Source organism: Somniosus microcephalus, unplaced genomic scaffold (genome assembly GCF_052327205.1).
Source record: "Somniosus microcephalus isolate GS21.2 unplaced genomic scaffold, FLI_Smic_1.0 unresolved_chr1, whole genome shotgun sequence".
NCBI classification, from domain to species: Eukaryota; Metazoa; Chordata; class Chondrichthyes; order Squaliformes; family Somniosidae; genus Somniosus; species Somniosus microcephalus.
Window position 1 is genome coordinate 61,495,183 of NW_028225179.1, and position 144,179 is coordinate 61,639,361.

The 144,179-nt window shown below is 45.5% G+C and overlaps 1 protein-coding gene, 2 non-coding genes and 2 pseudogenes across 3 annotated transcripts; 3 read left to right on the forward strand and 2 right to left on the reverse strand.

Annotated features, from left to right (window-relative positions):
• The first annotated feature begins 31,795 nt into the window (after positions 1–31,795).
• Positions 31,796–96,728, forward strand: LOC147095412 (uncharacterized; annotated as a pseudogene).
• On the reverse strand, positions 73,196–73,290 carry trnai-uau (transfer RNA isoleucine (anticodon UAU)). The gene is made up of 2 exons: positions 73,253–73,290; positions 73,196–73,231 (listed from the first exon to the last, which is right to left on the reverse strand). It is a non-coding gene; the product is annotated as a tRNA-Ile (tRNA).
• Positions 96,729–99,333: 2,605 nt separating the features above from the next.
• Positions 99,334–105,499, forward strand: LOC147095414 (uncharacterized; annotated as a pseudogene).
• Positions 105,500–107,291: 1,792 nt separating this feature from the next.
• Positions 107,292–108,425, forward strand: LOC147095415 (uncharacterized). Its single transcript, XM_085974573.1, has one exon. It carries the CDS (start codon positions 107,292–107,294, stop codon positions 108,423–108,425), a length of 1,134 nt encoding a protein of 377 aa, XP_085830699.1.
• A 23,532-nt stretch (positions 108,426–131,957) lies between these two features.
• trnai-uau (transfer RNA isoleucine (anticodon UAU)) lies at positions 131,958–132,053 on the reverse strand. The gene is made up of 2 exons: positions 132,016–132,053; positions 131,958–131,993 (listed from the first exon to the last, which is right to left on the reverse strand). It is a non-coding gene; the product is annotated as a tRNA-Ile (tRNA).
• Between the last annotated feature and the right edge of the window lie 12,126 nt (positions 132,054–144,179).

The window sequence follows — 144,179 nt, forward strand, 5'->3', positions numbered from 1 at the left end:
TGAACTGTAAGAAGCTGAGTTTTGACTAAAAGCGAGCGGGGCTGTTCCGGGATTTGAACACGGGCCGTCTCGCAGCTATGAAACAGCAAAGCAAGAATGCGAGCAAACCCGTTTCAAAGAGACATCGAATGATCCGCTACTGACGGTAATCCCAATTACGATTAGCAATGACGTCAAGAAAATTTCTGGTGCAAACCGGTTGTTTTGCTTCCAAGAGCCAGCCCTGCTTTCTAAATGCTTGTCTGTCGAGCGGCCCCGCAGTTCTAAATGTATCCACTGGTTTCAAAGCATCAATTCAGATTGCTGCGAATGGGACATGTGCCGCCAGGAACAGCGGTGGTAGCAGAGCAAACTTAACAGTGTAAGTAGGTGAAAGTGAATATTAGATTAAGCTAATGCCGCAGAAAAGTGACAAAGAAACGGAAGGAGGAAAGTGAAGGAGGGCTATAGATTGTGGACGGAAGAAAAAGCTGGGAGAAGAGGCGGGTTTGAATTATGGAGCATCAAGCTCAGGCATGTGAGAGCGAGTGGTTTGAAGGAGGAAATAGGTTCTCACCATCAATAAAAAAAACGCTGTTTGATGTAGAGAAGATTGATTTTTTGCTGTGTTCTATCAGCAGGTGCTGCAGAGAACAGAAGATATAAAGCGAACTATACCGTGATTTAGATTCAAACTAAGGTTGCTGTGGCCGCAACGCAGAGTACTGGACCACTAAACGATCCTGCATCACACATCAGCTGCGCCAGCTCTGCCTTAACCACAGCCAAGTCACGCACGGCACTGCTTAGAAAAGATCGATTTTTGGTGAAGATGCCAAAATCAGCACCGCCAGAAATGTTGACACCGGTGGAATTCGACCCACGACCCGCAGCGAATGGAGCCTTAATCCATAATGGGAACTAGTGCAGCCGCAGTTACATTAAAAAGGATTGTATCCCTTTCGCACGAGAAGAAAATCACCCCTGGAGATTCATTCGGACAAAGATAAAAAGCCCTGTTGGAAGTCGAACCCAGTATCTCCTGCTTATCAAAGAGGCGTTTTAACCAGCTAAACCACGAAGCCAAATCACACCTCCATGCAGTCGCCTCCTCTCACTGATATCTATCAGCTACCTGTCACTGTCTGCTGGAGGCTGAGGCCTTTTTTTATTGATTCTCCTCTCCTGTCTATTCCGCCATGTGTCCCGATGCTGTTTGTATCTCACTGTGCTTATCTCAGTTTCAATCTGTGGGTTGATTCTGAATGAATACCTGTGTTAGTGTCTTACATGAAATGAATGAGGGGGGTCAGACAATTCTTCCTCTGACACTGGGGAACTAATGAGCCAACATTTTTAACAAGATTTTGATTATTGTGATGCAACAATTACAATATTGAACTTGAATGATTTAGGTTCAATTCTGTGCAAAAACACCTGTGATCCCAACGGAGGAAGGGGAGAGAGGCAAGCGAGATACAGGAAAGATCACCTTGGAAATTACTGGCCCCGTATCTACTTTAAATTCCCCACTGCATTTAAACACTTTTAATGTCATATTCACACATTGATGCATTTGAGCATTATAGAATATCTATCGCTGTCTCTGGTCTGAAATAACTGCTTTATATATTTGATCTCTCCCGCTGTGTTCAGTCTCTATCCTGAATATTTATCTCCAACCTAGAATGAGTTTATAATCTGGAGACAAGGTTTCTGCAGCCGGTGGGCAGGGAGCAGAGGCTGAGGCTGACCTGTGTCTTGTGGGAGCGGAACACAATGTTCCTGCTGTTTATTGTCATTATCCTGCAGAATATTCCATACTGTTCTCAACATCTTACATTACCGTTAAATATCGGAAGTTTTGTTTTATTATAATGATCACTGCGATTCTTCTGGACTTGCTGAACTTGCAGCAAATTAAATATCACAAAACCGTCATCACCAATAATAATCAGGGTCAGCGATTTGATAATTTATCTTCATGGTCGTTTTCGCAGCTGCAGTAGCCGAGTGGTTAAGGCGTTGGACTTGAAATCCATTGGGGTTTCCCCGCGAATGTTCGAACCCTGCTCGCAGCAGATTCTCTCATTATTGTAATTAATTAATTCAAATAATTTATTTTCTTCAATCTGCTCCCTCTGGAAGGATTTTGGAATTTTCAATGCCGGTTTTAAGGAAACTAAAGGAATGCCGATAGACCTGGATCACTTATTTACTTCAAGAGGTTTTGCTGACCGAATTCCAAAAGTGTTCTGCAGATTGCCTGGAAGCTGCAGATAAGGAGGCCTCGCTCGTCTCTGAGGAACCTTCGCACACACTCGGTGCTGCCCGGTAGCATCAGTCTGTGTAGCCATGGGAGAGAGAGAATGGAAAGTCACTGGAAGGCTTGTTTCTGTCAGCAGCAATGGTACAAGAGCAGCCATTCTAAAGTGAAAAGCAGAGCACATTCCAAGAGACAGTCCAGGAGACAGACAAACGGAGTGGAGATCTGGAAGACTGACCAGAAAAACACCAAGGAGACACCAACACATAATTCATCTCTCCATCTCCCAAAGCAGAAGAATTGAACATTCTGAGTTTTGAGTTGGACCACTGAGTTAAAGGTTATACAAATCTCTCTCTGTAAAACTTGTATTATTAGGTTAATAAAACGATTTGTTTGAAAAGTTTAAAGCTTTGCTTGATCTGAGCTCTGATTACCCTAAAGAGTGAAGAGAGTTACAACTAAAACCTTACAGATCCTTCCGTCCAAAGTCTAATTTTCCTCCCAAGCATGCTACACTTAGCTCATGGCAAAGCTTAAATTATTAATATATAGGCGGAATGGAAAATCTTTTCGGGCTATGGGGGAGAGCAGCGGAGTGGTGCGCGGTCTGTTAACTCACTGGGCGGAATTGTTCTTCTCTGCTCGGAATCCAGCTTAAAACTGACCATTAAAACCGATGGTCATTCGTACTAATCCATTGTGCTTTGGACTCGTGGGGTTGAATCCCATCCTCATCATTGCTGGCCACACTGGGCTTTTCAGTCTGTGCCTCTGTGCTGTTCATGCGAATACTAAAATAAACACGGACTCATTGCATAAACGTAGAACAGAGATTGCGAATCACAGATACACCATTTCCTCTCTATGCTTTCCTCTGAGATTGAAACCCAATGAAAGACTAGCGGGAAAACAAAAGATTAGAGAGCAGAAACAGAATTTTAACTTTTAGGAACAAATGTAATTTTAAAAGATTTTATCAACATTAATGACCAGATTATCTGTTTTTTTGTCTTTCGTTGAGAGATAAGTAATGGGCAGTGCACTGGGGAGAAGTTCTCGTTCTTTTCGAAATAGTGCCATGGTATCTGAGGCTTCGGTGTTACGTCTTTTCAGAAAGACGGTACCGTCGAAAGTGCAGCACACCCTCAGTACTGCACTGGAGTGTCAGCCTGGATTATGAGCTCAAGTCTCTGGAGTGGGGCTTGAGATTGCTGCCGCTGAGCCACGGCTGACACCTAAACTCAATTCATTCGGCCCGAGTGAAATGGCGAAGACAAAAAAATGACAGTGGACAAAACTTCAACTTGGGGCACAAGAATAAACCGCATCATTGTATAACTGTTTAAAAGGGATGTGCTGTCAGTCCCGGATCATTCTGTGTCTGTTTAAAAGGGATGTCCTGTCAGTCCTTGATCATTCTGTCTCTGTTTAAAAGGGATGTGCTGTCAGTCCAGGATCATTCTGTATCTGTTTAAAAGGGATGAACTGTCAGACCCGGATCATTCTGTGTCTGTTTAAAAGGAATGTCCTGTCAGTCCCGGATCATTCTGTGCCTGTTTAAACAGGATGTGCTGTCAGTCCCGGATCATTCTGTATCTGTTTAAAAGGGATGTGCTGTCAGGCCAGGATCACTCAGTGTCTGTTTAAAAGGGATGTGCCGTCAGTCCCGGATCATTCTGTGTCTGTTTAAAAGTGATGTGCTGTCATTCCTAGATCATTATTTATCTGTTTAAAGGGGTTGTTTACCTGAAATTCATCATACAACCTACTTTCTGTTTAAACAAGAAAGGAGGTTGTATGATGCATATCAGGCGAATTCTTCAAGGCAGAATCAGACCAAATATAATAAGTTGAGAGGGGATGTGAAGATACAAATAAGATTGGCAAAGAGACTATGAGAGTAGAATGGCGTGAAACATAAAATGGAACCCAAAAATCTACAACTGGCATGTAAACAGTTAGCGGGCAGTAAGAGGCGGGGTGCGGCCTATTAGAGACAAAGAAGGTTTCCCATAATTTTCCTATCTTCCCTAGCTGCCATCAGTGGTGGGTAAAGTTTTAGAAACAATAATCAAGGAAAAATTAACGGCACTTGGAGAAGTTTAAGCTAATTAAGTAGCGCCAACACGGATGTGTGGAATGCAGAAAGTGCTTGGCTAAACTTATTGCATTTTTTGATGAAGTAACAGAGAGGATTGATGAAGTGAATGCAATGGATGTTGGCTACATGGATTTTCGGAAGGCGTTTGACAAAGTACCACATAAAAGGCTAGTTAACAAAATTGAGGCTCATGGAATAGGTGAGTCAGTGGCAGCTTGGATAATGAATTGGCTTAAAGACAGAAAACAGCGAGTTGTGGTAAATGGCTGTACTTCAGATTGGAGGATGGTAGACCGTGTTTTTCCCCAAGGGTCAGTGCTGGGGCCACTGCCTTTTTGATATATATAAATGACCTGTATATTGGAATACGGAGTAGCTTTTCTAAATTCGCCGATGACACCAAACCTGGGGTTGTGGCAAACAGTGATGATGATGCCAATCGACTACAACAGGACATAAAAAGGCTAGCAGAACGGGCAGACACGTTGCAGATGGGATTTAATAAAGAGAATTGTGAGGTGATGCATTTTGGCAGAACGAACAGGGAGAGGGAATATACACTTAAAGGCACAGTTTTAAATAGTGTGCAGGGACAGAGGGGCCTGGGAGTTAATGTACATAGGTCCCTGGAGGTGGCAGGACATATTGAGAGAGTGGTTAACAAAGCATTTGTGATCTTGGGCTGCATATATAGAGGTATTGAGTACAAAAGTAGAGAAGATTTGCTGAGACTTTATAGAGTGCTGGTTAGGCCACAACTGGAGTATTGCGTCTCATCTGGCCACTACACTTTAGGAAGGATGTGAAGGCCCTTGAGCGGGTGCAGAGGAGATTTACCAGGATGGTTCCGGGGAAGGGGGATCTTAGCTACAAGGACATGTTGGAGAAGCTGGATTTGTTTTCATTAGAGTAAAGGAGGTTGAGGAGTGATTTGATAGAAGTGTACAAGATAATGACGGGTTTTGATAGGCGAGACAGGGAACGGCTTTTCCCACTAGTTGATGGTACAAGGACTAGGGGATTTAAGATTATAGGCAAGAGATACAGGGGGGTGTGAAGAAACAAAATTATACACTGGTGATGACCTGCAATTCACTGCCGTTGGAAGTGGTGGAATCAGAGACACTGAATGTTTTCAAGGGGAGACTGGATCGGCATTTGAGGGAAATAAATTTGCAGAAATACGGCGATAGTGCGAGGGAATGGTACTGACTTGATTGCTCGACAGAGAACCGGCGCTGGCTCGATGGGCTGAATTGCCTCCGTCTGTGCGATTATGACCCTATGATTAAATCGAGTGAGTGCACAGTCACGGATCATCAATTGTATAAGTCTTTTTAACAGGTGTGCGAATTTAGCTGTAATGACCCCGTTGTTAAGGTTGGCGGGGTTCAGGCCGGGACTTGAACCCGGGATTTCTCGCATTTATTTAAGCAGCGAAATTCCCTGAACGAGAATCAGACCTCTAGACCAACGAACCGCCGATTTTGGGCTCGAATTTGCGTTAGGTTTCCCTGCGCTGTTGCAAACCCAGTTCGCAGAGGAGCTGTTCATTTTTATGAAATATGTTTATATTTTCCTAAATCCACTGCTTTATATGAGCTGTTTCCCTGAATCTGCTCACAATTCTCCCCATCACAAGAAGATCCGGGCAGCAGTGGTCATGTGGTCAAATGGATAAGGGGTTTGACTTCGGTGCGAATCGTTCAGTAAGTAGATGATTGTAGATTCGAGTCCTGCCGTGGTCGTTTAAATAACTGGGCGAAACCTGTTCTGAATCTGCCTTCAAACCGATCATTTCGGACAGCCCCTCACCTGAAGATATCGGAAGGCCTTTTACTTACATGGGCTGATTGTACATTTTCAACATTGTAGGTCTGTGTGCACGTGCAGGACAAGCGGTGAAGGGGACTTTCAGTCAGAGTATTTCTGCTTAGATGCAAATAGCATGAAACAGAAACATAGAAGATAGCAGCAGGAGTAGGCCATTCGGCCGCTCGAGCCTGTTCTGCCATTTAATGAGATCATGGCTGATCATCAAAATTCAGTAACATGTCCTTGCTTTCTCCCCATATCCCTTGGAATGGTTGAGCGCAGTTTCATCCATTGTGCTTTGCACGCGTGGGTTCGAACCCCGTCCTCGTCGTTATTCCATTACACGATTGATGCTGATAAGCCTTCCGAGCGTTTCACTGAATTTTGCGTAAAATAGGCTTTGTAATCGCAATCTCGTCAAAATCACACTGGTGATTCAGGTCAGTGCACTCTTCATATCTTGTTAAAATTAAAACAGACCACTGGAGTTCTTGAATGAAGGCAGGAGGGAAATCAGAGATGGAGAATCATCCCTACCTGTCTTCCTTCCTCTGCGATTGCCACCAAATGAAAGACAAGCGGCAACAAAGCCAAATGATTAGGGAGCAGAAAAACAACTTTATCGTTTAGGAGGAAATGTAATTTCAAAAATATTTATCAAATTAAATGAGGAGATTTTCTGTTTTAGTGTCTTTATTTGAGAGGTAAATAATGGGCAGGACAATGGGGAGAAATCCTCATTCTTTTTGGCATACTCTCATGGGATCTGAGGCCTCGGTTGAACGTCTTACTGGAAAGACGGCACCACCGACAGTGCAGCTCTCCCTCAGTACTGCACTGGAGTGTCAGCCTGGATTATGTGCTCAGGTCTCTGTTCATTCGGCTGGAGTGAAATGACGTAGATAAAGGGAAAAATTATATGCCGTCAAACTTCAACTTGGCGCCCTAGAAAAATTGCGTATCGTAATCGGCCGCCTTTTATAAAAACCGCCCCAGTTATGTTTCCATCGATTTCATAAGCAATGATAATCAGCCCTGTCTATAATGGGCGGGGTCGTGGTCAGTCAAGGATCACTCTGTGTCTGTTTAAACCGAGTGTGGTCACAATCCCGGATCACCAAGTGCGTTAGACTATTTTAAAGAAAAGCGATTCCAGTTGTGATGACCGAGTTGGTGAGTTTTATCTAAATGCCGTGGGGTTCGTCTGGGATTTGAGCCCAGAAGCTCTCGCATTTTAATTTGTGAAATGTCCTACGCGAGAATCATGCCCCAAGACCAAGGAGCTGACGATTTTTGTCCGCAGTTACATTAGGTTTCTCTGCTCTAGTGCGAACCCAATTCGCAGAGGTCATGTTCATTAATTTGAAATATGTTTATCTTTTCCTAAATCCACTTCTTTATATGAGCAGTTGACCTGAATCTGCTCACTATTCTCCCCATAACAAGAGGGTCGGCGACAACCTAATTCTGGATATGGTGTTTGGGCGATTGTCTGTACGTAACTTCCGTCCTTGTAATTCGCAACATCATGTTCAGGTGAATCGTTGTTTGTGTTCAACGTGATGTCGGAAACCTGTACAGATAACTCGTGAGTTTACACATCTTCTCGCTTGTGCCAAAGACTTAGTCACTGCTTTGAAATCGAATTTATTTCCTGCACATTATTCTTTGCCTGATAGTTGCTGGTTTAACAGTTAAAACTGGCCCCACCTTCCCTCCTGTCAATAAGTAACACTGAAGGGCTTCTTTAAAACTTCCATCCGTTATTGGAACACGGTGGTCCTGAGGAACATAAGAGCCCACGTGGAACAGCTAATAAGTGTATAGTTAGCGGAAAAAACAATTGCACCTTCTGCTCCGGTCGAAATAGCGCACAGCAAAAGCATTGACAGCTCTAGGTGAAGCTCGAACTCACAACTTCGGCATTTCTCCGAGCCTGTACTGCTATATAAGTACCGCGCGCTAACCGATTGCGTCACTAGAGCTGCGCTTGAGTGATGCTCGTTATCCGCGCACATTTACTTGCACATTTCAGGTTGTCTAATCGTGCGTGGGTGCAATGTTGTTTAATTGAGGCGCATTGGCTGGGTTTATATGAAAGAGTGAAGCAGGAGTTACTCTCATGTGTTCGCGAGCTGGTGAATTTACCAAAGGCTGCACCAGATCCTGGTGTCATAAGTACTGAACATTTTTACCCAACTCCTAAAATACAGTCTGCAAAATGAGAACCGATGAAAATTCATCACATGCAAAACAAAGAAACGTTTTAAAGTTTTGCCCATGATTCGTTAACCATGTGAGTTACCGGTTGATTAATGACGATTACAGCAAATTTCTCACACAGTCTAATGAGATGTATGTAACAGAATAAACAGTTTTCTTAAAGTTAACTCCTCGACGTGGAATGGAATCCGTACTGCAGGGTAAGAGTATTTGTAGATGACAATTGCTGTTCTGAGCTGTTTCTCTAATTATTTAATGAGCAGCAGTTTCCGAAGTGTAGCGGTTATCACTTCCTTCTAAAGTGCAACAGGCCCCCGGTTCAATCAGGTTTTGCAGGTAGAGATTAATAAAATACATTAACAGCCACGCGGTATTCTCCTTTTCTCTATACAGTTCTGTACACACTCAAACTCTACAGAGATACCGACTGTGTGAGAGTTCATTGCAGAATCCTGCAGCGCTGCCTCTGTTAATAGCAACAGTTCGGAGCCGCATTTCAGACGCGGCAACAAACCCATGAGTTGGTGTGCTGGTTCCCAGCTCCGGGAGTGAGTGTGGTTACGACAGCAGTGAAGTTCAGGCCGTCTGACCGGTCCCGCTCTCACCAAGCGCCCGCTGCCGGTGGAAAGCAGCGACTGCAGCCTCAGAGAGCGTAAACTGCCCATCGCTGCGAAACAAGAAATCACTGAAGCAGAGGAGCGCAGAGATTTGCATCTGCAGCGTGTAGGTGAGGATGTCGAGTTTGATATCGATCGACTCATTGTTTTTGAACCGCTGAAATTGAATCTCTCTCTGGCAGATGTTTCAGGCTTACCTATGAAAAGTGCCCTCGAGGTGCAATTGACAAATTTGGAGAGGCCGTGTAGTGGGACAAGTTAAAGGATCAGCACAGTTAATGCAGAGAACAAATTAAACAGTAGCTCAGGTTGATGAACCTTGCACTGGTGAAAATCCTGGACAGAGATTTAGAGGAAGCGACAATGGGAAGGGCTGTACTGTGATTCTAACACTTCTCCAAGCACATTCCGGGCAAGTCATCGACAGTAAAAAGAGGGCTTGGAACGGGAATGGAACTACGGGCACACGTCTCAGTCAAAATGCAATGGACAATACCTGGCAAATCCATTTTTGTTAAACGTTTGATAACCAGTTCATTGGGCCTGTATATTAGACAGAGTAACTCTTTAGTCTAGGGTTATGAATCTCGCTTTGTGGATTGTAGATTGAAATTTACGAAAGTTGAGCCTCTTTTTAACGTCGACTTCTAATATTGGACTTGCGCTCAAACCTTGTTCTAATCTGCCTAATAAATGATTGATCAGGACCCAAATCATTCTCCATCAATCTCCAGCGGCTTAGGAGGAAGGTCAATGCAAACTGTCATGCAAATATCATGGCTTTAAAGACAAACAATTAAAGTATTTTTTTATCAAACAATCACTGGTGATGGTTGTAAGCATATTTGTGTGTGTCCATATTAGATACAAAAGTATTTGTGAGTTGCTGTTGTGTTAGATGTAAATGCATTTGCACTTCTGTTCGTTACAAATATGTTCAAATGTATCTGCATTATTTATTATTGTATTGAGTGGGGGAATCTGTGTCAGTTATAGATGTATTTCTGAGCGCTTCAAATGTCCAGTCCGGCCCCATTCTACCTTCTCATTGCCCCCACGTGGGACACGACAGACCATCTGTTACATTCGGATTCAACTTTTGCTTTTATTGATATTAGAAAATGTGAGGTTTAAAAAGTAATAACTCTGCATCCATCAGCCTCTCTGATACTCTTGAGCCTCTCTTATTCTGTCTGATAGGCCCTGAGCGTCCCTTACCCGCTCCAGAATCTATTGAGCATCCCTTACCCTGTTTGGTATATCCGGAGGGTCCTTTACCCTGTCTGGTAAATCGGGAGCGTCCCTCACCCTATCTGAAACATCCGGAGCGTCCCTTACACTGTCTGCTACATCGGGAGCGTACATTTCCCAGTCTGGTACACCCGGAGCGTCTCTTATCCTATCCGATGCATCCGGAGCGTCCCTTACCTTGTCTGATACATCCGGAGCGTCCCTTACCCAGTGAGATATATGCGGAGCGTCCCTTACCATGTTTGGTACATCTAGACCGTGCCTCAACCTGTCTGGTATATCCCGAGTGTCCCTTACCCTGTCTGGTAAAACAGGAGCGTCCCTTACCATGTATGGCAAATTCGGAGCGTCCCTGAAACTGTCTGGTACATCCGGAGCGTCCCTTACACTGCCTGGTAAATCCGGAGCGTCCCTTAAACAGTTTGGTATATCCGGAGCGTCCCTTCCCCTGTCTATTATATCCAGCGCGTCCCTTACTCTCCTTGATAAATCCTGAGCCTCCATTTTACTTTTTGATAACCAGTTTGCCAAAATTGCACATTTCACCCTTCATCCGCAGCTATGTAGCGCTTCCCGTCGCTCACGCTCATCAACTGTTTAGGGAAAAGCGGCAACTACCAGGTAAACAATCCCAGTTCTTCAGTTAGCCTCCCCAGTGCACTTCATTTCCCAAGGAATGTTCTTGTACAATCGGGCTGCTTTGGTTCCAAAGGTCGGCCCTGCTGTCGCAGAGCTTGTCTGTCGAGAGGTCCCGGGGGTCTAAATGTATCGACTGGTTTCCAAGCCCAACTCAGATTGGGGCGAATGGGACATGTGCCCCAGGAACAGCGGTGGGAGCAGAGCACATTTAGCGGTTTAAGTAGGTGAAAGTGAATGTTAGCAGGAAAGTTACAATGACATTGAAGGAGGAAAGTAAAGGAGGGCTATTGATTGTGGAAGGAAGAAGAATCTGTGCCGTGACTCGGATTCGGACCGCGGTTGCTGCGGCCACAGCGCAGAATACTAACCGCTATACGATAACGGCGCGACACATCAAGTACTGGAGCTCTGCTCTGACCACCACAAAGTAACACATGGCACTGCTTAGAAAAGATGGATTATCGGTGAAGAGTTAAAAATCAGCACCGCCAGAATTTAGGAAGTGGTGAAATTCGACCCAGGCCCTGCAGCGATTGGAGCCTTCTTCCAGAATGAGAACTCGTGCAGCCGCAGTTACATTTACAAGAATATTAGCCTTTTCACACGAGAAGAAGCTCACCCCTAGAGATTCATTAAAAAGAGGCCCTGCTTGGAGTCGAACCCCGCATTCTTTTGTTTAACTAGACAGATGTTTTGACCAGATAAGCCACGGGGCCAAATCCCAAAACAATTTCTTGCCTCCACTCATTGATATCTATCAGCTAGCGGTCACTGTCTTCTGGAATCTCAGGCCGTTGTTTATTTCTCCAGCTCTCTTGTGCATTCCGCCATGTGTTCCATTGCTGTCTGTATCTCCCGTTTATCTCAGTGTCAACCTTTGAGGTGATTCTGAATGATTACCCTATGTTTGTGTCTTATATGAAATAAATGAGGGGATCAGACAGTTCTTCCTCTGACACTGGGGAACTAATGAGCCGACATTTATAACAAGATATTGTTTATTGTGATGCAGCAAATACAATATTCCATCTGGAATGATTCAGGTTCAGTTCTGTGCAAAAGAAAATTTGACCCCGACGTGTTTGCAATTGGCCGCCTTTAAATTTGACGTCACAAACGCCACCATTGCACCTCAAGGTGATGAATATCTAAGAAACAGAGAAGTCATGCAGTGAAAGTATATTTGTAGAAAGGGTTGTGAGACTGTGGAATGCACTGGCCCAGCAGGGCAGCAGATTTAAAACAAGGTTTAAAAACCGGCTGCGTGTGCGAGGAAGGGGAGAGGGAAGCAAGACAACCACAGAAGATCTCAACAGAAAATGCTGGAAAAACTCAGCAGGCCAGGCAACATCCGTGGAGAGAGAATTACAGTCAGCGTTTCAGGTCGAAACACTTTGCCAAGACTGAGAAAGCACAGGAAATGAAAGATTAAAATGCCAGGCTGGGAGAGAACAAAGGAGAAGTGAAGAGACATTAGGAGATATTCAAAACCAGACGAGATGATGATAGGAGTAGTGGAGAAAAAAGATGGCTCCAGATTAGGTGTGAAATGCGCTGGCAGAATGGGAGACAACTGGCATGTGGGAGAGAAAAAAAGGGGGGAGGGCAAAAATAAAGGTGTGGATAACAAATATAAGTAAAAATGTAATTTGGGCCGAGGTTATAATCTGAAACTTTTGTAATCTATGTTGAGTCTGGAAGGCTGTAAAGTGCCTAATCGGAAGATGAGGTGCTGTTCCTCGATCTTACGCTGAGCTTCCGTGGAACAATGCAAGATGCCAAGGACGGTGAGGTCTGAGCGGGAATGGAGCGGTGAATTACAATGACAGGCGACCGGAAGTTCGGGGTCATCGTTATGGATTGAATAGAGGTGTTCCGCACAGCAGTCACCCAATCTGCATCTGGTCTCCCCAATGTAGAGAAGACCATATCATGAGCAGCGAATACAGTATACTAGATTGCAAGAAGTACAAGTAAATCGCTGTTTCACCTGAAAGGGGTGTTTGGGGCCCTGGACAGTGGGAAGGAGGGAGGTATAAGGGCAGGTATTGCATCTCCTGCACTTGCACGGGAAGGTGCCGGGTGAAGGGGAAGGGGTGTTGGCAGTGATGGAGGAGTGGACTAGGGTATCACGGAGGGAGTGGTCCCTAGGAATGCTGAAAGGGGAGGTGAGAGGAAGATGTGTTTGGTGGTGGGATCACGTTGGAGGTGGCAAAAATGGTGGAGGATGATCCGTTGAATGTGGAGGCTGGTGGGGTGAAAGGTGAGGACAAGGGGAGCCGTATCATGGTTCCGGGAGTGAGGAGCAGGGGTGAGGGCAGAAGTGCAGGAGATAGAATGGACACGGTCGAGGGCCGTGTCAACCACGGTAGAGGGGATTCCTCGGTTGCGGAAAAAGGAAGACATGTCGAAAGTACTGGTGTGGAAGGCGGCATCATCGGAGCAGATGTGGCGGAGATGGAGAAACTGGTAGAATGGAATAGAGTCCTTACAGGAGGCGGGGTGAGGCGGAAGTGTAGTCCAGGTAGCTGTGGGAGTCAGTGGGCTTGTAGTGAATTTTGGTCAATAAACTATTCCCAGAGATGGAGACCGAGAAGTCGAGGAAGGGAAGGGAAGATTCGGAGATGGACCATGTGAAGGTGAGGGAAGGGTGGAAATTGGAGGCAAAGTGAATGACAATGTCTAGTTCAGGGCGAGAGCAAGAAATAGCACCAATACAGTCATCAATGTACCGGCAACAGAGGTGAGGGAGAGGACCCGAGTAATACTGGAACAAAGAGAGTTCCACATTATTCACGAAAAGGCAGGCATAGCTAGGACCCATGCGGGTACCCAAAGCAACACCTTTGATTTGGAGGAAATGAGTGGAGTCAAAAGAGAAGTTGTTATCGTACAGGGAAGATCACCTTGGAATCCATTGGCACCGAACCTGATTTAAATACACCACTGTATTTATAAACATTTAATGTCATATTCACATTTTGAAGCATTTGAGCAATATTTGAGATATAACATAGAAACATAGAAGATAGGAGCAGGCGTAGGCCATTCCGCCCCTCGAGCCTGCTCCACCATTCAATGCGATCATGGCTGATCATCCAAATTCAGTACCCAGTCCCTGCTTTCTGCTCATACCCCTTGATGCTTTTTGCCTTACGAAATATATCCAACTCCTTCTTGAATATATTTATTGAATTGGCCTCTACTGCCTTCTGTGGTAGAGAATTCCATAGGTTCACCAATCTCTGGGTGAAGAAATTCCTCCTCATTTCTGTCCTAAATGGCTTACCCCTTATCCTTAGACTGTGACCCCTGGTTCTGGACATCCCGACCATCGGGAACATCCTTCCTGCATCTAGTCTGTCCAGTCCTGTCAGAATTTTATAAGTTTCAATGAGATCCCCTCTCATTCTTCTAAACTCCAGCGAGTATAAGCCTAATCGACTCAATCTCTCCTCATACGTCATTCCTGCCATCCCCGGTATCAGCCTGGTGAATCTTTGCTGAACTCCTTCCATGGCAAGAACATCCTTCCTCAGACAAGGCGGCAAAAACTGCACACAATACTCAAGATGTGGTCTCACCAAGGCCCTGTACAACTGCAGCAAGAAATCTTTGTTCCTGTACTCAAACCCTCTCGCTATGAAGGTCAACATACAATTTGCCTTCTTAACTGCCTGCTGCACCTGCATGCTTACCTTCAGCGACTGGTGCACGAGGACACCCAGGTCTCGTTACACTCCCCCGTCTCCCAATCTATTGCCATTCAGATAATAATCTGCCTTCCTCTTTTTGCCACCAAAGTGGATAACCTCGCATTTATCCAATTTATATTGCATCTGCCATGCTTCTGCCCAATCACCCAACCTGTCCAAATCATCCTGGAGTTTCTCGGCATCCTCCTCACAGCACACACGCACACCCAGCTTTGTGTCATCTGCAAATTTGGAGATATTACATCAAATTCCCTTGTCTAGATCAGTAATATATATTGTGAATAGCTGGGGTCCAAGGACTGATCCCTTCGGTACCCCACTAGACACTGCCTGCCACTCGGAAAAAGACCCATTTATTCCAACTCTTTGCTTTCTGTCTGCGAACCAGTTCTCCACCCAAGTCAATACCTTGCCCCCAATCCCATGTGCCTTAACTTTACACGCTAATCTCTTATGCGGGACCTTATCGAAAGCCTTCTGAAAGTCCAAAATACACCACATCCACTGGTTTTCCCTGATCTACTTTACCAGTTACATCCTCAAAAAACTCCAGTAAATTAGTCAAGCACGATTTACCTTTTGTAAATCCATGTTGACTTTGTCCGATCCTGCCAGTGTTTTCCAAGTGCTCTGCTATTACATCTTTCATAATGGACTCTAGCATTTTCCCCATTACCGATTTCAGGCTTGCCGGTCTATAATTCCCCGTTTTCTCTCTACCACCCTTTTTGAATAGTGGGGTAACATTGGTACCCTCCAATCCATGGGTACTGTTCCAAATTCCATCAAATGTTAGAAGATGACCAGCAATGCCTCTCCTTTTTCTGGGGCCACTTCCTTTATTACCCTGGGATGTAGATGATCAGGCCCTGGGGATTTATCAGCTTTCAATCCCATCAATTTCCCTAAAACCATTTCCCTACAAACACTGCTTTCTATCAGTTCCTCCCTTTCGTCAGACCCTCTGTTCCCCGACATCTCTGGGATGTTATTGTGTCCTCCTTTGTGAAGACAGAACCAAAATATGTAGTTAATTGGTCAGCCATTCCTTTGTTCCCCATTATAAATTCCGCTGATTCTGACTGCAAGGAACCTATGCTTGACTTCACCAATCTTTTTCTCTTCACATCTCTATAAAAGCTTCTACAGTCAGTTTTTATGTTCCCTGAAAGCTTACTCTCATATTCTATTTTCCCCTTCTTAATTATTCCCTTTGTCCCCCTTTGTTGAATCCTAAATTGCTCCCAATCCTCAGGTTTACTGCTTTTTCTGGCGAATTTATATGTCCTCTCCTTGGATCTTATGCTATCCCTAACTTCCCTTGTTAGCCCCGGTTGAGTCACCATTCTGTTTTATTTTAATGCCAAACTGGGATAAACAAATTCTGCAGTTCATCTATGAATGTTTTCCATTGCATATCCACCGTCAACATTTGCGTGACATTCCCCAATCAATCCTACCCAACTCGCACCTCCGACTATCATATTATGATCGCTCCGACCCAAGGGGCCTCGTACAACAAGATTGCTAATTAATCCTTTCTCGTTACATAATACCCAGTCTAAGATGGACTGATCTCTGGTTGGTTCCTCGACATATTGGTCCAGGAAACCATCCCGTAAACACTCCAGGAATTCCTCCTCCACAGTATTGTTACTAATTTGGATAGCCCAATCTATATGTAGATTAAAGTCACCCATGATGACTACTGTGTCCTTATTGCACGCTTCTCTAATTTCCCTTAACGCTGTCTCTGATCTACAATATCTGCATTATGTATGTGAAATTATCATTGCTGAGATTAAGCATTCTGTGCAGGATTAGCCGCTCTCTGCCTTAGAGGTGTGTTTCACGTTTTGGGACTTCACATCAATTAAAATGCAAGCGGTATCAGGTTCAAATCCCTGACGCGCCCCAATATTTTAATCACATCACTTTCCTCGGCCAGGGGACATTCAACAAGTCTTCAAATAATAACTGCCTGAAAATCAGCGTGTGTTCAGTACATCGCAAGAAAACGACAATTTTATTATATAAAGCAGGAATTCAGACCCAGAAGTACCGAAACTGTGAGGTTAATAATTAAATCCATTTGTTTCCAGAAGCCTGCTCCACATTTTCCACATTGTCAATCTGGGAGGACGGGCAGGACATGCGTGCTGTAAAGGGCCTTTATTAAATGTTGTTTCTACCGTTTGGAAACAGAAATACTGAAATAAAAGGGATTTTTGGATGAGTCCTTTTGGATAATAATGTTAGTTCGAGGTTGGTGAGAGGTTTAAGTCTCAGGACTGTTAATCCAGTTGGAAGATACGTAGACTGAAAATGTTACAGTCCCCAAGTTAGACGATATTTTCTCTCCCTTTGGTAAAATTCTCCCAATTTCTCAGCCGAGTATTTCACCCAGCTCTAATGGAAAGAAGATGGAATCGAGAGCGCCTTCCTCCTTCCTCCCTTCCTTCCCTCCTTGCTTCATTCCCTTCCTCCTTGTTCGTGGTTTCCTGCCTCATTGGACAATGAGGCTGACTTTCAATTTAACTGTGTGATCAACATCTTATCAGTTCCAGTTCTAACCTCGTCTTTTTGCAGATTTATTCAAATCTATTGATGGAAACTCTCCAAAATTTAATAAAACCACCCATTAATGCCTGTGAGTTATAACAGGCTTTTTCAAGGTGATGGAAATATTAGAGGAACAGAACAACTCCTGCAGCAATCGAAATCTACTGTTCGGGGCAATCCTCGCCTCCTCGTGTTTCATTTTCACGTTGATGGGAAAATCTGAGTGCGAACTCCAATCTACACTGGTTAACAGACATAAAACAAAGAGCAGGGATAAACGGGTCTTTTTGAGGATGGCAGGCATTGAACAGTCGGGTACCACAAGGATCGGTGCTTGGGCCCCACCTATTCACAATCTATATCAATGATTTGGATGAGGGGATTAAATGTAACATTTCCAAATTTGCTGGTGATACAAAGCTAGGTGGCAGGGTCGGTTGTGAAAAGGAAGTGTGGAGGCTTCAAGGGGATCTCGACAGGCTCAGTGAGTAGGCTAGAACATGGCAGATGGAAGATAATGTGGATAAATGTGAGGGTATACACTTTGTTAGAACAAACAGAAAGGCAGAGTACTTCCAAAATGGTGAACACTTGGGGAATGCAGATGATCAAAGGGACCTGGGTGTCCTTGTATATCAGTCACTTAAAGTGAATGTGCAGGTGCAGCATGTCATTAGGAAGGCAATTGGTATGCGGGCCTTCATTACAAGAAGATTTGGGTACAGGAGTGAAGAAGTGTTACTCCAAATATATAGGGCATTGGTGAGGCCGCACCTGGAGTACTGTGTACAATTTTGATCTCCTTTCCTATGGAAGGATATACTTGCCATAGAGGGGCTGCATCGCATATTAACGAGATTGATTCCTCAGATGGCAGGACAATCCTATGAGAAGAGGTTGAGTAAACTAGGCCTATATTCTCTTGAATTCAGAAAACTGAGAGGGGATCTCATTGAAGCATGCAATATTATTATAGGGTGGATGCTGGGAGAATGTTTTCCAAGGCTGGGGAGTCTAGAACCAGGGGCCACAGTCTCAGGATAAAGGGTAGGCCATTTAGGAATGAGATGAGAAGACATTTCTTCACACAGAGGGTGGTGAATTTTTCGAATTCTCTATCCCAGAGGCCTGTGGAGATTCTGTCATTTGGTATATTCAAAGCAAAAGTCGATAGTTTTCTGACTAGTAAGGGCATCAAGGGATATGCTGATAGCGCCGGTGAATGGAGCTGAGGCAGAAATCAGCCATGATCTCAATGAATGGCAGAGCAGGCTCGAAGGGCCGAATGGCCTACTCCTGTTCCTACTTCTTATCTTCTTATGTTCTTACACCGCTTGAAAGATTAACGGAAGAAGCAAACGATGAGAGTGCTGGAAGAAAGGTTTAACGTTATCCTTTGGAAATTAATTTAATTTCAAACTTTTACCGATCACAGACCAGTGCAGTTTTCTGATTCGCAACAAGACAGTACATTTTATTTCTGTTGATCTTTATCCCTGCTCCCGCTCTTAATAAAGAACACAGGGTCCCGCGCCATGGGCATTCAAAAACATTTCAATTATGGCCAACCTCCTGTAATCGCTGCATTCACCCACTAGCGCTCTTTCCATTTATCCTCTATTTAGTTCAATCACACACTTCAAAAGAATTGTTAAGATTAAGACGGAACACTTCTGATCTAACTGCAACATAACAGCGGGCCAATAGCTCACATTTCAACCCTCGTTGGCAGCTAAGTAGCGCTGCCTGTCGCTCACGCACTGCAAAAGTTTTGGGAAAAGCGCCAGCCAGCATCAAAACAAAATCCAGTTAACAAGATATCACAAGATTCTCCAAGGGAATTTCGTGAACAATCCGGCCGCTGTCCTTCTAAAGACCAGTCCTGCTTTCGCAGCGCTTACCTGTCAAGTGGTCACACAGATCTAAATGTATCGACTGGTTTTACATTGCTGCGCATGGGACATGTGCCCCCATGAACCGCGGTGGTAGCAGAGATAAATTAACCACGTAAGCACATGCAAGTGAATGTTAGATGAAGGTAATACCGCTGGCAAGTGACAATGAAATGTAAGGAGGCAAGTAAAGAATGGCTACTGATTGTTGAAGAAGAAAAAGCTGGGAGAAGAATCGGGTTTGAATTATGGAGCATCAAGCTCAGGCATGTGAGAGCGCGGGTTTAAAAGGAGTGAGTAGGTTTTCACCGCCAGCAAAACATCATTTTTCATGTCGTAAAGATTGATTTTTCAGTCTGTTCCATTAGCAGGTGCTGCAGAGGACAGAAGATGCAAAGCGAGCTGTGACGTGATTTAAGTTTGAACCGAAGTTACTGCGGCCACAATGCAGGGCACTAACCATGATGTGATCACAGCGCCACACGTCGGCTTCGCGTATTTTTTCTGACCACAGCCTGGTTGTGCACGGCACGGATATTTTTGCTGTTAAATATGAATAAAATGCGATGTATGTTTGCAGCTGTTGATGTTTCTGTCCTGTTACTGTCATAGAAACATACAAAGAGGAGGCGGCCATTCAGGCCCTGGAACCTGCTCCGCTATTCAATTGGATCATGGCAGATCTGTATCTGAAATCCATCTACCAGCGATGATTACATAAACCTTCACATCCTCACCGAACACAAACCTATCGATCTCATTTTGAAATTGTCAATTGCTCCCCAGCCTGAACAGTTGTTTCGGGAAGAGAGTTCAAGATTCCTACTACCCTCTGTGTGAAGAAACGCTTCCTTACATCATTCCTGAACGGGGTAGCTCTAATTGTACGGTTATGCCCCATTGTGCTGGACGCTCCCAACTGAGGAATTAGATTATCTCTCTCTCTTACACCTATTTGTTTGCAGCTCTGACCGAAGTTCTCACCCCAGAACATTAACTGTCCCTCTGATCATGTCCCGCTAATTTGGATTTTGAGTTCATGCCACTTTCCCTGATGATCCTTAGCGCCCTGTCTCTGCAAATGGATTTGTTGCAGATTGCTGGCAGCAAGCAGCAGAAGCCAGTGGGATATGGGCGCTGATAGGGAATGCTGCTTCTCAAGGCTGTCTCACAACCCGCGGGAGCTGGCGGGGGTTTGAAAGCCTTCATGTGTCACACAATTATAATTGATGACGTGGAATCTTAAAATACCACCCTATAATGGTATATGGTAATGGTTGTGAAAGGTTGTTAAAAGGTTGAGGGTTCGACTCCCGTCAGAGTCGCTGTTCAGTCAGGTTTCGGTGATGAACATTTGAAGCAAAACCACATTGCTGCCCTTCAAGGACTGAGAATCGCCAATGAGGACGGTTGAATTGTGAACAATTAACATTTCAGCTTCAATCTGCGCACATTCTGCAACTGTAAAAAGACATCATTTGAACCTGGGAACCTCTCCCATATCAACCAATGAAACCCCCCGAGCGAGATTCAAACTCCGAGACCAACGAGCAGCTGGCAACGAAGCCGTAAGATTTCTTTCAGACCGCTTCTTTCCTTCCAATCTCGCGTTCCTATAAAATGTACAACAACATCAAGTGATGCACGAAATATTTCAAGTCAACAATATCACCCTCACTTCACCGGGTGCGGTCTGAAAGTTCGATTTTGACTTTTTAAATACGTCCCCTGCCGTCTCAGTCATTATTTATTTCTTTACCCTTTCCTTCCTGAGACGTCCATCAATGGAAAACACAGAGAGACAAGACACAGAGACGGAGACATTGAAAGATGCCGTCTAGCGGTATGATTCCCACAGAGAAAAACCCACTGATTTAAATGCGAGAGGCGAGGACCGAAATCCCGGATGAGCCCACGCTCTTTAGACAAAAATCCCCAATTCCCTCAGTTTGACGACATTGCAGAAGATTTAAAATAATAACTGTCAAAAATTCTGCGATTTTATTGTTAAAAGCGGGAACTCAGTCCAAGATGTGCGGAAACTGTGAGGTAAATATATAAATCCGCTTGCTTACAGAAGCTTGCTCCACATTTTCCACATTGTCAATCTTTTTTAATTCATTGATGGGATGGGGGCGTCGCTGGCTAGGCCTGCATTTAGTCCCCATCCCTAATTGCTCTTGAGAAGATGGTGGTGAGCCACCTTCTTGAACCGCTGCAGTCCATATGGTGTAGGTACACCCACAATGCTGTTAGGAAGGGAGTTCCAGGATTTTGGCCCAGCGACAGTGAAGGAACGGCGATTCAGGTCCAAGTCAGGATGGTGTGTGGCTTGAAGGGGAACTTGTAGGTGGTGATGTTCCCATGCGTCTGCTGCCCTTGTCCTTCTAAGTGGTAGAGGTCGCGGGTTTGGAAGGTGCTTTTGAAGGAGCTTTGGCGAGTTGCTGCAGTGCATCTTGTAGATGGTACACACTGCAGCCACAGTGCGCCGGTGGTGGAGGGAGTGAATGTTGAAGGTGGTGGATGGAGTGCCAATCAAGCGGGCTGCTTTATCCTGAATGATGTCGAGCTTCTTGAGTGTTGTTGGAGCTGCACTCATCCAGGCAAGTGGAGAGTATTCCATCACACTCCTGACTTGTGCCTTGTAGATGGTGGAAAGGCTTTGGGGAGTCATGAGGTGAGACACTCGCTGCAGAATTCCCAGCCTCTGACCTGCTCTTGTAGCCACAGTATTTATATGGCTGGTCCAGTTCAGTTTCTGATCAATGGTAACCCACAGGATGTTGATAGTGGGGGATTCAGCGATGGTAATGCCATTGAATGTCAAGGAGAGATGGTTAGAGTCTCGCTTGTTGGAGATGGTCATTGCCTGGCACTTGTGTGGTGCGAATGTTACTTGCCACTTTTCAGCCCAAGTCTGAATGTTGTCCAGGTCTTGCTGCATATGGACACGGACTGCGTCAGTATCTGACGAGTCTCGAATGGTGCTGAACAGTGTGCAATCATCAGTGAACATCCCCACTTCTGACCTTATCATGGAGGGAAGGTCATTGATGAAACAGCTGAAGATGGTTGGGCCTAGGACACTGCCCTGAGGAACTCCTGCAGTGATGTCATGTGATTGAGATGAATGACCTCCAACAACCACAGCCAACTTCCTTTGTGCTAGGTATGATTCCAACCAATGGAGAGTTTTCCCCTTGATTCCCATTGACTTCAGTTTTGCTAGGGCTCCTTGTTGCCACATTCGATCAAATGCTGCCTTGATGTCAAGGGCAGTCACTCTCACCTCACCTCTGGTGTTCAGCTCTTTTCTCTATGTTTGGACCAAGGCTGTAATGAGGTCAGGAGCTGAGTGGCCCTGGCGGAACACAAACTGGGCATCAGTTAGCAGGTTATTGCTGAGTAAGTGCCGCTTGATAGCACTGTCGACGACACCTTCCATCACTTTGCTGATGATTGAGAGTAGACTGATGGGACGATAATCGGCCGGGTCGGATTTGTCCTGCTTTTTGTAGACAGGACATACCTGGGCAATTTTCCACATTGCCGGGTAGATGCCAGTGTCGTAGCTGTACTGGAACAGCTTGGCTAGGGGCGCAGCTAGTTCTGGAGCACAAGTCTTCAGTACTATTGCCGGAATGTTGTCAGGGCCCATAGCCTTTGCAGTATCCAGTGTCTTCAGCCGTTTCTTGACATCACGTGGAGTGAATTGAATGGGCTGAAGACCGGCATCTGTGATGCTGGGGACCTCAGGAGGAGGCCGAGATGGATCGTCCACTCGGCACTTCTGGCTGAAGATAGTTGCAAATGCTTCAGTCTTGTCTTTTGCACTCACGTGCTGGGCTCCAGCATCATTGAGGATGGGGATATTTTTGGAGCCTCCTCCTCCTGTTATCTGGGACCGCTGGCAGGACATATCTACAAGTCTGCCGCTCACCCACAAAGCAGCACAAACTCACGGATTCAGAAACAACTCATAGATGGAGAATGAAAGATAAACACAACCAGAGAAACCTGCAATACCTGTTACCCAGGGAAAATGCTTTGGCACAAAAGCAAAATACTGCGGATGCTGGAACTGTGAAATAAAAACAGAAAATGCTGGAAATACTCAGCAGGTCAGGCAGCATCTGTGGAGAGTGAAACGGAGTTAACGTTTCAGATCGATGACCCTTCGGCGACCTGAAAAGTTACCTTTCTCTTAAAATTCCATGGCTCAGTTGGTTAAAGTGGCTGTTCAGTAAACAGGAGTTTCTGGCTTGGACTCCAAACTTTGTTTTATAATTTGTGAAATTAAGCAACAAAATAGCCCTGTCTCTGGAAAATCACACTGACCATAGCTTGGAAATATCAATTTTAATAAATTACCTGCAATTTTTTCAATGATTGGTGCAAAACCTTAGATCTGAGGGGCGCTCATCGACCTGAAACATTAACCCTATGTTTCCCTCTCCACAGATGATCCCTGACCTGCGGAGCATTTACACCATTTTCTGAATAATTTCATTTGCAGACGCTGCAGTATTTTGCTCTGTCTTTTATTCTTTCATTAACAGAATCAAGAATGTGACAAGAGAAGTGAACCACCGGGTATGTTGCGCAGTGGTGGTTCAGGGGTAGAATTCTCGCCTGTAATGCGGGAAACCAGAGTTCGATTCGCAGTTTGTGCATCGTTTAAACTCATACTGAAGCATTTCGAAAGAACTTTTAATTTATAGAATTTTCATGAAACGCACTGCAAAATATACAATTTTTAAAACATGTATCAAACTCTCCGTCATTCGTCAGTTAAGAAAGGTAAATCCATCCTCTCACATCCGTGGGACAACCTCAGGCAAACAACTCCGAGCCTCCTTAAGAATTTCTTCAGACAAAGGGTTGTGAATATTTGGAATTCTCTGCCCCAGAGGGATGTGAATGCTGAGTCTTTGAGTATATTCAAGGCTGAAACAGATCGTTTTTTGGACTCTAGGGGAATCATGGGATATGGAGATCACACGGGAAAGTGGAGTTACAGTCGATGATCAGCCATGATCTTATTGAATGGTGGAGCAGGCGCGATGGGCCGAGTGGCCTTATCCTGCTCCTAATGCGTATGTTCGTACAGATAACCCGTGAGTTTACACATCTTCTCGATGTGCCAATGTCTCAGTCACTGCGTTGAAATCGAATCTATTTCCTGCACATTATTATTTGTTGGTTTAGCAGTTAAAACTGGCCCCACTTTCGTCCTGTCAATAAGTAGCATTGAAGGGCTCCTTTAAAACTCTCATCCGTTATTGCAACACGGTGGGCCTGAGGAAACTAAGTGCCCACGTGGAATAGCTAATAAGGAGAAAGCTTCCGGAAACACCAATTGAACCTTCTGCTCTGGTAGAAATATTACACCGCAATAGCATTGGCTGTTTTAGGTGTGGCTCGAACTCTTAAGAGCGGCATTTTCCAACCACTGCACTATCAGAAGTACCACGCGCTAACCAAATGCACCACTACAGCCCCGCAAGGAAGGTGCGAATTATTCGTGCACATTTACTGACACATTTCAAGTTGTTTAATAGTGCCGGGAGCTGGGACACTGGTTACTATTGTTTATTTGAGGAGCATTGGCTGGGGTTATATGATAGAGTGCAGCAGGAGTTACTCTCATGTGTTCGCGAGCTGCTGAATTTACTAAAGGCTGCACCAGGTTCCTGGCGTCATAAACATTGAACATTTTTACTCAACTCCTAAAAGTGCAGTCTATAAAATGAGAACGGGTGAAAATTCATCACATGCATAACACGCATTTTTTTTTTAAGTTTTGCCTATGACTCGGTAACCATGTGAGTATTTCGGTCCGTACGATTCAGAAAGTTAGCTGTTGATTAATGGCGATTACCACAAACTTTTTGCACAGTTTAGTTAGTTTTGTATAATTAATAAAATAAGCAGTTTTCTAAATGTTAATGGAACCCATTTAAAGCATTTATAGATGACAGTTCTCTTCTGAGTTGTTCCTATAATTCTTTACAGAGCAGCATATTCCGAAGTGCACTGGTTATCACTTCCGTCTACAGGTCCCCGGTTCAAGCATCTCTTGTAGATAGAGATCAATAAAATAAATGAACAGCTACGCGGTATTCTCCTTTTCTCTATACAGTTCTGTATACAATCAAAATCTACAGAGACACCGACAGTGTGAGAGATGGAATACAATACTGGAAAGTGTGAGGTTATGCACTTTGGCAGGAAAAATCGTAGAGCAGGCTATTATCTTAATGGCAAGAAACTGGAAAATACTGAAGTACAAAGGGATCTGGGGGTCCTGGTGCACGAAACTCAAAAGGTTAGTATGCAGGTGCAGCAAGTGATTAAGAAGGCAAATGGAATTATGGCTTTCATTGCTAGTGGGATAGAATATAAAGATAGGGAGGTATTGCTTCAGTTGTACAAGGTACTGGTGAGACCGCACCTGGAATACTGCATACAGTTTTGGTGTCCATACTTAAGAAAAGACATACTTGCTCTCGAGTCAGTACAAAGAAGGTTCACTCGGTTAATCCCGGGGATGAGGGGATGGACATATGAGGAGAGGTTGAGTAGATTGGGACTCCACTCATTGGAGTTCAGAAGAATGAGAGGCGATCTTATTGAAACATATAAGATTGTGAAGGGTTGGATCGGGTGGATGCGGGGAGGATGTTCCCGATGATGGGTGAAACTAGAACTAGGGGGCATAGTCTTAGAATAAGGGGCTGCTCTTTCAAAACTGAGATGAGGAGGAACTACTTCACTCAGAGGGTGGTAGGTCCATGGAATATGCTGCCCCAAAAAGCTGTAGAAGCTACATCATTACATAAATTTAAAACAGAAATAGACAGTTTCCAAGAAGTAAAGGGAATTAAGGGTTACAGGGAGCGGGCAGGAAATTGGACATGAGTCTAGGTTCGGATCGGACAGGGCCCTGTGGGTAGCGGAGCGGGCCCAGGGGTCGTGTAGCCTGATCCTGCTCCTATTTCGTGTGTCTAATTCTGTTAGATTCAGGAGATGGGTCTGTGATAGTGGAATGGCGGTTAGGATCAGATCAGCCATGATCTTATTAAATGGCGGAGCAGGCTCGAGGGGCCGATTGGCCTACTCCTGCTCCTATTTCTTATGTTCTTATGTTCTTATGAATCCTGCAGCTCTGCCTCGGTTAATAGAAACAGTTCGGAGCCGCATTTCAGACGCAGCAACAAACCCATGAGTTTGTTTGCTGTTACCCAGCTCCCGGATTGAGTGAGGCCGGGACAGCAGCGAAGTTCAGGCCGCCTGCCCGGCCCCGTTCTCTGAAAGCGCCCTTGGGCGGCGGAAAGCAGCGATTGCAGCCTCAGAGAGCATAAACTGCCCATCACCGCGAAACAAAATATCACTGAAGCAGAGGAGGGCAGAGATTTTCATCTGTAGCGTGTATGTGAGGGTGGTCGAGCTTGATATCGATCGACTCATTGTTGTTGAAACCGCTGAAATTGAATCTTTCTCCGGCACTTGTTTCAGGTTTACTTATGAAATGTGCCCTCGAGTTGCAATCGAAAAATTTGGAGACGCGGTGTAGTGGGGCAAGTTAAAGGGTCAGCATATATAATGTCGAGACCAAAGTAAACAGTAGCTCAAGCTGATGAACATTGCATTGGTGAAAATGCTGGACGGAGATTTAGATTAAGCGAAAGTGGGAAGGGCTGTACTGCAATTCTAACACTTCTCCAAGCACATTCCGGCCAAGTCATCGACAGTAAAAAGAGGGCTTGGAACGGGAATGTAACTGCGGGCACACGTGACAGAGCATTTTTATTGGGAATGTAACACTGCTGTCTCCAATACTCTGACTACCTGAATCAGACAAAATGCAATGGACAATACATGATAAATCCATTTTATTTTTGATAACCAGTTGATTCGGTCTGAATTCGAGACAGAATGTCTCTTACGTCTAGGGTTATGAATCTCGCTTTGGTGATTGTAGATTGAAATTTGTGACCGGTCCCGCGTGAGCCCCGTTTTAATGTCGACTTCTAATATTGGACTTGCGCTCAAAACTTGTTCTAATCCGCCGAACAAAAAATCGGTCAGGACCCGAATCATTCTCCAACAATCTCCAGTGGCTTTGGAGGAACGTCAATGCAAACTGCCATGTAAATATCATGGCTTTAAAGACAAACTATTAAAGTATTTTTAGCAATCTATCACTGTGAAGGTTGTAACAATATTTGGGTCTGTCCATGTTGGATACAAATGTATTTGTGGGTTGCTATTGCGTTAGATGTAAATGCTTTTGCACCTCTGTTCGTTATAAATATAATTAGATTTATTTGTATTATTTATTAATGTATTGGGTGGGGGAATCTGTGACTGTTATAAATGTATTTCTGAGCGCTGCCAAATGTCCAGTCCGACCCCATTCTACCTCCTCTTTTTCCCCACGTAGCATTTGCCATAATATCTGTTACATCCGGATTCAACTTTTGCTTTTATTGAAATTTAGAAAATGTGAAGCTTAGAAAGTAATAACTCTGCATCCATCAGCCTCTCTGATATCTCCTGAGCACCCGTTACCCTGTCTGATAGACCCTGCGCGTCTCTTCCCCTATCTGGCATCTCTTGAGCATGCCTTATGCCTCTGACACATCAGGAACGTCTCTTACCATGTCTGATAGATCCATAGCATCCCTTATTTGTCTGATAGAATCGGAGCGTCCCTTACCCTGTCTGGTACATCCGGAGCGTCCCTTACACTTTCTGATGTATCCGAAGAATACCTTACCCTGTCTGGTACCTCCGGGGCGTCCCTTACCCTGTCTGGTATATCCGGAAAGTCCCTTAAACTATCTGGTAAATCCCGAGCGTCCCTTACCCTATCCGATCCATCCGGAGCATCTCTTACCCTGTCTGGTACAACCGGAGCGTCCCTTACCCTATCTGGTAAATCCCGAGCGTCCCTTACCCTATCCAATCCACCCGGACCGTCCTTTACCCTGTCTGGTACTACCGGAGCGTCCCTTGACCTGTCTGATCAATCCGGAGCGTCCGTTACCTTGTCTGGCACATCCGGAGCTTCCCTTGCCCTGTCTGATCCATCCAGAGCGTCCGTTACCTTGTCTGGTACATCCAGAGTCTCCCTTACCCTGTCTGACCCATCCAGAGCGTCGCTTACCCTGTCTGGCACATCCGGAAAATCCCTTAACCTGTCTGCCACATCCGGAGCATCACTTACCCTGTCTGGAATATCCGGATCGACCCTTACCCTGTCTGGTACTTCCAGGGCGTCCCTTTCCCTGTCTGGAAAATCCGGAGTATCCCTTACCCTGTCTGAACCACGCACAGCATCCCTTACCTGGTCTGATCCATCCGGAGCATCCCTTACCCTGTCTGACCCAGCCGGAGCGTCTCTTACCCTGTCTGCTAGATGCGGAGGGTCCCTTATTCTGTCTGCTACATCCGGAGCGTCCCTTACCCTGTCTGGTTCATCCGGAGCATCCCTTACCCTCTCTGCTACATCCGGAGCATCAGTTACACTGTCTGCTACATCCGGAGCATCCCTTACCCTATCTGCTACATCCGGAGCGTGCCTTACCCTGTCTGCTACCTCCACAGCGTCCCTTACCCTGGCAGATCCATGCGGAGGGTTTCTTACTCTCTTTGTTCCCTCCTACGAGTCCATTATCCTGTTTGATTACCATTTTGCCAAAATTGCATATTTCTCCCCTCATTTGCAGCTATGAACCGCTTCCCGTCGCTCACGCTCATCAACTGTTTAGGGAAAAGTGCCAAATACCAGGTGAACAAAAGCCAGTTCTTCAGTTAGCCTCCCCAGTTCACATGATTTCCCAAGGACATTTCGTGTAAAATCGAGCTGCTTTGGTTCCAACCGTCGGCCCTGCTTTCGCAGCGCTTGTCTGTCGGGCGGTCCCGCAGGTCTAAATGTATCGACTGGTTTCAAAGCACCAATTCAGTTTGGTGCGAATGGGACATGTAACAGGTTTTTAAGCACCATCATCCCTTTTGTCTCTGAATCCCTCCTGCCTTCCATCCTATCACAGACCTTCCCTTTTGTTCTTTCCTCTCCTCCCCCATTTCCCTGCCCCGACACTTGGTTAAAAACCTGTTACATCTCCAGCTTTTTCCAGTTCTGACTTAGGGTAATCGACCTGAAACGTTAACTCAGTTTCTCTCTCCACAGATCCTCCCTGAGCTGCAATGTATTTCGCGTTGCACTTCTAGTTAATGGTTGAAAAAGTCATTCAAAGTTTTTGGGTTCCATTCCCACCAGAGTCGCTGTTCAGTCCGATTTCGGTGATGAACGTTTGCAGCAAAACCACAACTCGTTCATTTGCGTCCTTCAAGGAATGGGAATCGGCAGCGAGGTCGCTTGAATTGTGAATAATTAAAATGTTAGCTTCAATCTGCTCACCTCCTTGAAATATTTGCTTTATTCCACGTGTGTTGTGTCGACAAACCCTATGCATTCTGACCTCTGGAGCTCAAACATTCTCTGGAGCAAAGACAATCGTGCCTTCTGTAAATAAATCATTTGAACCGGGGAACCTCTCCCATATCAATCAATGAAATCCTCTAAATGCAGAGCCTGTATCCAGGAGAAGAAGGGGTTGACCATTTAGGACTGAGATGAGGAGAAATGTCTTCACTCAGAAGGTGGCGAATCTTTGGAATTCTCTATCCCAGAGGGCTGTGGAGGCTCAGTCTTTGAGTCTGTTCAAGACAGAGATCGATAGATTTTTGAATATTAAGAGAATCAAGTGATCTGGGGATAGTGCAGGAAAGTGGAGATGAGGTAGAAGATCAGACATGATCTCATTGAATTGCGGAGCAGGTTCGAGGGTCCAAATGGCCTACTCCTGCTCCTATTTCATATGTTCTTATGTACTTAAGTGAGAATCAAAACCCCGAGACCAACGAGCCGCTGGAAACGAAGCCGTAAGATTTCGCTGCCACCCACAGCTTTCAGACCGCTTCAGTCCATCCAATCCCGCTTTCTAATACAATGTTCAACGATATCAAGTGATACACGAAATATTTCAAGTCAACAATATTAGCCCCACTTCACCAGATTCGTCTTGAAAGTCCATTTTGAACTTTTCTGAATTACTTCCCCTGCCGTCTCAGTCAGTATTTCTTTCTCTACCCTTTTCTCCTGGTGTTGCAGGTTAGATCAGCCTCGGCCGTTCAAGGAAACCTGAGAAGTCCATCAGGGTAAAGCACAGAGAGACTAAGAAACAGAGACAGGGAGAGAGAGGGAATCCATGGGTACGATTCTCGCGCAGAAAATTTCGATGTTTCAAATGCGAGAGGCGAATTTTCAAATCCCGGATGAGCCCCTCGCTTTTTAGTCAAAATCAACAATTCCCTCGGCTTGGCGATATTGCAGAAAACTTAAAATAAAAACTGCCACAAATACTGTGCAGAGCCTGTGCCCAGTGTATAGCAAGAAACCCGCGATTTTATTATTAAAAGCGGGAATTCAGTCCTACATGTGCCGAAACTGTGAGGTAAATATGTAAATCCATTTGTTTCCAGAAGCCTGCTCCACATTTTCCACATTGTCAATCTGGGAGCACGGGCAGGACATCTCTTCAAGCCGGCCGCTCACCCACAAAGCAGCACAAACTCACTGATTCAGAAATCACATTATTTTAGCCTCTTTACCAAAAATCCACCGTTTCTAAGCAGTGCCTTGTGTGACTTTTCTGTGGTCAGGACAGAATTGCAACAACTAATGTGTGACGCCGTGATCTTATAGTAGTTAGTACTCTCCGTTGTGGCCGCAGCAACCTCGGTTCTGAATCCGAATCATGGCACAGCTTGATTTATATCTCCTGTTCTCTGAGGCACCTGCTGATGGAACGCAATCCCTTAATCAACACGTTAACATTTACTAAATGAAGAAAATATTTACTGATAGGGTTACGCACAACACGTGGGATGTGTGACATAATAACCAGCACAAGCACGGCCGCCCACATGGTTTCCTGATGTACTGTAAGTTTCTACGTAGTTTTTGGTGAGGTAACAGAGAGGGTTAATGAGGGCAATGAGGTTGACGTGCTGTACATGGACTTCCAAATAGGCGTTTGACAAAGTGCCACATAATAGGCTTGCCAGCAAAGTTAAAGACCATGGAATAAAAGGGGCAGTGGCTGCATGGATACGGAATTGGCTAAGTGACAGTGAAGCAGGGAGTTGTGGTGAATGGCTGTTTTTCAGACTGGAGGAAGGTACACAGTTGTGTTCCCCAGAGGACGGGACTAGGACCACTGATTTTCTCGATATATAGTAAGGACTTGGACTTGGGTGTACGGGGCACAATTTCAAAATTTGCAAATTACTTTCCCTTAGGGAATTCCACTGACTGAAATGCGAGAGATCCCAGACGAGCTTCTGGCTTTTTGGTCAAACATCACCAATTGCTTCAGCTTGGCGACACTGCAGAAGTCTTGAAATAATAACTGCCCGAATATACTGTGCAGAGCCTGTGTCGAGTGTATAACAAGAAACCCGCGATTTTATTATTAAAAGCGGTGATTCAGTCCCTGATGTGCCGAAACTGTGAGGTAAATATGTAAATCCGTTTGTTTCCAGAAGCCTGCTCCACATTTTCCACATTGTCAATCTGGCAGCACGAGCAGGACATCTCTACAAGTCTGCCGCTCACCCACAAAGCAGAACAACCTCACGGTTTCAGAAACAACTCATAGATGGAGAATCAAAGGTAAGCGACAGCAGAGGGACTGGCAATTCCTGTAACCCAGGGAAAATGCTTTGGCTCCGTGGGTTAGTTGGTTAAAGTGCCTGTTTATAAACAGACGTTTCTGGCATGGACTCCCAGCTTTGTTGTATAATTTGTGATATTAAGCAACAAAATAACACTGTATCTGGAAATCAGGCTGACCAGAGCATGGAAATAACAATTTTAATAAAATTACCAGCATTTATTTGAAATCAGTGGTGTAAACCTTGGATCTGAGGAGAGCTCTTCGACCTGAAACGTTAACCGTGTGTTTCCGTCTCCACAGATGATCCCGGACCTGTGGAGTGTTTAAAGCATTTTCTGAATAATTTCATTTCCAGACTCTATAGCATTTAGCATTGTCCTTTAACCTTGCATTTACAGAAACAAGACTGTGAGTGGACAATTGAAACTCTAGATTTGATAAGTATTGGTGGTTCAGGGGCTAAATTCGCACTTGCATTGTGGGAAACACGCTTTCGACTCCCGGCCAATACAAGTGTGAGCCTCTTACCAAAATACAACAGCAAAATACTGCGGATACTGGAATTCATACTAAAGTACTTCAGTTAACATTTTAAATTAAAGAAGTTTCATGAAACGCAGTATAAAAATATATTTTTTATATTTTTATCGGAACAATTAAGGGATGTGGTGCGCTCACTGATTGAAGAATAACTCTCTCACCCAGTTGATGGAGTTTTCTGATGCGGTAACAGAGAGGTTTGATGAGGGCAATGCGGTTGACGTGGTGTACATGGACTTCCAAAAGGCTTTAGACAATGTGCCACATAATAAGCTTGCTAACAAAGTTAAAGCCCATGGAATAAAAGGGACAGTGTCAACATGAATACGAAATGGGCTAAGAACAGGAAACAGAGCGTTGTGGTGAACTGTTGCTTTTCGGACTTGATGAAGGTATACAGTGGTGTTCCCCAGGGGTCAGTTCTAGGACCACTGCTTTTCTTGATATATATTAATGACTTGGGCCTTGGTGTTCAGGGCACAATTTCAAACGTTGCAGCTGATGCAAAACATGGAAGTATTGTGAACAGTGAGGAGGATAGTGATAGAGTTCAAGAGGTCATAGACAGGCTTGGGGAATGGGGGTACACGTGGCAGGTGAAATTTAACGCAAAAATGTGTGAAGTGTTACATTTTGGTATAAATAATGAGGACAGGAAATGTAAACTAAAGGGTACAATCCTAAATGGAGTGCATGAACAGAGAGACCTGTGGGTATATGTGCACAAATCGTTGAAGGTGGCAGGGCAGGTGGAGAAAGCAGTTCCAACAAACTGATGGGATCCCGGGCTTCCTAAGTAGAGGTATAGAGCACAGAAGCTTCTAAATTATGATGATCATGTATAAAAATATTGGTTCTGCTCCAACTGGAGTATTGTGTACAATTCTGGGCACCACAATTCAGGAAGGATGTGAAGGCCTTAGAAATGGTACAGAAAAAGATTTACAAGAATGATTGCAGGGTTGAAGGACTTCACTTACGTGGATAGTCTGGCGAAGCTAAGGTTGCTCTCTTTGAAGCAGAGAAGATTGAATGGAGATTTGATTAAAGTGTTCAAGATCATGAGGTTCTGGACAGAGTAGCCATGGTGTGGAAATGCCGGTGTTGGACTGGGGTGGACAAATGTAAGAAGTCACACGACACCAGGTTATAGTCCAATAGTTTTATTTGAAATCACAAGCTTTCGGAGCACTGCTCCTTCGTCAGGTGAAGTGGAGAGATGCATAAAGACACAGCTTATATAGTCAGAGAATAATGCCAGATGATTACAGGTAATCTTTCTAACTGCCATTTATCACACCTCGGCAGAGAGCTAATCACAGCAATCAAAGGTGTGAATGGTGTCCAAACAGGTCAGTCAGGAAAACAATACATCAAAGAACAATGAGGTGGCGTCACAAGGGGGCAAATGTTGCAGATGCTGGGGTCTGAATGAAAAACAAAAAACAGACAAAAAATCATTTTTTTTGCTGGAAATCACAGCAGGTCCAGCCGCATCTGTGTAGAGAGAACAAGCCAACAACGACTCGAGTCTGGATGACCCTACGTCAGGTGGGGTTACATGTAGCGTGACATGAACCCAAGATCCCAGTTGAGACTGCTATGATTTCTAGCAAAAAAATGTTTTTTTGTCTGTTTTTTGTTTTTCATACAGACCCCAGCGTCTGCAACTTTTGACCCCTTGTGACGCCATCTCATTGTTCTTTGATGTAATGTTTCCTGACTGACCCACGGCAAAGAATCACTGAAAAGACTACACGATAACATCAACAAGTTCCATCCCAACATCAAACTCACCATGGACCACTCCTCAGAATCGGTTTCATTTTTGGACACACGAATCTGCATCAAAGACGGACACCTCATCACTTCACTCTACCGCAAGCCCACGGACAACCTCAGGATGCTCCACTTCTCCAGCTTCCACCCTAACCACGTTAAAGAAGCCATCCCCTATGGAAATGCCCTGAGAGTACACAGGATCTGCTCAGATGAGGAGGAATGCGATGGACAGCTACAGACGCTGAAAGATGCCCTCATAAGAACAGGATATGACGCTTGACTCGTTGATCGACAGTTCCGATGGGACACGGCAAAAAATCGCATAGACCTCCTCAGAAGACAAACATGGGACACAACCAACAGAGTACCCTTCGTCATCCAGTACTTCCCCGGAGCGGAGAAACTAGGCCATGTTCTTCGCAGCCTTCAACATGTTATCGATGACAATGAACACCTCGCTAAGGCCATTCCCACGACTCCACTATTCGCCTTCAAACACAGATGCGGCCGGACGTGCTGTGATTTCCAGCAAAGAAAATGTTTTTTCTGTCTTTTGTTTTTCATACAGACCCCAGCATCTGCAACATTTTACCCCTTGTAACCAGACCTCATTCTTCTTTGATGTGATATTTTCCTGACTTACCTGTTTGGGCACCATTCACACCTTTGATTGCTGTGATTATCTCTCTGCTGAGGTGTGATAAATGGAATTTAGTAAGATTACCTGTAATCATCTGGCATTATTCTCTGGCTATATATGCTGTGTCTATATGCATCTATCCACTTCACCTGACGAAGGAGCAGCGCTCCGAAAGCTTGTGATTTCAAATAAAACTGTTGGACTATAACCTGGTGTTGTGTGACTTCTTACATTTGTCCACCCCAGCCCAACACTGGCATCTCCACACCATGGCTACTATCAACACCACAAACTGCCAGCTCAAAGTGGAGAGGATCTCTAAGAAGATCGCACATATCGACACAGACATCAAGTTTCTACAGAGATGCAAGAAAGCAGACAAGATCCCGACAGGACAACAGATCACGAACCCTCTCATGTCGACCTACAACACACTCCTCAACCATCTCGTACACCAGCTCTACAGCAGACGCCGCAACCTCACAACCGAGATAGGGTCCATGATCTCAGCCTGTGCTCAGGACACAGCAGACCAGCTAAGAGACACCGCCAAACAGACGAGGCAACGGAACTACACTGCCTACATGCCCACCAAGAACAGGAAGCTTGAGAAACTCAGCACCACCACCAGCAGCAACTAAGCCTCCCACGGTACCACGGTTGAAACCATAGGGAAGTCCATCGTCAACTTGTCTGACTACACCCTTCAACCAGCCGAAATTGAAGTTCTCAGCCGAGGGCTCAATTTCTGCCCCACCACCAAAATGGACCCCATCGGTCACACGGCAGACACAGAGGAATTCATCAGGAGAATGAGGCTCCGGGAATTCTTCCACAAATCCCAAGATGTCAGCAGCGAACCCAATGAGACAACCAATGATCCGGAACAGCAGACAGAGGGATCCGCAGTGCAGCAACCGAAGAAAACAGTGTCAAATTGGACCCCTCCAGAGGGTCACTGCCCTAAGCTTGACGTGTATGCTCAAGCTGTCCGAAGATGCATCAACGCCAGATTCATCAGCCGCACTCACAAGACAGTCCAGAATGTCACCCGAGCACAATGCAACGCCATCCACGCTCTCAAGCCCAAAGGCAATATCGTCATCAAACCAGTAGACAAAGGAGGAGCCATCGTCATACAGAACAGAACAGATTATAGCAAAGAAGCATACCGACAACTGGACAGCCAGGAACACTACAGACAGTTACCCGCAGATCCGACCAAAGACCACACCCGCCAACTCAACAGACTGATCAAGACCTTCGATCCAGACCTTCAAAGCATTCTACATGCTCTCATCCCACGAACTCCCCGCATGGGAGACTTCTACTGCCTCCCAAAGGTACACAAAGCCAACACACCCGTACGTCCTATCGTATCAGGCAACGGAACCCTGTGTGAGAATCTCTCTGGATACATCGAGAGCATCCTGAAACCCATCGTACAGGGAACCCGCAGCTTCTGTCGTGACACTACAGACTTCATACAGAAACTCAGCAGCCATGGACCAATTGAACCAGGAGCACTCCTCGCCACGATGGACGTCTCGACACTCTACACCAGTATCCCCCACATATGAACATAAGAAAATAAGAGCATAAGAAATAGGAGCAGGAGTAGGCCAATCGGCCCCACGAGCCTGCTCCGCCATTCAATAAGATCATGGCTGATCTGATCCTAACCGCCAATCTACTATCACAGAACCATCTCCTGAATCTAACAGAATTAGACACATGAACTAGGAGCAGGATCAGGCTACATGGCCCCTGGGCCCGCTCCGCTACCCACAGGGCCATGACCGATCCGAAACTAGACTCATGTCCAAATTCCTGCCTGCTCCCCGTAACCCTTAATTCCCTTTACTTCTAGGAAACTGTCTATTTCTGTTTTAAATTTATGTAATGATGTAGCTTCTACAGCTTTTTGGGGCAGCATATTCCATGGGCCTACCACCCTCTGAGTGAAGTAGCTCCTCCTCATCTCAGTTTTGAAAGAGCAACCCCTCATTCTAAGACTATGCCCCCTAGTTCTAGTTTTACCCATCATCGGGTACATCCTCCCCGCATCCACCCGATCCAAACCCTTCACAATCTTATATGTTTCAATAAGATCGCCTCTCATTCTTCTGAACTCCAATGAGTAGAGTCCCAATCTACTCAACCTCTCCTCATACGTCCATCCCCTCATCCCCGGGATTAACCGAGTGAACCTTCTTTGTACTGACTCGAGAGCAAGTATGTCTTTTCTTAAGTACGGACACCAAAACTGTATGCAGTATTCCAGGTGCGGTCTCACCAATACCTTGTGCAACTGAAGCAATACCTCCCTATTTTTATATTCTATCCCCCTAGCAATGAAAGCCAACATTCCATTGGCCTTCTTAATCACTTGCTGCACCTGCATACTAACCTTTTGAGTTTCGTGCACCAGGACCTCCAGATCCCTTTGTACTTAAGTACTTTCCAGTTTCTTGCCATTAAGATAATAACTTGCTCTACGATTTTTCCTGCCAAAGTGCATAACCTCACACTTTCCAGTATTGTATTCCATCTGCCAAATCTCTGCCCACTTACTTAGCCTGTCTATGTCACCTTGCAGGTTTTTTATGTCCTCCTCACTCACTACTTCCCCCCCCATCTTAGTATCATCTGCAAACTTTGATATGTTACATTTGGTCCCCTCCTCCAAATCGTGAATACAGATTGTAAAGAGTTGGGGACCCAGCACTGACCCCTGCGGAACACCACTAGTTACTGATTGCCATTCTGAGAATGAACCATTTATCCCAACTCTCTGCCTTCTGTTAGATAGCCAATCCTCTATCAATGCCAGAATAATACCCCCAATCCCGTGATTTCTTATCTTAAGCAATAATCTTTTGTGTGGCATCTTATCAAATGCCTTTTGGAAGTCTAAATACACTACGTCCACTGGTTCCCCTTTATCCACCCTATATGTTACTTCCTCAAAGAACTCCAGCAAATTTGTCAAACATGACTTCCCCTTCATAAAACCATGCTGACTTTGTCCTATTAAATTATGATTATCCAAATGTCCTGTTACTGTCTCCTTAATAATGGACTCCAAAATTTTACCTACCACAGATATTAGGCTAACCGGTCTATAATTTCCAGCCTTCTGTCTACTGCCCTTTTTAAATAAGTGTGTTACTTTAGCAGTTTTCCAGTCTGCCGGGAACTTTGCCGTGTCCAGGGAGTTTTGGAAAATTATTACCAATGCATCCAAAATCCCTACCAGCACTTCCCTCAAGACCCTAGGATGTAAGCCATCCGGTCCAGGTGATTTATCCGCCTTGAGTCCCATTATTTTACCGAGTACCACTTCCTTAGTGATTTTGATCGTGTTTAGCTCCTCCCCCCCCTATAGCCCCCTGTTTGTCCAGTGTTGGGGTATTCTTAGTGTCCTCTACTGTAAAGACTGATACAAAGTATTCATTCAGTGTTTTTGCCATCTCCATATTTCCCACCATTAATTTCCCGGTCTCATCCTCTAAGGGACCAACATTTACTTTAGCCACCCTTTTTCTTTTTATATAACTGTAAAAACTCTTACTATCTGTTTTTAAAATTTTTCTAATTTACTTTCATAATCTATCTTCCCTTTCTTAATCAATCTTTTTGTTATTTTTTTGCTGTCATTTAAAGTTTTCCCAATCCTCTATCCTCCCATTAGATTTGGCTACCTTATATGCCCTTGTTTTTAGTCGAATACTATCCTTAATTTCTTTACTTCGCCACGGATGGCTGTTTTTCTTTTACACCCTTTTCTTCTCAGTGGAATATATTTTTTTGGAAGTTGTAAAATAACTCCTTAAATGTACACCACTGATCGTGTATCGTCTTACCCTTTAATCTATTTTCCCAATCCACTCTACTCAATTCCGCTCTCATACCTTCATAGTCTCCTTTATTCAAGCTTAGCACGCTTGTTTGAGATCCAACCTTCTCACTCTCTAATTGAATATGGAATTCAACCATGTTATGGTCACTCATTCCAAGGGGATCCTTTACTCGGACATTTTTAATTAATCCTGTCTCGTTACACAGGACCAGATCTAAGGTTGCTTGTCCCCTGGTCGGTTCAGTTACATACTGCTCAAAAAACCCATCCCTAATACATTCAATGAACTCATCTTCAAGGCAGCCCCGCCCAATTCGATGACGGCATCACTGAGACAGCTTCAGTACTCAACACCAACAACAGCCAATCTCCAGACGCCATCCTACAACACATCCGTGTCATCCTTGACCACATTGGCTTCACCTTCGACAACCAGTTCTTTACCCAAATACACGGAACAGCCATGGGGACCCAATTCACACCCCAATACGCCAACATTTTCATGCACAAGTTCGAGCAAGACTTCTTCGCTGCACAGGACCACCAACCAACGCTATACACCAGATACATCGACGATATGTTCTACCTATGGACCCACGGCGAAGAATCACTGAAAATTCTACACAATAACATCAACAAGTTCCATTCCACCATAAAACTCACCATGGACTACTCCTCAGAATCGGTTTCATTCTTGGACACACGAATCTCCATCAAAGATGGAAACCTCAGCACTTCACACTACCGCAAGCCCACGGACAACCTCAGGATGCACCACTTCTCCAGCTTCCACCCTCACCACGTTAAAGAAGCCATCGCCTATGGACAAGCACTGCAAATACACGGGGTCTGCTCAGACGAGGAGGAATGCGATGTACACCTACAGACGCTGAAAGACGCCCTTGTAAGAATGGGATATGACGCTCGACTCGTTGATCAACAGTTCCGACGGACCACTGCAAAAAGGCGCACAGACCTCCTCAGAAGAAAAACATGGGGCACAACTAGCAGTGTACCCTTCGTCGTCCAGTACTTCCCCGGAGCGGAGAAATTATGCCATGTTCTTCGCAGCCTTCAACATGTCATCGACGACAATGAACACCTCACTAAGGCCATCCCCACGCCTCCACTACTGACCTTCAAACTGCCGCCCAACCTCAAACAGACCATCATTCACAGCAAATTACCCAGCTTTCAGCAAAACAGCGACCACGACACCACACAACACTGCCACTGCAACCTCAGCAAGATATGCCAGATCATCAACACAGATACATTCATCACACATGAGGACACCATCCACCAGGTACATGGTACACACTCATGTGACTCGGCCAACATTGTCTGCCTCAAACATTGTACGAAAAGATGCCCCGGAGCATGGTACATCGGCGAGACCATGCAGGCACTGCGACAACGGATGAACGGACAGTGCGCAACAATCACCAGGCAGGAGTGTTCCCTCCCAGTCGGGGAACACCTCAGCAGTCAAGGACATTCAGCCTCCGATCTTCGGGTAAGCATTCTCCAAGGCGGCCTTCGAGACACACAACAACGCAAAATCATAGAGCAGAAACTGATAGCCAAGTTCCGCACTCATGAGGACGGCCTCAACCGGGATCTTGGGTTCATGTCACGCTACATGTAGCCCCACCTGAAGTAGGGTCATCCAGACTCGAGTCGTCGTCGGCTTGTTCTCTCTACACAGATGCAGCTGGACCTGCTGGGATTCCCAGCAAAGAAAATGTTTTTTGTCTGTTTGTATTTCATATAGACCCCAGCAACTGCAACATTTTACCCCTTGTGACCCCACCTCATTGTTCTTTGATGTAATGTTTTCCTGACGGACCTGTTGGACACCATTCACACCTTTGATGGCTATGATTATCTCTCTGCCGAGGGGTGATAAATGGCAGTTAGAAAGATTACCTATAATCATCTGGCATTATTCTCTGACTATATAATCTGTGTCTATAGGCACCTCTCCACTTCACCTGATGAAGGAGCAGCGCTCTGACAGCTTGTGATTTCAAATAAAACTGTTGGACTATTAGCTGGTGTTGTATGACTTCTTATATTTTTCCACCCCAGTCCAACACCAGCATCGCCACACCATGGCTACTATCGACACCACAAACTGCTGGCTCAATGTGGAGATGCTGGCTCAATGTGGAGAGGATCTCCAAGAAGATTGCGCATATCGGCACAGACATCAAGTTTCTACAGAGATGCAAGAAAGCAGACAAGATCCCGACAGGACTATAGATCACGAACCCACTCAAGTCGGTCTACAACACAGACTATGCTGAGAGACTCTGCCATCGTACCTCTCGCACACTCCTCAACCATCTCGTACACCAGCTCTACAGCAGACGCCGCAACCTCAAAACCGAGATAGAGTCCATGTTCTCAGCCTGTGCTCAGGACACAGCAGATCAGCTATGAGACACTGCCAAACAGACGGGGCAACGGAACTATGCTGCCTACATGCATAGCAAGAACAGGAACTTGAGAAACTTGGCATCACCACCAGCAGCAACCAAGCCTCCCACGGTACCACGGTTGAAACCACAGGGAAGTCCATTGTCAACTTATCTGAACACACCCTTCAACCAGACGCAATTGAAGTTCTCAGCCGAGGGCTCAATTTCTGCCCCACCAGCAAAATGGACCCCATCAGTCTTGCGGCAGACGCAGAGTAATTTCTCACGAGAATGAGGCTCCGGGGATTCTTCCACAAATCCCAAGATGTCAGCAGCGAACCCAAAAGAGAGCCAATGATCCGAAACAGCAGTCAGAGGGATCTGCAGTGCAGCAACCAAAGAAAAAAGAGTCAAATTGGACCCCTCCAGAGGGTCGCTGCCCTAAGCTTGACATGTATTCTCAAGCTGTCAGGAGATGCATCAATGCCAGATTCATCAGCCACACTCACAAGACAGTCCAGAATGTCACTCGAGCACAACGCAACGCCATCCACGCTCTCAAGACCAACCATAAAATCGTCATCAAACCAGAAGACAGAGGAGGAGCCATCATCATACAGAACAGAACGGACTATTGCAAAGGAGCATACCGACAACTGGACAACCAGGAACACTACAGACAGTTACCCGCAGATCCGAGCAAGGAACACACCCGCCAACTCAACAGATTGATCAAGACCTTCGGTCGAGACCTTCAAAGCATCCTACGCGCTCTCATCCCACGAACTCCCCGCAAGGGAGACTTCTACTGCCTCCCAAAGATACAAAAAGCCAACACACCCAGACGCCATTTCGTATCAGGCTACGAACCCTGTGTGAGAACCTCTCTGGATACGTCGAGGGCATCCTGAAGTCCATTGTACAGGGAAACCCCAGCTTCTGTTGCAACACTACAGACTTCTTACAGAAACTCAGCCCCCACGGATCAGTTGAACCAGGAACACTCCTCGACACGATGGACGTCTTGGCACTCTACACCAGTATCCCACATGATGACGGCTTCGCTGCGACAGCCTCAGCACTCAACACCAACAAAAGCCAATCTCCAGACGCGATCCTACAACTCATCCACTTCATCCTTGACCACAATGTCTTCACTTTCGACAACCAGTTCTTTACCCAAACACACGGAACAGCCATGGGGACCAAATTCACACCCCAGTACGCCAACATCTTTATGCACAAGTTCGAGCAAGCCTTCTTCGCTGCACAGGACCACCAGCCAACGCTATACACCAGATACATCGACGACATTTTCTTCCTATGGACCCACGGTGAAGAATCACTGAAAAGACTACACGATAACATCAACAAGTTCCACGCCACCATCAAACACACCATGGACTACTCCTCAGAATCGGTTTCACTCTTGGACACACGAACCTCCATCAAAGACGGACACCTCAGCACTTCACTCTACTGCAAGCCCACGGACAACCTCAGGATGCTCCACTTCTCCAGCTTCCACCCTAACCACGTTAAAGAAGCCATCCCCTATGGACAAGCCCTGCGAATACACAGGATCTGCTCAGATGAGGAGGAACGTGATGGACACCTGCAGACGCTGAAAGATGCCCTCGGAGGAACGGGATATGATGCTCGACTCGTCGATCGACAGTTCCGACGGGCCACAGCGAAAAGTCGCATAGACCTCCTCAGAAGACAGACATGGGACACAACCAACAGAGTACCCTTCGTCGTCCAGTACTTCCCCGGAGCGGAGAAACTACGCCATATTCTTCACAGCCTTCAACATGTCATTAATGACGATGAACACCTCGCTAAGGCCATCCCCACACCTCTACTACTCACCTTCAAACAGCCGCCTAACCTCAAACAGAACATCGTTCGCAGCAAATTACCCAGCTTTCAGGAGAACAGCGACCACGACACCACACAACCCTGTCACTGCATCCTCTGCAAGACATGCCAGATCATCAACACAGATACCTTCATCACACGTGAGGACACCACCTACCAGGTACATGGTACATACTCAGGTGACTTGGCCAAAGTTGTCTACCTCATACGTTGCAGGAAAGGATACCCCGGAGCATGGTACATCGGCGAGGCCATGCAGACACTGTGACAATGGATGAACAGACACCATGCAACAATCGCCAGGCAGGAGTGTTCCTTCCCAGTCGGGGAACACTTCAGCAGTAAAGGGCATTCAGCCTCCGATCTTTGGGTAAGCATTCTCCAAGGCGGCCTCCGAGACACACGGCAACGCAAAATCGTAGAGCAGAAACTGATAGCCAAGGTCCGCACTCATGAGGACGGCCTCAAACGAGATCTTGGGTTCATGTCACGCTACATGTAAGCACACCTGACATAGGGTCATCCAGACTCGAGTCATCATTGGCTTGTTCTCAATACACAGATGCGGCCGGACCTGCTGTGATTTACAGCAAAGAAAATGTTTTTTGTCTATTTGGTTTTTCATACAGACCCCAGCATCTGCAACATTTAACCCCTTGTGACCCCACCTCATTGTTCTTTGATGTAATGTTTTGCTGACTGACCTGTTTGGACACCATTCACACCTTTGATTGCTGTGATTATCTCTCTGCCGAGGTGTGATAAATGGCAGTTAGAAAGATTACCTGTAATCATCTGGCATTATTCTCTGACTATATAATCTGTGTCTATAGGCATCTCTCTACTTCACCTGATGAAGGAGCAGCGCTCCGAAAGCTTGTGATTTCAAAAGAAACTGTTGGACTATAACCTGGTTTTGTCTGACTTCTTACATTAAAAAGGGAGTTTGATAAGTAACTGAAGGAAAAAAATGCAGGGCTACGGGGAAAGGGTGGGAGCATGGGACTAGCTGAAGTGCTCTTGCTGAGAGCCGCCACGGGCTCGATGTGCCGAATGGCCTTCTTCCAAGCTGTAACCATTCCATTCTATGATTCTGTGAAAGGCGCTACATATATTCAAGTTGTTTGTACTACGGTTTGTTATAATATTCGTAACATGCATAATCCAAACTTTACAAAATTAAAACCACACAAAATGCCACGGGTAATTTATTTTGAATATCATCCATTGCACCTTTGCAATACATCTTTCCTTTTATTTGTCTTTCCTCGGTTTGCTGATGTACGTTTAGCTCACGGCCTGTTCACATTAATGGTCACAAGCAGGAACAGATAAACACAGCGTGTCTGACCACCGCAAGATGTGCCAAAGGCATCATAGAGCCATAACGGCACAGCAGGAGGGCATTCGGCCCATCGAGTTGCGGACAGTTTTGTGTAGAGCAATCCAGTCCGTCCCATTCCCCCACTCTATCCCCGTAGCCCTTCAAGTTTATTTCCCTCAAGTGCCTATCCAGTCACCCCTTGAAAACATTGAGATTCTCCACCTCCACCACTTGCATCGACAGCGAATTCCAGGTCATTACCACTCGCTGCGAAAAAAAGTTTTCTGCTTCAACCGATGTTTTATCAGCATCCACCTACTAAGTAAACATCGATACAAAGTGCTCACTAAGTATTCTAGACTTGCCCTGCGCCTCTAAGCATATATCACCTTCTTTTTCCCTAACAGGCCCCACCGCACCTCTTACTACCCGTATACTGTGTACATGCCGGTAGAAGATTGTTGAGTTCCCTATAATGTTCACCGCCATGTTTGGCAATCTTATTTTCATCTTCACTTCCCCTCTCAACTTATTGTATTTGGTCTGGTTCTTCCTTGCAGAATTCAACTTCATTTATCATACACCCTCTTTTTTGTTTCATCATCTTCTCTATCTCCCTCGTCATCTAAGGGGCCCTTGCTTTGGTTCCCTTACTTCTCCCACTTGTTGGAATGTACCTAGCCTGTACTTGGAAAATCGCCTCCTTAAAGATCACCCATTATTCCGTTACTGTTTTTGCTGTCAGTGTTTGGTTCCATTTTATCCTGGCTGGATCCTTTCGCATCCCATTAAAGTTAGCCCTATTCCACTTTAGAAAATTCACTCGAGATTGTTCCTTTCTCCTCTCCATTGCTAATCTAGACCTTATGATACGATGATCACTCACAGGCACTTGGTCGACCTGCTCCATCTCATTCCCCAGTACCAGATCCAGAAATGCTTCCTTCCTAGATGGGCCAAGAACATATTGGTCAAGGAAATTTTCCTGAACATATTTCAGAAATTCCACCCCCTCCTTTCCCTTTACCCTAGCATTATCCCAATCGATAATTGGGTAATTAAAGCTCCCCAATATCATCACTTTATAGCTCTATAGCATCAGTTTAGGACAAATGCATCAAATCAAATGTTCACCCGTCACAGAGAGAAACAAAAACACAGAAAAGGGTACAAGGAGATAGGGAAACAAATCTAAATAGAGAAAATATAAATATTTCCCATCCTTGATTTCTCTCTATTCCAACCCAATACTTCAGTGGCGGATAAATAACTTCAGTGTAAATCGTTCTGTTCGAGAATTGGACCAAAGAAAAAGACACAAAATAACGTAAAACAGCCGAAACAAGGAACCTCAGGACCTTCAGTCGAACGCTCTCCCAACTGAGCTATTCTGGCCTCACGTTAAAGAAACTTCGTGACACTCTTTTGGAAGAAAATCTAATCCCGGGTGGACTCTGCTCATTCCTCCGGGGGAATGGGACCCGACCAGATCTCGGAGCTCAGTTTATATTAATGATCTGCTGAAGTGTTTATAAACACAGAAAGCTGACACACCAGGGGAGACCTCACCGGGTTGGACACGGAGTGAAATACACTGAAGGTTTTGTTGTAACATTTACAGAGCACACTAGCCCCGAGCTGCAGTGGAAATTATATGAAGTTCAATGTTCAGCAGCGAGATGCTGGAGAGATAAAAGTCCCGAATCAGGGAGAGATTTTCTGATACCGCTGCTGAATTTCATTTATGTGAAACACTCCATGAACGATACAAAGCTGGGTGGGAGGGTATGCTGTGAGGAGGATGTTGTGAAACTCCCAACGATTTGGACAGGTTGGGTGATTGGGCAGAAACATGGAAATGCACTATAATGTGGATAAATGTGAAAAACAGGAAGGCAGAATATTATTTCAATGGCAATAGATTGGTAGAAGGGGAAGTGCAAAGAGAACTGGGTGTTCTTGTGCACCAGTCGCTGAAGTTAAGCATGCAGGTGCAGCAGATGGTTAAGAAGGCAAATGGTATGTTGGCCTTCGTAGCAAGAGGGTTTGAGTACAGGAACAAGGATGTCTTGCTGCAGTTGTACAGGGCCTTGGTGAGACCACACCTTGAGTATTGTGTGCAGTTTTGGTCGCCTTATCTGAGGAAGGATGTTCTTGCCATGGAAGGAGTGCAGCGATGATTCACCAGGCTAATATCCGGGATGGCAGGAATGATGTACGAGGAGAGATTGGGTCAATTGGGCTTGTACTCACTGGAGTTTAGAAGATTGAGAGGGGATCTAATCGAAACTTATAAAATTCTAACAGGGCTAGACAGGCTAGATGCAGTAAGGATGTTCCCGATGGTCGGGGAGTCCAGAAACAGGGGTCACAGTCTAAGGATAAGGGGTAGGCCATTTAGGACAGAAATGAGGAGGACTTTCTTTACCCAGAGAGTGGTGAACCTGTGGAATTCTATACCACAGAAGACAGTGGAGGTCAATTCATTAAATATATTCAAAAAGGGATCAAGGGAAATGGGGAGAAAGCAGTGACAGGGTACTGAATTTGAATGATCAGCCATGATCTCATTGAATGGCGGAGCAGGCTCCAGGGGCCGAATGGCCTACACCTGCTCCTATCTTCGATGTTTCCATGTAACTCACTGCAGGAATTCAGAGCTGTGGACCGCCTGTGAAATCAGCCTAAAAAATAAAATAATACAACCACCTAGCGTGGGTAACGAACCCACGGCCTTGAACTTAACTATCGCATGCTCTACTGACTGAGCTAGCCGGGCCCGCATAAACTCGCCATCTCTGTCTGTTATAAGAACATAAGAACATAAGGAATAGGAGCAGGAGTATGCCAACTGGCCCCTCGAGCCTGCTCCGCCATTCAATAAGATCATGGCTGATCTGATCCAAACCGCCCAATCCACTATGACAGGACAATCTCCTGAATCTAACAGCATTAGACACACGAAAACAGGAGCAGGATCAGGCTACACGGCCTCTGGGCCCGCTCCGCTACCCACAGGGCCATGACCTATCCGAACCTAGACTCATGTCCAAATCCCTGCCCGCTCCCCGTAACCCTTAATTCCCTTTTCTACTAGAAAACTGTCTATTTCTGTTTTAAATTTCTGTAGTGATGTAGCTTCGACAGCTTTTTGGGGCAGCATATTCCATGGACCTACCACCCTCTGAGTGAAGTAGTTCCTCCTCATCTCAGTTTTGAAAGAGCAGCCCCTTATTCTGAGACTATGCCCCCGAGTTCGAGTTTCACCCATCATCTGGAACATCCTCCCCGCATCCACCCGATCCAACCCCTTCACAATCTTATATATTTCAATAAGATCGCCTCTCATTCTTCTGAACTCCAATGAGTAGAGTCTCAATCTACTCAACCTCTCCTCATATGTCCATCCCCTCATCCCCGGGATTAATCGAGTGAACCTTCTTTGTACTGACTCGAGAGCAAGTATGTCCTTTCTTAAGTATGGACACCAAAACTGTATGCAGTATTCCAGGTGCGGTCTCACCAATACCTTGTACAACTGAAGCAATACCTCCCTATTTTTATATTCTATCCCCCTAGCAATGAAAGCCAACATTCCATTGGCCTTCTTAATCACTTGCTGCACCTGCATACTAACCTTATGAGTTTCGTGCACCAGGACCCCCAGATCCCTTTGTACTTCAGTACTTTCAAGTTTCTTGCCATTAAGATAATAACTTGCTCTACGATTTTTCCTGCCAAAGTGCATAACCTCACACTTTCCAGTATTGAATTCCAACTGCCAAATCTCTGCCCACTTACTTAGCCTGTCTATGTCCCCTTGCAGGTTTTTTATGTCCTCCTCACTCACTACTTTCCCGCCCATCTTAGTATCATCTGCAAACTTTGATGTTTTACACTTGGTCCCCTCCTCCAAATCGTTAATATAGATTGTAAAGAGTTGGGGACCCAGCACTGACCCCCGCGGAACACCACTGGTTACTGATTGCCAGTCTGAATGTGAACCATTTATCCCAACTCTCTGCCTTCTGTTAGATAGCCAATCCTCTATCCATGCCAGAATATTACCCCCAATCCCGTGATTTTTTATCTTAAGCAATAATCTTTTGTGAGGCACCTTGTCAAATGCCTTTTGGAAGTCTAAATACACTACGTCCACTGGTTCACCTTTATCCACCCTATATGTTACTTCCTCAAAGAACTCCAGCAAATTTGTCAAACATGACTTCCCCTTCATAAAACCATGCTGACTTTGTCTAATTAAATTATGATTATCCAAATGTCCTGTTACTGTCTCCTTAATAATGGACTCCAAAATTTTACCTACCACAAATGTTAGGCTAACCGGTCTATAGTTTCCAGCCTTCTGTCTACTGCCCTTTTTAAATAAGGGTGTTGCATTAGCAGTTTTCCAGTCTGCCGGGACCTTTGCTGAGTCCAGGGAGTTTTGGAAGATTATTACCAATGCATCCACAATCCCTACCGCCACTTCCCTCAAAACCCTGGGACGTAAGCCATCAGGTCCAGGTGATTCATCCGCCTTGAGTCCCATTATTTTACCAAGTACTACTTCCTTAGTGATTTTAATCGTATTTAGCTCCTCCCCCCCTATAGCCCCCTGCTTGTCAAGTGTTGGGATATTCTTGGTGTCCTCTACTGTAAAGACTGATACAAAATATTCATTCAGTGTTTTTGCCATCTCCATATTTCCCACCATTAATTTCCCGGTCTCATCCTCTAAGGGACCAACATTTACTTTAGCCACCCTTTTTCTTTTTATATAACTATAAAAACTCTTACTATCTGTCTTTATATTTTTTGCTAATTTACTTTCATAATCTATCTTCCCTTTCTTAATCAATCTTTTTGTTATTTTTTGCTGTCTTTTAAAGTTTTCCCAATCCTCTATCCTCCCACTAGATTTGGCTACCTAATATGCCCTTGTTTTTAGTCGAATACTATCCTTAATTTCTTTACTTAGGCACGGATGGCTGTCTTTTCTTTTACACCCTTTTCTTCTTAGTGGAATATACTTTTTTTGGAATAAGTAAAATAACTCCTTAATTTCGCTTTCCTTTTTATTCTGTTCCTACTTTTCTTCATAAACATTTCATTGTAATCATTTATGAGAGGGAAGAAATGAACAGAAGAGATTTACTGGAATGGTACGAGGGATGAGGGACTTTAGTTATGCGGAGAGACTGGAGAAGCTGGGGTTGTTTAGAGCAGAGACGGCTAAGAGGAGATATGACAGAAGTGTTCAAAATCATGAACGATTTTGACATCGTAAATAAGGAGAAACTGTTTCCAGTGGCAGGAGTGCCGGTAATGAGAAACCAGAAATTGAATCTCACTGCTAATAGAACCAGAGGCGACATAAGGGACCATTGTTTCATACGCCAAGTTGTTATGATCTGGAATGCACTGCCTGAATGAATGGTGGAAGCAGATTCAATAATAGCTTTCAAAAGGAATTTGGATTAATACCAGAAGGGAAATTTTTACATGGCTATAGAAAAATATTAGGGTATTGGAACTAATGGAGAGTTCTAACAAAGAGGCAACAAAGGCGCGATGGAAAGTCCCAGGCTTCATTTCTGCCTGCACTGAGATCGATTATCTCACCCAGTGTGGTGCCGGGCTCCACAGAATGTAGGAAGCGTCGAGGTTCCTACACTGGCCTGTGCTTCATTAGCTGATCTCACCAGGCATGATATTGAGCCGCACAAAGCAGGATGGGCCAGGCTTCATCACCGGCCTGTGGTGTGTTAGATCAACTCATGATGTGTGCTACTGAGCCATACAAATCAGCAAACTCTCTGTATTCATCCCCGGTTTGTGCTGAGTTAGCAGATATCACCCGATGTGGTACAGAGCCCCATACAGAGCAGGATGGGCCCAGGGTCATTCCACGGCCTGTGGTGTGTTCGCTGATCTTATTTGGTGAGTTACTGAGCCTAAAGAACAGGAAACGTCCAGGCTTCATCTCTGGTCTAAGCTGAATTCTCTGATTTCACCTGCATTCTGGGTCTGTGTTGGGCATATCTGGGTCCTTGTAGCAACTGTCTGAGTAGTAGGTCATGGTCTGTGCAGGAGTTGTTTAGGTCTTTGTAGAAGCTTCCTGGGCCTGTGTAAGATCTTACTGGGTCTGTGTTGGTGCTACCTGGGTCTGTGGATGAGCTGTATGTGTCAGGGTAGGAGCTGTCTGTGCCTGTATGTTATATCTGGGTCTGAGTAACAGCTGTCTGTATCAGGGTAGGAGCTGTCTGGGACTGTGTGTTATATCTGAGTCTGTGTACGAGCTGTCTGTGTCAGGGTAGGAGCTGTCTGGGTCTGTATGTTATATCTGGGTCTGTGTAAGAGCTGTCTGTGTCAGGGTAGGAATTGTCTGGCTCTGTATGTTATATCTGGGTCTGTGTAAGAGCTTTATGTGTCAGGGTAGGAGCTGTCTGGGACTGTGTGTTATATCTGAGTCTGTGTACGAGCTGTCTGTGTCAGGGTAGGAGCTGTCTGGGTCTGTATGTTCATCTGGGTCTGTGTAAGGGCTGTCTGTGTCAGGGTAGGAATTGTCTGGCTCTGTATGTTATATCTGAGTCAGTGTGGGTTCTTTCTAGGTTTGTGTATGAAGAAGCTGACGAAAGGCAGTGATCCTGCAACATTAACTGTTTCTCTCTCCACAGATGCTGCCAGACCTGTTCAGTATATCCAGCATTTACTGCTTTTATTTCAGATTTCCAGCATCAGCAGCATTTTGCTTTGGTTTCTATGAAGAAGATGTGTGGCTCTGTGTAGGAATGTCTGGGTCTGTGCAGGAGCTGTCTGGATTTTTGTATGAATGTTTGGGTCTGTGTAGAAGCTGTCTGGGTCTGTGTTGGAATGTCTGGGTCTGTGCAGGAGCTGTCTGGGCCTCAGTAGGAATGTCTGGATCTTTTTAATAGCAGTCTGGGTCTGTGTATGGATGTCTGGGTCCGTGTAGGAACATTCTGTGCCTTTCTTGGGACTGTCCGTTCCCGTGTAGGAAATATCCATGGCTGTATAAAGGCTCATGTGTCGGTGCTGGCTGTGTTACTGTAGGAATTGTCTGTGTCTATGTAGGAGCGAATGGATCGCTGCAGGATTTCTTGGATCTGTACAGATGCTCACTGGATCGGGGTTGGAGCTATCTGGGTCTGTGTACGAAAGTCTGTGCCTTTGATGGTGCTCCCTGTGTCAGGGTAGGAGCTCCCTGGGTCTGTGTAGGAAAGTCTGCGCCTTTGATGGTGCTCACTTTGTCAATGTAGGAGCTAACTGGGTCTGACTATGAATGTCTGTGCTTGTAATGGAGCTCCTGTGTCAGGTTAGGAGCTCTTTGGGTCTGCGTAGGAACGTCTGTGCCAGTGCTGGTGCGCCCTGTGTCAATATTGGAGCTGACTGGGTCTATGTAGGAAAGTCTGTGCTTGTGATGGTGCTCCCTGTGTCAGGGTAGGAGCTACCTGGGTCTGTGTCGGAAAGTCTGTGCCTGTGGTGGTGTTTCATGTGTCAGCGTAGGAGCTGCCTGGGTCCGTCTGGGATGGTCTGTGCCTTTGGCGGTGCTCCCTGTGACAGGGTAGGAGCTGCCTGGTTCCATCGAGGAAAGTCTGTGCCTTTGGTGGTGCTCCCTGTGTCAGGGTACGAGCTGTCGGGGTCTGTGTAGGAAAGTGTGTCCATTTGGCTGTGCTCCCTGTGTCAGGGTAGGAGCTGCCTCGGCCCGTCTAGGAACGTATGTGCCTGTGATGGTGCTCCCTATGTCAGGGAAGGTACAGTCTTGGTCTGAGTAAGCTTATTGGTCTGAATCGAAGCTGTCTGGGAAACCTCTTTGATTTTTATAGACTGATTAATCTGTCTGATGTGGCTGAGATTTGGTCAGAAGGTCACAGCGTCTCCGTCCGCACCTGTGCTTTGTAAAGCAGTTTATTTAGGTTTCAATTTACAGATGGGTGAATTGATAATCAGGGGTGGTAGGAGCCTCAGCACCCCCGGGTGAGACATGGGTGAATCTGCCCGGGCCCGGTCCTGAATGTGCAAATGTGGCAGAAATCACGATGGGCGTTGGAGGAGATGGGTGGGGCTATGAACGGAACCCCCTGCGCAACCAAAACTTGCCACAGTCACATAACCGAATGGTCACTTCCGGGGCCGTTGTTGCGTCACTTTCTGCCTCCATGTCTTCTCACTGCCTTTGCTGATCCATTGTCCAAATCTGAGGCCTCACGCCAAACTAATGCAGAAACTCTGCTGCTGCTCTCGGGATGGGCACATGCTGCCTCGATACATTCCCGTCCTAACAGCTCATTAACTGTCTGAGTGGAGCATTGCGGCGCTTCAGAAGACAGGTAGCGAAGGCAATATCAGAGCTGTCCCGGTCTCAATTGCTCTGCTTATCAAGAACAGCCAACACATGACTTGAGTATGGAACCATTATAAGTGTACTTACTTTCACCAACGTCTCGTTGGTCTAGGGGTATGATTCTCGCTTCGGGTTAATCAGTATAGAATATGCGAGCGGTCCCGGGTTCAAATCCCGGACGAGCCCTCACTTTATTCTTGAATTTGACCTTGAATTCCCTTTGAAACATTTGGAAAGGTAAAAGAAAAGTTTCCAAATCAATCCACGTGAATCTGAACCGCTTTGGGAAGAGGATCAGTGCACATATTCCGAATCAAAGGTAATCTCTACGGCCTACACTTTCTATCAGCGATTTTTTTCTGGAAGTTGAATGCGATATTCAACCAGTTCTGGACTTTCATCTCACTGAAGTAGATAAATGAACGAAAGACGTGCATTTATTGTGCGCCTTTTACCACCACCGGATGTGCCAAAGCACTTTACAGCCAATGAAGTACTGTTGTACCTCACTGTTGTAATGTAGAATACACGGTAACCAATTTGCGCCCAGCAAGCTGCCACAAAGAGCAATGTGATAATGACCAAATCATCTGGTATTTTTTGTTATGTTAATTGAGGTATAAAAATTGGCCAGAATAGACTTAATGACTGTCATTAAGATAAATAATGATTGAGACTGTGAAGGACACCGTTTTCATACATTTCCGCAATGATCACAAGATCCTTACCCGTGAGGAGGCCATTCAGCCCATTCTAATACAGCCCTCCAGAGCATCCGTAGTCTTCACCTCATAGTTTAATCATTTATTCCTACAAGGCTATGGACCAAATGCTGGAAAATGGGATTAGACTGGACAGGGATGGATGTGCGGCGCAGACACGATGGGCCGAAGGTCCTCTTTCTGTGCTGTAAAACTCTATGACTCTATGACTATGACATTCCAGGGCTTTCACCACCACCGCTCAGCCGGGAGTCCATTCTAAGTGTTGATCATTCTCCTGATACCAGTCCTAAAGAGTTCCCTTTCACTTTTGAGGCTGTTTCCTCTTGTTAATTCTCCCACATTGTAATCTAGTATTCCAGACGAGTTAGTTTCTTGAAGATCTCTGCAACACCATGTCGCAGATGCTTCCGTTCTAGGCTGAAAATTTCGATTTTAACTCCCAGCGGGTAGGGGTAAAACCCCTTCACCCGTGTATGTTTGTTCTACAGGATCGAGGTGTGTCTGGTACTGCTGCTGCCTCCTCTGGCCGCTCTGCAGTATTGCACGACCTGGTACTGCTGCTTCCTCCTCTGGCCGCTGTGCAGTATTGCACCACCTTATACTGCTGCACCCTCCTCTGGAAGCTGTGCAGTATTGCACCACCTGCTCCCTCTGCTGGCTGCTGCGCAGTATTGCTGTGTACGGTTGAACCTGGTACAACTTCGACCTCCTCTGCTTCTAGCTGTGCCAGGACTGGAAGAGGAGAATGAAGGGTGGAGAAGCGACCTTCCAGAATAGAAGGAGTGAAAAGACGATTTCTTGATCCAGTCTGCTGACAGCTAATGTAGGGTAAAGTTATCTGAGAAGAAAGAGAACTGAATTCACGAACTTAGAGCGGGAGTAGTCCTTTGAACCTTCTACCTGCTCCGACATTACATTAGATCATGGCTGGTCTGCATCTCACCTACATTTTTCTGCCGTTGCTCCATATCACTTGATCCCCTTATCAAATAACAACGTGTCGATCTCAGTCTTGGAAGCAACAATGGACCCTCAGCATCCACGGAATTATCGGGAGAGAGTTCCCGATTCCTACAAACCTTTATGTGAAAAGATGCTTTCGGATTTGACTTTTGAATGGAGCGGCTGTAGTTTTAAGTTTGTTCCCCCTTGTACTTGATTCCCCAGTCAGAGGAACTTGTTTAACTCTATATACACTACTAAACCTTTTAACACTTAAAACACCATGATCAGATCACCCATCCATCTTCTAAATTCAAGAGAACAGAAGCCAAATTAACCCTCATAATTTAACCCTGTAAGCCTCGATATTAATCTGGTGAATCTGTGCTGCACCACTCCAAGGGCAATATATCCTTCCTGCATCCGGTGCCCAGAACAGAACACAACAGACTTGACTATTCCAATTCACGCCTGGCCGGCCTCCTACGTTCTATCCTTTGGAAAACTGAGGTAATCCTGCCTGCCCGTGTCCTTACTCGCACCAAGTCCCGTCCAGTATCATCCCTGTGCTTACGGACCTGGATTGGCAGGGTAACAATTTCTGTGTGAATAACTGGGAGAATCTGACATTATAGGGACGTGGGAGGCTATTGAAACCCAGAGCGAACGAGGACTTTTTCATTTTGAGTCTAACATTAGACAAACCAGAATAGGTAAATGGCAATTTATGATCAATTATGATTATGGAGCTTGACATTGCTGGGAACTCGAATCGAAATAATGATGATTAAAGGCGTGCATCATTATTATTACACAAATGTTGCAGCAAGCCCGAGGCGAGATGGGTTGTGCTGCGCCATAAACTGATGGTTTTTCACTACAAATGGGAACATATGGTGCTTGTCCAGGATTTGCACAGGAGACCTCTCACATATCAATCAGTGAAACCCCATAGCGAGAATCACACCACCAAAACAACGAGCCGCTGGCAACATAGCCGTTCAGCCAGTATAGAATTTATCTGCCACCAACAACCCATCAGCCGGCCTTTCAAACAGAGTGTGTTCATTCCATCTCGGTTTCTGTTCGGGGAAATTCCTCTCTGACACATCGAGGTGAGTGGAATTAGCCCAGGAAATCACCCTGGCCCTGTATTCCTCGCAGTACCGAGCTGTTGTACGAGGTGAATCTGCCCCAGCCAGAAACAGGTCCAGCTCTCGCTGGAAGAAATTCAGCGAATCGATGTCCACTGCCCGAGCCGGCAGATTGTTCCAGAGTTCCACTATTCTCTGGGAATGGAACCACCTCCAGACATCTGATCAAGATCTGGCCTTATACAGCTTAAAATTGTCACCCCTGGTCCTCCCTCAAATATTTAATTGGAACAAATTGTGAACTGGAACAAAATCTACTCTTTATCATCTTGTAAACATCGATCAGATCAACCCTCAGTCTAGGCTTCTGTAAAGTGACGACACGAAACTCGTTCAGCCGATCTTGACAACTAAACTGCTTTATACTGGGAATTAGTCTAGTGGTTTTCCTCTGCACACTTTCCAAAACAGGTTGGCCTTTACCTCAAGAGGGCTGAAATACTAAAGAGGAGGAAGATATTCTCCAGTTTACAAAGTTCTAGGTGGCCCACATCTGGAGTATTGTGTTCTGTTCTGGGCACAGCATGCAGGAAGGATATTTTGGCCTTGGAGTTGTGCAGCGCAGATTTCCCAGATTAACACCGAGACTTACAGCGTTCAATTATGAGGATTAATTGTATAAAGTTGCCTTTTGTTCACGTGAGTTTAAAAGATTGAGGGGTGATCGGACTGTGGTGTTTAACATGTTAAATGGATTAATAGGGTACATGGAGATCAAATATTTCCTCTGGTTGTGGAATCAAAGACAAGGGTCATATCCTCAAAATTAGAGCCGGGCCATTCAGACATTAAATCCGAAAGCAACATCTCTCTCAAAGGGTTTTAGAAATCCAGAACTCTCTATCCGAAAAGGCTTTGTATGCTGGGGGTCAGTTGTTGCTTCCAAGACTGAGATCTACACGATGATGCTGGGAAGGGAATCAAGTTATATGGAGGAAAAGAAGAAAAATGGAAGAGAACTGCAGATCTTCTCTGTTCTTAAGCCAGATTCTTATCCAAGCTGCCACTGACCCACCTGCCCCACGAGCCTCAATTTTATCAACTAGCCTTCTATGTGATACTTTGTCAATTGCCTTCTGTAAATCAATGTAGACAACATCCATTGCATTCCCTTCACCAATCCTCCCTGTTACTTCATCAAAAAATTCAATTAGTTGACGCAAACTCGATCTGCCCTTTACAAATCCGTGTTGGATCTCCTTAATTAGCTTAAACCTCTCCAATTGCCTGTTAATTTTAGACTTGATTATTGTTGCTAAAGCTTTATCCACCACTGATTTTAAACTGACCAGCCTGTAGTTATTAGACTTGTGCTTAGACATTTTCTTGAACAATGCTGTCACATTTGCCAATATCCAATCCTCTGGCACCCCCTCCGCATCCATGGAAGATTGTAAAATTATGGCAAGCACTTCTGCTATCTCCTCTCCCAATTCCCTTAGCAACCTGGCATGCAGGCCATCTGGACCAGGTGACTTATCCACTCTAAGAATACCCAGCCTATCTAGTACATCCTGTTTATCAATGTTCACCCCTTCCATGGATTCTACCTTATCCACTTCTACTGATATTTTGTCAGCATCCACCACCTTAGTAAACACAGATAAAAAGTAGTCATTGTGTATTCTTGCCTTGCTCTGCGCCTCTAAGCATATATCACCTTCTTTGTCCTTAATAGGCCCCACCCTGCCTCTTACTCCCCGCTTAATCTTTACATGCCGGTAGAAGAATTTTGGGTTTTGCTTTTATGTTAACCGCCATTCTACTCTCATATTTTCTCTTTGCCAATCTTATTTTCATCTTCATTTCCCCTCTCAACTTATTTATTTGGTCTGGTTCACCGTTGAAGAATTCACCTGACATTCATCATACACGCTCTTTTTTTGTTTCATCAGCTTCTCTATCTCCCTCGTCATCCAAGGAGCCCTTGCTTTGGTTCCCTTACCCTTCCCTCCTGTTGGAATGTATCTAGCCTGTATTTGGAACATCTCCTCCATAAAGATCACCCATTGTTCCGTTACAGTTTTCCTGTCATCCTTTGGTTCCATTTTAATCTGGCTGGATCCTTTCGCTTCCCATTTAAGTTAGCACTATTCCAGTTTAGAAGTTCCACTCTAGATTGTTCCTTGCTCCTCTCCATTGCTAATCTAAATCTTATGATACGATGATCACTCAGACGCAAGTGTTCTCCCACAGACACTTGGTCAACCTGGCACACCTCATTCTCCAGCACGAGATCCAGCAATGCCTCCTTCCTACTTGGGCCAAGAACATATTGGTCAAGGAAATTCTCCTGAACACATTTCAGAACATCCTCCTCCTCCTTTCCCTTTACTCTGGCATTATTCCAATCGATATTTGGGTAATTAAAGTCCCCCAGTATCACCATACTATAGAAACATAAACAGAGCTACATAGAAGATAGGAGTAGGAGTAAGCCATTCGGCCCCTCGAGCCGGCTCCGCCATTCAATGCGATCATGCTGCTCATTCAAATTCAGTACCCTGTCCCTGCTTTCTCCCCATATCCCTTGATCCCTTTAGCCTTAAGACATTTATCCAAATCCTTCTTGAATATATTTATTGAATTGGCCTCTACTGCCTTCTGTGGTAGAGAATTCCACAGGTTCACCACTCTCTGGGTGAAGAAATTCCTCCTCATCTCTGTCCTATATGGTTTATCCCTTATCCTTAGACTGTGGCCCCTGGTTCTGGCATATCTCTGCGACTTCCCTGCAGATTTGCTCCTCTGCCTCCCTCTCACTATTTGGGGGCCTGTAGAATACCCCAATACCGTGATCAAACCTATTTTGCTCCTCAACTCTAACCAAATGGATTCTGTCCTTGTCCCCTCAAGAACATCTTCCCTTTCAAAAAACAATGTCTTCCTTAATCAGCACTGTCACCCCATCTCCCATTTTTCCTTCCATATACTTTCTGAACACCTTGTACCCTTGAATATTAAATACCAAGTCCTTGCCGTTTTTAAGCCGCATTTCGGTTGTTGCCGCAACATCATATTGCCACATGGCTAATTGTGCTTGTATTCACCAACCTTATTCACCACACTTTGTGCTTTTATGTACTTGCATTCTAAACCAATTTTTCATTTTTTCGTAGTCTTGATTAGTCTGCTCCTATCTAATATTGTACTATTTCCTCCTCTAGTGCTACTTTCTTCTCTAGTGCTATCCAACACACTCAATCTTTTATTCACCTTATTCCTCTTTTGTACTCCTATATTCTGGTGTCCATCCCCTTGCCAAGCTAGACAAAACACTCCCCAACAGCACTAGCAAACCTCCCCACGTGAATATTGGATCTGGCTCTCGAGGTGTAACCCGTTCAAATTGTACAGGTCCAACCTTCCCCAGAAATGGTCCCAATGCCTCAGGAATCAAAAGACCTCCCTCCTGCGCCATCTCCCCAGCCACGCATATAGGACAAGAACTGGTAAAACTTCGTGGCCAATGTCTTCACTCAAATGCTTCTTCGCTGTCACAGTGAAATAATGCAACATTTTCAGTACAGTTGACTATTCTAGAGTGTATTATATCAGGATGCTGAGACAGACGACAATGTTGAGCTATTAATTCTGCAATATCTTATAAGTCGTAGATTCAAAACTAGTTTTGTAATAAGAATCTAATATTGTTGACTTGAACTAGTCAGCAATGCTCGCACGGCAGTTGGATGCCTGTGTCCAGTTGGAAAGCTGTCTGAAAGAACATGCAGTCTGGCAGAGCTGGACGTCCAGCAGATTGACTTTTCTGCTGAGCAGACGATGAGCCTCCTTCTTGAAAATGGTTCGTCAGTCCAGCTCAGAGGGGATTAAGCATCATGAAAGTAGGATGGGGCTGGGGCCACTTGTGTGACAGGAAGTGTAGGGGGCAGTATCCCATCCTTCAAAAACATTAATGATTCAGTTGCAAAATCTGTTTGCACAACTCGCCACTCGGCCCAAGGATGAGCCGAGCCGATCACGTGGAGTTAACGTGATTCTGCCAGTCAGTTAATTCAGTGGTATTTCAAGAACAATTAGAAATCAGATAATAATAACCGCATCACGTAATGGATACGGTGTTTAACTTTGATGTGTATTGTAATGTTATCAGAAAATTGTAGTTTCCAGTCTGTCGCGGTTGGTTCGCACACTGGGTTCCAACCTGGAGCGGACCTGTTTTACACCTGACCATTACTAACACAATCACTGACCTCATGTAACGGAAATATCTAAATTCCTTTTGTTCACAGAAGCTGACTGTACATTTTCAACATTGTTGATCCGGGTGTAACGGGCAGGACTTGTGTTGAAGAGGACTTTCGTGCACATTGTTTCTGTTTGGATGTCATATTTTTCTAAACACCGTCATTTCACTCCAGCCGAACGAACTGACGGAAGAAGGAAGAAAGTTCTGTCTCTGATTCGCGATCTCTGTTTCACCTTCATTCGAGAAGGTGAAGAATTTCAATGGTCCGTGTTAATTTAAACAAGATATGAACAATGAAGAGGCCAAGACCAGTGGTTTGGACGAGATTAGAATTGAAAGCTAATTTTATGTTAGATTCAGTCAAATGCTGGGAAGGTTTATCAGCATCAAACATTCAACACAATGAATAAGCACAATGGATTAGCATTCCATCCTCTTAACCTCTCGTCTCCCGTCTACGACAACTCAGCCATTACATTTGCTGCTTTTTGAATCCAATCAGAAATACTCCGCAAGAAAGTCCCCTTTACCGCTTGTCCTGCCCGTGCACCCAGATCAACAATGCTGAAAATGTGGAATCAGCTTCTGCAAGCAAAGGGCATTCCATTAATTCAGGAAGGCAGTAATGTGCCTGATCGAAAGAAGGGGTGCGCAGCCCTTTTAATCAGAGCAGGCAGGCTGTTCACGCCGGTTTGATTCCCGGTCAGTGCAGAACCCTGTACGGTTTGAATTCGGCACCCATAGGACCAATTCACAAGCAAGCTTCTCACATCCTTTCAGCGCTAGAGGAAGCAGGACTGACTAATATTCAGGGAAGAGGGTGTTTCAAGAATATTTACCCTGAATGTAAGTTTATCCCAATTCAGGCGATTTCATGGGTGCAGAAAGCAAAATGTAAAGGTGCTGCATTGGCCGGAATCGAACACGGATGCAATAACTCCAATGAGACACCAAGCTCAATATACCTGGGAGCCTTTAACTTGTCTCAGTTGGTTGGTTTTCAGTTGCTTAAGTGAAGCTCTGTGATTTCGAAATATATGGGCAAAATGACACGAAATCTCATGTTTTTAATGGAAAGTATTTATGTTTTCTGAAATGTCGATGAACTGTAAGAAGCTGAATTTTGACTAAAAGCGAGCGGGGCTGTTCTGGGATTTGAACACGGGCCGTCTCGCAGCTATGAAACACCAAAGCAAGAATGCGAGCAAACCCGTTTCAAAGAGACATCGAATGATCCGCTACTGACGGCAATCCCAATTACGATTAGCAATGACGTCAAGAAAATTTCTGGTGCAAACCGGTTGTTTTGCTTCCAAGAGCCAGCCCTGCTTTCTAAATGCTTGTCTGTCGAGCGGTCCCGCATATCTAAATGTATCGACTGGTTTCAAAGCATCAATTCAGATTGCTGCGAATGGGACATGTGCCGCCAGGAACAGCGGTGGTAGCAGAGCAAACTTAACATTGTAAGTAGGTGAAAGTGAATGTTAGATTAAGGTAATGCCGCAGAAAAGTGACAAAGAAACGGAAGGAGGAAAGTGAAGGAGGGCTATAGATTGTGGACGGAAGAAAAAGCTGGGAGAAGAGGCGGGTTTGAATTATGGAGCATCAAGCTCAGGCATGTGAGAGCGCGGGGTTTGAAGGAGGAAATAGGTTCTCACCATCAATAAAAAAACGCTGTTTGATGTAGAGAAGATTGATTTTTTGCTGTGTTCTATCAGCAGGTGCTGCAGAGAACAGAAGATATAAAGCGAACTATACCGTGATTTAGATTCAAACTAAGGTTGCTGTGGCCGCAACGCAGAGTACTGGACCACTAAACGATCCTGCATCACACATCAGCTGCGCCAGCTCTGCCCTAACCACAGCCAAGTCACGCACGGCACTGCTTAGAAAAGATCGATTTTTGGTGAAGATGCCAAAATCAGCACCGCCAGAAATTTTGACACCGGTGCAATTCGACTCACGACCCGCAGCGAATGGAGCCTTAATCCATAATGGGAACTAGTGCAGCCGCAGTTACATTAAAAAGGATTGTATCCCTTTCGCACGAGAAGAAACTCACCCCTGGAGATTCATTCGGACAAAGAAAAAAGGCCCTGCTGGGAGTCGAAGTCAGGATCGCTTGCTTACCAAAGAAGCGCTTTAACCAGCTAAGCCACGAAGCCAAATCACACCTCCATGCGGTCGCCTCCTCTCACTGATATCTATCAGCTACCTGTCACTGTCTGTTGGAGGCTGAGGCCGTTTTTTATTGATTCTCCTCTCCTGTCTATTCCGCCATGTGTCCCGATGCTGTCTGTATCTCACTGTGTTTATCTCAGTTTCAATCTGTGGGTTGATTCTGAATGAATACCTGTGTTAGTGTCTTACATGAAATGAATGAGGGGGTTCAGACAATTCTTCCTCTGACACTGGGGAACTAATGAGCCAACATTTTTAACAAGATTTTGATTATTGTGATGCAACAATTACAATGTTGAACTTGAATGATTTAGGTTCAATTCTGTGCAAAAACACCTGTGATCCCAACGGAGGAAGGGGAGAGAGGCAAGAGAGATACAGGAAAGATCACCTTGGAAATTACTGGCCCCGTATCTACTTTAAATCCCCCACTGCATTTAAACACTTTTAATGTCATATTCACACATTGATGCATTTGACCGTTATAGAATATCTATCGCTGTCTCTGGTCTGAAATAACTGCTTTATATATTTGATCTCTCCCGCTGTGTTCAGTCTCTATCCTGAATATTTATCTCCAACCTAGAATGAGTTTATAATCTGGAGACAAGGTTTCTGCAGCCGGCGGGCAGGGAGCAGAGGCTGAGGCTGACCTGTGTCTTGTGGGAGCGGAACACAATGTTCCTGCTGTTTATTGTCATTATCCTGCAGAATATTCCATACTGTTCTCAACATCTTACATTACCGTTAAATATCGGAAGTTTTGTTTTGTTATAATGATCACTGCGATTCTTCTGGACTTGCTGAACTTGCAGCAAATTAAATATCACAAAACCATCATCACCAATAATAATTAGGGTCAGCGATTTGATAATTTAACTTCTTGGCCGTTTTCGCAGCTGCAGTAGCCGAGTGGTTAAGGCGTTGGACTTGAAATCCATTGGGGTTTCCCCACGAGTGTTCTAACCCTGCTCGCAGCAGATTCTCTCATTTTTGTAATTAATTAATTCAAATAATTTATTTTCTTCAATCTGCTCCCTCTGGAAGGATTTTGGAATTTTCAATGCCGGTTTTAAGGAAACTAAAGGAATGCCGAGAGACCTGGATCACTTATTTACTTCAAGAAGTTTTGCTGACCGAATTCCAAAAGTGTTATGCAGATTACCTGGAAGCTGCAGATAAGGAGGCTTCGCTAGTCTCTGAGGATCCTTCGCACGCACTCGGTGCTGCCCGGTAGCATCAGTCTGTGTAACCATGGGAGAGAGAGAATGGAAAGTCACTGGAAGGCTTGTTTCTGTCAGCAGCAATGGTACAAGAGCAGCCATTCTAAAGTGAAAAGCAGAGCACATTCCAAGAGACAGTCCAGGAGACAGACAAACGGAGTGGAGATCTGGAAGACTGACCAGAAAAACATCAAGGAGACACCAACACATAATTCATCTCTCCATCTCCCGAGGCAGAAGAATTGACCATTCTGAGTTTTGAGTTGCACCACTGAGTTAAAGGTTATACAAATCTCTCTCTGTAAAACTTGTATTATTAGGTTAATAAAACGATTTGTTTGAAAAGTTTAAAGCTTTGCTTGATCTGAGCTCTGATTACCCTAAAGAGTGAAGTGAGTTACAACTAAAACCTTACAGATTCTTCCGTCCAAAGTCACATTTTCCTCCCAAGCATGCTACACTTAGCTCATGGCAAAGCTTAAATTATTAATATATAGGCGGAATGGAAAATCTTTTCTGGCTATGGGGGAGAGCAGCGGAGTGGTGCGCGGTCTGTTAACTCACTGGGCGGAATTGTTCTTCTCTGCTCGGAATCCAGCTTAAAACTGACCATTAAAACCGATGGTCATTCGGACTAATCCATTGTGCTTTGGACTCGTGGGGTTGAATCCCATCCTCATCATTGCTGGCCACACTGGGCTTTTCAGTCTGTGCCTCTGTGCTGTTCATGCGAATACTAAAATAAACACGGACTCATTGCATAAACGTAGAACAGAGATTGCGAATCACAGATACACCATTTCCTCTCTATTCTTTCCTCTGAGATTGAAACCCAATGAAAGACTAGCGGGAAAACAAATGATTAGAGAGCAGAAACAGAATTTTAACTTTTAGGAACAAATGTAATTTTAAAAGATTTTATCAACATTAAGGAACAGATTATCTGTTTTTTTGTCTTTCGTTGAGAGATAAGTAATGGGCAGCGCACTGGGGAGAAATCCTCGTTCTTTTCGAAATAGTGCCATGGTGTCTGAGGCTTCGGTGTTACGTCTTTTCAGAAAGACGGTACCGTCGAAAGTGCAGCACACCCTCAGTATTGCACTGGAGTGTCAGCCTGGATTATGAGCTCAAGTCTCTGGAGTGGGGCTTGAGATTGCTGCCGCTGAGCCACGGCTGACACCTAAACTCAATTCATTCGGCTCGAGTGAAATGGCGAAGACAAAAAAATGACAGTGGACAAAACTTCAACGTGGGGCACAAGAATAAACCGCATCATTGTATAACTGTTTAAAAGGAATGTGCTGTCAGTCCCGGATCATTCTGTGTCTGTTTAAAAGGGATGTCCTGTCAGTCCTTGATCATTCTGTCTCTGTTTAAAAGGGATGTGCTGTCAGTCCAGGATCATTCTGTATCTGTTTAAAAGGGATGAACTGTCAGTCCCGGGACATTCTGTGTCTGTTTAAAGGAATGTCCTGTCAGTCCCGGATCATTCTGTGTCTGTTTAAACAGGATGTGCTGTCAGTCCCGGATCATTCTGTATCTGTTTAAAAGGGATGTGCTGTCAGGCCAGGATCACTCAGTGTCTGTTTAAAAGGGATGTGCCGTCAGTCCCGGATCATTCTGTGTCTGTTTAAAAGTGATGTGCTGTCATTCCTAGATCATTATTTATCTGTTTAAAGGGGATGTTTACCTGAAATTCATCATACAACCTACTTTCTGTTTAAACAAGAAAGGAGGTTGTATGATGCATATCAGGCGAATTCTTCAAGGCAGAATCAGACCAAATATAATAAGTTGAGAGGGGATGTGAAGATACAAATAAGATTGGCAAAGAGACTATGAGAGTAGAATGGCGTGAAACATAAAATGGAACCCAAAAATCTACTACTGGCATGTAAACAGTTAGCGGGCAGTAAGAGGCGGGGTGCGGCCTATTAGAGACAAAGAAGGCTTCCCATAATTCTCCTATCTTCCCTAGCTGCCATCAGTGGTGGGTAAAGTTTTAGAAACAATAATCAAGGAAAAATTAACGGGCACTTGGAGAAGTTTAAGCTAATTAAGTAGCGCCAACACGGATGTGTGGAATGCAGAAAGTGCTTGGCTAAACTTATTGAATTTTTTGATGAAGTAACAGAGAGGATTGATGAAGTGTATGCAATGGATGTTGGCCACATGGATTTTCGGAAGGCGTTTGACATAGTACCACATTAAAGGCTAGTTAACAAAATTGAGGCTCATGGAATAGGTGAGTCAGTGGCAGCTTGGATAATGAATTGGCTTAAAGATAGAAAACAGCGAGTTGTGGTAAATGGTTGTACTTCAGATTGGAGGATGATAGACAGTGTTTTTCCCCAAGGGTCAGTGCTGGGGCCACTGCCTTTTTGATATATATAAATGACCTGTATATTGGAATACGGAGTAGCTTTTCTATATTCGCCGATGACACCAAACCTGGGGGTGTGGCAAACAGTGATGATGATGCCAATCGACTACAACAGGACATAAAAAGGCTAGCAGAACGGGCAGACACGTTGCAGATGGGATTTAATACAGAGAATTGTGAGGTGATGCATTTTGGCAGAACGAACAGGGAGAGGGAATATACACTGAAAGGCACAGTTTTAAATAGTGTGCAGGGCCAGAGGGGCCTGGGAGTTAATGTACATAGGTCCCTGGAGGTGGCAGGACATATCGAGAGAGTGGTTAACAAAGCATTTGTGATCTTGGGCTTCATATATAGAGGTATTGAGTACAAAAGTAGAGAAGATTTGCTGAGACTTTATAGAGTGCTGGTTAGGCCACAACTGGAGTATTGCGTCTCATCTGGCCACTACACTTTAGGAAGGATGTGAAGGCCCTTGAGCGGGTGCAGAGGAGATTTACCAGGATAGTTCCGGGGAAGGGGGATCTTAGGTACAAGGACATGTTGGAGAAGCTGGATTTGTTTTCATTAGATTAAAGGAGGTTGAGGAGTGATTTGATAGAAGTGTACAAGATAATGGCGGGTTTTGATAGGCGAGACAGGGAACGGCTTTTCCCACTAGTTGATGGTACAAGGACTAGGGGATTTAAGATTATAGGCAAGAGATACAGGGGGGTTGTGGTAAACCACTGTTTGTATTCCTGTTTGTCCTGTTTGTATTCCACTGTGTACATGCCTGGACATGCCTCGGCTGACTCCTCCCACAGGTCCTAGTATAAAGGTGACTGCTCCCCAGCCCTTGGTATCCTGGACCGGTCGACCACTCGAGGCAGACCTCCATTCTGTTGTTAATAAAAGCCTTTAGTTACTCTTCTAACTCTCAGTCTTTTATGAGTAATTGATAGCGCATCAATTTTATTAACAACATTTTTATAATGGAGAAGATCCTCACACCAGCATGCCTGGACTTAGATCATCGGGAGGCGGACTCATCCACCAAGTTTACTCACTGGCTTAAGTGTTTCGAAAAATTCCTGACCGCCTCCGAAGCAATCAAATCGGACGAGGACAAGCTGGATGTCCTGACCTCCAAAGTGAACCACCGAGTGTACTCGGTCATCCAAGATGCGACCTCGTACGCGGACGCTATCAAGCTCCTCAAGGACCAGTACACGCGCCCAGTGAACGAAGTGTACGCCAGGCACCTTCTGGGGAGTCGTAAACAACAACCTGGGGAATCGACCATGGAATACCTTCAGGCACTGTCTGTGCTTGGCCGGGCCTGTGGTTGTAAGGATGTAAAGGCCGCCGTGTACACAGAGGAACTTATCCGGGACGCTTTTGTATCGGGCCACAGATCCAATTACACCCGACAGCGACTGTTGGAGCAGAGTAACCTCGACCTCAACAAGGCCTCTGAACTCGCACTATCGTTGGATGCAGCCTACCAGGGCATGGATGCCTACTCCTCTGCACCGTGGACGCCGTGGGGAATGACAGCCTGGGACACGGTAGGACCGCCTCATAGCGCCGTGCCACCCCAGCCACACCCCAACAACGGCCCAACTACCGCAGCAGTGTCCCAAGGCCAGACAGCAGTGCCCCAAGGCCAGAAATGCTACTTCTGTGGCCAGGCAAAACACCCCAGAGCGCGCTGCCCGGCGAAAAACGCGATCTGCTCGGGCTGCGGGAAGAAGGGACACTACGCTAGCGTCTCCAGGGCCAAAGCCACCCCGAACCCCAGCAGCGCCGCATGTGGGCCATGCGGGCCGCCATCTTGGACCTCCCCGGCCATGTGCGAATCACCAGTACAGCAGCCATTTTGGACGCCTCCAGCCACATGGGGATCATGGACGCCGCCACCTTGGATGACAGCCGGGACGCAGCAGGCCCCCGACACCGCCTCATCTGATACCCGCAGCGACACACCGACCCCTACGCTGGCATCCGTTACACTGGACCAAGCGAGACCGCACCAACTGGCCAGTTCCACAATGGACATTAAGGTAAATGGTCACGATACAATCTGCCTTTTTGACTCTGGGAGCACGGAGAGCTTCATCCACCCCGACACGGTGCGGCGTTGCTCTCTCCCAGTCCTGCCGGCGCAACAGCGGATTTCTATGGCCTCCGAGTCCCAGTCGGCGGACATCGGCGGCTACTGCGTGGTGACACTCATAGTAGACGGGACCGTGTATGATCATTTTAAACTTCTGGTCCTGCCTGACCTCTGCGCTGCCGTCCTGCTGGGGTTAGATTTTCAGTGCCACCTTAAAAGTGTTACGATGGCGTACGGTGGACCCCTACCCCCACTCACAGTCCGCAGCCAGCAGCTTCCAAATTGCCCGCCGCGCACCAGGTGCAACCTCTCCACACTCAGAGTCACCCCCCCACCACTGTTTGCTAACCTCACCCCCGACTGTAAGCCCATCGCCACAAAGAGCAGGCGATACAGTGCCGGGGACAGGGTTTTCATTAAAACCGAAGTGGAGCGGCTCCTGAAAGAAGGGATTATTGAGGGCAGCACCAGCCCCTGGCGAGCCCAGGTTGTGGTCGTTAAGACCAGCGAGAAGCAGCGCCTGGTCATCGACTACAGCCAGACAATAAATCGCTACACCCTGCTGGACGCCTACCCACTCCCCCGTATAGCTGATATGGTCAACCAGATCGCGCAGTACCGCGTCTTCTCGACCATTGACCTGAAATCAGCGTACCACCAGCTCCCCATCCGCCCTGAGGACCGCCAGTACACTGCCTTTGAGGCAAACGGCCGCCTCTATCACTTCCTTAGGGTTCCCTTTGGCGTCACCAACGGGGTCTCCGTCTTCCAAAGGGAGATGGACCGGATGGTAGATCAAAATGCGTTGCAGGCCACTTTCCCATATCTGGACAATGTGACCATCTGCGGCCATGACTTGCAGGACCATGACGCAAACCTCGAAAAATTCCTCCGCACCGCCCAACTCCTAAACCTGACATATAACAAGGAGAAGTGCATATTCCGCACAAACCGCCTCGCCATCCTTGGCTGTGTTGTGGAACACGGAGTCATCGGCCCCGACCCCGACCGGATGCGTCCCCTTATGGAACTTCCACTGCCCCACTGCCTCAAGGCCCTGAAGAGGTGCCTAGGGTTTTTCTCCTATTACGCCCAGTGGGTCCCCTACTATGCGGACAAGGCCCGTCCGCTGATCAAGTCCACCTCTTTTCCCTTGACGGCAGAGGCCCGCTTAGCCTTCCACCGTATCAAGGAGGACATTGCCAAAGCCACCATGCACGCAGTGGACGAATCCATCCCCTTCCAGGTGGAAAGCGACGCGTCCGACTTTGCCCTGGCCGCTACCCTCAATCAGGCGGGGAGACCCGTGGCCTTCTTTTCACGAACCCTCCAAGGCCCGGAGACCAGACACTCCGCTGTTGAGAAGGAGGCCCAGGCGATTGTGGAGGCTGTGCGTCATTGGAGGCACTACCTGGCCGGAAAACGATTTACCCTGCTCACTGACCAGCGTTCAGTTGCTTTTATGTTTAACAACAAGCAGAGGGGCAAAATCAAAAATGACAAGATCTTGAGGTGGAGAATCGAACTTTCCACCTACAACTACGAGATCTTGTACCGGCCCGGGAAGCTAAATGAACCCCTGGATGCGCTATCGCGTGGCACCTGCGCCAGCGCGCAGATCGATAGACTACGGGCCCTCCACAATGACCTCTGCCACCCGGGGGTCACCAGGTTCTTCCACCTCATCAAGGCCCGCAACCTGCCTTACTCTATTGAGGAGGTCAGGATCATGACCAGGAACTGCCAAGTCTGCGCTGAGTGCAAACCGCACTTTTATAGACCAGACAGGGCCCACCTGATAAAAGCCACTCGCCCCTTCGAGCGCCTGAGCGTTGATTTTAAAGGGCCTCTCCCCTCCTCCGACCGCAATGTGTACTTCCTCAATATTATTGATGAGTACTCCCGTTTCCCGTTCGCCTTCCCCTGCCCGGACATGACCAGTGCCACGGTCATTAAATGTCTGAACAACCTCTTCACCCTGTTCGGCTTCCCCAGCTATATCCATAGCGACCGGGGCTCATCGTTTATGAGCGACGAACTCCGTCAGTACCTGCTAACTAGGGGTATTGCCACAAGCAGGACCACCAGTTACAACCCCCGGGGGAACGGACAGGTGGAAAGAGAAAATGCGACAGTTTGGAAGGCCGTCCTGCTAGCCTTAAAGTCTAGGGGCCTTCCAACCTCCCGCTGGCAGGATGTACTCCCCGATGCGCTCCACTCTATTCGGTCACTGCTCTGCACTGCCACTAACGCCACCCCTCATGAGAAAATGTTTGTCTTCCCAAGGAAGTCCACATCGGGGACATCGCTACCGCCATGGCTGACGTCCCCAGGGCCGGTCCTACTGAGAAGACACGTGAGGACCCATAAAACGGACCCCCTGGTCGAGAGGGTCGACCTCCTCCACGCCAACCCCCAGTATGCGTACATCGCATACCCGGACGGGCGGGAGGACACAGTCTCCATAAGAGACCTTGCACCCTCGGGGGCCGCAGTAACCCACTACCCACTACCACCCCCTCCCACGATCCGATATCCAGCCCCAGCAGACGGCAGGCCTGGGCCACGCGACCCGCTCGACATCTACGAGGACGACACGCCTGTGCCACAGCCTACGCTGGACTCGACGCCGGAAGCTTCACTACCCCTGCCGTCGCCACGCCGATCACAGCGGCAGACAAGACCTCCGGAGAGACTCCAATACACTAACTTTTAATACACTTCACCCCGCCGGACTCAATTTTAAACAAGGGGTGAATGTGGTAAACCACTGTTTGTATTCCTGTTTGTCCTGTTTGTATTCCACTGTGTACATGCCTGGACATGCCTCGGCTGACTCCTCCCACAGGTCCTAGTATAAAGGTGACTGCTCCCCAGCCCTTGGTATCCTGGACCGGTCGACCACTCGAGGCAGACCTCCATTCTGTTGTTAATAAAAGCCTTTAGTTACTCTTCTAACTCTCAGTCTTTTATGAGTAATTGATAGCGCATCAGGGGTGTGAAGAAACAAAATTACACACTGGTGATGACCTGCAATTCACTGCCGTTGGAAGTGGGGGAATCAGAGACACTGAATGTTTTCAAGGGGAGACTGGATCGGCATTTGAGGGAAATAAATTTGCAGAAATACGGCGATAGTGCGAGGGAATGGTAATGACTTGATTGCTCGACAGAGAACCGGCGCTGGCTCGATGGGCTGAATTGCCTCCGTCTGTGCGATTATGACCCTATGATTAAATCGAGTGAGTGCACAGTCACGGATCATCAATTGTATAAGTCTTTTTAACAGGTGTGCGAATTTAGCTGTAATGACCCCGTTGTTAAGGTTGGCGGGGTTCAGGCCGGGACTTGAACCCGGGATTTCTCGCATTTATTTAAGCAGCGAAATTCCCTGAACGAGAATCAGACCTCTAGACCAACGAACCGCCGATTTTGGCCTCGAATTTGCGTTAGGTTTCCCTGCGCTGTTGCAAACCCAGTTCGCAGAGGAGCTGTTCATTTTTATGAAATATGTTTATATTTTCCTAAATCCACTGCTTTATATGAGCTGTTTCCCTGAATCTGCTCACAATTCTCCCCATCACAAGAAGATCCGGGCACTAGTGGTCATGTGGTCAAATGGATAAGGGGTTTGACTTCGGTGCGAATCGTTCAGATAGCAGATGATTGTAGATTCGAGTCCTGCCGTGGTCGTTTAAATAAGTGGGCGAAACCTGTTCTGAATCTGCCTTCAAACCGACCATTTCGGACAGCCCCTCACCTGAAGATATCGGAAGGCCTTTTACTTACATGGGCTGATTGTACATTTTCAACATTGCAGGTCTGTGTGCACGTGCAGGACAAGCGGTGAAGGGGACTTTCTTTCAGAGTATTTCTGCTTAGATGCAAATAGCATGAAACAGAAACATCGAAGATAGCAGCAGGAGTAGGCCATTCGGCCGCTCGGGCCTGTTCTGCCATTTAATGAGATCATGGCTGATCATCAAAATTCAGTAACATGTCCTTGCTTTCTCCCCATATCCTTGGAATGGTTGAGCGCAGTTTCATCGATTGTGCTTTGCACGCGTGGGTTCGAACCCCGTCCTCGTCGTTATTCCATTACACGATTGATGCTGATAAACCTTCCGAGCGTTTCACTGAATTTTGCGTAAAATAGGCTTTGTAATCGCAATCTCGTCAAAATCACACTGGTGATTCAGGTCTGTGCACTCTTCATATCTTGCTAAAATTAAAACAGACCACTGGAGTTCTTGAATGAAGGCAGGATGGGAATCAGAGATGGAAAATCATCCCTACCTGTCTTCCTTCCTCTGCGATTGCCACCAAATTAAAGACTAGCGGGAACAAAGCCAAATGATTAGGGAGCAGAAAAACAACTTTATCGTTTAGGAGGAAATGTAATTTCAAAAATATTTATCAAACTAAATGAGGAGATTTTCTGTTTTAGTGTCTTTATTTGAGAGGTAAATAATGGGCAGGACAATGGGGAGAAATCCTCATTCTTTTTGGCATACTCTCATGGGATCTGAGGCCTCGGTTGAACGTCTTACTGGAAAGACGGCACCACCGACAGTGCAGCTCTCCCTCAGTACTGCACTGGAGTGTCAGCCTGGATTATGTGCTCAGGTCTCTGTTCATTCGGCTGGAGTGAAATGACGTAGATAAAGGGAAAAATTATATGGAGTCAAACTTCAACTTGGCGCCCTCGAAAAATTGCGCACCGTAATCGGCCGCCTTTTACAAAAACCGCCCCAGTTATGTTTCCATCGATTTCATAAGCAATGATAATCAGCCCTGTCTATAATGGGCGGGGCCGTGGTCAGTCAAGGATCACTCTGTGTCTGTTTAAACCGGGTGTGGTCACAATCCCGGATCATCCAGTGCGTTAGTCTATTTTAAAGAAAAGCGATTCCAGTTGTGATGACCGAGTTGGTGAGTTTTATCTAAATGCCGTGGGGTTCGTCTGGGATTTGAGCGCAGAAGCTCTCGCATTTTAATTTGTGAAATGTCCTACGCGAGAATCATGCCCCAAGACCAAGGAGCTGACGATTTTTGTCCGAGGTTACATTAGGTTTCTCTGCTCTAGTGCGAACCCAATTCGCAGAGGTCATGTTCATTAATTTGAAATATGTTTATCTTTTCCTAAATCCACTTCTTTATATGAGCAGTTTTCATGAATCTGCTCACTATTCTCCCCATAACAAGAGGGTCGGCGACAACCTAATTCTGGATATGGTGTTTGGGCGATTGTCTGTACGTAACTTCCGTCCTTGTAATTCGCAACATCATGTTCAGGTGAATCGTTGTTTGTGTTCAACGTGATGTCGGAAACCTGTACAGATAACTCGTGAGTTTACACATCTTCTCGCTTGTGCCAAAGACTTAGTCACTGCTTTGAAATCGAATTTATTTCCTGCACATTATTCTTTGCCTGATAGTTGCTGGTTTAACAGTTAAAACTGGCCCCACCTTCCCTCCTGTCAATAAGTAACATTGAAGGGCTCCTTTAAAACTTCCATCCGTTATTGGAACACAGTGGGCCTGAGGAACATAAGAGCCCACGTGGAACAGCTAATAAGTGTATAGTTAGCGGATAAAACAATTGTACCTTCTGCTCCGGTCGAAATAGCGCACAGCAAAAGCATTGACTGCTCTAGGTGAGGCTCGAACTCACAACCTCGGCATTTCTCCGAGCCTGTACTGCTATATAAGTACCGCGCGCTAACCGATTGCGCCACTAGAGCTGCGCTTGATTGGTGCTCGTTATCCGTGCACATTTACTTGCACATTTCAGGTTGTCTAATCGTGCGGGGGTGCAATGTTGTTTAATTGAGGCGCATTGGCTGGGTTTATATGAAAGAGTGAAGCAGGAGTTACTCTCATGTGTTCGCGAGCTGGTGAATTTACCAAAGGCTGCACCAGATCCTGGTGTCATAAGTACTGAACATTTTTACCCAACTCCTAAAATACAGTCTGCAAAATGAGAACCGATGAAAATTCATCACATGCAAAACAAAGAAACGTTTTAAAGTTTTGCCCATGATTCGTTAACCATGTGAGTTACTGGTTGATTAATGACGATTACAGCAAATTTCTCACACAGTCTAATGAGATGTATGTAACAGAATAAACAGTTTTCTTAAAGTTAACTCCTCGACGTGGAATGGAATCCGTATTGCAGCGTAAGAGTATTTGTAGATGACAATTGCTGTTCTGAGCTGTTTCTCTAATTATTTAATGAGCAGCAGTTTCCGAAGTGTAGCGGTTATCACTTCCGTCTAAAGTGCAACAGGTCCCCGGTTCAATCATGTTTTGCAGGTAGAGATTAATAAAATACATTAACAGCCACGCGGTATTCTCCTTTTATCTATACAGTTCTGTACACACTCAAACTCTACAGAGATACCGACTGTGTGAGAGTTCATTGCAGAATCCTGCAGCGCTGCCTCTGTTAATAGCAACAGTTCGGAGCCGCATTTCAGACGCGGCAACAAACCCATGAGCTGGTGTGCTGGTCCCCAGCTCCCGGAGTGAGTGTGGTCACGACAGCAGTGAAGTTCAAGCCGTCTGACCGGTCCCGCTCTCACCAAGCGCCCGCTGCCGGTGGAAAGCAGCGACTGCAGCCTCAGAGAGCGTAAACTGCCCATCGCTGCGAAACAAGAAATCACTGAAGCAGAGGAGCGCAGAGATTTGCATCTATAGCGTGTAGGTGAGGATGTCGAGTTTGATATCGATCGACTCATTGTTTTAGAACCGCTGAAATTGAATCTCTCTCTGGCAGATGTTGCAGGCTTACGTATGAAAAGTGCCCTCGAGGTGCAATCGACAAATTTGGAGAGGCCGTGTAGTGGGACAAGTTAAAGGATCAGCACAGTTAATGCAGAGAACAAATTAAACAGTAGCTCAGGTTGATGAACCTTGCACTGGTGAAAATCCTGGACAGAGATTTAGAGGAAGCGACAGTGGGAAGGGCTGTACTGCGATTCTAACACTTCTCCAAGCACATTCCGGGCAAGTCATCGACAGTAAAAAGAGGGCTTGGAACGGGAATGGAACTGCGGGCATACGTCTCAGTCAAAATGCAATGTACAATACCTGGCAAATCCATTTGATTAAACGTTTGATAACCAGTTCATTGGGCCTGTATATTAGACAGAGTGACTCTTTAGTCTAGGGTTATGAATCTCGCTTTGTGGATTGTAGATTGAAATTTACGAAAGGTGAGCCTCTTTTTAACGTCGACTTCTAATATTGGACTTGCGCTCAAAACTTGTTCTAATCTGCCTAATAAATGATTGATCAGGACCCAAATCATTCTCCATCAATCTCCAGCGGCTTAGGAGGAAGGTCAATGCAAACTGTCATGCAAACATCATGGCTTTAAAGACAAACAATTAAAGTATTTTTTTATCAAACAATCACTGGTGATGGTTGTAAGTATATTTGTGTGTGTCCATATTAGATACAAAAGTATTTGTGAGTTGCTGTTGTGTTAGATGTAAATGCATTTGCACTTCTGTTCGTTACAAATATGTTCAAATGTATCTGCATTATTTATTATTGTATTGAGTGGGGGAATCTGTGTCAGTTATAGATGTATTTCTGAACGCTTCAAATGCCCAGTCCGGCCCCATTCTACCTTCTCATTGCCCCCACGTGGGACACGACAGACCATCTGTTACATTCGGATTCAACTTTTGCTTTTATTGATATTAGAAAATGTGAGGTTTAAAAAGTAATAACTCTGCATCCATCAGCCTCTCTGATACTCTTGAGCGTCCCTTATTCTGTCTGATAGGCCCTGAGCGTCCCTTACCCGCTCCAGAATCTATTGAGCATCCCTTACCCTGTTTGGTATATCCGGAGGGTCCTTTACCCTGTCTGGTAAATCGGGAGCATCCCTCACCCTATCTGAAACATCCGGAGGGTCCCTTACACTGTCTGGTACATCGGGAGCGTACATTTCCCAGTCTGGTACACCCGGAGCGTCTCTTATCCTATCCGATGCATCCGGAGCGTCCCTTACCTTGTCTGATACATCCGGAGCGTCCCTTACCCAGTGAGATATATACGGAGCGTCCCTTACCCTGTTTGGTACATCTAGACCGTGCCTCAACCTGTCTGGTATATCCCGAGTGTCCCTTACCCTGTCTGGTAAAACAGGAGCGTCTCTTACCATGTATGGCAAATTCGGAGCGTCCCTGAAACTGTCTGGTACATCCGGAGCGTCCCTTACACTGCCTGGTAAATCCGGAGCGTCCCTTAAACAGTTTGGTATATCCGGAGCGTCCCTTCCCCTGTCTATTATATCCAGCGCGTCCCTTACTCTCCTTGATAAATCCTGAGCCTCCATTTTATTTTTTGATAACCAGTTTGCCAAAATTGCACATTTCACCCTTCATCCGCAGCTATGTAGCGCTTCCCGTCGCTCACGCTCATCAACTGTTTAGGGAAAAGCGGCAACTACCAGGTGAACAATCCCAATTCTTCAGTTAGCCTCCCCAGTGCACTTCATTTCCCAAGGAATGTTCTTGTACAATCGGGCTGCTTTGGTTCCAAAGGTCGGCCCTGCTGTCGCAGAGCTTGTCTGTCGAGAGGTCCCGGGGGTCTAAATGTATCGACTGGTTTCCAAGCCCAACTCAGATTGGGGCGAACGGGACATGTGCCCCAGGAACAGCGGTGGGTGCAGAGCACATTTAGCGGTTTAAGTAGGTGAAAGTGAATGTTAGCAGGAAAGTTTCAATGACATTGAAGGAGGAAAGTAAAGGAGGTCTATTGATTGTGGAAGGAAGAAGAATCTGTGCCGTGACTCGGATTCGGACCGCGGTTGCTGCGGCCACAGCGCAGAATACTAACCGCTATACGATAACGGCGCGACACATCAAGTACTGGAGCTCTGCTCTGACCACCACAAAGTAACACATGGCACTGCTTAGAAAAGATGGATTATCGGTGAAGAGTTAAAAATCAGCACCGCCAGAAATTAGGAAGTGGTGAAATTCGACCCAGGCCCTGCAGCGATTGGAGCCTTCGTCCAGAATGAGAACTAGTGCAGCCGCAGTTACATTTACAAGAATTTTAGCCTTTTCACACGAGAAGAAGCTCACCCCTAGAGATTCATTCAAAAGAGGCGCTGCTGGGAGTCGAACCCCGAACTCTTTTGTTTAGCTAGACAGATGTTTTGACCAGATAAGCCACGGTGCCAAATCCCAAAACAATTTCTTGCTTCCACTCATTGATATCTATCAGCTAGCGGTCACTGTCTTCTGGACTCTCAGGCCGTTGTTTATTTCTCCAGCACTCTTGTCCATTCCGCCATGTGTTCCATTGCTGTCTGTATCTCCCGTTTATCTCAGTGTCAAACTGTGAGGTGATTCTGAATGATTACCCTATGTTTGTGTTTTATATGAAATAAATGAGGGGATCAGACAGTTCTTCCTCTGACACTGGGGAACTAATGAGCCGACATTTACAACAAGATATTGTTTATTGTGATGCAGCAAATACAATATTCCATCTGGAATGATTCAGGTTCAATTCTGTGCAAAAGAAAATTTGACCCCGACGTGTTTGCAATTGGCCGCCTTTAAATTTGACGTCACAAACGCCTCAAGGTGATGAATATCTAAGAAACAGAGAAGTCATGCAGTGAAAGTATATTTGTAGAAAGGGTTGTGAGACTGTGGATTGCACTGGCCCAGCAGGGCAGCAGATTTAAAACAAGGTTTAAAAACCGGCTGCGTGTGCGGGGAAGGGGAGAGGGAAGCAAGTCAACCACAGAAGATCTCAACAGAAAATGCTGGAAAAACTCAGCAGGCCAGGCAACATCCGTGGAGAGAGAATTACAGTCAACGTTTCAGGTCGAAACACTTTGCCAAGACTGAGAAAGCACAGGAAATGAAAGATTAAAATGCCAGGCTGGGAGAGAACAAAAGTGAAGTGAAGAGACATTAGGAGATATTCAAAACCAGACGAGATGATGATAGGAGTAGTGGAGAAAAAAGATGGCTCTAGATTAGGTGTGAAATGCGCTGGCAGAATGGGAGACAACTGGCATTTGGGAGAGAAAAAAAGGGGGGAGGGCAAAAATAAAGGTGTGGATAACAAATATAAGTAAAAATGTAATTTGGGCCGAGGTTATAATCTGAAACTTTTGAAATCTATGTTGAGTCTGGAAGGCTGTAAAGTGCCTAATCGGAAGATGAGGTGCTGTTCCTCGATCTTACGCTGAGCTTCCGTGGAACAATGCAAGATGCCAAGGACGGTGAGGTCTGAGCAGGAATGGAGCGGTGAATTACAATGACAGGCGACCGGAAGTTCGGGGTCATCCTTATGGATTGAATAGAGGTGTTCCGCACAGCAGTCACCCAATCTGCATCTGGTCTCCCCAATGTAGAGGAGGCCATATCATGAGTTGCGAATACAGTATACTAGATTGCAAGAAGTACAAGTAAATCGCTGTTTCACCTGGAAGGGGTGTTTGGGGCCCTGGACAGTGGGAAGGAGGGAGGTATAAGGGCAGGTATTGCATCTCCTGCAGTTGCACGGGAAGGTGCCGGGTGAAGGGGAAGGGGTGTTGGCAGTGATGGAGGAGTGGACTAGGGTATCACGGAGGGAGTGGTCCCTAGGAATGCTGAAAGGGGAGGTGAGAGGAAGATGTGTTTGGTGGTGGGATCACGTTGGAGGTGGCAAAAATGGTGGAGGATGATCCGTTGAATGTGGAGGCTGGTGGGGTGAAAGGTGAGGACAAGGGGAACCGTATCATGGTTCCGGGAGTGAGGGGCAGGGGTGAAGGAAGAAGTGCAGGAGATAGAATGGACACGGTCGAGGGCCGTGTCAACCACGTTAGAGGGGATTCCTCAGATGCGGAAAAAGGAAGACATGTCGAAAGTACTGGTGTGGAAGGCGGCATCATCGGAGCAGACGCGGCGGAGATGGAGAAACTGGGAGAATGGAATAGAGTCCTTACAGGAGGCGGGGTGAGGAGGAAGTGTAGTCCAGGTAGCTGTGGGAGTCAGTGGGCTTGGAGTGAATTTTGGTCAATAAACTATCCCCAGAGATGGAGACCGAGAAGTCGAGGAAGGGAAGGGAAGATTCGGAGATGGACCATGTGAAGGTGAGGGAAGGGTGGAAATTGGAGACAAAGTGAATGACAATGTCTAGTTGAGGGCGAGAGCAAGAAACAGCACCAATACAGTCATCAATGTACCGGCAAAAGAGGTGAGGGAGAGGACCCGAGTAAGACAGGAACAAAGAGTGTTCCACATTATTCACGAAAAGGCAGGCATAGCTAGGACCCATGCGGGTACCCAAAGCAACACCTTTGATTTGGAGGAAATGAGTGGAGTCAAAAGAGAAGTTGTCATCGTACAGGGAAGATCACATTGGAATCCATTGGCCCCGTATCTGATTTAAATCCCCCACTGTATTTATAAACATTTAATGTCATATTCACATTTTGAAGCATTTGAGCAATATTTGAGATTTAACATAGAAACATAGAAGATAGGAGCAGGCGTAAGCCATTCCGCCCCTCGAGCCTGCTCCGCCATTCAATGCGATCATGGCTGATCATCCAAATTCAGTACCCAGTCCCTGCTTTCTGCTCATACCCCTTGATGCTTTTTGCCTTAAGAAATATATCCAACTCCTTCTTGAATATATTTATTGAATTGGCCTCTACTGCCTTCTGTGGTAGAGAATTCCACAGGTTCACCAATCTCTGGGTGAAGAAATTCCTCCTCATTTCTGTCCTAAATGTCTTACCCCTTATCCTTAGACTGTGACCCCTGGTTCTGGACATCCCGACCATCGGGAACATCCTTCCTGCATCTAGTCTGTCCAGTCCTGTCAGAATTGTATAAGTTTCAATGAGATCCCCACTCATTCTTCTAAACTCCAGCGAGTATAAGCCTAATCGACTCAATCTCTCCTCATACATCATTCCTGCCATCCCCGGTATCAGCCTGGTGAATCTTCGCTGAACTCCTTCCATGGCAAGAACATCCTTCCTCAGACAAGGCGGCAAAAACTGCACACAATACTCAAGATGTGGTCTCACCAAGGCCCTGTACAACTGCAGCAAGAAATCTTTGTTCCTGTACTCAAACCCTCTCGCTATGAAGGTCAACATACAATTTACCTTCTTAACTGCCTGCTGCACCTGCATGCTTACCTTCAGCGACTGGTGCACGAGGACACCCATGTCTCGTTGCACTTCCCCTTCTCCCAATCTATTGCCATTCAGATAATAATCTGCCTTCCTATTTTTGCCACCAAAGTGGATATCCTCGCATTTATCCACTTTATATTGCATCTGCCATGCTTCTGCCCAATCACCCAACCTGTCCAAATCATCCTGGAGTTTCTCGGCATCCTCCTCACAGCACACACGCACACCCAGCTTTGTGTCATCTGCAAATTTGGAGATATTACATCAGATTCCCTTGTCTAGATCAGTAATATATATTGTGAATAGCTGGGGTCCAAGGACTGATCCCTTCGGTACCCCACTAGACACTGCCTGCCACTCGGAAAAAGCCCCGTTTATTCCAACTCTTTGCTTTCTGTCTGCGAACCAGTTCTCTATCCAAGTCAATAACTTGCCCCCAATCCCATGTGCCTTAACTTTACACGCTAATCTCTTATGCGGGACCTTATCGAAAGCCTTCTGAAAGTCCAAAATACACCACATCCACTGGTTTTCCCTGATCTACTTTACCAGTTACATCCTCAAAAAATTCCAGTAAATTAGTCAAGCACGATTTACCTTTTGTAAATCCATGTTGACTTTGTCCGATCCTGCCAGTGTTTTCCATGTGCTCTGCTATTACATCTTTCATAATGGACTCTAGCATTTTCCCCATTACCGATTTCAGGCTTACCGTTCTATAATTCCCCGTTTTCTCTCTACCACCCTTTTTGAATAGTGGGGTAACATTAGCTACCCTCCAATCCATGGGTACTGTTCCAAATTCCATCAAATGTTAGAAGATGACCAGCAATGCCTCTCCTTTTTCTGGGGCCACTTCCTTAATTACCCTGGGATGTAGATGATCAGGCCCTGGGGATTTATCGGCCTTCAATCCCATCAATTTCCCTAACACCATTTCCCTACAAACACTGCTTTCTTTCAGTTCCTCCCTTTCGTCAGACCCTCTGTTCCCCGACATCTCTGGGATGTTATTGTGTCCTCCTTTGTGAAGACAGAACCAAAATATGTATTTAATTGGTCCGCCATTTCTTTGTTCCCCATTATAAATTCCGCTGATTCTGACTGCAAGGAACCTATGCTTGACTTCACCAATCTTTTTCTCTTCACATATCTATAAAAGCTTCTACAGTCAGTTTTTATGTTCCCTGAAAGCTTTCTCTCATATTCTATTTTCCCCTTCTTAATTAATCCCTTTGTCCCCCTTTCTTGAATCCTAAATTGCTCCCAATCCTCAGGTTTACTGCTTTTTCTGGCCAATTTATATGTCCTCTCCTTGGATCTTATGCTATCCCTAACTTCCCTTGTTAGCCCCGGTTGAGTCACCATTCTGTTTTATTTTAATGCCAAACTGGGATGAACAAATTCTGTAGTTCATCTATGAATGTTTTCCATTGCATATCCACCGTCAACATTTGCGTGACATTCCCCAATCAATCCTACCCAACTCGCACCTCAGACTATCATATTATGATCGCTCCGACCCAAGGGGCCTCGTACAACAAGATTGCTAATTAATCCTTTCTCGTTACATAATACCCAGTCTAAGATGGCCTGATCTCTGGTTGGTTCCTCGACATATTGGTCCAGGAAACCATCCCGTAAACACTCCAGGAATTCCTCCTCCGCAGTATTGTTACTAATTTGGATAGCCCAATCTATATGTAGATTAAAGTCACCCATGATGACTACTGTGTCCTTATTGCACGCTTCTCTAATTTCCCTTAACGCTGACTCTGATCTACAACATCTGCATTATGTATGTGAAATTATCATTGCTGAGATTAAGCATTCTGTGCAGGATTAGCGGCTCTCTGCCTTAGAGGTGTGTTTCACGTTTTGGGACTTCACATCAATTAAAATGCAAGCGGTATCAGGTTCAAATCCCGGACGCGCCCCAATATTTTAATCGCATCACTTTCCTCGGCCAGGGGACATTCAACAAGTCTTCAAATAATAACTGCCTGAAAATCAGCGTGTGTTCAGTACATCGCAAGAAAACGACAATTTTATTATTTAAAGCAGGAATTCAGTCCCAGAAGTACCGAAACTGTGAGGTAAATAATTAAATCCATTTGTTTCCAGAAGCCTGCTCCACATTTTCCACATTGTCAATCTGGGAGGAAGGGCAGGACATGCGTGCTGTAAAGGGCCTTTATTAAAGGTTGTTTCTACCGTTTGGAAACAGAAATACTGAAATAAAAGGGATTTTTGGATGAGTCCTTTTGGTAATAATGTTAGTTCGAGGTTGGTGAGAGGTTAAAGTCTCAGGACTGTTAATCCAGTTGGAAGACACGTAGACTGAAAATGTTACACTCCCCAAGTTAGACGATATTTTCTCTCCCTTTGGTAAAATTCTCCCAATTTCTCAACCTAGTATTTCACCCAGCTCTAATGGAAAGAAGATGGAATCGAGAGCGCCTTCCTCCTTCCTCCCTTCCTTCCCTCCTTGCTTCATTCCCTTCCTCCTTGTTCGTGGTTTCCTGCCTCATTGGACAATGAGGCTGACTTTGAATTTAACTGTGTGATCAACATCTTATCAGTTCCAGTTCTAACCTCGTCTTTTTGCAGATTTATTCAAATCTATTTGATGGAAACTCTCCAAAATTTAATAAAACCACCCATTAATGCCTGTGAGTTATAACAGGCTTTTTCAAGGTGAAGGAAATATTAGAGGAACAGAACAACTGCTGCAGCAATCGAAATCTACTGTTCGGGGCAATCCTCACCTCCTCGTGTTTCATTTTCACGTTGATGGGAAAATCTGAGTGCGAACTCCAATCTACACTGGTTAACAGACATAAAACAAAGAGCAGGGATAAACGGGTCTTTTTGAGGATGGCAGGCATTGAACAGTCGGGTACCACAAGGATCGGTGCAAGGGCCCCACCTATTCACAATCTATATCAATGATTTGGATGAGGGGATTAAATGTAACATTTCCAAATTTGCTGGTGATAAAATGCTTGGTGGCAGGGTCGGTTGTGAAAAGGAAGTGTGGAGGCTTCAAGGGGATCTCGACAGGCTCAGTGAGTAGGCTAGAACATGGCAGATGGAAGATAATGTGGATAAATGTGAGGGTATCCACTTTGTTAGAAAAAACAGAAAGGCAGAGTACTTCCTAAATGGTGAACACTTGGGGAATGCAGATGATCAAAGGGACCTGGGTGTCCTTGTATATCAGTCACTTAAAGTGAATGTGCAGGTGCAGCAAGTCATTAGGAAGGCAATTGGTATGCGGGCCTTCATTACAAGAAGATTTGGGAACAGGAGTGAAGAAGTGTTACTCCAAATATATAGGGCATTGGCGAGGCCACACCTGGAGTAATGTGTACAATTTTGATCTCCTTTCCTATGGAAGGATATACTTGCCATAGAGGGGCTGCATCGAAGATTAACGAGATTGATTCCTCAGATGGCAGGACAATCCTATGAGAAGAGATTGAGTAAACTAGGCCTATATTCTCTTGAATTCAGAAAAATGAGAGGGGATCTCATTGAAGCATGCAATATTATTATAGGGTGGATGCTGGGAGAATGTTTTCCAAGGCTGGGGAGTCTAGAACCAGGGGCCACAGTCTCAGGATAAAGGGTAGGCCATTTAAGAATGAGATGAGAAGACATTTCTTCACACAGAGGGTGGTGAATTTTTCGAATTCTCTATCCCAGAGGCCTGTGGAGATTCTGTCATTTGATATATTCAAAGCAAAAGTCGATAGTTTTCTGACTAGTAAGGGCATCAAGGGATATGCTGATAGCGCCGGTGAATGGAGCTGAGGCAGAAATCAGCCATGATCTCAATGAATGGCAGAGCAGGCTCGAAGGGCCGAATGGCCTACTCCTGTTCCTATTTCTTATCTTCTTATGTCCTTACACCGCTTGAAAGATTAACGGAAGAAGCAAATGATGAGGGAGCTGGAAGAAAGGTTTAACGTTATCCTTTGGAAATTAATTTAATTTCAAACTTTTACCGATCACAGGCCAGTGCAGTTTTCTGATTCGCAACAAGACAGTACATTTTATTTCTGTTAATCTTTATCCCTGCTCCCGCTCTTAATAAAGAACACAGGGTCCCGCGCCATGGGCATTCAAAAACATTTCAATTATGGCCAACCTCCTGTAATCGCTGCATTCACCCATTAGCGCTCTTTCCATTTATCCTCTATTTAGTTCAATCACACACTTCAAAAGAATTGTTAAGATTAAGACGGAACACTTCTGATCTAACTGCAACATAACAGCGGGACAATAGCTCACATTTCAACCCTCGTTGGCAGCTAAGTAGCGCTGCCTGTCGCTCACGCACTGCAAAAGTTTTGGGAAAAGCGCCAGCCAGCATCAAAACAAAATCCAGTTAACAAGATATCACAAGATTCTCCAAGGGAATTTCGTGAACAATCCGGCCGCTGCCCTTCTAAAGACCAGTCCTGCTTTCGCAGCGCTTTTCTGTCAAGTGGTCACACAGATCTAAATGTATCGACTGGTTATACATTGCTGCGCATGGGACATGTGCCCCCATGAACCGCGGTGGTAGCAGAGAGAAATTAACCACGTAAGCACATGAAAGTGAATGTTAGATTAAGGTAATACCGCAGGCAAGTGACAATGAAATGTAAGGAGGCAAGTAAAGAATGGCTACTGATTGTTGAAGAAGAAAAAGCTGGGAGAAGAATCGGGTTTGAATTATGGAGCATCAAGCTCAGGCATGTGAGAGCGCGGGTTTAAAAGGAGTGAATAGGTTTTCACCGCCAAGAAAACATCATTTTTCATGTCGTAAAGATTGATTTTTTCAGTCTGTTCCATTAGCAGGTGCTGCAGAGGACAGAAGATGCAAAGCGAGCTGTGACGTGATTTAAGTTTGAACAGAAGTTACTGCGGCCACAATGCAGGGCATTAACCATGATGTGATCACAGCGCCGCACGTCGGCTTCGCGTATTTTTTCTGACCACAGCATAGTTGTGCACGGCACGGATATTTTTGCTGTTAAATATGAATAAAATGCGATGTATGTTTGCAGCTGTTGATGTTTCTGTCCTGTTACTGTCATAGAAACATACAAAGAGGAGGCGGCCATTCAGGCCCTCGAGCCTGCTCCGCTATTCAATTGGATCATGGCAGACCTGTATCTGAAATCCATCTACCAGCGATGATTCCATAAACCTTCACATCCTCACCGAACACAAACCTATCGATCTCATTTTGAAATTGACAATTGCTCCCCAGCCTGAACAGTTGTTTCGGGAAGAGAGTTCAAGATTCCTACTACCCTCTGTGTGAAGAAACGCTTCCTTACATCATTCCTGAACGGGGTAGCTCTAATTTTACGGTTATGCCCCATTGTGCTGGACCCTCCCAACTGAGGAAATAGATTATCTCTCTCTCTTACACCTATTTGTTTGCAGCTCTGACCGAAGTTCTCACCCCAGAACATTAACTGTCCCTCTGATCATGTCCCGCTAATTTGGATTTTGAGTTCATGCCACTTTCCCTGATGATCCTTAGCGCCCTGTCTCTGCAAATGGATTTGTTGCAGATTGCTGGCAGCAAGCAGCAGAAGCAAGTGGGATATGGGCGCTGATAGGGAATGCTGCTTCTCAAGGCTGTCTCACAACCCGCGGGAGCTGGCTGGGGTTTGAAAGCCTTCATGTGTCACACAATTATAATTGATGACGTGGTATCTTAAAATACCACCCTATAATGGTATATGGTAATGGTTGTGAAAGGTTGTTAAAAGGTTGAGGGTTCGACTCCCGTCAGAGTCGCTGTTCAGTCAGGTTTCGGTGATGAACTTTTGAAGCAAAACCACATTGCTGCCCTTCAAGGACTGAGAATCGCCAATGAGGACGGTTGAATTGTGAACAATTAACATTTCAGCTTCAATCTGCGCACTTTCTGCAACTGTAAAAAGATATCATTTGAACCTGGGAACCTCTCCCATATCAACCAATGAAACCCCCCGAGCGAGATTCAAACTCCGAGACCAACGAGCAGCTGGCAACGAAGCCGTAAGATTTCTTTCAGACCGCTTCTTTCCTTCCAATCTCGCGTTCCTATAAAATGTACAACAACATCAAGTGATGCACGAAATATTTCAAGTCAACAATATCATTCTCACTTCACCGGGTGCGGTCTGAAAGTTCGATTTTGACTTTTTAAATACGTCCCCTGCCGTCTCAGTCATTATTTCTTTCTTTACCCTTTCCTGCCTGAGACGTCCATCAGTGGAAAACACAGAGAGACAAGACACAGAGACGGAGACATTGAAAGATGGCGTCTAGCGGTATGACTCCCGCAGAGAAAAATCCACTGATTTAAATGCGAGAGGCGAGGACCGAAATCCCGGATGAGCCCCCGCTCTTTAGACAAAAATCCCCAATTCCCTCAGTTTGACGACATTGCAGAAGATTTAAAATAATAACTGTCAAAAATTCTGCGATTTTATTGTTAAAAGCGGGAATTCAGTCCCAGATGTGCGGAAACTGTGAGGTAAATATATAAATCCGCTTGTTTACAGAAGCTTGCTCCACATTTCCCACATTGTCAATCTTTTTTAATTCTTTGATGGGATGGGGGCGTCGCTGGCTAGGCCTGCATTTAGTGCCCATCCCTAATTGCTCTTGAGAAGATGGTGGTGAGCCACCTTCTTGAACCGCTGCAGTCCATATGGTGTAGGTACACCCACAATGCTGTTAGGAAGGGAGTTCCAGGATTTTGGCCCAGCGACAGTGAAGGAACGGCGATTCAGGTCCAAGTCAGGATGGTGTGTGGCTTGGAGGGGAACTTGTAGGTGGTGATGTTCCCATGCGTCTGCTACCCTTGTCCTTCTAAGTGGTAGAGGTCGCGGGTTTGGAAGGTGCTTTTGAAGGAGCTTTCGCGAGTTGCTGCAGTGCATCTTGTAGATGGTACACACTGCAGCCACAGTGCGCCGGTGGTGGAGGGAGTGGATGTTGAAGGTGGTGGATGGAGTGCCAATCAAGCGGGCTGCTTTATCCTGAATGATGTCGAGCTTCTTGAGTGTTGTTGGAGCTGCACTCATCCAGGCAAGTGGAGAGTATTCCATCACACTCCTGACTTGTGCCTTGTAGATGGTGGAAAGGCTTTGGGGAGTCATGAGGTGAGACACTCGCTGCAGAATTCCCAGCCTCTGACCTGCTCTTGTAGCCACAGTATTTATATGGCTGGTCCAGTTCAGTTTCTGATCAATGGTAACCCACAGGATGTTGATAGTGGGGGATTCAGCGATGGTAATGCCATTGAATGTCAAGGAGAGATGGTTAGAGTCTCGCTTGTTGGAGATGGTCATTGCCTGGCACTTGTGTGGTGCGAATGTTACTTGCCACTTTTCAGCCCAAGTCTGAATGTTGTCCAGGTCTTGCTGCATATGGACACGGACTGCGTCAGTATCTGACGAGTCTCGAATGGTGCTGAACAGTGTGCAATCATCAGTGAACATCCCCACTGCTGACCTTATCATGGAGGGAAGGTCATTGATGAAACAGCTGAAGATGGTTGGGCCTAGGACACTGCCCTGAGGAACTCCTGCAGTGATGTCATGTGATTGAGATGAATGACCTCCAACAACCACAGCCAACTTCCTTTGTGCTAGGTATGATTCCAACCAATGGAGAGTTTTCCCCTTGATTCCCATTGACTTCAGTTTTGCTAGGGCTCCTTGATGCCACATTCGATCAAAGGCTGCCTTGATGTCAAGGGCAGTCATTCTCACCTCACCTCTGGTGTTCAGCTCTTTTCTCCATGTGTGGGCCAAGGCTGTAATGAGGTCAGGAGCTGAGTGGCCCTGGCGGAACACAAACTGGGCATCAGTTAGCAGGTTATTGCTGAGTAAGTGCCGCTTGATAGCACTGTCGACGACACCTTCCATCACTATGCTGATGATTGAGAGTAGACTGATGGGACGGTAATCGGCCGGGTCGGATTTGTCCTGCTTTTTGTAGACAGGACATACCTGGGCAATTTTCCACATTGCCGGGTAGATGCCAGTGTTGTAGCTGTACTGGAACAGCTTGGCTAGGGGCGCAGCTAGTTCTGGAGCACAAGTCTTCAGTACTATTGCCGGAATGTTGTCAGGGCCCATAGCCTTTGCAGTATCCAGTGTCTTCAGCCGTTTCTTGGCATCACGTGGAGTGAATTGAATGGGCTGAAGACTGGCATCTGTGATGCTGGGGACCTCAGGAGGAGGCCGAGATGGATCGTCCACTCGGCACTTCTGGCTGAAGATAGTTGCAAATGCTTCAGTCTTGTCTTTTGCACTCACGTGCTGGGCTCCACCATCATTGAGGATGGGGATATTTGTGGAGCCTCCTCCTCCTGTTATCTGGGACCGCTGGCAGGACGTATCTACAAGTCTGCCGCTCACCCACAAAGCAGCACAAACTCACGGATTCAGAAACAACTCATAGATGGAGAATGAAAGATAAGCACAACCAGAGAAACCCGCAATACCTGTTACCCAGGGAAAATGCTTTGGCACAAAAGCAAAATACTGCGGATGCTGGAACTGTGAAATAAAAACAGAAAATGCTGGAAATACTCAGCAGGTCAGGCAGCATCTGTGGAGAGTGAAACGGAGTTAACGTTTCAGATCGATGACCCTTCGGCGACCTGAAAAGTTACCTTTCTCTTAAAATTCCATGGGTCAGTTGGTTAAAGTGGCTGTTCAGTAAACAGGAGTTTCTGGCTTGGACTCCAAACTTTGTTTTATAATTTGTGAAATTAAGCAACAAAATAGCCCAGTCTCTGGAAAATCACACTGACCATAGCTTGGAAATATCAATTTTAACAAATTACCTGCAATTTTTTCAATGATTGGTGCAGAACCTTAGATCTGAGGGGCGCTCATCGGCCTGAAACATTAACCCTATGTTTCCCTCTCCACAGATGATCCCTGACCTGCGGAGCATTTACACCATTTTCTGAATAATTTCATTTGCAGACGCTGCAGTATTTTGCTCTGTCTTTTATTCTTTCATTAACAGAATCAAGAATGCGACAAGAGAAGTGAGCCACTGGGTATGTTGCGCAGTGGTGGTTCAGGGGTAGAATTCTCGCCTGTTATGCGTGGAACCCAGAGTTCGATTCGCAGTTTGTGCAACGTTTAAATTCGTACTGAAACATTTCGAAAGAACTTTTAATTTATAGAATTTTCATGAAACGCACTACAAAATATACAATTTTTAAAATATGTATCACACTCTCCGTCATTCGTCAGTTAAGAAAGGTAAATCCATCCTCTCACATCCGTGGGACAACCTCAGGCAAACAACTCCGAGCCTCCTTAAGAATTTCTTCAGTCAAAGGGTTGTGAATGTTTGGAATTCTCTGCCCCAGAGGGATGTGAATGCTGAGTCTTTGAGTATATTCAAGGCTGAAACAGATCGTTTTTTGGACTCTAGGGGAATCATGGGATATGGAGATCACACGGGAAAGTGGAGTTACAGTCGATGATCAGTCATGATCTTATTGAATGGTGGAGCAGGCGCGATGGGCCGAGTGGCCTTATCCTGCTCCTAATTCGTATGTTCGTACAGATAACCCGTGAGTTTACACATCTTCTCGATGTGTCAATGTCTCAGTCACTGCGTTGAAATCGAATCTATTTCCTGCACATTATTATTTGCTGGTTTAACAGTTAAAACTGGCCCCACTTTCGTCCTGTCAATAAGTAGCATTGAAGGGCTCCTTTAAAACTCTCATCCGTTATTGCAACACGGTGGGCCTGAGGAAACTAAGTGCCCACGTGGAACAGCTAATAAGGAGAAAGCATCCGGAAACACCAATTGAACCTTCTGCTCTCGTAGAAATATTACACCGCAATAGCATTGGCTGCTTTAGGTGTGGCTCGAACTCTTAAGAGCGGCATTTTCCAACCACTGCACTATCAGAAGTACCACGCGCTAACCAAATGCACCACTACAGCCCCGCAAGGAAGGTGCGAATTATCCGTGCACATTTACTGACACATTTCAAGTTGTTTAATAGTGCCGGGAGCTGGGACACTGGTTACTATTGTTTATTTGAGGAGCATTGGCTGGGGTTATATGATAGAGTGCAGCAGGAGTTGCTCTCATGTGTTCGCGAGCTGCTGAATTTACTAAAGGCTGCACCAGGTTCCTGGCGTCATAAACATTGAACATTTTTACTCAACTCCTAAAAGTGCAGTCTATAAAATGAGAACGGGTGAAAATTCATCACATGCATAACACGCATTTTTTTTAAAGTTTTGCCTATGACTCGGTAACCATGTGAGTATTTCGGTCCGTACGAATCAGAAAGTTAGCTGTTGATTAATGGCGATTACCACAAACTTTTTGCACAGTTTAGTTAGTTTTGTATAATTAATAGAATAAGCAGTTTTCTAAATGTTAATGAAACCCATTTAGAGCATTTATAGATGACAGTTCTCTTCTGAGTTGTTCCTATAATTCTTTACAGAGCAGCATATTCCGAAGTGCACTGGTTATCACTTCCGTCTACAGGTCCCCGGTTCAAGCATCTCTTGTAGGTAGAGATCAATAAAATAAATGAACAGCTACGCGGTATTCTCCTTTTCTCTATACAGTTCTGTATACAATCAAAATCTACAGAGACACCGACAGTGTGAGAGATGGAATGCAATACTGGAAAGTGTGAGGTTATGCACTTTGGCAGGAAAAATCGTAGAGCAGGCTATTATCTTAATGGCAAGAAAGTGGAAAGTACTGAAGTACAAAGGGATCTGGGGGTCCTGGTGCACGAAACTCAAAAGGTTAGTATGCAGGTGCAGCAAGTGATTAAGAAGGCAAATGGAATGTTGGCTTTCATTGCTAGGGGGATAGAACATAAAAATAGGGATGTATTGCTTCAGTTGTACAAGGTACTGGTGAGACCGCACCTGGAATGCTGCATACAGTTTTGGTGTCCATACTTAAGAAAAGACATACTTGCTCTCGAGTCAGTACAAAGAAGGTTCGCTCGGTTAATCCCGGGGATGAGGGGATGGACATGTGAGGAGAGGTTGAGTAGATTGGGACTCTACTCATTGGAGTTCAGAAGAATGAGAGGCGATCTTATTGAAACATATAAGATTGTGAAGGGTTGGATCGGGTGGATGCGGGGAGGATGTTCCCGATGATGGGTGAAACTAGAACTAGGGGGCATAGTCTTAGAATAAGGGGCTGCTCTTTCAAAACTGAGATGAGGAGGAACTACTTCACTCAGAGGGTGGCAGGTCCATGGAATATGCTGCCCCAAAAAGCTGTAGAAGCTACATAATTACATAAATTTAAAACAGAAATAGACAGTTTCCTAGAAGTAAAGGGAATTAAGGGTTACAGGGAGCGGGCAGGAAATTGGACATGAGTCTAGGTTCGGATCGGACAGGGCCCTGTGGGTAGCGGAGCGGGCCAAGGGGTCGTGTAGCCTGATCCTGCTCCTATTTCGTGTGTCTAATTCTGTTAGATTCAGGAGATGGGTCTGTGATAGTGGATTGGCGGTTAGGATCAGATCAGCCATGATCTTATTAAATGGCGGAGCAGGCTCGAGGGGCCGATTGGCCTACTCCTGCCCCTATTTCTTATGTTCTTATGTTCTTATGAATCCTGCAGCTCTGCCTCGGTTAATAGAAACAGTTCGGAGCCGCATTTCAGACGCAGCAACAAACCCATGAGTTTGTTTGCTGTTACCCAGCTCCCGGATTGAGTGAGGCCGGGACAGCAGCGAAGTTCAGGCCGCCTGCCCGGCCCCGTTCTCTCAAAGCGCCCGCTGGCGGCGGAAAGCAGCGATTGCAGCCTCAGAGAGCATAAACTGCCCATCACCGCGAAACAAAATATCACTGAAGCAGAGGAGGGCAGAGGTTTTCATCTGCAGCGTGTATGTGAGGGTGGTCGAGCTTGATATCGATCGGCTCATTGTTGTTGAAACCGCTGAAATTGAATCTTTCTCCGGCACTTGTTTCAGGTTTACTTATGAAATGTGCCCTCGAGTTGCAATCGAAAAATTTGGAGACGCGGTGTAGTGGGGCAAGTTAAAGGGTCAGCATAGATAATGTCGAGACCAAATTAAACAGTAGCTCAAGCTGATGAACATTGCATTGGTGAAAATGCTGGACGGAGATTTAGATTAAGCGAAAGTGGGAAGGGCTGTACTGCAATTCTAACACTTCTCCAAGCACATTCCGGGCAAGTCATCGACAGTAAAAAGAGGGCTTGGAACGGGAATGTAACTGCGGGCACACGTGACAGAGCATTTTTATTGGGAATGTAACACTGCTGTCTCCAATACTCTGACTACCTGAATCAGACAAAATGCAATGGACAATACATGATAAATCCATTTTATTTTTGATAACCAGTTGATTCGGTCTGCATTCTAGACAGAATGTCTCTTACGTCTAGGGGTCTGAATCTCGCTTTGGTGATTGTAGATTGAAATTTGTGACCGGTCCCGCGTGAGCCCCGTTTTAATGTCGACTTCTAATATTGGACTTGCGCTCAAAACTTGTTCTAATCTGCCTAACAAAAAATCGGTCAGGACCCGAATCATTCTCCAACAATCTCCAGTGGCTTTGGAGGAACGTTAATGCAAACTGCCATGTAAATATCATGGCTTTAAAGACAAACTATTAAAGTATTTTTAGCAATCTATCACTGTGAAGGTTGTAACAATATTTGGGTCTGTCCATGTTGGATACAAATGTATTTGTGGGTTGCTATTGCGTTAGATGTAAATGCTTTTGCACCTCTGTTCGTTATAAATATAATTAGATTTATTTGTATTATTTATTAATGTATTGGGTGGGGGAATCTGTGACTGTTATAAATGTATTTCTGAGCGCTGCCAAATGTCCAGTCCGACCCCATTCTACCTCCTCTTTTTCCCCACGTAGCATTTGCCATAATATCTGTTACATCCGGATTCAACTTTTGCTTTTATTGAAATTTAGAAAATGTGAAGCTTAGAAAGTAATAACTCTGCATCCATCAGCCTCTCTGATATCTCCTGAGCACCCGTTACCCTGTCTGATGGACCATGCGCGTCTCTTCCCCTATCTGGCATCTCTTGAGCATGCCTTGTGCCTCTGACACATCAGGAACGTCTCTTACCATGTCTGATAGATCCATTGCATCCCTTATTTGTCTGATATATTCGGAGCGTCCCTTACCCTGTCTGGTACATCCGGAGCGTCCCTTACACTTTCTGATGTATCCGAAGAATACCTTACCCTGTCTGGTACCTCCGGGGCGTCCCTTACCCTGTCTGGTATATCCGGAGCATCCCTTAAACTATCTGGTAAATCCCGAGCGTCCCTTACCCTATCCGATCCATCCGGAGCATCCCTTATCCTGTCTGGTACATCCGGAGCGTCCCTTACCCTATCTGGTAAATCCCGAGCGTCCCTTACCCTATCCAATCCATCCGGACCGTCCTTTACCCTGTCTGGTACTACCGGAGCGTCCCTTGACCTCTCTGATCCATCCGGAGCGTCCGTTACCTTGTCTGGTACATCCGGAGCTTCCCTTGCCCTGTCTGATCCATCCAGAGCGTCCGTTACCTTGTCTGGTACATCCAGAGTCTCCCTTACCCTGTCTGATCCATCCAGAGCGTCGCTTACCCTGTCTGGCACATCCGGAAAATCCCTTAAACTGTCTGCCACATCCGGAGCATCACTTACCCTGTCTGTTAGTTGCTGAGCGCCGCCTATCCTGCCTGATCCATCTGGAGCATCCCTTACCCTGTCTGGAATATCCGGATCGACCCTTACCCTGTCTGGTACTTCCAGAGCGTCCCTTTCCCTGTCTGGAAAATCCGGAGCATCCCTTATCCTGTCTGAACCACGCACAGCATCCCTTACCTGGACTGATCCATCCGGAGCATCCCTTACCCTGTCTGACCCAGCCGGAGCGTCTCTTACCCTGTCTGCTAGATGCGGAGGGTCCCTTATTCTGTCTGCTACATCCGGAGCGTCCCTTACCCTGTCTGGTTCATCCGGAGCATCCCTTACCCTGTCTGCTACATCCGGAGCATCAGTTACACTGTCTGCTACATCCGGAGCATCCCTTACCCTATCTGCTACATCCGGAGCGTGCCTTACCCTGTCTGCTACCTCCACAGCGTCCCTTACCCTGTCAGATCCATGCGGAGGGTTTCTTACTCTCTTTGTTCCCTCCTACGAGTCCATTATCCTGTTTGATTACCATTTTGCCAAAATTGCATATTTCTCCCCTCATTTGCAGCTATGAACTGCTTCCCGTCGCTCACGCTCATCAACTGTTTAGGGAAAAGTGCCAACTACCAGGTAAACAAAAGCCAGTTCTTCAGTTAGCCTCCCCAGTTCACATGATTTCCCAAGGACATTTCGTGTAAAATCGAGCTGCTTTGGTTCCAACCGTCGGCCCTGCTTTCGCAGCGCTTGTCTGTCGTGCGGTCCCGCAGGTCTAAATGTATCGACTGGTTTCAAAGCACCAATTCAGTTTGGTGCGAATGGGACATGTAACAGGTTTTTAAGCACCATCATCCCTTTTGTCTCTGAATCCCTCCTGCCTTCCATCCTATCACAGACCTTCCCTTTGTTCTTTCCTCTCCTCCCCCATTTCCCTGCCCCGACACTTGGTTAAAAACCTGTTACATCTCCAGCTTTTTCCAGTTCTGACTTAGGGTAATCGACCTGAAACGTTAACTCAGTTTCTCTCTCCACAGATGCTCCCTGAGCTGCAATGTATTTCGCGTTGCACTTCTAGTTAATGGTTGAAAAAGTCATTCAAAGTTTTTGGGTTCCATTCCCACCAGAGTCGCTGTTCAGTCCGATTTCGGTGATGAGCGTTTGCAGCAAAACCACAACTCGTTCATTTGCGTCCTTCAAGGAATGGGAATCGGCAGCGAGGTCGCTTGAATTGTGAATAATTAAAATGTTAGCTTCAATCTGCTCACCTCCTTGAAATATTTGCTTTATTCCACATGTGTTGTGTCGACAAACCCTGTGCATTCTGACCTCTGGAGCTCAAACATTCTCTGGAGCAAAGACAATCGTGCCTTCTGTAAATAAATCATTTGAACCGGGGAACCTCTCCCATATCAATCAATGAAATCCTCTAAATGCAGAGCCTGTATCCAGGAGAAGAAGGGGTTGACCATTTAGGACTGAGATGAGGAGAAATGTCTTCACTCAGAAGGTGGTGAATCTTTGGAATTCTCTATCCCAGAGGGCTGTGGAGGCTCAGTCTTTGAGTCTGTTCAAGACAGAGATCGATAGATTTTTGAATATTAAGAGAATCAAGTGATCTGGAGATAGTGCAGGAAAGTGGAGATGAGGTAGAAGATCAGACATGATCTTATTGAATTGCGGAGCAGGTTCGAGGGTCCAAATGGCCTACTCCTGCTCCTATTTCATATGTTCTTATGTACTTAAGTGAGAATCAAAACCCCGAGACCAACGAGCCGCTGGAAACGAAGCCGTAAGATTTCGCTGCCACCCACAGCTTTCAGACCGCTTCAGTCCATCCAATCCCGCTTTCTAATACAATGTTCAACGATATCAAGTGATACACGAAATATTTCAAGTCAACAATATTAGCCCCACTTCACCAGATTCGTCTTGAAAGTCCATTTTTAACTTTTCTGAATTACTTCCCCTGCCGTCTCAGTCAGTATTTCTTTCTCTACCCTTTTCTGCTGGTGTTGCAGGTTCGATCAGCCTCGGCCGTTCAAGGAAACCTGAGAAGTCCATCAGGGTAAAGCACAGAGAGACTAAGAAACAGAGAGAGGGAGAGAGAGGGAATCTATGGGTACGATTCTCGCGCAGAAAATTTCGATGTTTCAAATGCGAGAGGCGAAGTTTCAAATCCCGGATGAGCCCCTCGCTTTTTAGTCAAAATCAACAATTCCCTCGGCTTGGCGATATTGCAGAAAACTTAAAATAAAAACTGCCACAAATACTGTGCAGAGCCTGTGCCCAGTGTATAGCAAGAAACCCGCGATTTTACTATTAGAAGCGGGAATTCAGTCCTAAATGTGCCGAAACTGTGAGGTAAATATGTAAATCCATTTATTTCCAGAAGCCTGCTCCACATTTTCCACATTGTCAATCTGGGAGCGCGGGCAGGACATCTCTTCAAGCCGGCCGCTCACCCACAAAGCAGCACAAACTCACTGATTCAGAAATCACATTATTTTAGCCTCTTTACCAAAAATCCACCGTTTCTAAGCAGTGCCTTGTGTGACTTTTCTGTGGTCAGGACAGAATTGCAACAACTAATGGGTGACGCCGTGATCGTGTAGTAGTTAGTACTCTCCGTTGTGGCCGCAGCAACCTCGGTTCTGAATCCGAATCATGGCACAGCTTGATTTATATCTCCTGTTCTCTGCGGCACCTGCTGATGGAACGCAATCCCTTAATCAACACGTTAACATTTACTAAATGAAGAAAATATTTACTGATAGGGTTACGCACAACACGTGGGATGTGTGACAAAATAACCAGCACAAGCACGGCCGCCCACATGGTTTCCTGATGTACTGTAAGTTTCTACGTAGTTTTTCGTGAGGTAACAGAGAGGGTTAATGAGGGCAATGAGGTTGACGTGCTGTACATGGACTTCCAAATAGGCGTTTGACAAAGTGCCACATAATAGGCTTGCCAGCAAAGTTAAAGACCATGAAATAAAAGGGGCAGTGGCTGCATGGATACGGAATTGGCTAAGTGACAGTGAAGCAGGGAGTAGTGGTGAATGGCTGTTTTTCAGACTGGAGGAAGGTACACAGTTGTGTTCCCCAGAGGTCGGGACTAGGACCACTGATTTTCTCGATATATAGTAAGGTCTTAAACTTGGGTGTACAGGGCACAATTTCAAAATTTGCAAATTACTTTCCCTTAGGGAATTCCACTGACTGAAATGCGAGAGATCCCAGACGAGCTTCTGGCTTTTTGGTCAAATATCACCAATTGCTTCAGCTTGGCGACACTGCAGAAGTCTTGAAATAATAACTGCCCGAATATACTGTGCAGAGCCTGTGTCTAGTGTATAACAAGAAACCCGCGATTTTATTATTAAAAGCGGTGATTCAGTCCCTGATGTGCCGAAACTGTGAGGTAAATATGTAAATCCGTTTGTTTCCAGAAGCCTGCTCCACATTTTCCACATTGTCAATCTGGCAGCACGAGCAGGACATCTCTACAAGTCTGCCGCTCACCCACAAAACAGCACAACCTCACGGTTTCAGAAACAACTCATAGATGGAGAATCAAAGGTAAGCGACAGCAGAGGGACTGGCAATTCCTGTAACCCAGGGAAAATGCTTTGGCTCCGTGGGTTAGTTGGTTAAAGTGCCTGTTTATAAACAGACGTTTCTGGCATGGACTCCCAGCTTTGTTGTATAATTTGTGATATTAAGCAACAAAATAACACTGTATCTGGAAATCAGGCTGACCAGAGCATGGAAACAACAATTTTAATAAAATTACCAGCATTTTTTTGAAATCAGTGGTGTAAACCTTGGATCTGAGGAGAGCTCTTCGACCTGAAACGTTAACCGTGTGTTTCCGTCTCCACAGATGATCCCGGACCTGCGGAGTGTTTACAGCATTTTCTGAAGAATTTCATTTCCAGACTCTATAGTATTTAGCATTGTCCTTTAGCCTTGCATTATCAGAAACAAGACTGTGAGTGGACAATTGAAACTCTAGATTTGATAAGTATTGGTGGTTCAGGGGCTAAATTCGCTCTTGCATTGTGGGAAACACGCTTTCGACTCCCGGCCAATTCAAGTGTGAGCTTCTGACCAAAATACAACAGCAAAATACTGCGGATACTGGAATTCATACTAAAGTACTTCAGTTAACATTTTAAATTAAAGAAGTTTCATGAAACGCAGTATAAAAATATATTTTTTATATTATTATCGGAACAATTAAGGGATGGGGTGCGCTCACTGATTGAAGAATAACTCTCTCACCCAGTTGATGGAGTTTTCTGATGCGGTAACAGAGAGGTTTGATGAGGGCAATGCGGTTGACGTGGTGTACATGGACTTCCAAAAGGCTTTAGACAATGTGCCACATAATAAGCTTGCTAACAAAGTTAAAGCCCATGGAATAAAAGGGACAGTGTCAACATGAATACGAAATGGGCTAAGAACAGGAAACAGAGCGTTGTGGTGAACTGTTGCTTTTCGGACTTGATGAAGGTATACAGTGGTGTTCCCCAGGGGTCAGTTCTAGGACCACTGCTTTTCTTGATATATATTAATGACTTGGGCCTTGGTGTTCAGGGCACAATTTCAAAGGTTGCAGCTGATGCAAAACATGGAAGTATAGTGAACAGTGAGGAGGATAGTGATAGAGTTCAAGAGGCCATAGACAGGCTGGGGGAATGGGGGTACACGTGGCAGGTGAAATTTAACGCAGAAATGTGTGAAGCGTTACATTTTGGTATAAATAATGAGGACAGGAAATGTAAACTAAAGGGTACAATCCTAAAGGGAGTGCATGAACAGAGAGACCTGTGGGTATATGTGCACAAATCGTTGAAGGTGGCAGGGCAGGTGGAGAAAGCAGTTCAAACAAACTTATGGGATCCCGGGCTTCCGAAGTAGAGGTAGAGAGCACAGAAGCTTCTAAATTATGATGATCATGTATAAAAAAACTGGTTCTGCTCCAACTGGAGTATTGTGTACAATTCTGGGCACCACAATTTAGGAAGGATGTGAAGGCCTTAGAAATGGTACAGAAAAAGATTTACAAGAATGATTGCAGGGTTGAAGGACTTCACTTACGTGGATAGTCTGGCGAAGCTAAGGTTGCTCTCTTTGAAGCAGAGAAGATTGAATGGAGATTTGATAAAAGTGTTCAAGATCATGAGGTTCTGGACAGAGTAGCCATGGTGTGGAAATGCCGGTGTTGGACTGGGGTGGACAAATGTAAGAAGTCACACGACACCAGGTTATAGTCCAACAGTTTTATTTGAAATCACAAGCTTTCGGAGCACTGCTCCTTCGTCAGGTGAAGTGGAGAGATGCATAAATACACAGCTTATATAGTCAGAGAATAATGCCAGATGATTACAGGTAATCTTTCTAACTGCCATTTATCACACCTCGGCAGAGAGCTAATCACAGCAATCAAAGGTGTGAATGGTGTCCAAACAGGTCAGTCAGGAAAACAATACATCAAAGAACAATGAGGTGGCGTCACAAGGGGGCAAATGTTGCAGATGCTGGGGTCTGAAAGAGGAACAAAAAACAGACAAAAAAACATTTTTTTTGCTGGAAGTCACAGCAGGTCCAGCCGCATCTGCATAGAGAGAACAAGCCAACAACGACTCGAGTCTGGATGACCCTACGTCAGGTGGGGTTACACGTAGCGTGACATGAACCCAAGATCCCAGTTGAGACTGCTATGATTTCTTGCAAAAAAATGTTTTTTTGTCTGTTTTTTGTTTTTCATACAGACCCCAGCGTCTGCAACATTTGACCCCTTGTGACGCCACCTCATTGTTCTTTGATGTAATGTTTTCCTGACTGACCCACGGCAAAGAATCACTGAAAAGACTACACGATAACATCAACAAGTTCCATCCCAACATCAAACTCACCATGGACCACTCCTCAGAATCGGTTTCATTCTTGGACACACGGATCTCCATCAAAGACGGAAACCTCAGCACTTCACTCTACCGCAAGCCCACGGACAACCTCAGGATGCTCCACATCTCCAGCTTCCACCCTAACCACGTTAAAGAAGCCATCCCCTATGGACAAGCCCTGAGAGTACACAGGATCTGCTCAGATGAGGAGGAATGCGATGGACAGCTACAGACGCTGAAAGATGCCCTCATAAGAACAGGATATGACGCTTGACTCGTTGATCGACAGTTCCGACGGGCCACGGCAAAAAATCGCATAGACCTCCTCAGAAGACAAACATGGGACACAACCAACAGAGTACCCTTCATCATCCAGTACTTCCCCGGAGTGGAGAAACTATGCCATGTTCTTCGCAGCCTTCAACATGTCATCGATGACAATGAACACCTCTCTAAGGCCATTCCCATGCCTCCACTAATCGCCTTCAAACACTGATGCGGCCGGACGTGCTGTGATTTCCAGCAAAGAAAATGTTTTTTCTGTCTTTTGTTATTCATACAGACCCCAGCATCTGCAACATTTTACCCCTTGTCACCCGACCTCATTCTTCTTTGATGTGATGCTTTCCTGACTGACCTGTTTGGACACCATTCACAACTTTGATTGCTGTGATTATCTCTCTGCTGAGGTGTGATAAATGGAATTTAGTAAGATTACCTGTAATCATCTGGCATTATTCTCTGGCTATATATGCTGTGTCTATATGCATCTATCCACTTCACCTGACGAAGGAGCAGCGCTCCGAAAGCTTGTGATTTCAAATAAAACTGTTGGACTATAACCTGGTGTTGTGTGACTTCTTACATTTGTCCACCCCAGTCCAACACTGGCATCTCCACACCATGGCTACTATCAACACCACAAACTGCCAGCTCAAAGTGGAGAGGATCTCTAAGAAGATCGCACATATCGACACAGACATCAAGTTTCTACAGAGATGCAAGAAAGCAGACAAGATCCCGACAGGACAACAGATCACGAACCCTCTCATGTCGACCTACAACACAGACTATGCTGAGAGACTCTGCCATCGTACCTCTCACACACTCCTCAACCATCTCGTACACCAGCTCTACAGCAGACGCCGCAACCTCACAACCGAGATAGAGTCCATGCTCTCAGCCTGTGCTCAGGACACAGCAGACCAGCTAAGAGACACCGCCAAACAGACGAGGCAACGGAACTACACTGCCTACATGCACACCAAGAACAGGAAGCTTGAGAAACTCAGCATCACCACCAGCAGCAACTAAGCCTCCCACGGTCCCACGGTTGAATCCATAGGGAAGTCCATCGTCAACTTGTCTGACTACACCCTTCAACCAGCCGAAATTGAAGTTCTCAGCCGAGGGCTCAATTTCTGCCCCACCACCAAAATGGACCCCATCGGTCACACGGCAGGCACAGAGGAATTCATCAGGAGAATGAGGCTCCGGGAATTCTTCCACAAATCACAAGATGTCAGCAGCGAACCCAATGAGACAACCAATGATCCGGAACAGCAGACAGAGGGATCCGCAGTGCAGCAACCGAAGAAAACAGTGTCAAATTGGACCCCTCCAGAGGGTCACTGCCCTAAGCTTGACGTGTATGCTCAAGCTGTCAGAAGATGCATCAACGCCAGATTCATCAGCCGCACTCACAAGACAATCCAGAATGTCACCCGAACACAACGCAACGCCATCCACGCTCTCAAGACCAAAGGCAATATCGTCATCAAACCAGTAGACCAAGGAGGAGCCATCGTCATACAGAACAGAACAGATTATTGCAAAGAAGCATACCGACAACTGGACAGCCAGGAACACTACAGACAGTTACCCGCAGATCCGACCAAAGAACACACCCGCCAACTCAACAGACTGATCAAGACCTTCGATGCAGACCTTCAAAGCATTCTACGTGCTCTCATCCCACATACTCCCCGCATGGGAGACTTCTACTGCCTCTCAAAGGTACACAAAGCCAACACACCCGTACGTCCTATCGTATCAGGCAACGGAACCCTGTGTGAGAATCTCTCTGGATACATCGAGGGCATCCTGAAACCCATCGTACAGGGAACCCCCAGCTTCTGTCGTGACACAACAGATTTCTTACAGAAACTCAGCACCCATGGACCAGTTGAACAAGGAGCACTCCTCGCCACGATGGACGACTCGACACTCTACACCAGTATCCCCCACATAAGAACATAAGAAAATAAGAACATAAGAAATAGGAGCAGGAGTAGGCCAATCGGCCCCACGAGCCTGCTCCGCCATTCAATAAGATCATGGCTGATCTGATCCTAACCGCCAATCTACTATCACAGAAGCATCTCCTGAATCTAACAGAATTAGACACATGAACTAGGAGCAGGATCAGGCTACATGGCCCGTGGGCCCGCTCCGCTACCCACAGGGCCATGACCGATCCGAAACTAGACTCATGTCCAAATTCCTGCCTGCTCCCCGTAACCCTTAATTCCCTTTACATCTAGGAAACTGTCTATTTCTGTTTTAAATTTATGTAATGATGTAGCTTCTACAGCTTTTTGGGGCTGCATATTCCATGGACCTACCACCCTCTGAGTGAAGTAGCTCCTCCTCATCTCAGTTTTGAAAGAGCAACCCCTTATTCTAAGACTATGCCCCCTAGTTCTAGTTTCACCCATCATCGGGAACATCCTCCCCGCATCCACCCGATCCAAACCCTTCAATAAGATCGCCTCTCATTCTTCTGAACTCCAATGAGTAGAGTCCCAATCTACTCAACATCTCCTCATACGTCCATCCCCTCATCCCCGGGATTAACCGAGTGAACCTTCTTTGTACTGACTCGAGAGCAAGTATGTCTTTTCTTAAGTATGGACACCAAAACTGTATGCAGTATTCCAGGTGCGGTCTCACCAATACCTTGTACAACTGAAGCAATACCTCCCTATTTTTATATTCTATCCCCTTAGCAATGAAAGCCAACATTCCATTGGCCTTCTTAATCACTTGCTGCACCTGCATACTAAACTTCTGAGTTTCGTGCACCAGGACCCCCAGATCCCTTTGTACTTCAGTACTTTCCAGTTTCTTGCCATTAAGATAATAACTTGCTCTAATATTTTTCCTGCCAATGTGCATAACCTCACACTTTCCAGTATTGTATTCCATCTGCCAAATCTCTGCCCACTTACTTAGCCTGTCTATGTCCCCTTGCAGGTTTTTTATGTCCTCCTCACTCACTACTTCCCCCCCATCTTAGTATCATCTGCAAACTTTGATATGTTACATTTGGTCCCCTCCTCCAAATCGTTAATACAGATTGTAAAGAGTTGGGGACCCAGCACTGACCCCTGCGGAACACCACCAGTTACTGATTGCCAGTCTGAGAATGAACCATTTATCCCAACTCTCTGCCTTCTGTTAGATAGCCAATCCTCTATCAATGCCAGAATAATACCCCCAATCCCGTGATTTCTTATCTTAAGCAATAATCTTTTCTGTGGCACCTTATCAAATGCCTTTTGGAAGTCTAAATACACTATGTCCACTGGTTCCCCTTTATCCACCCTATATGTTACTTCCTCAAAGAACTCCAGCAAATTTGTCAAACATGACTTCCCCTTCATAAAACCATGCTGACTTTGTCCTATTAAATTATGATTATCCAAGTGTCCTGTTACTGTCTCCTTAATGATGGACTCCAAAATTTTACCTACCACAGATATTAGGCTAACCAGTCTATAATTTCCAGCCTTCTGTCTACTGCCCTTTTTAAATAAGTGTGCTACATTAGCAGTTTTCCAGTCTGCCGGGAACTTTGCCGTGTCCAGGGAGTTTTGGAAAATTATTACCAATGCATCCAAAATCCCTACCAGCACTTCCCTCAAGACCCTAGGATGTAAGCCACCCGGTCCAGGTGATTTATCCGCCTTGAGTCCCATTATTTTACCGAGTACCTCTTCCTTAGTGGTTTTGATCGTGTTTAGCTCCTCCCCCCCCCCTATAGCCCCCTGTTTGTCCAGTGTTGGGATATTCTTAGTGTCCTCTACTGTAAAGACTGATACAAAGTATTCATTCAGTGTTTTTGCCATCTCCATATTTCCCACCATTAATTTCCCGGTCTCATCCTCTAAGGGACCAACATTTACTTTTGCCACCCTTTTTCTTTTTATATAACTGTAAAAACTCTTACTATCTGTTTTTAAAATTTTCCTAATTTAATTTCATAATCTATCTTCCCTTTCTTAATCAATCTTTTTGTTATTTTTTTGCTGTCATTTAAAGTTTTCCCAATCCTCTATCCTCCCATTAGTTTTGGCTACCTTATATGCCCTTGTTTTTAGTCGAGTACTATCCTTAATTTCTTTACTTAGCCACGGATGGCTGTTTTTCTTTTACACCCTTTTCTTCTCAGTGGAATATATTTTTTTGGAAGTTGTAAAATAACTCCTTAAATGTACACCACTGATCGTGTATCGTCTTACCCTTTAATCTATTTTCCCAATCCACTCTACTCAATTCCGCTCTCATACCTTCATAGTCTCCTTTATTCAAGCTTAGCACGCTTGTTTGAGATCCAACCTTCTCACTCTCTAATTGAATATGGAATTCAACCATGTTATGGTCACTCATTCCAAGGGGATCCTTTACTAGAACATTTTTAATTAATCCTGTCTCGTTACACAGGACCAGATCTAAGGTTGCTTGCCCCCTGGTCGGTTCAGTTACATACTGCTCAAAAAACCCATCCCTAATACACTCAATGAACTCATCTTCAAGGCAGCCCTGCCCAATTCGATGACGGCATCACTGAGACAGCTTCAGTACTCAACACCAACAACAGCCAATCTCCAGACGCCATCCTACAACACATCCGTGTCATCCTTGACCACATTGTCTTCACCTTCGACAACCAGTTCTTTACCCAAACACACGGAACAGCCATGGGGACACAATTCACACCCCAATACGCCAACATTTTCATGCACAAGTTCGAGCAAGAATTCTTCGCTGCACAGGACCACTAACCAACGCTATACACCAGATGCATCGACGATATGTTCTACCTATGGACCCACGGCGAAGAATCACTGAAAATGCTACACAATAACATCAACAAGTTCCATTCCACCATCAAACTCACCATGGACTACTCCTCACAATCGGATTCATTCTTGGACACACGAATCTCCATCAAAGATGGAAACCTCAGCACTTCACACTACCGCAAGCCCACGGACAACCTCAGGATGCACCACTTCTCCAGCATCCACCCTAACCACGTTAAAGAAGCCATCGCCTATGGACAAGCACTGCAAATACACGGGGTCTGCTCAGACGAGGAGGAATGCGATGTACACCTACAGTCGCTGAAAGACGCCCTTGTAAGAATGGGATATGACGTTCGATTCGTTGATCAACAGTTCCGACGAACAACTGCAAAAATACGCACAGACCTCCTCAGAAGAATAACATGGGGCACAACCAGCAGTGTACCCTTCGTCGTCCAATACTTCCCCGGAGCGGAGAAACTATGCCATGTTCTTCGCAGCCTTCAACATGTCATCGACAACAATGAACACCTCACTAAGGCCATTCCCACGCCTCCACTACTGACCTTCAAACAGCCGCCCAACCTCAAACAGACCATCATTCACAGCAAATTACCCAGCTTTCAGCAAAACAGCGACCACGACACCACACAATCCTGCCACTGCAACCTCTGCAAGACATGCCCGATCATCAACACAGATACATTCATCACACATGAGGACACCATCCACCAGGTACATGGTACATACTCATGTGACTCGGCCAACATTGTCTACCTCATACATTGTACGAAAAGATGCCCCGGAGCATGGTACATCGGCGAGACCATGCAGGCACTGCGACAACGGATGAACGGACAATGCGCAACAATCACCAGGCAGGAGTGTTCCCTTCCAGTCGGGGAACACTTCAGCAGTCAAGGACATTCAGCCTCCGATCTTCGGGTAAGCATTCTCCAAGGCGGCCTTCGAGACACACAACAACGCAAAATCATAGAGCAGAAACTGATAGCCAAGTTCCGCACTCATGAGGACGGCCTCAACCGGGATCTTGGGTTCATGTCACGCTACATGTAGCCCCGCCTGAAGTAGGGTCATCCAGACTCGAGTCGTCGTTGGCTTGTTCTCTCTACACAGATGCAGCTGGACCTGCTGTGATACCCAGCAAAGAAAATGTTTTTTGTCTGTTTTGTGTTTCATATAGACCCCAGCAACTGCAACATTTTACCCCTTGTGACCCCACCTCATTGTTCTTTGATGTAATGTTTTCCTGACTGACCTGTTTGGACACCATTCACAACTTTGATGGCTGTGATTACCTCTCTGCCGAGGTGTGATAAATGGCAGTTAGAAAGATTACCTGTAATCATCTGGCATTATTCTCTAACTATATAATCTTTGTCTATAGGCATCTCTCCACTTCACCTGATGAAGGAGCAGCGCTCTGACAGCTTGTGATTTCAAATAAAACTGTTGGACTATAACCTGGTGTTGTGTGACTTCTTATATTTTTCCACCCCAGTCCAACACCAGCATCGCCACACCATGGCTACTATCGACACCACAAACTGCTGGCTCAATGTGGAGATGCTGGCTCAATGTGGAGAGGATCTCCAAGAAGATTGCGCATATCGACACAGACATCAAGTTTCTACTGAGATGCAAGAAAGCAGACAAGATCCCGACAGGACTACAGATCACGAACCCACTCAAGTCGGTCTATAACACAGACTATGCTGAGAGACTCTGCCATCGTACCTCTCGCACACTCCTCAACCATCTCGTACACCAGCTCTACAGCAGACGCCGCAACCTCAAAACCGAGATAGAGTCCATGTTCTCAGCCTGTGCTCAGGACACAGCAGATCATCTATGAGACACCGCCAAACAGACGGGGCAACGGAACTATGCTGCCTACATGCATAGCAAGAACAGGAACTTGAGAAACTTGGCATCACCACCAGCAGCAACCAAGCCTCCCACGGTACCACGGTTGAAACCACAGGGAAGTCCATTGTCAACTTATCTGAACACACCCTTCAACCAGACGCAATTGAAGTTCTCAGCCGAGGGCTCAATTTCTGCCCCACCAGCAAAATGGACCCCATCAATCTTGCGGCAGACGCAGAGTAATTTGTCAGGAGAATGAGGCTCCGGGAATTCTTCCACAAATCCCAAGATGTCAGCAGCGAACCCAAAAGAGAACCAATGATCCGAAACAGCAGACAGAGGGATCTGCAGTGCAGCAACCAAAGAAAAAAGAGTCAAATTGGACCCCTCCAGAGGGTCGCTGCCCTAAGCTTGACATGTATTCTCAAGCTGTCAGGAGATGCATCAATGCCAGATTCATCAGCCACACTCACAAGACAGTCCAGAATGTCACTCGAGCACAACGCAACGCCATCCACGCTCTCAAGACCAACCATAAAATCGTCATCAAACCAGAAGACAAAGTAGGAGCCATCATCATACAGAACAGAACGGACTATTGCAAAGGAGCATACCGACAACTGGACAACCAGGAACACTACAGACAGTTACCCGCAGATCCGAGCAAAGAACACACCCGCCAACTCAACAGATTGATCAAGACCTTCGGTCGAGACCTTCAAAGCATCGTACGCGCTCTCATCCCACGAACTCCCCGCATGGGAGACTTCTACTGCCTCCCAAAGATAAAAAAAGCCAACACACCCAGACGCCATTTCGTAAAATGCTACGAACCCTGTGTGAGAACCTCTCTGGATACGTCGAGGGCATCCTGAAACCCATTGTACAGGGAACCCCCAGCTTCTGTCGCAACACTACAGACTTCTTACAGAAACTCAGCACCCACGGATCAGTTGAAACAGGAACACTCCTCGACACGATGGACGTCTTGGCACTCTACACCAGTATCCCACATGATGACGGCTTCGCTGCGACAGCCTCAGTACTCAACACCAACAAAAGCCAATCTCCAGACGCCATCTTACAACTCATCCACTTCATCCTTGAACACAATGTCTTCACTTTCGACAACCAGTTCTTTACCCAAACACACGGAACAGCCATGGGGACCAAATTCACACCCCAGTACACCAACATCTTTGTGCACAAGTTCGAGCAAGCCTTCTTCGCTGCACAGGACCACCAGCCAACGCTATACACCAGATACATCGACGACATTTTCTTCCTATGGACCCACGGTGATGAATCACTGAAAAGACTACACGATAACATCAACAAGTTCCATCCCACAATCAAACACACCATGGACTACTCCTCAGAATCGGTTTCATTCTTGGACACACGAACCTCCATCAAAGACGGACACCTCAGCACTTCACTCTATTGCAAGCCCACGGACAACCTCAGGATGCTCCACTTCTCCAGCTTCCACCCTAACCACGTTAAAGAAGCCATCCCCTATGGACAAGCCGTGCGAATACACAGGATCTGCTCAGATGAGGAGGAACGTGATGGACACCTGCAGACGCTGAAAGATGCCCTCGTAGGAACGGAATATGATGCTCGACTCGTCGATCGACAGTTCCGACGGGCCACAGCAAAAAGTCGCATAGACCTCCTCAGAAGACAAACATGGGACACAACCAACAGAGTACCCTTCGTCGTCCAGTACTTCCCCGGAGCGGAGAAACTATGCCATGTTCTTCACAGCCTTCAACATGTCATTAATGACGATGAACACCTCGCTAAGGCCATCCCCACACCTCTACTACTCACCTTCAAACAGCCGCCTATCCTCAAACAGACCGTCGTTTGCAGCAAATTACCCAGCTTTCTGGAGAACAGCAACCACGACACCACACAACCCTGTCACTGCATCCTCTGCAAGACATGCCAGATCATGAACACAGATACCTTCATCACACGTGAGGACACCACCTACCAGGTACATGGTACATACTCATGTGACTTGGCCAAAGTTGTCTACCTCATACGTTGCAGGAAAGGATACCCCGGAGCATGGTACATCGGCGAGGCCATGCAGACACTGTGACAATGGATGAACAGATACCATGCAACAATCGCCAGGCAGGAGTGTTCCTTCCCAGTCAGGGAACACTTCAGCAGTAAAGGGCATTCAGCCTCCGAACTTCGGGTAAGCATTCTCCAAGGCGGCCTTCGAGACACACGGCAACGCAAAATCGTAGAGCAGAAACTGATAGCCAAGTTCCGCACTCATGAGGACGGCCTCAAACGAGATCTTGGGTTCATGTCACGCTACATGTAAGCACACCTGACATAGGGTCATCCAGACTCCAGTCATCATTGGCTTGTTCTCAATACACAGATGCGGCCGGACCTGCTGTGATTTACAGCAAAGAAAATGTTTTTTGTCTATTTTGTTTTTCATACAGACCCCAGCATCTGCAACATTTAACCCCTTGTGACCCCACCTCATTGTTCTTTGATGTAATGTTTTGCTGACTGACCTGTTTGGACACCATTCACACCTTTGATTGCTGTGATTATCTCTCTGCCGAGGTGTGATAAATGGCAGTTAGAAAGATTACCTGTAATCATCTGGCATTATTCTCTGACTATATAATCTGTGTCTATAGGCTTCTCTCTACATCACCTGATGAAGGAGCAGCGCTCCGAAAGCTTGTGATTTCAAAAGAAACTGTTGGACTATAACCTGGTTTTGTCTGAATTCTTACATTAAAAAGGGAGTTTGATAAGTAACTGAAGGAAAAAAATGCAGGGCTACGGGGAAAGGGTGGGAGCATGGGACTAGCTGAAGTGCTCTTGCTGAGAGCCGGCACGGGCTCGATGTGCCGAATGGCTTTCTTCCATGCTGTAACCATTCCATTCTATGATTCTGTGAAAGGCGCTACATATATTCAAGTTGTTTGTACTACGGTTTGTTATAATATTCGTAACATGCATAATCCAAACATTACAAAATTAAATCCACACAAAATGCCACGGGTAATTTATTTTGAATATCATCCATTGCACCTTTGCAATACATCTTTCCTTTTATTTGTCTTTCCTCGGTTTGCTGATGTACGTTTAGCTCACGGCCTGTTCACTTTAATGGTCACAAGCAGGAACAGATAAACACAGCGTGTCTGACCACCGCAAGATGTGCAAAAGGCATCATAGAGCCATAACGGCACAGCAGGAGGGCATTCGGCCCATCGAGTTGCGGACAGTTCTGTGTAGAGCAATCCAGTCCGTCCCATTCCCCCACTCTATCCCCGTAGCCCTTCAAGTTTATTTCCCTCAAGTGCCTATCCAGTCTCCCCTTGAAAACATTGAGATTCTCCACCTCCACCACTTGCATCGGCAGCGAATTCCAGGTCATCACCAGTCGCTGCGAAAAAAAGTTTTCTGCTTCAACCGATGTTTTATCAGCATCCACCTACTAAGTAAACATCGATACAAAGTGCTCACTAAGTATTCTAGACTTGCCCCGCGCCTCTAAGCATATATCACCTTCTTTTTCCCTTACAGGCCCCACCGCACCTCTTACTACCCGTATACTGTGTACATGCCGGTAGAAGATTGTTGAGTTCCCTATAATGTTCACCGCCATGTTTGGCAATCTTATTTTCATCTTCACTTCCCCTCTCAACTTATTGTATTTGGTCTGGTTCTTCCTTGCAGAATTCAACTGTCATTTATCATACACCCTCTTTTTTGTTTCATCATCTTCTCTATCTCCCTCGTCATCTAAGGGGCCCTTGCTTTGGTTCCCTTACTTCTCCCACTTGTTGGAATGTACCTAGCCTGTACTTGCAAAATCGCCTCCTTAAAGATCACCCATTGTTCCGTTACTGTTTTTGCTGTCAGTGTTTGGTTCCATTTTATCCTGGCTGCATCCTTTCGCATCCCATTAAAGTTAGCCCTCTTCCACTTTAGAAAATTCACTCGAGATTGTTCCTTTCTCCTCTCCATTGCTAATCTAGACCTTATGATACGATGATCACTCACAGGCACTTGGTCGACCTGCTCCATCTCATTCCCCAGCACCAGATCCAGAAACGCTTCCTTGCTAGTTGGGCCAAGAACATATTGGTCAAGGAAATTTTCCTGAACATATTACAGAAATTCCACCCCCTCCTTTCCCTTTACCCTAGCATTATCCCAATCGATAATTGGGTATTTAAGCTCCCCAATATCATCACTTTATAGCTCTATAGCATCAGTTTAGGACAAATGCATCAAATCAAATGTTCACCCGTCACAGAGAGAAACAAAAACACAGAAAAGGGTACAAGGAGATAGGGAAACAAATCTAAATACAGAAAATATAAATATTTCCCATCCTTGATTTCTCTCTATTCCAACCCAATACTTCAGTGGCGGATGAATAACTTCAGTGTAAATCGTTCTGTTCGAGAATTGGACCAAAGAAAAAGACACAAAATAACGTAAAACAGCCGGAGCAAGGAACCTCAGGTCCTTCAGTCGAACGCTCTCCCAACTGAGCTATTCTGGCCTCACGTTAAAGAAACTTCGTGACACTCTTTTGGAAGAAAATCTAATCCCGGGTGGACTCTGCTCATTCCTCCGGGGGAATGGGACCCGACCAGATCTCGGAGCTCAGGTTATGTTAATGATCTGCTGAAGTGTTTATAAACACAGAAAGCTGACACACCAGGGGAGACCTCACCGGGTTGGACACGGAGTGAAATACACTGAAGGTTTTGTTGTAACATTTACAGAGCACACTAGCCCCGAGCATCAGTGGAAATTATATGAAGTTCAATGTTCAGCAGCGAGATGCTGGAGAGAAAAAAGTCCCGAATCAGGGAGAGATTTTCTGATACCGCTGCTGAATTTCATTTATGTGAAACACTCCCTGAACGATACAAAGCTGGGTGGGAGGGTATGCTGTGAGGAGGATGTTGTGAAACTCCCAACGATTTGGACAGGTTGGGTGATTGGGCAGAAACATGGAAATGCACTATAATGTGGATAAATGTGAAAAACAGGAAGGCAGAATATTATTTCAATGGCAATAGATTGGTAGAAGGGGAAGTGCAAAGAGACCTGGGTGTTCTTGTGCACCAGTCGCTGAAGTTAAGCATGCAGGTGCAGCAGGCGGTTATGAAGGCAAATGGTATGTTGGCCTTCGTTGCAAGAGGGTTTGAGTACAGGAACAAGGATGTCTTGCTGCAGTTGTACAGGGCCTTGGTGAGACCACATTTTGAGTATTGTGTGCAGTTTTGGACGCCTTATCTGAGGAAGAATGTTCTTGCCATGGAAGGAGTGCAGCGATGATTCACCAGGCTAATATCCGGGATGGCAGGAATGATGTACGAGGAGAGATTGGGTCAATTGGGCTTGTACTCACTGGAGTTTAGAAGATTGAGAGGGGATCTAATCGAAACTTATAAAATTCTAACAGGGCTAGACAGGCTAGATGCAGGAAGGATGTTCCCGATGGTCGGGGAGTCCAGAACCAGAGGTCACAGTCTAAGGATAAGGGGTAGGCCATTTAGGACAGAAATCAGGAGGAATTTCTTTACCCAGAGAGTGGTGAACCTGTGGAATTCTATACCACAGAAGACAGTGGAGGTCAATTCATTAAATATATTCAAAAAGGGATCAAGGGAAATGGGGAGAAAGGAGGGACAGGGTACTGAATTTGGATGATCAGCCATGATCTCATTGAATGGTGGAGCAGGCTCGAGGGGCCGAATGGCCTACACCTGCTCCTATCTTCTATGTTTCCATGTAACTCACAGCAGGAATTCAGAGCTGGGGACCGCCTGTGAAATCAGCCTAAAAAATAAAATAATACAACCACCCAACGTGGGATATGAACCCACGGCCTTGAACTTAACTATCGCATGCTCTACCGACTGAGCTAGCCGGGCCCGCATAAACTCGCCATCTCTGTCTGTTATTGCAGAGTGACAGCTGCTGGCTCCACCCCAGGGGCCCGTCTTGTTCTGCAAACCATGAATCAGCTTCCTCTCAATTCCCGGGTTTATCAGTAAACCGACCCACACAAGCCCGAGAGAGCGATGGATTCCTCTCACTGATCAATAATAAAACTCAGATTTTCTGCTATTTTCACCTTCCAAACATTCACATCCATTTTGCTCAGTATTTATTTCGCTTTCCTTTTTATTCTGTTCCTACTTTTCTTCATAAACATTTCATTGTAATCATTTATGAGAGGGAAGAAATGAACAGAAGAGATTTACTGGAATGGTACGAGGGATGAGGGACTTTAATTATGCGGAGAGACTGGCGAAGCTGGGGTTGTTTAGAGCAGAGACGGCTAAGAGGAGATTTGACAGACGTGTTCAAAATCATGAACGATTTTGACATCGTAAATAAGGAGAGAAACTGTTTCCAGTGGCAGGAGTGCCGGTAATGAGAAACCAGAAATTGAATCTCACTGCTAATAGAACCAGAGGAGACATAAGGGAGCATTGTTTCATACGGCAAGTTGTTATGATCTGGAATGCACTGCCTGAATGAATGGTGGAAGCAGATTCAATAATAGCTTTCAAAAGGAAATTGGATTAATACCAGAAGGGAAATCTTTACATGGCTATAGAAAAATATTAGGGTATAGGAACGAATGGAGAGTTCTAACAAAGAGGCAACAAAGGCGCGATGGAAAGTCCCAGGCTTCATTTCTGCCTGCACTGAGATCGATTATCTCACCCAGTGTGCTGCCGGGCTCCACAGAATGTAGGAAGCGTCGAGGTTCCTCCACTGGCCTGTGCTTCATTAGCTGATCTCACCAGGCATGATATTGAGCCGCACAAAGCAGGATGGGCCAGGCTTCATCACCGGCCTGTGGTGTGTTAGATCATCTCATGATGTGTGCTACTGAGCCATACAAATCAGCAAACTCTCTGTATTCATCCCCGGTTTGTGCTGAGTTAGCAGATATCACCCGATGTGGTACAGAGCCCCATACAGAGCAGGATGGGCCCAGGGTCATTCCACGGCCTGTGGTGTGTTCGCTGATCTTATTTGGTGAGTTACTGAGCCAAAAGAACAGGAAACGTCCAGCCTTCATCTCTGGTCTAAGCTGAATTCTCTGAGTTCACCTGCATTCTGGGTCTGTGTTGGGCATATCTGGGTCCTTGTAGCAACTGTCTGAGTACTAGGTCATGGTCTGTGCAGGAGTTGTTTAGGTCTGTGTAGAAACTTCCTGGGCCTGTGTAAGATCTTACTGGGTCTGTGTTGGTGCTACCTGGGTCTGTGGATGAGCTGTATGTGTCAGGGTAGGAGCTGTCTGTGCCTGTATGTTATATCTGGGTCTGTGTAACAGCTGTCTGTATCAGGGTAGGAGCTGTCTGGGACTGTGTGTTATATCTGAGTCTGTGTACGAGCTGTCTGTGTCAGGGTAGGAGCTGTCTGGGTCTGTATGTTATATCTGGGTCTGTGTAAGAGCTGTCTGTGTCAGGGTAGGAATTGTCTGGCTCTGTATGTTATATCTGGGTCTGCGTAAGAGCTTTATGTGTCAGGATAGGAGCTGTCTGGGACTGTGTGTTATATCTGAGTCTGTGTACGAGCTGTCTGTGTCAGGGTAGGAGCTGTCTGGGTCTGTATGTTCATCTGGGTCTGCGTAAGGGCTGTCTGTGTCAGGGTAGGAATTGTCTGGCTCTGTATGTTATATCTGAGTCAGTGTGGGTTATTTCTAGGTTTGTGTATGAAGAAGCTGACGAAAGGCAGTGATCCTGCAACATTAACTGTTTCTCTCTCCACAGATGCTGCCAGACCTGTTCAGTATATCCAGCATTTACTGCTTTTATTTCAGATTTCCAGCATCAGCAGCATTTTGCTTTGGTTTCTATGAAGAAGATGTGTGGCTCTGTGTAGGAATGTCTGGGTCTGTGCAGGAGCTGTCTGGGTTTTTGTATGAATGTTTGAGTCTGTGTAGAAGCTGTCTGGGTCTGTGTTGGAATGTCTGGGTCTGTGCAGGAGCAGTCTGAGCCTCAGTAGGAATGTCTGGATCTGTTTAGGAGCAGTCTGGGTCTGTGAATGGATGTCTGGGTCCGTGTAGGAACATTCTGTGCCTTTCTTGGGACTGTCCGTTCCCGTGTAGGAAATATCCATGGCTGTATAAGGGCTCATGTGTAGGTGCTGGCTGTGTTATTGTAGGAATTGTCTGTGTCTATGTAGGAGCGAATGGTTCGCTGCAGGATTTCTTGGATCTGTACAGATGCTCACTGGATCGGGGTTGGAGCTATCTGGGTCTGTGTAGGAAAGTCTGTGCCTTTGATGGTGCTCCCTGTGTCAGGGTAGGAGCTCCCTGGGTCTGTGTAGGAAAGTCTGTGCCTTTGATGGTGCTCACTTTGTCAAGGTAGGAGCTAACTGGGTCTGACTATGAATGTCTGTGCTTGTAATGGTGCTCCTGTGTTAGGTTAGGAGCTCTTTGGGTCTGCGTAGGAACGTCTGTGCCAGTGCTGGTGCGCCCTGTGTCAAGATTGGAGCTGACTGGGTCTATGTAGGAAAGTCTGTGCTTGTGATGGTGCTCCCTGTGTCAGGGTAGGAGCTACCTGGGTCTGTGTCGGGAAGTCTGTGCCTGTGGTGGTGTTTCATGTGTCAGCGTAGGAGCTGCCTGTGTCCGTCTGGGATGGTCTGTGCCTTTGGCGGTGCTCCCTGTGTCTGGGTAGGAGCTGCCTGGTTCCATCTAGGAAAGTCTGTGCCTTTGGTGGTGCTCCCTGTGTCAGGGTACGAGCTGTCGGCGTCTGTGTAGGAAAGTGTGTCCCTTTGGCCGTGCTCCCTGTGTCAGGGTAGGAGCTGCCTCGGCCCGTCTAGGAAAGTATGTGCCTGTGATGGTGCTCCCTATGTCAGGGAAGGTACAGTCTAGGTCTGAGTAAGCTTATTGATCTGAATCGAAGCTGTCTGGGAAACCTCTTTGATTTTTATAGACTGATTAATCTGTCTGATGTGGCTGAGATTTGGTCAGAAGGTCACAGCGTCTCCGTCCGCACCTGTGCTTTGTAAAGCAATTTTTTTAGGTTTCAATTTACAGATGGGTGAATTGATAATCAGGGGTGGTAGGAGCCTCAGCGCCCTCGGGTGAGACATGGGTGAATCTGCCCGCGCCCGGTCCTGAATGTGCAAATGTGGCAGAAATCACGATGGGCGTTGGAGGAGATGGGTGGGGCTATGAACGGAACCCCCTGCGCAACCAAAACTTGCCACAGTCACATAACCGAATGGTCACTTCCGGGGCCGTTGTTGCGTCACTTTCTGCCTCCATGTCTTCTCACTGCCTTTGCTGATCCATTGTCCAAATCTGAGGCCTCGCGCCAAACTAATGCAGAAACTCTGCTGCTGCTCTCGGGATGGGCACATGCTGCCTCGATACATTACCGTCCTAACAGCTCATTAACTGTCTGAGTGGAGCATTGCGGCGCTTCAGAAGACAGGGAGAGAAGGCAATGTCAGAGCTGTCCCGGTCTAAGTGCTCTGCTTATCAAGAACAGCCAGCACATGACTTGAGTATGGAAACACTGTAAGTGTACTTGCATTTACCAGCGGCTCGTTGGTCTAGGGGTATGATTCTCGCTTCGGTTTAATTCGCATAGAATATGCGTGAGGTCCCGGGTTCAAATCCCGGACGAGCTCTCACTTTACTCTTGACTTTTGACCTTGAATTCCATTTGGAAAGATAAAAGAAAAGTTTCCAAATCAATCCACGTGAATCTAAAGCGCTTTGGGAAGAGGGTCAGTGCACATATTCCGGATCAAAGGTAATCTCTACGGCCTACACTTTCTATCAGCGATTTTTTTCTGGAAGTTGAACGCGATATTCAACCAGTTCTGGACTTTCATCTCACTGAAGTAGATAAATGAACGAAAGACGTGCATTTATTGTGCGCCTTTTACCACCACCGGACGTGCCAAAGCACTTTACAGCCAATGAAGTACTGTTGTGCCTCACTGTTGTAATGTAGAATACACGGTAACCATTTTGCGCACAGCAAGCTGCCCCAAACAGCAATGTGATGATGACCAGATTATCTGGTATTTTTTGTTATGTTAATTGAGGTTTAAAAATTGGCCAGAATAGACTTAATGACTGTCATTAAGATAAATAATGATTGAGACTGGGAAGGACACCGTTTTCATACATTTCCGCAATGATCACAAGATCCTTACCCGTGAGGAGGCCATTCAGCCCAATCTAATACAGCCCTCCAGAGCATCCGTAGTCTTCACTTCATAGTTTAATCGTTTATTCCTACAAGGCTATGGACCAAATGCTGGAAAATGGGATTAGACTGGACAGGGATGGATGGGCGGCGCAGACACGATGGGCCGAAGGGCCTCTTTCTGTGCTGTAAAACTCTATGACTCTATGACTATGACATTCCAGGGCTTTCACCACCACCGCTCTGCCGGGAGTCCATTCTAAGTGTTGATCATTCTCCTGATATCAGTCCTAAAGAGTTCCCTTTCACTTTTGAGGCTGTTTCCTCTTGTTAATTCTCCCACAATGTAATCTAGTATTCCAGACGAGTTAGTTTCTTGAAGATCTCTGCAACACCATGTCGCAGATGCTTCCGTTCTAGGCTGAAAATTTCGATTTTAACTCCCAGCGGGTAGGGGTAAAACCCCTTCACCCGTGTATGTTTGTTCTACAGGATCGAGGTGTGTCTGGTACTGCTGCTGCCTCCTCTGGCCGCTCTGCAGTATTGCACGACCTGGTACTGCTGCTTCCTCCTCTGGCCGCTGTGCAGTATTGCACCACCTTATACTGCTGCACCCTCCTCTGGCCGCTGTGCAGTATTGCACCACCTGCTCCCTCTGCTGGCTGCTGCGCAGTATTGCTGTGTACGGTTGAACCTGGTACAACTTCGACCTCCTCTGCTTCTAACTGTGCCAGGACTGGAAGAGGAGAATGAAGGGTGGAGAAGCGACCTTCCAGAATAGAAGGAGTGAAAAGACGATTTCTTGATCCAGTCTGCTGACAGCTAATGTAGGGTAAAGTTATCTGAGAAGGAAGAGAACTGAATTCACGAACTTAGAGCGGGAGTAGTCCTTTGAACCTTCTACCTGCTCCGACATTACATTAGATCATGGCTGATCTGCATCTCACCTACATTTTTCTGCCGTTGCTCCATATCACTTGATCCCCTTACCAAATTACAACTTGTCGATCTCAGTCTTGGAAGCAACAATGGACCCTCAGCATCCACGGAATTATCGGGAGAGAGTTCCCGATTCCTACAAACCTTTATGTGAAAAGATGCTTTCGGATTTGACTTTTGAATGGAGCGGCTGTAGTTTTAAGTTTGTTCCCCCTTGTACTTGATTCCCCAGTCAGAGGAACTTGTTTAACTCTATATACATTACTAAACCTTTTAACACTTAAAACACCATGATCAGATAACCCATCCATCTTCTAAATTCAAGAGAACAGAAGCCAAATTAACCCTCATAATTTAACCCTGTAAGCCTCGGTATTAATCTGGTAAATCTGTGCTGCACCACTCCAAGGGCAATATATCCTTCCTGCATCCGGTGCCCAGAACAGAACACAACAGACTTGACTATTCCAATTCACGCCTGGCCGGCCTCCTACGTTCTATCCTTTGGAAAACTGAGGTAATCCTGCCTGCCCGTGTCCTTACTCGCACCAAGTCCCGTCCAGTATCATCCCTGTGCTTACTGACCTGGATTGGCAGGGTAACAATTTCTTGTGAATAACTGGGAGAATCTGACATGATAGGGACGTGGGAGGCTATTGAAACCCAGAGCGAACGAGGACTTTTTCATTTTGAGTCTAACATTAGACAAACCAGAATAGGTAAATGGCAGTTTATGATCAATTATGATTATGGAGCTTGACATTGCTGGGAACTCGAATCGAAATAATGATGATTAAAGGCGGCATCATTATTATTACACAAATGTTGCAGCAAGCCCGAGGCGAGATGGGTTGTGCTGCGCCATAAACTGATGGTTTTTCACTACAAATGGGAACATATGGTGCTTGTCCAGGATTTGCACAGGAGACCTCTCACATATCAATCAGTGAAACCCTTTAGCGAGAATCACACCACCAAAACAACGAGCCGCTGGCAACATAGCCGTTCAGCCAGTATAGAATTTATCTGCCACCAACACCCCATCAGCCGGCCTTTCAAACAGAGTGTGTCCATTCCATCTCGGTTTCTGTTCGGGGAAATTCCTTTCTGACACATCTAGGTGAGTGGAACTAGCCCAGGAAATCACCCTGGCCCTGTATTCCACGCAGCACCGAGCTGTTGTACGAGGTGAATCTGCCCCAGCCAGAAACAGGTCCAGCTATCGCTGGAAGAAATTCAGCGAATCGGTGTCCACTGCCCGAGCCGGCAGATTGTTCCAGAGTTCCACTATTCTCTGGGAATGGAACCACCTCCAGACATCTGATCAAGATCTGGCCTTATACAGCTTAAAATTGTCACCCCTGGTCCTCCCTCAAATATTTAATTGGAACAAATTGTGAACTGGAACAAAATCTACTCTTTATCATCTTGTAAACATCGATCAGATCAACCCTCAGTCTAGGCTTCTGTAAAGTGTCGACACGCAACTCGTTCAGGCGATCTTGACAACAAAACTGCTTTATACTGGGAATTAATCTAGTGGTTTTCCTCTGCACACTTTCCAAAACAGGTTGGTCTTTACCTCAAAAGGCTGAAATACTAAAGAGGAGGATGATATTCTCCAGTTTACAAAGTTCTAGGTGGCCCACATCTGGAGTATTGTGTTCTGTTCTGGGCACAGCATGCAGGAAGGATATATTGGCCTTGGAGTTGTGCAGCGCAGATTTCCCAGATTAACACCGAGACTTACAGCGTTCAATTATGAGGATTAATTGTATAAAGTTGCCTTTTGTTCACGTGAGTTTAAAAGATTGAGGGGTGATCGGATTGTGGTGTTTAACATGTTAAATGGATTAATAGGGTACATGGAGATCAAATATTTCCTCTGGTTGTGGAATCAAAGACAAGGGTCATAACCTCAAAATTAGAGCCGGGCCATTTAGACATTAAATCCGAAAGCAACTTCTCTCTCAAAGGGTTTTAGAAATCCAGAACTCCCTATCCGAAAAGGCTTTGGATGCTGGGGGTCAGTTGTTGCTTCCAAGACTGAGATCTACACGATGTTGCTGGGAAGGGAATCAAGTTATATGGAGGAAAAGAAGAAAAATGGAAGAGAACTGCAGATCTTCTCTGTTCTTAAGCCAGTTTCTTATCCAAGCTGCCACTGACCCACCTGTCCCAAGAGCCTCAATTTTATCAACTAGCCTTCTATGTGATACTTTGTCAATTGCCTTCTGTAAATCAATGTAGACAACATCCATTGCATTCCCTTCACCAATCCTCCCTGTTACTTCATCAAAAAATTCAATTAGATGACGCAAACTCGATCTGCCCTTTACAAATCCGTGTTGGATCTCCTTAATTAGCTTAAACCTCTCCAATTGCCTGTTAATTTTAGACTTGATTATTGTTGCTAAAGCTTTATCCACCACTGATTTTAAACTGACCAGCCTGTAGTTATTAGGCTTGTGCTTAGACGTTTTCTTGAACAATGCTGTCACATTTGCCAATATCCAATACTCTGGCACCTCCTCCGCATCCATGGAAGATTGTAAAATTATGGCAATCACTTCCGCTATCTCCTCTCCCAATTCCCTTAGCAACCTGGCATGCAGGCCATCAGGACCAGGTGACTTATCCACTCTAAGAATACCCAGCCTATCTAGTACATCCTGTTTATCAATGTTCACCCCTTCCATTTATTCTACCTTATCCACTTCTACTGATATTTTGTCAGCATCCACCTCCTTAGTAAACACAGATAAAAAGTAGTCATTGAGTATTCTTGCCTTGCCCTGCGCCTCTAAGCATATATCACCTTCTTTGTCCTTAATAGGCCCCACCCAGCCTCTTACTCCCCGCTTACTCTTTACATGCCGGTAGAAGAATTTTGGGTTTTGCTTTTATGTTAACCGCCATTCTACTCTCATATTTTCTCTTTGCCAATCTTATTTTCATCTTCATTTCCCCTCTCAACTTATTTATTTGGTCTGGTTCACCGTTGAAGAATTCACCTGACATTCATCATACACGCTCTTTTTTTGTTTCATCAGCTTCTCTATCTCCCTCGTCATCCAAGGAGCCCTTGCTTTGGTTCCCTTACCCTTCCCTCCTGTTGGAATGTATCTAGCCTGTATTTGGAACATCTCCTCCTTAAAGATCACCCATTGTTCCGTTACAGTTTTCCTGTCATCCTTTGGTTCCATTTTAATCTGGCTGGATCCTTTCGCTTCCCATTTAAGTTAGCACTATTCCAGTTTAGAAGTTCCACTCTAGATTGTTCCTTGCTCCTCTCCATTGCTAATCTAAATCTTATGATACGATGATCACTCAGACGCAAGTGTTCACCCACAGACACTTGGTCAACCTGGCACACCTCATTCTCCAGCACGAGATCCAGCAATGCCTCCTTCCTACTTGGGCCAAGAACATATTGGTCAAGGAAATTCTCCTGAACACATTTCAGAACTTCCTCCTCCTCCTTTCCCTTTACTCTGGCATTATTCCAATCGATATTTGGGTAATTAAAGTCCCCCAGTATCACCATACTATAGAAACATAAACAGAGCTACATAGAAGATAGGAGTAGGAGTAAGCCATTCGGCCCCTCGAGCCAGCTCCGCCATTCAATGCGATCATGCTGCTCATCCAAATTCAGTACCCTGTCCCTGCTTTCTCCCCATATCCCTTGATCCCTTTAGCCTTAAGACATTTATTCAAATCCTTCTTGAATATATTTATTGAATTGGCCTCTACTGCCTTCTGTGGTAGAGAATTCCACAGGTTCACCACTCTCTGGGTGAAGAAATTCCTCCTCATCTCTATCCTATATGGTTTATCCCTTATCCCTAGACTGTGGCCCCTGGTTCTGGCATATCTCTGCGACTTCCCTGCAGATTTGCTCCTCTGCCTCCCTCTCACTATTTGGGGGCCTGTAGAATACCCCAATACCGTGATCAAACCTATTTTGCTCCTCAACTCTAACCAAATGGATTCTGTCCTTGTCCCCTCAAGAACATCTTCCCTTTCAAAAAGACAATGTCTTCCTTAATCAGCACTGTCACCCCATCTCCCATTTTTCCTTCCATATACTTTCTGAACACCTTGTACCCTTGAATATTAAATACCAAGTCCTTGCCGTTTTTAAGCCGCATTTCGGTTGTTGCCGCAACATCATATTGCCACATGGCTAATTGTGCTTGTATTCACCAACCTTATTCACCACATTTTGTGCTTTTATGTACTTGCATTCTAAACCAATTTTTCATTTTTTCGTAGTCTTGATTAGTCTGCTCCTATCTAATATTGTGCTACTTCCTCCTCTAGTGCTACTTTCTTCTCTAATGCTATCCAACACACTCAATCTTTTATTCACCTCATTCCTCTTTTGTACTCCTATATTCTGGTGCCCATCCCCTTGCCAAGCTAGACTAAACACTCCCCAACAGCACTAGCAAACCTCCCCACGTGAATATTGGATCTGGCTCTCGAGGTGTAACCCGTTCAGATTGTACAGGTCCAACCTTCCCCAGAAATGGTCCCAATGCCTCAGGAATCAAAAGACCTCCCTCCTGCGCCATCTCCCCAGCCACGCATATAGGACAAGAACTGGTAAAACTTCGTGGCCAATGTCTTCACTCAAATGTTTCTTCGCTGTCACAGTGAAATAATGCAACATTTTCAGTACAGTTGACTATTCTAGAGTGTATTATATCAGGATGCTGAGACAGACAACAATGTTGAGCTATTAATTCTGCAATATCTTATAAGTCGTAGATTCAAAACTAGTTTTGTAATAAGAATCTAATATTGTTGACTTGAACTAGTCAGCAATGCTCGCACGGCAGTTGGATGCCTGTGTCCAGTTGGAAAGCTGTCTGAAAGAACATGCAGTCTGGCAGAGCTGGACGTCCAGCAGATTGACTTTTCTGCTGAGCAGACGATGAGCCTCCTTCTTGAAAATGGTTCGTCAGTCCAGCTCAGAGGGGATTAAGCATCATGAAAGTAGGATGGGGCTGGGGCCACTTGTGTAACAGGAAGTGTAGGGGGCAGTATCCCATCCTTCAAAAACATTAATGATTCAGTTGCAAAATCTGTTTGCACAACTCGCCACTCGGCCCAAGGATGAGCCGAGCCGATCACGTGGAGTTAACGCGATTCTGCCAGTCAGTTAATTCAGTGGTATTTCAAGAACAATTAGAAATCAGATAATAATAACCGCATCACGTAATGGATACGGTGTTTAACTTTGATGTGTATTATAATGTTATCAGAAAATTGTAGTTTCCAGTCTGTCGCGGTTGGTTTGCACACTGGGTTCCAACCTGGAGCGGACCTGTTTTACACCTGACCATTTCTAACACAATCACTGACCTCATGTAACGGAAATATCTAAAGTCCTTTTGTTCACAGAAGCTGACTGTACATTTTCAACGTTGTTGATCCGGGTGTAACGGGCAGGACTTGTGTTGAAGAGGACTTTCGTGCACATTGTTTCTGTTTGGATGTCATATTTTTCTAAACACCGTCATTTCACTCCAGCCGAACGAACTGACGGAAGAAGGAAGAAAGTTCTCTCTCTGATTCGCGATCTCTGTTTCACCTTCATTCGAGAAGGTGAAGAATTCCAATGGTCCGTGTTAATTTAAACAAGATATGAACAATGAAGAGGCCAAGGCCAGTGGTTTGGACGAGATTAGAATTGAAAGCTAATTTTATGTAAGATTCAGTCAAATGCTGGGAAGGTTTATCAGCATCAAACATTCAACACAATGAATAAGCACAATGGATTAGCATTGCATCCTCTTAACCTCTCGTCTCCCGTCTACGACAACTCAGCCATTACATTTGCTGCTTTTTGAATCCAATCAGAAATACTCCGCAAGAAAGTCCCCTTTACCGCTTGTCCTGCCCATGCACCCAGATCAACAATGCTGAAAATGTGGAATCAGCTTCTGCAAGCAAAGGGCATTCCATTAATTCAGGAAGGCAGTAATGTGCCTGATCGAAAGAAGAGGTGCGCAGCCCTTTTAATCAGAGCAGGCAGGCTGTTCACGCCGGTTTGATTCCCGGTCAGTGCAGAACCCTGTACGGTTTGAATTCGGCACCCATAGGACCAATTCACAAGCAAGCTTCTCACATCCTTTCAGCGCTAGAGGAAGCAGGACTGACTAATATTCAGGGAAGAGGGTGTTTCAAGAATATTGACCCTGAATGTAAGTTTATCCCAATTCAGGCGATCTCATGGGTGCAGAAAGCAAAATGTAAAGGTGCTGCATTGGCCGGAATCGAACACGGATGCAATAACTCCAATGAGACACCAAGCTCAATATACCTGGGAGCCTTTAACTTTTCTCAGTTGGTTGCTTTTCAGTTGCTTAAGTGAAGATCTGTGATTTCGAAATATATGGGCAAAATGACACGAAATCTTATGTTTTTAATGGAAAGTATTTATGTTTTCTGAAATGTCGATGAACTGTAAGAAGCTGAGTTTTGACTAAAAGCGAGCGGGGCTGTTCTGGGATTTGAACACGGGCCGTCTCGCAGCTATGAAACACCAAAGCAAGAATGCGAGCAAACCCGTTTCAAAGAGACATCGAATGATCGGCTACTGACGGCAATCCCAATTACGATTAGCAATGTCGTCAAGAAAATTTCTGGTGCAAACCGGTTGTTTTGCTTCCAAGAGCCAGCCCTGCTTTCTAAATGCTTGTCTGTCGAGCGGTCCCGCAGTTCTAAATGTATCCACTGGTTTCAAAGCATCAATTCAGATTGCTGCGAATGGGACATGTGCCGCCAGGAACAGCGGTGGTAGCAGAGCAAACTTAACAGTGTAAGTAGGTGAAAGTGATTGTTAGATTAAGGTAATGCCGCAGAAAAGTGACAAAGAAACGGAAGGAGGAAAGTGAAGGAGGGCTATAGATTGTGGACGGAAGAAAAAGCTGGGAGAAGAGGCGGGTTTGAATTATGGAGCATCAAGCTCAGGCATGTGAGAGCGCGGGGTTTGAAGGAGGAAATAGGTTCTCACCATCAATAAAAAAAACGCTGTTTGATGCAGAGAAGATTGATTTTTTGCTGTGTTCTATCAGCAGGTGCTGCAGAGAACAGAAGATATAAAGCGAACTATACCGTGATTTAGATTCAAACTAAGGTTGCTGTGGCCGCAACGCAGAGTACTGGACCAGTAAACGATCCTGCATCACACATCAGCTGCGCCAGCTCTGCCCTAACCACAGCCAAGTCACGCACGGCACTGCTTAGAAAAGATCGATTTTTGGTGAAGATGCCAAAATCAGCACCGCCAGAAATTTTGACACCGGTGGAATTCGACCCACGACCCGCAGCGAATGGAGCCTTAATCCATAATGGGAACTAGTGCAGCCGCAGTTACATTAAAAAGGATTGTATCCCTTTCGCACGAGAAGAAACTCACCCCTGGAGATTCATTCGGACAAAGAAAAAAGGCCCTGCTGGGAGTCGAAGTCAGGATCGCCTGCTTACCAAGAAGCGCTTTAACCAGCTAAGCCACGAAGCCAAATCAAACCTCCAGGCGGTTGCCTCCTCTCACTGATATCTATCAGCTACCTGTCACTGTCTGTTGGAGGCTGAGGCCGTTTTTTATTGATTCTCCTCTCCTGTCTATTCCGCCATGTGTCCCGATGCTGTCTGTATCTCACTGTGTTTATCTCAGTTTCAATCTGTGGGTTGATTCTGAATGAATACCTGTGTTAGTGTCTTACATGAAATGAATGAGGGGGGTCAGACAATTCTTCCTCTGACACTGGGGAACTAATGAGCCAACATTTTTAACAAGATTTTGATTATTGTGATGCAACAATTACAATATTGAACTTGAATGATTTAGGTTCAATTCTGTGCAAAAAGCACCTGTGATCCCAACGGAGGAAGGGGAGAGAGGCAAGAGAGATACAGGAAAGATCACCTTGGAAATTACTGGCCCCGTATCTACTTTAAATCCCCCACTGCATTTAAACACTTTTAATGTCATATTCACACATTGATGCATTTGACCATTATAGAATATCTATCGCTGTCTCTGCTCTGAAATAACTGCTTTATATATTTGATCTCTCCCGCTGTGTTCAGTCTCTATCCTGAATATTTATCTCCAACCTGGAATGAGTTTATAATCTGGAGACAAGGTTTCTGCAGCCGGCGGGCAGGGAGCAGAGGCTGAGGCTGACCTGTGTCTTGTGGGAGCGGAACACAATGTTCCTGATGTTTATTGTCATTATCCTGCAGAATATTCCATACTGTTCTCAACATCTTACATTACCGTTAAATATCGGAAGTTTTGTTTTATTATAATGATCACTGCGATTCTTCTGGACTTGCTGAACTTGCAGCAAATTAAATATCACAAAACCGTCATCACCAATAATAATTAGGGTCAGCGATTTGATAATTTAACTGCTTGGCTGTTTTCGCAGCTGCAGTAGCCGAGTGGTTAAGGTCGTTGGACTTGTAATCCATTGGGGTTTCCCCGCGAGTTTTCGAACCCTGCTCGCAGCAGATTCTATCATTATTGTAATTAATTAATTCAAATAATTTATTTTCTTCAATCTGCTCCCTCTGGAAGGATTGTGGAACTTTCAATGCCGGTTTTAAGGAAACTAAAGGAATGCCGAGAGACCTGGATCACTTATTTACTTCAAGAAGTTTTGCTGACCGAATTCCAAAAGTTTTCTGCAGATTGCCTGGAAGCTGCAGATAAGGAGGCCTCGCTAGTCTCTGAGGAACCTTCGCACACACTCGGTGCTGCCCGGTAGCATCAGTCTGTGTAACCATGGGAGAGAGAGAATGGAAAGTCACTGGCAGGCTTGTTTCTGTCAGCAGCAATGGTACAAGAGCAGCCATTCTAAAGTGAAAAGCAGAGCACATTCCAAGAGACAGTCCAGGAGACAGACAAACGGAGTGGAGATCTGGAAGACTGACCAGAAAAACACCAAGGAGACACCAACACATAATTCATCTCACCATCTCCCGAAGCAGAAGAATTGACCATTCTGAGTTTTGAGTTGCACCACTGAGTTAAATGTTATACAAATCTCTCTCTGTAAAACTTGTATTATTAGGTTAATAAAACGATTTGTTTGAAAAGTTTAAAGCTTTGCTTGATCTGAGCTCTGATTACCCTAAAGAGTGAAGAGAGTTACAACTAAAACCTTACAGATCCTTCCGTCCAAAGTCACATTTTCCTCCCAAGCATGCTACACTTAGCTCATGGCAAAGCTTAAATTATTAATATATAGGCGGAATGGAAAATCTTTTCGGGCTATGGGGGAGAGCAGCGGAGTGGTGCGCAGTCTGTTAACTCACTGGGCGGAATTGTTCTTCTCCGCTCGGAATCCAGCTTCAAACTGACCATTAAAACCGATGGTCATTCGGACTAATCCATTGTGCTTTGGACTCGTGGGGTTGAATCCCATCCTCATCATTGCTGGCCACACTGGGCTTTTCAGTCTGTGCCTCTGTGCTGTTCATGCGAATACTAAAATAAACACGGACTCATTGCATAAACGTAGAACAGAGATTGCGAATCACAGATACACCATTTCCTCTCTATTCTTTCCTCTGAGATTGAAACCCAATGAAAGACTAGCGGGAAAACAAATGATTAGAGAGCAGAAACAGAATTTTTACTTTTCGGAACAAATGTAATTTTAAAAGATTTTATCAACATTAATGACCAGATTATCTGTTTTTTTGTCTTTCGTTGAGAGATAAGTAATGGGCAGTGCACTGGGGAGAAATCCTCGTTCTTTTCGAAATAGTGCCATGGTATCTGAGGCTTCGGTGTTACGTCTTTTCAGAAAGACGGTACCGTCGAAAGTGCAGCACACCCTCAGTACTGCACTGGAGTGTCAGCCTGGATTATGAGCTCAAGTCTCTGGAGTGGGGCTTGAGATTGCTGCCGCTGAGCCACGGCTGACACCTAAACTCAATTCATTCGGCTCGAGTGAAATGGCGAAGACAAAAAAATGACAGTGGACAAAACTTCTACTTGGGGCACAAGAATAAACCGCATCATTGTATAACTGTTTAAAAGGAATGTGCTGTCAGTCCCGGATCATTCTGTGTCTGTTTAAAAGGGATGTCCTGTCAGTCCTTGATCATTCTGTCTCTGTTTAAAAGGGATGTGCTGTCAGTCCAGGATCATTCTGTATCTGTTTAAAAGGGATGAACTGTCAGACCCGGGTCATTCTGTGTCTGTTTAAAAGGAATGTCCTGTCAGTCCCGGATCATTCTGTGTCTGTTTAAACAGGATGTGCTGTCAGTCCCGGATCATTCTGTATCTGTTTAAAAGGGATGTGCTGTCAGGCCAGGATCACTCAGTGTCTGTTTAAAAGGGATGTGCCGTCAGTCCCGGATCATTCTGTGTCTGTTTAAAAGTGATGTGCTGTCATTCCTAGATCATTATTTATCTTTTTAAAGGGGATGTTTACCTGAAATTCATCATACAACCTACTTTCTGTTTAAACAAGAAAGGAGGTTGTATGATGCATATCAGGCGAATTCTTCAAGGCAGAATCAGACCAAATATAATAAGTTGAGAGGGGATGTGAAGATACAAATAAGATTGGCAAAGAGACTATGAGAGTAGAATGGCGTGAAACATAAAATGGAACCCAAAAATCTACTACTGGCATGTAAACAGTTAGCGGGCAGTAAGAGACGGGGTGCGGCCTATTAGAGACAAAGAAGGCTTCCCATAATTTTCCTATCTTCCCTAGCTGCCATCAGTGGTGGGTAAAGTTTTAGAAACAATAATCAAGGAAAAATTAACGGGCACTTGGAGAAGTTTAAGCTAATTAAGTAGCGCCAACACGGATGTGTGGAATGCAGAAAGTGCTTGGCTAAACGTATTGAATTTTTTGATGAAGTAACAGAGAGGATTGATGAAGTGTATGCAATGGATGTTGGCTACATGGATTTTCGGAAGGCGTTTGACAAAGTTCCACATAAAAGGCTAGTTAACAAAATTGAGGCTCATGGAATAGGTGAGTCAGTGGCAGCTTGGATAATGAATTGGCTTAAAGACAGAAAACAGCGAGTTGTGGTAAATGGCTGTACTTCAGATTGGAGGATGGTAGACAATGTTTTTCCCCAAGGGTCAGTGCTGGGGCCACTGCCTTTTTGATATATATAAATGACCTGTATATTGGAATACGGAGTAGCTTTTCTAAATTCGCCGATGACACCAAACCTGGGGGTGTGGCAAACAGTGATGATGATGCCAATCGACTACAACAGGACATAAAAAGGCTAGCAGAACGGGCAGACACGTTGCAGATGGGATTTAATACAGAGAATTGTGAGGTGATGCATTTTGGCAGAACGAACAGGGAGAGGGAATATACACTTAAAGGGACAGAGGGGCCTGGGAGTTAATGTGCATAGGTCCCTGGAGGTGGCAGGACATATTGAGAGAGTGGTTAACAAAGCATTTGTGATCTTGGGCTTCATATATAGAGGTATTGAGTACAAAAGTAGAGAAGATTTGCTGAGACTTTATAGAGTGCTGGTTAGGCCACAACTGGAGTATTGCGTCTCATCTGGCCACTACACTTTAGGAAGGATGTGAAGGCCCTTGAGCGGGTGCAGAGGAGCTTTACCAGGATGGCTCCGGGGAAGGGGGATCTTAGTTACAAGGACATGTTGGAGAAGCTGGATTTGTTTTCATTAGAGTAAAGGAGGTTGAGGAGTGATTTGATAGAAGTGTACAAGATAATGACGGGTTTTGATAGGCGAGACAGGGAACGGCTTTTCCCACTAGTTGATGGTACAAGGACTAGGGGATTTAAGATTATAGGCAAGAGATACAGGGGGGTGTGAAGAAACAAAATTACACACTGGTGGTGACCTGCAATTCACTGCCGTTGGAAGTGGTGGAATCAGAGACACTGAATGTTTTCAAGGGGAGACTGGATCGGCATTTGAGGGAAATAAATTTGCAGAAATACGGCGATAGAGCGAGGGAATGGTACTGACTTGATTACTCGACAGAGAACCGGCGCTGGCTCGATGGGCTGAATTGCCTCCGTCTGTGCGATTATGACCCTATGATTAAATCGAGTGAGTGCACAGTCATGGATCATCAATTGTATAAGTCTTTTTAACAGGTGTGCGAATTTAGCTGTAATGACCCCGTTGTTAAGGTTGGCGGGGTTCAGGCCGGGACTTGAACCCGGGATTTCTCGCATTTATTTAAGCAGCGAAATTCCCTGAACGAGAATCAGACCTCTAGACCAACGAACCGCCGATTTTGGCCTCGAATTTGCGTTAGGTTTCCCTGCGCTGTTGCAAACCCAGTTCGCAGAGGAGCTGTTCATTTTTATGAAATATGTTTATATTTTCCTAAATCCACTGCTTTATATGAGCTGTTTCCCTGAATCTGCTCACAATTCTCCCCATCACAAGAAGACCCGGGAAGCAGTGGTCATGTGGTCAAATGGATAAGGGGTTTGACTTCGGTGCGAATCGTTCAGTTAGCAGATGATTGTGGATTCGAGTCCTGCCGTGGTCGTTTAAATAACTGGGCGAAACCTGTTCTGAATCTGCCTTCAAACCGACCATTTCGGACAGCCCCTCACCTGAATATATCGGAAGGCCTTTTACTTACATGGGCTGATTGTACATTTTCAACATTGTAGGTCTGTGTGCACGTGCAGGACAAGCGGTGAAGGGAACTTTCTTTCAGAGTATTTCTGCTTTGATGCAAATAGCATGAAACAGAAACATAGAAGATCGCAGCAGGAGTAGGCCATTCGGCCGCTCGGGCCTGTTCTGCCATTTAATGAGATCATGGCTGATCATCAAAATTCAGTAACATGTCCTTGCTTTCTCCCCATATTCCTTGGAATGGTTGAGCGCAGTTTCATCGATTGTGCTTTGCACGCGTGGGTTCGAACCCCGTCCTCGTCGTTATTCCATTACACGATTGATGCTGATAAACCTTCCGAGCGTTTCACTGAATTTTGCGTAAAATAGGCTTTGTAATCGCAATCTCGTCAAAATCACACTGGTGATTCAGGTCTGTGCACTCTTCATATCTTGTTAAAATTAAAACAGACCACTGGAGTTCTTGAATGAACGCAGGATGGGAATCAGAGATGGAGAATCATCCCTACCTGTCTTCCTTCCTCTGCGATTGCCACCAAATGAAAGACTAGCGGGAACAAAGACAAATGATTAGGGAGCAGAAAAACAACTTTATCGTTTAGGAGGCAATGTAATTTCAAAAATATTTAACAAACTAAATGAGGAGATTTTCTGTTTTAGTGTCTTTATTTGAGAGGTAAATAATGGGCAGGACAATGGGAGATATCCTCATTATTTTTGGCATACTCTCATGGGACCTGAGGCCTCGGTTGAACGTCTTACTGGAAAGACGGCACCACCGACAGTGCAGCTCTCCCTCAGTACTGCACTGGAGTGTCAGCCTGGATTATGTGCTCAGGTCTCTGTTCATTCGGCTGGAGTGAAATGACGTAGATAAAGGGAAAAATTATATGGAGTCAAAATTCAACTTGGCGCCCTAGAAAAATTGCGTATCGTAATCGGCCGCCTTTTATAAAAACCGCCCCAGTTATGTTTCCATCGATTTCATAAGCAATGATAATCAGCCCTGTCTATAATGGGCGGGGTCGTGGTCAGTCAAGGATCACTCTGTGTCTGTTTAAACCGGGTGTGGTCACAATCCCGGATCATCTAGTGCATTAGTCTATTTTAAAGAAAAGCGATTCCAGTTGTGATGACCGAGTTGGTGAGTTTTATCTAAATGCCGTGGGGTTCGTCTGAGGTTTGAGCCCAGAAGCTCTCGCATTTTAATTTGTGAAATGTCCTACGCGAGAATCATGCCCCAAGACCAAGGAGCTGACGATTTTTGTCCGAAGTTACATTAGGTTTCTCTGCTCTAGTACGAACCCAATTCGCAGAGGTCATGTTCATTAATTTGAAATATGTTTATCTTTTCCTAAATCCACTTCTTTATATGAGCAGTTTTCCTGAATCTGCTCACTATTCTCCCCATAACAAGAGGGTCGGCGACAACCTAATTCTGGATATGGTGTTTGGGCGATTGTCTGTACGTAACTTCCGTCCTTGTAATTCGCAACATCATGTTCAGGTGAATCGTTGTTTGTGTTCAACGTGATGTCGGAAACCTGTACAGATAACTCGTGAGTTTACACATCTTCTCGCTTGTGCCAAAGACTTAGTCACTGCTTTGAAATCGAATTTATTTCCTGCACATTATTCTTTGCCTGATAGTTGCTGGTTTAACAGTTAAAACTGGCCCCACCTTCCCTCCTGTCAATAAGTAACATTTGAAGGGCTCCTTTAAAACTTCCATCCGTTATTGGAACACAGTGGGCCTGAGGAACATAAGAGCCCACGTGGAACAGCTTATAAGTGTATAGTTAGCGGATAAGACAATTGCACTTTCTGCTCCGGTCGAAATAGCGCACAGCAAAAGCATTGACTGCTCTAGGTGAGGCTCGAATTCACAACCTCGGCATTTCTCCGAGTCTGTACTAGCTATATAAGTACCGCGCGCTAACCGATTGCGCCACTAGAGCTGCGCTTGATTGGTGCTCGTTATCCGTGCACATTTACTTGCACATTTCAGGTTGTCTAATCGTGCGGGGATGCAATGTTGTTTAATTGAGGCGCATTGGCTGGGTTTATATGAAAGAGTGAAGCAGGAGTTACTCTCATGTGTTCGCGAGCTGGTGAACTTACCAAAGGCTGCACCAGATCCTGGTGTCATAAGTACTGAACATTTTTACCCAACTCCTAAAATACAGTCTGCAAAATGAGAACCGATGAAAATTCATCACATGCAAAACAAAGAAACGTTTTAAAGTTTTGCCCATGATTCGTTAACCATGTGAGTTACTGGTTGATTAATGACGATTACAGCAAATTTCTCACACAGTCTAATGAGATGTATGTAACAGAATAAACAGTTTTTTTAAAGTTAACTCCTCGACGTGGAATGGAATCCGTATTGCAGGGTAAGAGTATTTGTAGATGACAATTGCTGCTCTGAGCTGTTTCTCTAATTATTTAATGAGCAGCAGTTTCCGAAGTGTAGCGGTTATCACTTCCGTCTAAAGTGCAACAGATCCCCGGTTCAATCATGTTTTGCAGGTAGAGATTAATAAAATACATTAACAGCCACGCGGTATTCTTCTTTTATCTATACAGTTCTGTACACACTCAAACTCTACAGAGATACCGACTGTGTGAGAGTTCATTGCAGAATCCTGCAGCGCTGCCTCTGTTAATAGCAACAGTTCGGAGCCGCATTTCAGACGCGGCAACAAACCCATGAGCTGGTGTGCTGGTCCCCAGCTCCCGGAGTGAGTGTGGTCACGACAGCAGTGAAGTTCAGGCCGTCTGACCGGTCCCGCTCTCACCAAGCGCCCGCTGCCGGTGGAAAGCAGCGACTGCAGCCTCAGAGAGCGTAAACTGCCCATCGCTGCGAAACAAGAAATCACTGAAGCAGAGGAGCGCAGAGATTTGCATCTATAGCGTGTAGGTGAGGATGTCGAGTTTGATATCGATCGACTCATTGTTTTCGAACCGCTGAAATTGAATCTCTCTCTGGCAGATGTTGCAGGCTTACGTATGAAAAGTGCCCTCGAGGTGCAATCGACAAATTTGGAGAGGCCGTGTAGTGGGACAAGATAAAGGATCAGCGCAGTTAATGAAGAGAACAAATTAAACAGTAGCTCAGGTTGATGAACCTTGCACTGGTGAAAATCCTGGGCAGAGATTTAGAGGAAGCGACAGTGGGAAGGGCTGTACTGCGATTCTAACACTTCTCCAAGCACATTCCAGGCAAGTCATCGACAGTAAAAAGAGGGCTTGGAACGGGAATGGAACTGCGGGCACACGTCTCAGTCAAAATGCAATGGACAATACCTGGCAAATCCATTTGATTAAACGTTTGATAACCAGTTCATTGGGCCTGTATATTAGACAGAGTGACTCTTTAATCTAGGGTTATGAATCTCGCTTTGTGGATTGTAGATTGAAATTTACGAAAGGTGAGCCTCTTTTTAACGTCAACTTCTAATATTGGACTTGCGCTCAAAACTTGTTCTAATCTGCCTAATAAATGATTGATCAGGGCCCAAATCATTCTCCATCAATCTCCAGCGGCTTAGGAGGAAGGTCAATGCAAACTGTCATGCAAATATCATGGCTTTAAAGACAAACAATTAAAGTATTTTTTTATCAAACAATCACTGGTGATGGTTGTAAGTATATTTGTGTGTGTCCATATTAGATACAAAAGTATTTGTGAGTTGCTGTTGTGTTAGATGTAAATGCATTTGCACTTCTGTTCGTTACAAATATGTTCAAATGTATCTGCATTATTTATTATTGTATTGAGTGGGGGAATCTGTGTCAGTTATAGATGTATTTCTGAGCGCTTCAAATGTCCAGTCCGGCCCCATTCTACCTTCTCATTGCCCCCACGTGGGACACGACAGACCATCTGTTACATTCGGATTCAACTTTTGCTTTTATTGATATTAGAAAATGTGAGGTTTAAAAAGTAATAACTCTGCATCCATCAGCCTCTCTGATACTCTTGAGCGTCCCTTATTCTGTCTGATAGGCCCTGAGCGTCCCTTACCCGCTCCAGAATCTATTGAGCATCCCTTACCCTGTTTGGTATATCCGGAGGGTCCTTTACCCTGTCTGGTAAATCGCGAGCATCCCTCACCCTATCTGAAACATCCGGAGCGTCCCTCACACTGTCTGGTACATCGGGAGCGTACATTTCCCAATGTGGTACACCCGGAGCGCCTCTTATCCTATCCGATGCATCCGGAGCGACCCTTACCTTGTCTGATACATCCGGAGCGTCCCTTACCCAGTGAGATATATACGGAGCGTCCCTTACCCTGTTTGGTACATCTAGACCGTGCCTCAACCTGTCTGGTATATCCCGAGTGTCCCTTACCCTGTCTTGTAAAACAGGAGCGTCCCTTACCATGTATGGCAAATTCGGAGCGTCCCTGAAACTGTCTGGTACATCCGGAGCGTCCCTTACACTGCCTGGTAAATCCGGAGCGTCCCTTAAACAGTTTGGTATATCCGGAGCGTCCCTTCCCCTGTCTATTATATCCAGCGCGTCCCTTACTCTCCTTGATAAATCCTGAGCCTCCATTTTACTTTTTGATAAACAGTTTGTCAAAATTGCACATTTCACCCTTCATCCGCAGCTAAATAGCGCTTCCCGTCGCTCACGCTCATCAACTGTTTAGGGAAAAGCGGCAACTACCAGGTGAACAATCCCAGATCTTCAGTTAGCCTCCCCAGTGCACTTCATTTCCCAAGGAATGTTCTTGTACAATCGGGCTGCTTTGGTTCCAAAGGTCGGCCCTGCTGTCGCAGAGCTTGTCTGTCGAGAGGTCCCGGGGGTCTAAATGTATCGACTGGTTTCCAAGCCCAACTCAGATTGGGGCGAATGGGAGATGTGCCCCAGGAACAGCGGTGGGAGCAGAGCACATTTAGCGGTTTAAGTAGGTGAAAGTGAATGTTAGCAGGAAAGTTACAATGACATTGAAGGAGGAAAGTAAAGGAGGGCTATTGATTGTGGAAGGAAGAAGAATCTGTGCCGTGACTCGGATTCGGACCGCGGTTGCTGCGGCCACAGCGCAGAATACTAACCGCTATACGATAACGGCGCGACACATCAAGTACTGGAGCTCTGCTCTGACCATCACAAAGTAACACATGGCACTGCTTAGAAAAGATGGATTATCGGTGAAGAGTTAAAAATAAGCACCACCAGAAATTAGGAAGTGGTGAGATTCGACCCAGGCCCTGCAGAGATTGGAGCCTTCGTCCAGAATGAGAACTAGTGCAGCCGCAGTTACATTTACAAGAATTTTAGCCTTTTCACACGAGAAGAAGCTCACCCCTAGAGATTCATTAAAAAGAGGCCCATGCTGGGAGTCGAACCCCGAATTCTTTTGTTTAACTAGACAGATGTTTTGACCAGATAAGCCACGGGGCCAAATCCCAAAACAATTTCTTGCCTCCACTCATTGATATCTATCAGCTACCGGTCACTGTCTTCTGGACTCTCAGGCCGTTGTTTATTTCTCCAGCTCTCTTGTCCATTCCGCCCTGTGTTCCATTGCTGTCTGTATCTCCCGTTTATCTCAGTGTCAAACTGTGAGGTGATTCTGAATGATTACCCTATGTTTGTGGCTTATATGAAATAAATGAGGGGATCAGACAGTTCTTCCTCTGACACTGGGGAACTAATGAGCCGACATTTATAACAAGATATTGTTTATTGTGATGCAGCAAATACAATATTCCATCTGGAATGATTCAGGTTCAATTCTGTGCAAAAGAAAATTTGACCCCGGCGTGTTTGCAATTGGCCGCCTTTAAATTTGACGTCACAAACGCCACAATTGCACCTCAAGGTGATGAATATCTAAGAAACAGAGAAGTCATGCTATGAAAGAATATTTGTAGAAAGGGTTGTGAGACTGTGGAATGCACTGGCCCAGCAGGGAAGCAGATTTAAAACAAGGTTTAAAAACCGGCTGCGTGTGCGAGGAAGGGGAGAGGGAAGCAACACAACCACAGAAGATCTCAACAGAAAATGCTGGAAAAACTCAGCAGGCCAGGCAACATCCGTGGAGAGAGAATTACAGTCAACGTTTCAGGTCGAAACACTTTGCCAAGACTGAGAAAGCACAGGAAATGAAAGATTAAAATGCCAGGCTGGGAGAGAACAAAAGAGAAGTGAAGAGACATTAGGAGATATTCAAAACCAGACGAGATGATGATAGGAGTAGAGGAGAAAAAAGATGGCTCTAGATTAGGTGTGAAATGCGCTGGCAGAATGGGAGACAACTGGCATGTGGGAGAGAAAAAAAGGGGGGAGGGCAAAAATAAAGGTGTGGATAACAAATATAAGTAAAAATGTAATTTGGGCCGAGGTTATAATCTGAAACTTTTGAAATCTATGTTGAGTCTGGAAGGCTGTAAAGTGCCTAATCGGAAGATGAGCTGCTGTTCCTCGATCTTACGCTGAGCTTCCGTGGAACAATGCAAGATGCCAAGGACGGTGAGGTCTGAGCGGGAATGGAGCGGTGAATTACAATGACAGGCGACCGGAAGTTCGGGGTCATCCTTATGGATTGAATAGAGGTGTTCTGCACAGCAGTCACCCAATCTGCATCTGGTCTCCCCAATGTAGAGGAGGCCATATCATGAGCAGCGAATACAGTATACTAGATTGCAAGAAGTACAAGGAAATCTCTGTTTCACCTGGAAGGGGTGTTTGGGGCCCTGGACAGTGGGAAGGAGGGAGGTATAAGGGCAGGTATTGCATCTCCTGCACTTGAACGGGAAGGTGCCGGGTGAAGGGGAAGGGTTGTTGGCAGTCGTGGAGGAGTGGGCTAGGGTAGCACGGAGGGAGTGGTCCCTAGGAATGCTGAAAGGGGAGGTGAGAGGAAGATGTGTTTGGTGGTGGGATCACGTTGGAGGTGGCAAAAATGGTGGAGGATGATCCGTTGAATGTGGAGGCTGGTGGGGTGAAAGGTGAGGACAAGGGGAACCGTATCATGGTTCCGGGAGTGAAGGGCAGGGGTGAGGGCAGAAGTGCAGGAGATAGAATGGACACGGTCGAGGGCCGTGTCAACCACGGTAGAGGGGATTCCTCGGTTGCGGAAAAAGGAAGACATGTCAAAAGTACTGGTGTGGAAGGCGGCATCATCGGAGCAGATGCGGTGGAGATGGAGAAACTGGAAGAATGGAATAGAGTCCTTACAGGAGGCGGGGTGAGGAGGAAGTGTAGTCCAGGTAGCTGTGGGAGTCAGTGGGCTTGTCGTGAATTTTGGTCAATAAACTATCCCCAGAGATGGAGACCGAGAGGTCGAGGAAGGGAAGGGAAGATTCGGAGATGGACCATGTGAAGGTGAGGGAAGGGTGGAAATTGGAGGCAAAGTGAATGACAATGTCTAGTTCAGGGCGAGAGCAAGAAACAGCACCAATACAGTCATCAATGTACCGGCAAAAGAGGTGAGGGAGAGGACCCGAGTAAGACTGGAACAAAGAGTGTTCCACATTATTCACGAAAAGGCAGGCATAGCTAGGACCCATGCGGGTACCCAAAGCAACACCTTTGATTTGGAGGAAATGAGTGGAGTCAAAAGAGAAGTTGTTATCGTACAGGGAAGATCACCTTGGAATCCATTGGCATCGAATCTGATTTAAATCCCCCACTGTATTTATAAACATTTAATGTCATATTCACATTTTGAAGCATTTGAGCAATATTTGAGATTTAACATAGAAACATAGAAGATAGGAGCAGGCGTAGGCCATTCCGCCCCTCGAGCCTGCTCCGCCATTCAATGCGATCATGGCTGATCATCCAAATTCAGTACCCAGTCCCTGCTTTCTGCTCATACCCCTTGATGCTTTTTGCCTTAAGAAATATATCCAACTCCTTCTTGAATATATTTATTGAATTGGCCTCTACTGCCTTCTGTGGTAGAGAATTCCACAGGTTCACCAATCTCTGGGTGAAGAAATTCCTCCTCATTTCTGTCCTAAATGGCTTACCCCTTATCCTTAGACTGTGACCCTTGGTTCTGGACATCCCGACCATCGGGAACATCCTTCCTGCATCTAGTCTCTCCAGTCCTGTCAGAATTTTATAAGTTTCAATGAGATCCCCTCTCATTCTTCTAAACTCCAGCGAGTATAAGCCTAATCGACTCAATCTCTCCTCATACGTCATTCCTGCCATCCCCGGTATCAGCCTGGTGAATCTTCGCTGAACTCCTTCCATGGCAAGAACATCCTTCCTCAGACAAGGCGACAAAAACTGCACACAATACTCAAGATGTGGTCTGACCAAGGCCCTGTACAACTGCAGCAAGAAATCTTTGTTCCTGTACTCAAACCCTCTCGCTATGAAGGTCAACATACAATTTGCCTTCTTAACTGCCTGCTGCACCTGCATGCTTACCTTCAGCGACTGGTGCACGAGGACACACAGGTCTCGTTGCACTTCCCGTTCTCCCAATCTATTGCCATTCAGATAATAATCTGCCTTCCTGTTTTTGCCACCAAAGTGGATAACCTCGCATTTATCCACTTTATATTGCATCTGCCATGCTTCTGCCCAATCACCCAACCTGTCCAAATCATCCAGGAGGTTCTCGGCATCCTCCTCACAGCACACACGCACACCCAGCTTTGTGTCATCTGCAAATTTGGAGATATTACATCAAATTCCCTTGTCTAGATCAGTAATATATATTTTGAATAGCAGGGGTCCAAGAACTGATCCCTTCGGTACCCCACTAGACACTGCCTGCCACTCGGAAAAAGACCCGTTTATTCCAACTCTTTGCTTTCTGTCTGCGAACCAGTTCTCTATCCAAGTCAATACCTTGCCCCCAATCCCATGTGCCTTAACTTTACACGCTAATCTCTTATGCGGGACCTTATCGAAAGCCTTCTGAAAGTCCAAAATACACCACATCCACTGGATTTCCCTGATCTACTTTACCAGTTACATCCTCAAAAAATTCCAGTAAATTAGTCAAGCACGATTTACCTTTTGTAAATCCATGTTGACTTCGTCCGATCCTGCCAGTGTTTTCCAAGTGCTCTGCTATTACATCTTTCATAATGGAATCTAGCATTTTCCCCATTACCGATTTCAGGCTTACCGGTCTATAATTCCCCGTTTTCTCTCTACCACCCTTTTTGAATAGTGGGGTAACATTAGCTACCCTCCAATCCATGGGTACTGTTCCAAATTCCATCAAATGTTAGAAGATGACCAGCAATGCCTCTCCTTTTTCTGGGGCCACTTCCTTAATTACCCTGGGATGTAGATGATCAGGCCCTGGGGATTTATCGGCCTTCAATCCCATCAATTTCCCTAACACCATTTCCCTACAAACACTGCTTTCTTTCAGTTCCTCCCATTCGTCAGACCCTCTGTTCCCCGACATCTCTGGGATGTTATTGTGTCCTCCTTTGTGAAGACAGAAACAAAATATGTATTTAATTGGTTTGCCATTTCTTTGTTCCCCATTATAAATTCCGCTGATTCTGACTGCAAGGAACCTATGCTTGACTTCACCAATCTTTTTCTCTTCACATATCTATAAAAGCTTCTACAGTCAGTTTTTATGTTCCCTGAAAGCTTACTCTCATATTCTATTTTCCCCTTCTTAATAAATCCCTTTGTCCCCCTTTGTTGAATCCTAAATTGCTCCCAATCCTCAGGTTTACTGCTTTTTCTGGCCAATTTATATGTCCTCTCCTTGGATCTTATGCTATCCCTAACTTCCCTTGTTAGCCCCGGTTGAGTCACCATTCTGTTATATTTTAATGCCAAACTGGGATGAACAAATTCTGTAGTTCATCTATGAATGTTTTCCATTGCATATCCACCGTCAACATTTGCGTGACATTCCCCAATCAATCCTACCCAACTCGCACCTCAGACTATCATATTATGATCGCTCCGACCCAAGGGGCCTCGTACAACAAGATTTCTAATTAATCCTTTCTCGTTACATAATACCCAGTCTAAGATGGCCTAATCTCTGGTTGGTTCCTCGACATATTGGTCCAGGAAACCATCCCGTAAACACTCCAGGAATTCCTCCTCCACAGTATTGTTACTAATTTGGATAGCCCAATCTATATGTAGATTAAAGTCACCCATGATGACTACTGTGTCCTTATTGCACGCTTCTCTAATTTCCCTTAACGCTGTCTCTGATCTACAATATCTGCATTATGTATGTGAAATTATCATTGCTGAGATTAAGCATTCTGTGCAGGATTAGCGGCTCTCTGCTTTAGAGGTGTGTTCCACGTTTTGGGACTTCACATCAATTAAAATGCAAGCGGTATCAGGTTCAAATCCCGGACGCGCCCCAATATTTTAATCGCATCACTTTCCTCGGCCAGGAGACATTCAACAAGTCTTCAAATAATAACTGCCTGAAAATCAGCGTGTGTTCAGTACATCGCAAGAAAACGACAATTTTATTATTTAAAGCAGGAATTCAGTCCCAGAAGTACCGAAACTGTGAGGTAAATAATTAAATCCATTTGTTTCCAGAAGCCTGCTCCACATTTTCCACATTTTCAATCTGGGAGGACGGGCAGGACATGCGTGCTGTAAAGGGCCTTTATTAAACGTTGTTTCTACCGTTTGGAAACAGAAATACTGAAATAAAAGGGATTTTTGGATGAGTCCTTTTGGATAATGATGTTAGTTCGAAGTTGGTGAGAGGTTAAAGTCTCAGGACTGTTAATCCGGTTGGAAGATACGTAGACTGAAAATGTTACAGTCCCCAAGTTAGACGATATTTTCTCTCCCTTTGGTAAAATTCTCCCAATTTCTCAACCTAATATTTCACCCAGCTCTAATGGAAAGAAGATGGAATCGAGAGCGCCTTCCTCCTTCCTCCCTTCCTTCCCTCCTTGCTTCATTCCCTTCCTCCTTGTTCGTGGTTTCCTGCCTCATTGGACAATGAGGCTGACTTTAATTTTAACTGTGTGATCAACATCTTATCAGTTCCAGTTCTAGCCTCGTCTTTTTGCAGATTTATTCAAATCAATTTGATGGAAACTCTCCAAAATTTAATAAAACCACCCATTAATGCCTGTGAGTTATAACAGGCTTTTTCAAGGTGAAGGAAATATTAGAGGAACAGAACAACTCCTGCAGCAATCGAAATCTGATGTTCGGGGCAATCCTCGCCTCCTCGTGTTTCATTTTCACTTTGATGGGAAAATCTGAGTGCGAACTCCAATCTACACTGGTTAACAGACATAAAACAAAGAGCAGGGATAAACGGGTCTTTTTGAGGATGGCAGGCATTGGACAGTCGGGTACCACAAGGATCGGTGCTTGGGCCCCACCTATTCACAATCTATATCAATGATTTGGATGAGGGGTTTAAATGTAACATTTCCAAATTTGCTGGTGATACAAAGCTAGGTGGCAGGGTCGGTTGTGAAAAGGAAGTGTGGAGGCTTCAAGGGGCTCTCGACAGGCTCAGTGAGTAGGCTAGAACATGGCAGATGGAAGTTAATGTGGATAAATGTGAGGGTATCCACTTTGTTAGAAAAAACAGAAAGGCAGAGTACTTCCTAAATGGTGAACACTTGCGGAATGCAGATGATCAAAGGGACCTGGGTGTCCTTGTATATCAGTCACTTAAAGTGAATGTGCAGGTGCAGCAAGTCATTAGGAAGGCAATTGGTATGCGGGCCTTCATTACAAGAAGATTTGGGTACAGGAGTGAAGAAGTGTTACTCCAAATATATAGGGCATTGGCGAGGCCACACCTGGAGTAATGTGTACAATTTTGATATCCTTTCCTATGGAAGGATATACTTGCCATAGAGGGGCTGCATCGAAGGTTAACGAGATTGATTCCTCAGATGGCAGGACAATCCTATGAGAAGGGATTGAGTAAACTAGGCCTATATTCTCTTGAATTCAGAAAAATGAGAGGGGATCTCATTGAAGCATGCAATATTATTATAGGGTGGATGCTGGGAGAATGTTTTCCAAGGCTGGGGAGTCTAGAACCAGGGGCCACAGTCTCAGGATAAAGGGTAGGCCATTTAGGAATGAGATGAGAAGACATTTCTTCACACAGAGGGTGATGAATTTTTCGAATTCTCTATCCCAGAGGCCTGTGGAGATTCTGTCATTTGGTATATTCAAAGCAAAAGTCGATAGTTTTCTGACTAGCAAGGGCATCAAGGGATATGCTGATAGCGCCGGTGAATGGAGCTGAGGCAGAAATCAGCCATGATCTCAATAAATGGCAGAGCAGGCTCGAAGGGCCGAATGGCCTACTCCTGTTCCTATTTCTTATCTTCTTATGTTCTTACACCGCTTGAAAGGTTAACGGAAAAAGCAAATGATGAGGGAGCTGGAAGAAAGGGTTAACGTTATCCTTTGGAAATTAATTTAATTTCAAACATTTACCGATCACAGACCAGTGCAGTTTTCTGATTCGCAACAAGACTGTACATTTTATTTCTGTTAATCTTTATCACTGCTCCCGCTCTTAATAAAGAACACAGGGTCCCGCGCCATGGGCATTCAAAAACATTTCAATTATGGCCAACCTCCTGTAATCGCTGCATTCACCCACTAGCGCTCTTTCCATTTATCCTCTATTTAGTTCAATCACACACTTAAAAAGAATTGTTAAGATTAAGACGGAACACTTCTGATCTAACTGCAACATAACAGCGGGCCAATAGCTCACATTTCATCCCTCGTTGGCAGCTAAGTAGCGCTGCCTGTCGCTCACGCACTGCAAAAGTTTTGGGAAAAGCGCCAGCCAGCATCAAAACAAAATCCAGTTAACAAGATATCACAAGATTCTCCAAGGGAATTTCTTTAACAATCCGGCCGCTGTCCTTCTAAAGACCAGTCCTGCTTTCGCAGCGCTTATCTGTCAAGTGGTCACACAGATCTAAATGTATCGACTGATTGTACATTGCTGCGAATGGGACATGTGCCCCCATGAACCGCATGAACCGTAAGCACATGAAAGTGAATGTTAGATTAAGGTAATACCGCAGGCAAGTGACAATGAAATGTAAGGAGGCAAGTAAAGAATAGCTACTGATTGTTGAAGAAGAAAAAGCTGGGAGAAGAATCGGGTTTGAATTATGGAGCATCAAGCTCAGGCTTGTGAGAGCGCGGGTTTAAAAGGAGTGAATAGGTTTTCACCGCCAACAAAACATCATTTTTCATGTCGTAAAGATTGATTTTTCAGTCTGTTCCATTAGCAGGTGCTGCAGAGGACAGAAGATGCAAAGCGAGCTGTGACGTGATTTAAGTTTGAACCGAAGTTACTGCGGCCACAATGCAGGGCACTAACCATGATGTGATCACAGCGCCACACGTCGGCTTCGCGTATTTTTTCTGACCACAGCATAGTTGTGCACGGCACGGATATTTTTGCTGTTAAATATGAATAAAATGCGATGTATGTTTGCAGCTGTTGATGTTTCTGTCCTGTTACTGTCACAGAAACATTCAAAGAGGAGGCGGCCATTCAGGCCCTCGAGCCTGCTCCGCTATTCAATTGGATCATGGCAGATCTGTATCTGAAATCCATCTAGCAGCGATGATTCCATAAACCTTCACATCCTCACCGAACACAAACCTATCGATCTCATTTTGAAATTGTCAATTGCTCCCCAGCCTGAACAGTTGTTTCGGGAAGAGAGTTCAAGATTCCTACTACCGTCTGTGTGAAGAAACGCTTCCTTGCATCATTCCTGAACGGGGTAGCTCTAATTTTACGGTTATGCCCCATTGTGCTGGACCCTCCCAACTGAGGAAATAGATTATCTCTCTCTCTTACACCTATTTGTTTGCAGCTCTGACCGAAGTTCTCACCCCAGAACATTAACTGTCCCTCTGATCATGTCCCGCTAATTTGGATTTAGAGTTCATACCACTTTCCCTGATGATCCTTAGCGCTTTGTCTCTGCAAATGGTTTTGTTGCAGATTGCTGGCAGCAAGTAGCAGAAGCAAGTGGGATATGGGCGCTGATAGGGAATGCTGCTTCTCAAGGCTGTCTCACAACCCGCGGGAGCTGGCGGGGGTTTGAAAGCCTTCATGTGTCACACAATTATAATT

Coding starts and splice junctions, on each gene's coding strand:
- LOC147095415 (XM_085974573.1), top strand. CDS start 107,292: ATGGACGTCTTGGCACTCTACACCAGTATCCCACATGATGACGGCTTC.